Consider the following 129,868-nt stretch of genomic DNA (forward strand, 5'->3'; position numbering starts at 1 on the left):
ATTTATTTTTTCTATATTTACTATTCTTCACTCATATCTAATGGGAGAGTTATTTTTTTTTAAAAAGAAAAAGAAGGAAGAAAGAAAAAAAAAGAGAGAGGAAAATTAAAATATGAATTGGGTGGGTGGGGGGATATAAACAATAAGGTAATTTCTTCTTCTTTCTCCCTTCAGACACCCCCATTATTTTGGGAATCATGCCCTTTTTGTCAGTCATCATTATCATCATCATCATCGTCGTCGTCAGTTGAATACGAATTTTTAATTCTTAGCATCATGACTTGGACGTCGCTCTTATCACTGACATCATATTTGCATGCGGATGACGAAGAGGAGGAAGATTCGAGTTTTCTTCTTGCTTCTTCAATTTCTCGACTTCTTGAAACGAGTAAACTTGCAGTTTCTGTTGCAGTATAAACTGCCTCTCCAGTGGCAGCTAATAATTTGCCTATCATGGTTCGTACCACATGATCATACCAAAACGATACAAATGGGATTGCCTTTAATATGCCTTTTTTTTACTGTTTATTAGTTCTTTCTCATGATCTATCCTGAAATGCAGCTATAGTATACCTTCTATGGTCCAGTGCTCTTCATGAGTTTCAATCTTTAGTAAACCACTGTCTTTATCTGTTTCTTTGAATTCGAGTACCACAGTAACAGGTAATGCTATTTGTATCCAAGGAAACATTCTTGGACATAATGTTTGTGTTAAAAAGACGACACATGTTTTTCCATTAAAGCAAATGTTGTTTATTGTGGGTGCTTCTTTATTTAATGTCTTCCACACTAGCAGCGTACTATTTTTGTAGGAGAAATGAGTCTTTCACTATAAAGGCTGTTGGGGACTAACTACAACTTACTGTTTGATGTTGTGAACTCCTGAAGTTCGCAAGATCGGAGATACAAATGTCGAGTTGGGCAGATAATAATGGTCTAATATTCTTTTTCTCTTGATATCATCGTATGAAAATAAATCCGTCACTACGCCTATTATTAAAAAAAAATGTTAGGGATGATGGGTCCTATCTTGTTGTTGTGTGTTGATTATTTACGCGTAATAATGCTATCGCAGGTGGAGTATCCATCATCGGTTGTTGTTGTATCATACACATCCATAATTCAAGTGTTTTTTTATATAAAAAAAAAATAACAATATTTGAAAGAGAGAGAGAGAGAGAGATGGAGAGGAGAGAAAGAGAAAAAGGGATTATATTGAAAATAGAAAAAAGTGATGCATATTGCCTTGTTTCGACCGATGAGGGAATATCACGTGGTACAACGATGTTAAATTAAGGTAATTCGAAATCGAAAATTTCCACCCTTTTTTCTCTCTCTCTCTTCCCAATGAATCCCAAGGCCATTCATATCATTCGACCTTCTGATCATGCTGGTGGTGGCATTTCATTTATCCGACATGAGCCAGTAAGAAAGCTCAGTTTCCCATCCAAACAACCACCTCCACCTTTAAAAAGACCCACTTTATTGTACACACAACGGAGCATGACAGATACGAAACCAGTGATCTTGTCCGAAAAGGCGCTTTATTTACATAATCAGCAACAATTAAGCCGCTCAGTTATCAGCGGTAACGATAATGATGACAGTGCTACTAGTGACGAAGAAGATGATGACAACCAGGATGCGCGTACAAATCGAAAAGTAGAGTTCGGGTAATTATTCATATCGGGTAATAATGTTTAACTAAAAAAATATATAAAAAAGATGGCTGATTTAGAAATATCAAATCAGTCGCTATTAATTGTCAATCAAATACTAGAAACCACCGTTCGGGATCAAGCTAAGCAAGTCGCTTCTTTTATACAACAACAACAACGGATGACACTTCCCATGTAAGGAAAAAAAAATCACCGCATGATATTATGTCTCATTTTTTTTTTTTAATATCCATAGTGAGGAACACAAACACAATACATCTTTAGAACAACAAGAGGTAAATTTTACTTCACTTTTTTTTCTAAAAGAATACTCATAATCCAATTCAATTACAACAAAAGGAGGAGGACGAACAAGATTGGCAGATGGATGAGCAATTTACCCGACTAAGAAGAATGACTGAATTCTTAATTGAACAAGCACAAAATGCCCTTGTTGAAGCAGGTCCTCGTACCACTCCAGGTAATTTGCTGACATATGTATATGTGTGTATTCTAAATTAATCGCATTTCTACTGTATAAAAAGGTATGCATCATCGAAGATCAGATAGTGGTAGAAGAAGTCATCATCACAGAAGTCAAAGATCATCGTCTTCTCAACAACCTTAATAAGTTTATTCTTAATTAAAAACTGACTCTTCGGAATATATAAAATATATACACTGTTTGATTTTCATGTGGAAAACGTGTTTTTAAAAGGTGTGCCGCGTTTCATATACTTTTTTTTTCCCGCGTTTTTCTATCAATAAAGCAAAACTTACCAATGACAACTTTTGAATGTGCATGTTGTGTAACAGCTTTGTTATGGAAAGACTCGGTGATTATTTTTTCTTTTAGCAAGTGCCTGACGTTCACATTCTCTGTAATAAAACAATCATTTTCATAAAACATAATTCAACACCTGTATCGTTTCCCGGTTAACGGTTTTCATGACATAATATTTGACTGATAGTGATTAATTGATTAATTAAATGTCTTGTAATAAGGTAAATGATTATAAGCTTATTTTTTACGCCACTTATTTAAAACATAAATGACGAACGATTATGATTTATGCGGCTCTCGGATGACTGGCGGAAGTTTAATTCAGGGTCATTCCACAAAAAGCTTCAAGCGAGGGCAGTAATGATGACGGCCCCTTATTTATGCAATGCGTTCTAGTGGTTTGAGTTATATATATATATATTTGTAGCGTGTACATGTATACTTTTTTTGTTTGACCCAATCTCCAAAAGATATTACACCTTGAAATCTGACAGTCTGAAAGATGCATTTGTAGTAACGTTTTGATTGGCCAAAAAAAATATGAAGCCCTAAATTATATGAAATAAAAGTTCGTGTTTTATTTTTTTCTTTTATTATTTATCATATACAGCATAGAATGGATCAACTTACAGAAGCTAGCAAAAAGTTTGTTACGGGATACAAGAACGATACACCTGCTTCTTTAAAGTTGATTGATGTGTACCTTGTGTATATTCTGATTACTGGCATTATTCAATTTGTGTACATGGCTCTAGTCGGTACTTTCCCTTACAACGCTTTCTTGGGTGGTTTCATCTCTACCGTGGGCAGCTTTGTTCTTGCTTGTAATTCTTTAAAACTTTCATATAAATGTGTATATTGACACCTTTTTTTTTTGTAGCTAATTTACGTATTCAAACCAACACAGAAAACAAGGACGAATTCAAAACGATATCCCCTGAAAGGTATACCCGATGCCTCCTTTTCATCTTTTTGGAAACATTAACCTTTTCTTTTTATAAATGTATAATGCAGAGCTTTTGCTGATTTTGCCGTATGTAATCTCATTCTTCATCTCTTTTGCATCAACTTTTTGGGTTAAAAACAACAACAAAAAAGATGCACGACAACCCTCCTTTTCTTTAAATTAGGATATTTCGTTTAATAAATATGGAAAAGCATGATGAGATTTATAGCATAGACGTTTAGATTTGTTTGATGTGTGCTTGTGGTACTTGTACCTATTTAAAGCGGCCTTTGTGAATGAGTGTGTGTTTTGAAGCTCAGAGCTCACTCCCCAAATTGAAGTCACTTGCTCTGCTTTTTTTTTTTTTTCTTTTTCTTTCTTTAACATACATATATAAATTTACCAATGTCTGAACACCACGACGTCGATGCACTCTTTGAAGACGACCCAGGATCCTTGGAAGAGGTTCTTGATGAAGACGATGCGGAGGATCTCAAGCTGGACGATGCTGACACCAAAGTTTGGCTAGTAAAGGTAAAAAAGAGTGGAACTAATTGTAAATTCTCTTTCTTGACAATGGATTTAGGTTCCTCACTTTTTAGCGAACAAGTGGAAAGATATCGATGAAGATAATGTTAATTTGGGCAGTGTTCGTATTTATAACAGGTAATGGGATGCAAGCAGATTGGGGAGAAAATAAACTAACCGTTTGATTCATAGACCACCACCTGGTAGAACAACCACTGTATGCACGCTATTATTATATATATATATATGTACACACGACTAAAAACAAAAAGGAAATATGTGTAGATCTCACTGGTATTACCTGAAGACACGGAAGCACATATCCCTAGAGAGTATAGTATATCCATCTTACCTGGCGAAGTTCAAAACAAATTTGTTTTTACAGAGGATCCCAACGGTGGTAAAGCGATCAGTGGTACAGTTCATCACGAGTGTGCAGCCACCCCAACACAATTTAAAACTTACAGAAGTATTATGAGAAAGCGCGTTTTGGATGCAGGAACACCACAAAGATCTGTACAAGTGCTTGGACAAAATAACCAACCCGTGTTCGTGCCTGGTGCTAGCAGTAGTATGCCAAGTAGTAGTTTCTCTGATTTCATTGTAAGTGTGTGATTGTTTATAGAAGAGAGAGGGAAATTTAAGATGTTGCGTTTGTAGACAACCAAGAAGCCACGAACCGATAAGGAGAAGGCAACACGTATGCCTAGAAACGAATTGATGGATTTGTTGTTTGCAGCATTCGACAAGTTCCCATATTGGTCATTTAAGGGTATTGTGGAGCATACAAACCAGCCTAACCAGTATTTAAAAGAAGTATTGGCTGAAATCTGTATTCTGAATAAGAGAGGTCCTTATGCTGGTAATTATCAGTTGAAGCCGGAATATAAGCAACGTCTATCTGCTGCCGAAAGACAAAATGCCATCAGTAAATTACCTGAGGATGGTTCATCCAGTGAAGAAGACGAAGAGGATGTCATGGAAGAAGTTCGATTGTAACTCCGGGATTATTTAATTTTTTTTTTTTAAAAACTAAAAGCTCTCCTTTTTTTTTTCTGTCTCTCTTATACTATTTCATTCTTTTCTTTTTTATATACATAACGCACTGTAATGAAAATACTATCACTTCTGCTGGGCCATTTTAATCAAGCAGAGTTTCACGTATATCGTATCGAAAGTACAGTGGTTCTCTTGTTTAAATTGTCAGATGTGTGTTCTATTTTCAACTTGCCTTCACCCATTGCACAATTAGAGTCTCAATCTGAACCTTTTTACCGAGATAAAGACCATGACATTTATTTGAAATCTAGCACACTTTCTACTATTGCCATCAAACACAGCAAATTTTTACTAGCTGAACTGTGCAAACTAAAGCCCAGTGACTATGCTGCTAATCTAGCGGATTCCATATTATCCAATATACCAGGTTTAGAACGTAACAAGATTAAAAAGGACGAAACACAATACGTCCCCACCGATATTGAACTCTCGGACTCTGCCGCAACCATTCCCATCGTCAAATCAGAACCTGTTTCTCCACGCATGATGACCACTTCCGATCCAATGGCAATCGATACAATGTTGACTCATGGCGCTGGTAGCCAACAAACAAGACGACTCAGCAGGTATAATAAAAATGTTTTCTTTTCGTGTGTATTCTATACTAAGTAATAAAAATAGATCCATTGAGGAACAACCGCCTGCCAAAAAGCAAAAGACGAATATATTACCTAAACCTATTCACACTGTTAGTTCACAACAAGCACCACCCACTTTATTGGCCAAGCGATTGAAACAGAACATGGCCAATGGTAAAAACACTCGAAACCTGACGATTTATGCACCTTCGTATGGAGAACAATTCACGAATAACAATGGTATTCGATCTGCACCCTTAAATTCCAATTTTCGTCAAGTACAATCGAAATCACAACCGCATCCTCTATCTCAGACTACTTTACGTAGTCCTGCCACTGGTAACAGTACAACGACCGAATTTGCCATTCCACCTATTGTCCCTTCACAACAACAGCCTCCTCATACGGCCCATCCCAGTAGCAGCAACAGCAATATGCATCATCATCAGCAGCATCAGCATCATCACTTCCCACCGAATTCTCCTCAATACCCATCCTCTGCCTATGGTCATAGTTTTCCTGTCACAAGCGGTCGAGTTACCATGGATTCTTTACCCACTACGGCATCCGCTGCTCCTATGCCTCCCAAAACCCCCACCACGAATTCCCACGCAGGATTACAAAGACAACAATTTATGCAACCCTTTGAACATTTGTTTGATACAATTGAAACCACTCGCACATTAAAATCCACCCTGGATGATCAAATTCGTAGATCCTCCACCTTGATGCAAACCCTTCAGGCTTCTTCTACTACCATTGAAGGCCTCGTCAGGAACCAAATCAAAGAAGCTCAAAAGGAGATCTTGGCTCGTATGGATGAGAATCTGGAAAATTTATTTAATAGGATATCCGTGTTGGAAAGGAGATCCAATATTGAAACACAAGTGGATGCTACTGCTGTACAACAACAGCAGCAACAACAACAACAACAGCAGCAGCAGCAGCAACAACAACAACAGCAACAGCAGCAACAGCAGCAGCAACAACAACAGCAACAACAACAGCAACAACAACAGCAACATCATAAGTTAGTTAGTCCTCCTACCATTGTAAAATCTCAAAACGATATCGGTCCCAATGAATATCATGACATGTTAAACACGCTAAGAGAACGACTTGATAAACTTGAAAGACAACTGGAATCTTAAAATTACACAATAAATTTTTCTTTTTTTAATTAACTATCACTGTATGCAAATATTTGACATGGGACTTTTTTTTTTTTTCGGGTTCACACACATCGGTGAGACTCACACACTATAAAAAAAACTGCGTCAAGAAAAAGCTCTCGTCGTCTTTCTTGTTTATTAAACTATTTTTTGTTAAAATGAGTACTCGCAAATATCACGTCACTGTAGAAGATTGTCCGGATGAAGACGATATTCAATACAACCAACAGGTTGGTTCCAATGAAATAGATATTGATAAAGTAAAATGTGATCAAGAACCTCCTTCTAGAGGAAGCAAAAGACAAGCATGGGTAAGCCAAGATATTTTATGACTTTTTCTCCCTGTCGTTAATAGTGGCGGTAGGATAACACGGAAGCGTTGGAAGAACAAGCTCGTTCAGAGAAACTTCAAAATCAGTCCACTGCCATGGCCAATGCTACAGAAACCGCGCGTATTGTAAAAGAAGCGCAACAAACATCTGAAGTTTAGTTTAATCTTCAATAAAATCTTGTACATATTACTGTCTATTATGACGTTCTCTCTTTTTTTTTTTCGACGCCATCAATACTCACTCGATGGCTACAAACCCAAACTTGTAGAATATACATCCATTTTTTCTCCCAGGCATGATGATTGTGTACGTCATCAAACGTTTTTCCGAATCAAATCGTTTGGTCCGGTTTGAAACATGTCGTGTGAGTAAAATGACGCGAATTGGCACCATTTTACTAACGCTTGCTTTTAATGGATACTTGTTACCATTATTTTAAGCCTTACCTAATCTCAATTGAAATGGTTGTATAAAATTCGAATTTAAATGTTTAAGTCAATGTGAGTCAATCTAAGTAAATATCGTTTTAGAATACTACTATAGGTTCAGAAAATCATGATTAACTATGCCCACGATTTGTATTTTTTTTTTCTCAGGGATGATAGTATTATCAGTCCGTCACTTGATTTAGACATGTATTTTTTCATAAAAACATATCTGGTTGGTTTTTTATAATGTATTACTAAAAGCTAGATTTTTACATAACAACATGGATGTGTCAATAATATACAATACATGATAGATAACATAAAATAATACTTTGTGTGAACTTGGCAAATGACTGATGGCCGCTAGTGCTTTTTTACACGATTTTATACCAATGAATCCGTAATCCCTGATAAAACCAGTTATGCTCTGCTAGTAAGCAGGATCATGGATAATGGCTAATTTAAAACCCATCATGATATACGACATTATATGTTAATGACGGTTTATCCAAATGCATTTTTCTCATAACTTTCTTGTAACAGTTTTTGATAAAAGGGAGAATGGTAAATAATTATCAATGTACATAAAAAAAAACGTTCTTGAAAATCCCTTGGCGATGATATACTACTTCCTAAAGAGATGACTGGACTCGTTGATCTACATCTTTTAATGCAGCTGAGTAAACATATTTATTTTAACACATAAATCAGATAGAGATGTAATAAAAAATTGCTTGAGTCGAGTTAAGTCAACAAAATATCCATAACTTTTTTTGGTAACGAGGCATTTTTACATTTACTATTACTTTTTTCTTGTGAAGATCTAAAAAAAAATGTTATCAAGGAGAGAGAGAGAGAGAGAAAAGCTAGCCATCCTTGGAATTAAGACCGAGAAAGCTAAAAGACACCACGATGATGATTGAATTTTTTGGCGCGGGCTATGTTCAAATGCGTGGCACGACTCATAAGTTATGCGTCGGATAATCAAGGGGATGATACTTTTTTTTTCATTAGCTTTATTGGAAATACTCACATTTCCATTATCATATTCATTATAAATTGAGGGATTTTTTTTTTACTTGATTCCAAGTAAAGCTATTGTTATCGAGAATTGAGAAAAATTAATCTAAAAAAAACATGTTTGGTTTGAGTGACACAGTTAGAGTAGGACAAGAAAGATCAGCAACAGGCTGTTCGTAGGATACCTTGCATATTGTATGACCTTACTTTGCATTGACCATGTATAAAATACTTGAATATGTCGTGAAACTGATTATCAGTAGTCATACAGTTTAAAGTCAGGATTTTAGCCCGTTCTTCGGTAGGATAGACACCGTGGGGATGTGTATGAAACCAGAATACCACAGAAAAACAATATGAGCATCTGTATAGTAAATAGTATGAACATCAGTTATAGTAAATAATATGAGCATCAATTATAGTAAACAATATGAGCATCAGTATAGTACATTTTATTTGTGAGACAGGATTTCCTGAAATAATTGTTTATTGTTTATAATCGTCTGCACATCATTTATCGTCAACACTGTGGGCGATTATCCGATAATAAACAACCTGTACAGGGATTTTTTTTTTCAATCAGAGAATTTTATTTTGCTCCAATTGATTATGTCAATTAGAAACAATTTCGTACAATTTTCTAGAACCCACGCCTCCTCTGGTAGTGGTAGTGCTGATACCCCCTTATGATGCTATAATTACTCCTCCTCTTCTTTTTCTCGGTAAAATAATAATGTAGAAAAGAAAAAATATAAAGATACGTAAGCAGGGGTTCACTTTGCTAGCTACAAGAAGGAACATACCACATGCTTTAGAAATCATATATATATATAAAAAACGGAGTTGCGTGTGGATTTCTGTTTTCGGAGACTACAATAAACATATCATTTTTAAGGGCATACTTGGACATATCAAAATGGTCTCAGAATTCGTATTGGGTTGGCATACATGTTTGTTTACTTGTAAAAGTTTCAACCAGACATATTGGCATGTTTAAAATCAAGATATTAAATCAAAATTAACAGTATCTGCTCCTCTTCTTGCTGATTGAACTACAGTTCCTTTTTTTTAAAATAGATGATAAAATCGTGTAAAAATAGATATCTTATTTCTGTGAAAGTGAAAACAACAGATCTTTCTCCCTAATCAAGTATACTGGCCAATCAAATATTTGTGTCACTCGATAAAAAAAAAGCAAGGAGTGTGAGTGTTTGTGGATGATCTTGATAAGGCCTTTCTTTTTTTTCTGGGTATCAATTAAATTACTACAGAAATGTGAATCAAATTAATTTTATAGTAAATGTCATTTCTGCCAGACAGCATTCATCCGTAGTTTTTTTTCTGAAACAGTGGCCAATGCTATTAATACAAATTGCAAATATCAAGGGTACTGAGTAAAACAAAAACTAGGGGAGGAAGGGGGGACAATATGCACACTGTTATATATGAACACGCAGAGGGGGTGTACTTACAAACAAAATGAAAAGGAGTATTGGTTCTTACAGTAAAATTAGAATCTCGGGACAAGCGATGTTCCATGCGGATACCACAATTCCACGAATTTACTATATATACGGCAACTTTTCCCCATTCTTTTTTTCTTATTATTATCATCTATTAAATCATCTATTTAACACTTGCAAAATGAAGTTTATCTCTGCTCTTACCATTGCTTTATGTGCCGTTGTTGTTTCTGCTGCTCCCCATGGCGGTGATACTGATGTTGAAATCCATGATCAGAGCAATAACCCAAAGTCCCAAATCAATCAATATCGTGTTGATAAAGTAGCTAACGGCGGCTTACTCGGGATTCTTGGAATTAATGGTATAGAGATTCCTGTCGCTGTTCTTTCACCTAACAGCAATAACAAGGACGATCGCCAACAGGCTCAAATCATCAACTAATTCATCTCAATTATATTATTCTTTCTATCTTAAACATGCAGTACTCAATGTTTACACCAACCGCGCCCCTATTATAGCTAATAAGTTTTATTTTTTATAAGCTTAATAAATAAAATATAAATTTTTTTCCTATAATCCTAAAAACTTTACTCCGTCTTGAGCATCTAGTATTATTTTAATGAGGGTTTCTATTTTATTATATATGCTGTTAGGGCAAAACGAGTAGTCTATCCCGTGTTGGTAGCAGCATAACCCGCACTATAGCGGGAGTATTGATGGCTTTCTAAGACTGTATCTACTTTAAAATGCTTTCCTTGGTCTTTTTTAGGAAAATGGATATGCATATAAACATTTTTTTAGTCAGGATGAACGAAGAAACGCCGCTGCAAAATATTAGTGGAGTCGATACCTGCTAAATTTTTGTTATTTTAAAATTTTCCCTTTTTTCCCCACAAACAAACAGCCTCCAGACATGGCTCTACCAATATATATAAGATGCGTATCCATAGACTGTATATTTCTTCTTTCATCTGACTATCAATAAAACTATCGCTCTTTTTAATCGGTTTGAAAAGTAGATACTGTCTCACCCTTAATGGTTGACAATTCGTGTGACACTGCTGTTTTCTATCGTTGACACTGAGTTTTTCTGCTGTCAACGCTATGACTCTTGGTTGATTTCTACATTGATTTTGTAACAATTGACACGTATTCTTAAATGCTAAAATAGGCTTATTCAAATTTCAAAATTGCCTCTTTGTGCTTAATACTATGACTAAAGACTTTAATGACAGCGGGTTCGTGGCTCAAATGCATGGAGATAAATAAAAATAAAGATAGTGTTAATAGATTGTATACTCTTCTTGCTTAACTAAATAAAGCAGGTAATACACTATAACAACACTTAAAATACGTTTTAATTCTGTTAACATGATCAATCTAATAATTCAGAGTGAGAGAGGGCGTTTTATTTTCTAGGACAAGCAAAAGGTACAAAGTTACCTTTATCATGACTTAATTTACATTTGATGATAAATTGACTTTTTTTTTTCTAACAATTTGTCCAGTTTAACCAAACAGCAAACCTTAAAACTTTTTGAAATAAAGAATGAGCATTGCAAAAATTATTAAAATTTACAAATACTGATTAATGAAAGAGTTTGAGGTGGTTTATTTTTCACAAGATTTTATTTTTTACATAAAAAAGCTACGTATTTATTTTATTAACTAATTAAAGTGCTTCTCTCGGTACCCAAAAATAAGGTGTAACAGGCCAGACCACGAGAAGGTGGAAGCACATCCTAGCCCAAAAGATAAAAAAAGGGGGGAAGGTAAGTTAATAAGAAAAAGAAAGAAAGAAAAGTGAGTCGGTTAGAATAGGAATTGGTGAGCGAGTACAAAGGGGAGGTGAAGGAAGGTGAAGAAGGGTTATGTAAAAGAGTGGTCATGTATGTCTTGAGAATAAAGGTAGAAGATGATATCTAAGCAACAGTGGAGCAGAAGAAGATAGTAACAGTGGACACGGGAATCTAAAAAAAGGGTGGAGTGGCATAAAGAAGTAAAAATGTTATAATGAACATACGAAACAAGATCGGCGGATAATGGTATTATTGACTTTGGCTTGAATACCGAATCCTCCATACTGGTGAAGGTTTGGACCAAGACGCCCTGCTATCCAAAGCTGGCTGCTTTTACCAGAAAAAGACGGACGTTCCAAGGTAAGACATGCGAGATATTGACAAATACTTCCCGGGGCAGCCCTCCGTACAATGAGTGCAATCATCCAAACGCTAGTGTCTAACCTGCCTACAAGTAAACTACTCCCCATGATATAAATACCTGCATGTTCAACCATACCGTACTTCAACAAGTAGCCTTGCAGATCCACAGAACCAATAAAAGCACCCGTTCGGACATAATTTAAGGAAGCATCCGCAAATCAAACATCCACAAGCAAAACGCTGACGCTTTAGATCAAGAGATAAGACCAAAAGAGAACCAATAAAACATTTGGGAATTGTCTATGATTTACTGACCCCTTCAACCAGATACATCACCCTCGGAGTCGGCTAATCTTGCTCAAAATGATTTGCTGTCTAGTATTCTTCATGGCACCAATACAAAGTCTTGATTGTCCTCTGAATCTTTGTCCCAGTCTTGTCCAAGCCCTGCACCTTTTTTTTTTTTTTTTTTTTTTTTTTTTTTTTTTTTTTTTGTATTTTTGTATTTTTGTATTTTTTTTTTTTTTTTGTAGTTTTCTTTGTTTCAAAATTATAAAAATTTTTGGTGGTATTTGATTTTTTTTTTTTGGATTTTTGGATTTTCTTTTAAAGTATTTACAGTATGTACAAATGGGTCCGGAGGAAAGCGCCAGGCCGCCATTATTTACAAGAGATGAATGGCACCAGGCCTAAGAGGAGCTCGGGAAAGGAAGGAGTTTGAGCATCAAGTTTTTTTGTTTGTTTTGATGGGGTTTTTATTGTTTTTTGGTAGTGCAAAACAAGAAGTCGACCAGAAGTCAGATACAGAAGACAAACAAGACTTTATGTTGTTTCCCGAAGTATACCAGACAACTAAACACCGTGTCCAAGAGAAGTCGACCCGTCAGACTAAGTACCTAGCTAAAAAGGAAATACATAGACAAATCACAAATGTTTATATTGGTTTTCAGTTGTTCTTACCTCATGGTGTAAAGTTGGTCAGCATCCCGCCCATGAATGGATTCACAAATACCCCCACACATACAATACGAGAACCTCTACAGAACTGTTTCACTACAAAACCACAAGTATCCGTACAGCATGATCTCCCATACAAGCAGATATACCACGGGTTTCGTTTACAAGTAAGCAAGCACCTTTATATCATGTTAGTTTATCACTTTTTTTATATAGAAATGATTCAAAATTACCAGACACCAGCATTCTTCAGATAGCACCCAAAGCAGTTGACCCAGCACCCAGGAAGCATGTATTAATGTCGCACATGCGCACCTACACAACATCCATCCTCTTCCGCAAGAGCCAGACATCGAATAACAAGAGCCTCTATAGCCCACTATCAGTGACCAGCAAGACAAAACGTTACCCATCCCAAAGTCAATACAAGATCTACGTCCCAAGTAAGAAATGAACACTACAACAATGGTTAATAAAATAAGGTAAGGGTGTGTGAGGAAGGGAAGGGGGATAAAGAGAGAGAAATAAATGTAATTCTGTCTTTTATATGACACAATGAATAACTAAGAAATAGTATCTCATCATTCTTTTTTTGTTTCTAGATTAACAGTACCATCACTACAAGTGATTTATCAATGCTTTCCCAACAGGTTTAAGTGCTGTTAAGTGTTCATTTTTAGAGTGCACTAAAATAATAGAAGGGATATTTAAGATATGATATCATCTGTTATGGTATAACATCAATGATATTACATGATGTGATAGAATACCAGTTTTTATTGAGTTGGTCATTATGTGAAAAAAACAGAAAATGTCATGCACTGGGGATTTTTTTGCAACTGGAATTGATCGGGACATGTAGCACTAGGATTAGCTTTATATCATCTATGAGAAAAACATTACGTCGCTCAAGTTTATATATACGACTTGTACGAATATATTAGATACCTGTGTATTGCATTTATTCCTCAACGAATAGACAGATAGAACGAATCGGGATTTTATTGATATCTTTACAAAAATTAAAAATTTGATAAAAACAAGTAAAATCAGTCTGATAACATTGTCTGAGAGTGTGTCTGAGTGATAAGAGCTTACCAAATATAAAGGCATCTTAAACACGTATTAATGTAGGATTACGTTTTTAGTGAAGCTATATACATGGCTACCCGTCATGACTACAAAATAAATTTAAACTTATTATAGACTACAACAAATCATATAATAACGCAAGTCGTTAGCGTTTCACCGCAAATAAGATCAGAGATAGATAGTTGGAGGTCTAGATGGTACTTTGTCTTAATTAGACAAAATCGATGCAACTGTTCCTAACAGAACACACGCCTATTAATCAATTAAATATAACACAGTGAAATTACTTGTATGTGATACTTTGATAGATAGTATATCACGGTATACCCCCTCTTGGTTTTATATTCTAGATTTCGTTGTTATTGCTAAAAATATGTTAAAAATATGGTAGCCTTACCTGGCTTTAGGGGCTGTATCTGTTTTTATAATAGGACATACACATCATTGATATATCTCGATTAAAAAGAGTTTGATGTCTTTTCAATGATCTTATCCAAAATTCTTTATATACATACATACCTATAAATATCGTAAATGTTTGAAAATGACGGTACAATAATTATCCATACACTTAAATGCGTGTGAGTGAGATCTAGTATGAATCAGTTTAAACAATCAAAGGAGAATTTTTGATCCGACTAAGACTCAAGAAACTTTGATCGCATTGCATTCTTATTCGGCTAATGGGCGTAGATAATTCTGTATGACAATGTGTTTTATGGAGAACAGCCTTCAAGACAAATGATATAATACTCTGGTTTCAAAGAGCCTTATTTTTTAAGGCCGGCCCAAAAACTTTTTCCGAGGGGGGGGGGAGGCTTATCAATGCAAGTACAGAACAAGTTTGAATTAAATTTAAGAATTATAATTTCCTGCAGATAAATCATGAAGGAAACTTGTTTTTTGGTGGTAATCTATCAAATCAAGGATATCAAAAGGTGGTACCCCCATTCATTTTAGCTGACTCTATGAGTTTAATGAATAATATACCATTGATGTGACACGGGGATACAGTCCGTCAAATATAGTACCTACATTAAATACTTTCAAAACTCGTGTAAGGTTGCGAAATGTCGATCTTGAAACGAAAAGTGACAAAATTTGAGTCTGGCGCTCCTATTACACTATATATGATATTGAAGTCGTGCGATAAAAGAAACAATTACGTAGATATAATTTTGATACAAGATCGGGCGTTTTAATCCAGTATGTTATTGACATTGGGCAACCAGCGTACTCACAAGGAAACCAGCTCCCCGCCCCTCCCGTACACCACATTTTTTTAAAAATGCGAATTATGATGTATCCTAAGCAATTCGAAACAAATCACCCAAGTCATATGAGTTTTTTTTATTATTATAAATATTATCATAAGGATTACATATACAGGCACATCTGATATGATGTTTCATATCATAATCCCCAAAACGTAAATGTCATTGTTCTCCCTTTTCTTTTGTATATTTTGAATAGGATGAATTTTTAAGAGGCTCGGATAAACGTATTCTCGTGGTTTACTGTTTGCTCCTTGTTATAATTTTTCTAATGTCAACACAGTTAGTCTCATTTTACTCATTTTCTGTACTTTTTAGTTCAACCTTCTTTTTTTTCGTTTATGCATTAGGGAGAACAGGACTGAAACTACAATAAGAATACGTCCAAACAGGGTTTAAATCCACATGTACGCCAAGAGTAATTGGCGGTGATTTGGGGTTGTAATTATTGGATATTATTTTCATTTATTTTTTTTAAAAAAAAAGTGGTATCATATCAAGCATGTGGGCTTAGTTTAAGTGTGCCCTAGTTTAAGTATGGCTGAAGGAATTTGTTGTGTATAAGTTGAAGGCAAGTGCCAGACAGGTGTGGTTTTTTTTAATAGATGCAGTGCTTAATCCCCGTTTAAAAGTTGGTAGGAAGGAGCAGCCCAAAAAAAATTGCGGACAACGATCTCGGAACAAACAATGTCACCAAAAGGATAAAAATAGAAAGTTACGTGACCTCAATTTTAGTACGCAGATTGTGATTTGAAAATAGACACACATTAGGTTCATTTTTCCAAAAAAGTATTATTTGATTTGTTTTATACATCCGACAGAAGGTTTTTTTTTAGTAGTACAACTTAATACAAGAGAGGGAGAGGAAGATAATTTCTTTGTGTTTAAAAAAAGACAAGCATATATTTTAATCACATTTATACATGACACCTTAATTCAAAAGTTACTCTATGAACTGTTATTTTCAGCCCATTGTTTTTTTATTTTTACACAACAGATGCAATTCCCCGGGGAAGATAATACCCTTTTACAAGATAATCTCAGTTTCTTTATTTAGGCAAAATATTTATATTTGGTCAAAGCCCATTTGTTAACCCCCTTGTTCATTTGTGTAACATGCAAGATTCTATTTGAGTGTTTTATTTTTTATTAAATAATTTAGAGATTTTCGTTTTACAAAAGTGCGACAGCAGCAAGCACCAAAGTGAATAAAGCGCTGGGCAAGAGTTGAGAAGTACCAGATGTAGCAGACTGATTGATTTGAGCACCAGCAGCAGTAACAGTACCTGCAGCAGCAGAAGCAGAAGAGGATCCAGAGGCGGAAGCAGAGGATGATGCGACAGATGAAGCAGCAGCAGTGGAAGCATTTAAGACATTAGTCCATTCAATATCTTCAAAGTAAGGGTAAGAAATGTTATAACAAGTAGCAACATCAAGCACTTGCTTGTAGGCAGAAATAATTTTGGGTAAATAATCGATAGCCAAATCCATGGTGTTGTTGTTAATTTCGTGAGTCAAAACAATGTTACCAGAGGTGGCAAAAGTACCGTTGGTACCCATCTCAACATAATCATCATAAGTTTGTTTAACAGCTTCAATGGTAGTGGTGACACCGGCAGCCCAATCATCAGTATCCAAGTTCCAGATAACAGCAGTAAGACCTAATTGAGTAGCAATCCAACGAACACGATCATCGATATCACCATAGGGAGGACGCCAGTAACGAGGAGTTAAACCAGTAGCAAGTTTAATTGCCTTTTGGGTATAGTAGAATTCAGCGAGCACTTCCTTGTTGGTCAAGGTAGTAGTGTAATGATGAGACCAGGTATGAGAAGCGATATGATGACCATCAAGAACACCACGCATAGCACCATAAGGCCAGTCAAGAACGTTGGAACCAATATAAAACATGGAGGCCGTCAACTTCTTTTCTTGAAGATAGTCATAGAAAGCATTATGAGAACAGTTGGGTCCATCGTCATAGGTAAGACCCCAAGTCTCAGGCTCAGGACAGTTGATGATATCGGCACTGACATCAGCCAACTTGGGATGAACACAAACAGAGGCAGACCACCAACAATCTGGATCAGCGGAAGAATCATAACCGGTAAAGTCTAAACCACCATCGCTGGTTAATTTACGGACAGAAATGTTGGGAGCATTTGCCCAGTCAAGCGAGTCGTAAAGAGCTAAAAATTCGGGGGATGTATCCATGTTGTTGGAAGTGGCTACATCCCAGATACTGGGCCATTCCGTAGCATTAATGACAATTAAACTCTCATCTGGGTTATAATAAGTACATTCTGTAGTAGGGTTAAGACTTGTGGTAGCAGGAATAGATGGCACGGTAATATTCTTGGGATCAATTTGAGATGTAAATGCCTTCCAATAGTTAGAGGCATCGGCTGATACAAGAGCAATGTTTGCAATTGCAATGGAAATAGCAAAAGAAGATAGTTGCATAGGGATGAAAATGAATGAATAGAAGATAAAAGGGATCCGTTCCTGCCTAAACTGACTCACTTTTATATTCAATTTTGTTTTTAAATGTAAGAGCTTATAAATTTTTTTTTTTTTTTTTTTTTTTTTTGGTGTTCCCAATTCAGGTCCTCTTGGCGAAATAGGTCAATGGACTCCGCGTTACATCAAAAATTACTTGTTTTTATTTTTATACAACTAAAAATAGAGTTACAGAAAATTGCTATTCTCGTGAAAAAAAAAGCATAATGACGTGCAACATTGGAAATGATAGGCAATGTTCTGAAACACAACAATTACAGTTGGGTGAAGAAAAAAAAATATGAATTTCATTTCTTTTATTACTCCAGCCAATTACCAGGCGTTCATTTTCTGACGTACGATATGAATGCAACCGCTTATACTCTACTGCTACTAAAAAGTTACACTTAGGCTAAATCACCAAACAGTCTTTTTTACCTCTAAATGAGGCGGAAAGTTTCAAGTCGAGTGATATAAAAACAAAGAGTGTTGTAATAATATATATGAGCACATGTAATTTATAAAATTTGCGGTACAATTGAGTTTATTGACAAGCTTTTTCCTAAATATTTTCTAAATAGCCTTCAGGAAACAATTTCTTACCTTGGTGCCAGCACTTCCAAAAGTAGCACATTTCCTATTGGGTAAACAATGCGTCTCGATGCACATGTCTTTGTATTGAAGTTAGCAAACCGAGGAGTCCACACGTTCCAAGAAGTGTGCTCCTTTCGCTTTACGGTAGCTTTAAGTGGTCTAAAAGATAGCCTGAAAGATGGTTTATCATTGATTAAGGTAAAAGAATAAGGGAAAGCGCTTTCATGACTTAAAATTATAGTAGCACCACTGCGAATATGAAGTCATTGATATTGCGAACTAGACAAGTTTATGAGGATTAGCAATTACCTGATGGCATGGCTCGTATAGTTAACGAGGAAAGAAGGGTCAAATAAGTTTCCCCTTCCAAATGGAGGACAACGGATGTGATATGAAATCCTGGGATTTCGATATTTAGCTGGGAGCACACTATATTTCTTCTAGTCTGGTTTAATCGTTTTGATAGTAAATTATTTTATTTTAGGCCTGAACTATTTATGTGAACTACCTAGTATGGTCGAATGACTTGCGATTGATTTGAGCTGACTAGCTGTTAGATAGAGTTCGTTCATTAAACATTACCTTATACAACTACTACGCCTTATAACTCTTATTTAATGATTGTCCTGTCTCGGAACAATCGATATAGAGGGAACATTTGGATTTTATAGTAGCTGTTTTACTGTCATGTACACAAACTCCATACCTTAATCATATTACCGTATTTATTATTCAACAAAAGCCACGTAAATGTTAAAAAGGTTTTTTGTTTTTGTTTTGTTCTTTGCTTGTACTACTTGACGCTTAATTCACACCTGGGACGTGAGCTGATTAAGGTAAAAAGAGGAATACCTTTCATTTTATCTAAAAATTTCAGTGAATAAAAGCAATCAAATTTAGGGTATCTATCTCATAAATTATAGTGGATCTCATACTAACAAAATCATTAAAATCAGTTCTGCATGCACTGTTATTCGGGATTGTTCTCGTCCAAACATTGGAAATGTTCTAAAACACGATATTTACAGTCAGGCAAAAGAAAAAAAAAAAGCAGTAAATTACCCGAGAGAAACAACGAGAGTTAAAAATCGCAATAATAATAATCAACGATAAAAACATCAATTTACTATTGGATGAACGGGCCATTTCCCGGTTTCAATGATATGGGGGAGCAATACCATTTTATTTATGAACGCGGGTGGTTAAAGGTTTTTTTTCTTGGTTGTTTTCTTTGTTTCTGAAGATGATAACAAATATTGATAATTCAGCAATCATGGCAGAGGCTACGATCAAGGAAGAGCCTTACGTTACACAAAATCTAAGCAGACAGCCTTCCTTATCCTCCACTGATGATTATTCTTTGGGCGCCACTGATGATATTGTATCGTCCTTGGTAGAGCAGGCAATGTGGCCTTCATCCAATAACGAACAAAGCATGCACCCTTTAGACCCCACCATGTTTCTGAACTCTTGGGATCCAAATGGCTTTCCTGCTCATTTGAATTCTGACGATTGGGATCTTGGCATGCATCCTCAAGATTCCACCCTTATGAACGATATACACAAGCAATCAACTTACACACTGTCTGGGATGCCACCCACACCTCCTGTACATAACTACAATTATGCTAGTAACACGACGACGGTAACCGTGAGCGATTTTGGCTACGGTCACAATGCTTTTATGGGAAATTCTGCTATGAACATGTCCACTCCCAACAGTATCACACCTCCCTTGACAAATTACTATCCATCTCGTCATAGTCTACCTACAACCAGCAGCAGTAAAAAATACGGTAAAATGTTAAATGGCAGACGATGTTCAGCCGAAACCACTCGCTATGGTAGACGGGCATCTTCACATCCTTCCGTAGCCTCCGTGGTCTCTTTAACAGCGCATGAACCCGTCTCCAAAATAGTGGACGGTATTGAATATATCACATTTTTATATTCGCATGATCGACTTGTCAAAGAATATACGGTGCGCACAGATGTCGATCACGTCAATCTGGATGATATCTCGATGGATTTCCGTACACAAAATGCCGTAAGATTTTTTATGAGTATATTTATCATTGATTAAAAGCAGTGTCACTAATATGAAATGATAGATTTATCCTAGAGCTAATGTTGATAGATCCGAATACGATGGTAACCGCTGGGATTATGAAACGACGTGCAACCAGTTGGGTTGGAAACTCTGTTGGTTAAACAAGGAACAATTGTTTGGTAGACGAGGTCTTATTCAACGCGCCGTTGATTCATATCGCAACAGACATGCCGAGATGCGATCTCGCAGGGTCACTCGTCAAGAAAAAGTTGCTAACGGCACTTTACGCAAGCGTCGATCAAAAAAAGCATTAAATCAAAACATATTGTAAATACACACAATCCCCTTTTTATTTCATTGTTTTTTTTATTCCAAGTAAATTATGTAACGGGGAAATAACATGGGTAAACATCTGAGAACATGTCTATTTTCTTACGAAAAGCTTATTTTTACCATCGGCACATTTTTTAAAAGAGAGATACTACGTGCAACTGTTGAGTGATTGACTCGAAAGATCATAAGGAGCCAATAAGAAAATTTGGTGATGTTTACATTCCATGAGGTCTTCCCACTCTCGAATGTGCTCAAGTATCATGATCCCCCTAAAAGGTATGAGAATACTTAACTAATCAGCGGGTAAACCTCAGTAAGCGATCTCAATTACTGAGGTTGCCCTGATCGCATACGGATTTCCTCAGACAAGCACAGGCTGAACAATTAAGAAAAAAAAAAAGTAACCCCGCTCAAAAAGCCACTGTTTGTCGAAACTGACATTTTTTTTTTTGTTTTTTCTTTTTTTCCATTAAAGGTTTTGAATGCAAAAGATGGCACTTAATTTTAAATTACAATTAGCCGAGAATTCAGCTCACAACATCTTTCGTCGAGGCACACTTTCGTTTACGAAGAAGAACCATGTGATTCAAACACCTGCTTGCATGACTTACACCTTGCGTGGTGCAGTACCTCATCTTTTGGCGGATAACCTCAAACTTTTACCCATTGAACTTGTGCAAGTTTCCTTAGAGCAATTGTAAGTTTTGTCTCAGTTTTATTATTATTTCAGCATGAACTGATGTCAAACTGGGGTGGTTGTAGTTTAGAACAAAGAGACCCTTCTTCCTTCAAGTATCCTCATGGTCTTCATAAATATTTACATCTCGAGGTAAGCATTCTCTCTTACTGAAGGAAGAAAAAATAGACTAAAATCTATGTAATAGGACAATCTTTTATTTTGTGATATTCGTGATCCTCTCAAGATCTCACCTGTATCCTTCAACACAGACAAGTACCTGTCTGTCCAAACGCACGGCGGTGTCCGTCGTGTGACACCAGATCTTTGGGCCGAAGCTTTAGGTATTTACCGTCCTGATCTCACAGCCACCATGTCAGACACCATTACCGATTTAGACGCACAGACCAAACGTATCAAGAAATCCGTCGATCGTTCATTACGCTGGTTAGATGAGAATTTGGTTAAAGCAAAGGAATTCGATGTTCCTGTCTTTGCTCACGTCATGGGTCATACTGATTTGGAGGAACGTGCTCGTTCTGCCACTGCCACCGCTGAACGCGATGTCCAAGGTAAAATTCATATCTAAAATGTTGTGTAGTTGATAAATCTGATGTGTTTCTTCAGGCTTTATTGTGAATGTATTGGGTTTGGACAGAGAAACAGTGGGATCACAAGTGAAGGCATCTACCAGTAACTTACCCGAGGACAAACCACGCGTTGCATATGGATTATCTTCCCCCGAAGGTATATTGGAGGGAATCACAAACGGAGTGGATTTATTTGACGGTAGTTATGCATACAAGGCAACGGAAAAGGGACGTGCCATCATAATCAAGTTCGGACAAGAATTAGAGGAACCACAGACACAAGAAAACCAACCCAAGACATTAAACTTATGGAACACCGAATTAGCACATGCTTTTGAACCCTTGGATGTGACTTGTGGATGCGATGCCTGTTCAAGACCTCATACGAAAGCCTACATTCATCATTTATTGAACGCACATGAAATGCTGGGCCCTATTTTATTGATGAGCCACAACATTTACCAATTAGATAAATTCATGCAATCGATACGTACCAGTATTGAAAAGGGTAGCTTTCAACAAGACATGGACGTGTTTATGAAGCATTATAGTCATTTGAAGGAAGGTGATGGTATGAAGAACCACGAAGATGAAGTGGATACCGAATCATTGGGTGTTCATTTAAAGAAAAAGAGAACTTTGAAGCTTTAATAAAAAAGAAAAGAGAGAGAATTATGTACATTTTTTATTTATTTTATTTTTTTAAACAAAGTTGGAAACAATCTTCCATCCAATATCACGATTGGCATAGAATGGCACGACAACACCCAAATCAGCATTGGTTGCAGAAATTTCATAATGTTGAGGAACAGCGACATTGGATTCTTTCACCAAAGTCACCTTCTTATCCACAAATCCAGGCTTTTGAGAAAGACCGTAAAACTTCTTTCCGAAATGACAAGCAAAATCTTCAAGCTTGTCAAGGGCATCGATTTCCTCAAAGATCTTGGCAAGGTAAGGAAGTACAAGAGGAGTGGTAAAGACACCAGCGTTGGATCTGGGACCTTCCTTGGTAGCAATGGGATGAGGAGCGGAATCTGTGCCCAAGAAGAAACGAGGATGACCTGCCTTTACCACATCTCTCAAGGCATCACGATCATGAGGGAATTTGGCAACAGGCTTACAGAAATGATGTGCTTGACCAGCCCAATCATCCACAATCAATTGAAGATGATGGACAGTGATACTACAGCCGACATTATCACCTAAACGCTTTACCATCTCCACTGCAGCTTGAGATGTAGCATGCTCCAAAACAATCTTTAAGTTGGGGAAGGCAGTAGCAATCTTTTCCAATTGAGGCAAAAACTTTTCTTCGGCGTTCATGACACAGATATCCTTTTGAGCGTCACTAGGGATCTCTCCATGCAAGTTCAAAACAAGTCCCTCTTCTTCCATCGCTTGGAAAATGGGATAGTAAATCTCATAGTTCTCAATACCATTATCGGAATTGGTGGTGACACCACGAGGATATGATTTGACACCAGCAATGCCTGCTTGACTGGCTTTACGCACTTCTTCCACGGTTAATTCGGGTGACAAGTACAAGGTCATCAAGAACGTGACATTAGGTGCTAAGGCTTCTAATTCTGACTTGTACGCAAGTGCTTGTTCGGTGTTTTTGATAGGAGGTTGCAAATTAGGCTAAAGACTCATGTTAGTTCTACCATAACTACCAGTAAATAAGTCGCGTGTAATAACTTACCATAATATAAGCAAGGGAAACACCGCCTTCTTCAACCTTGGGTGTTACCATACGCATCATGTCACCTTGACGAAGGTGAACATGGAAATCACAGGCAGAGGGAAGTGTAATAGAAGTAGTCATTTTTTTAAGGGTATGAGTCAAAAGAAAAAAGAGATCGAAAAATAGAGTGTGGGGGTAGATATATGAATCATCTATTCCCCGCTTAGAAAAAAAGAAAAAAAGTAGATGGAAATTTCCATTATGAATCTCCGCATTGGAATTTCTTTTCTTTTTCTTTTTTTTTTTTTTTTTTTTTTTGAAGAAATTCACACTTTCACACTTTCACACTTTCCCGACATTTCATGTTTTCCATGTAACTTTTTTTTTTTTAAAAAAAAAGTGGACATTGAAAAAAAGATCTTTATTTAGATAATTTAAAAATAAATTAATGATTGTTTGACCAAAAAATAAAAGGGACCCCCATCCGTTTTTAATATAGATAATTTGTCCAAAACTAGCCTTTTTATTACAAAAAAACCTTTAGCCACGAGATGGAAGGTCAGCTATCCTGGCCTTGATAATTTCGTATTCCTCCAAGGCTTCTCGATTCTCCTTGATATACGCCTGCACAAAAGGTTTCTTGAGTACCAAATCGATTCGTTTAAACGAAGCGGTATCTGAAGATCGCACCAACGTATTCAAGAATGCCATGGTAACGGCAACCGTGCTAGCTCCATTGCCTTCCAACGTCAATGAGGTCTTGTCCAAACGACCAAGCAACACATCCAGAAAGATGTCGGCTGAGGGCAAAACTAAGCCCAATTGTTCGAGAATCTTGCAGACTCTGTCTCTTACCTCGGGTTTATTCACATAAACCAACATCAAGTAATGTAAGGTCTTTTTGATATTCTTCACAATGTCATCAAGGTGTGCGTATTCTAAAAGAAGACACAGCGCATCCAAGGCCGTCTCTTGTCTTACTGTAATAAAATCAGTGCTTTTCTCTAACAAATCGAGCAAACTTTTATCAAAACAAATATGCACCAACTGTTTTAAACCTGATTTTGGGTTTAGTATGAAAAACTTAATTATAGATTTGGTTATGGTTACCTATGGTCTCTGACAGTGCCTGATCTGTAGGCATCTCGTGTATGATGTCAGCTTCGAATAGATCACGAGCACAGCTCTGACCTACTCCACTTAGACTGGATTTACAAGTGACTTGAACAGATGGCAATTCATCAAAAGTGCCTTGAAGGATAATGGGTAAAATTCTTTCCCCGTATTGGTATCTATCACGAGGACTCCAATCACACAAAAGTTTACCCAAACTCAAAAATAAACGATCTCGAACCAGTGGAGAAGCATCATAGACCAAAGCGGGTACAATAGGCTGTCTTTCCGGACTCTCTTCAAACAACAAGTGTAAGCCTTTAGGAGAAGCCAAAAGCACCCCCTCCATGGCCTTGATACCCAGTACGCGCACTGCCGTATGTCGATGCACCAGTAATGGTACGGTCAAACGAATCATGCGTTCACAGGCATAGTCTGTGGATTTAGGCTGCGTTTGGGCGTACAACAGAATGAATTTAGCATCACGTTGCAATACTTCAGAAAAGGCATCCTTTCCCGCCATCTGTGCAATATCCATCATCAATTCACTGAGCGTCACCGTGATCTTTTTTAACTGTCGCAACAAGGTTGTACACAAATCCATCCATCCAACTCGAATTTCCTCCGTGCCTTCCTCTTGCATTCTCTTCAATGCCGATCTCAGCAGCTTTTCAACTACCGTATTATCAATCCCGCCTTGTTCGCATTTCGCTATCAAGCTTTTAAACAATTGGCATACTTTGTACATATTAACGTTTATAAAATATAATAAAATTTTACCTGTCTAGAATACCAACGGTTTGTTCTCGAATGCTTTCAATGGCACTTTCGGTACATGGAAGTAAAGAATCCATCAAATGAGCTAACAGATCGGCTGCAGCAGAAGAAGCATTAGTCCATGTCTTGATCTGAAGTGTCCCCTTCTTGACTGCCTCCATCGCCCTTCTTTTCACAGGTCGATCTCGGGTACTAGTGTCCGCTAATGTGGTTAAATGAGGGTTCAACGACTATCCGTTGGTCATTAGTTTCTTTGGAGAGTAAGCTAAACATATTCCATTTACTTGAATAATCGTTTCTGTGCTTTCGTTTGACATTATTTTTGTGTAAAGTGACAACAACAAAAAAAGTTTTGGGAATTATCGGAGATAGCTTTTTGCCTTTTATTGTTCATCATAGAAATTGTTCTATCATCACTGGGGTTTTTACATGTAGATGTTTATCTCGGATTCTTTGCCTAAACACTGTCCTTAAGCCACCAGAATTTCCTAAGCGCGTGATGATATATTATGGATTCTGGACACTCATCCATTGCCATCTTTTTTCACTTGACCCTGCTCAGAGTTCAATAATAAAGGGTACTTGCATTTAAATAATCAACCTTCTTATAGAATAAAGCACAAAGGGACCAAAAGTGTACAGTAGGAAACTGAAAAGTAGATGAACATTACTAAACAAAAATTCACTTCGTTTTTTTTATGATCTACAAGCTCACCTTTAAAGTCTGTCAAATACGAACAAGAGATCAATAAGGGAAAGCTCTTTATCGTTCACATCAATTTGTGAAAGACATGGCAGATAGAAAATCTATGACAATGTGTATGTACAATAATATACGTTGATAGTTTTACCTTCAAATATTTAAAGCTGTAATAAAAATCGGCCATGCTTTGTCAGTTCGTTTTAGAATTTTAGTGATAGATTATCCACATGCATACAAGGGCACTTAAGCTCTTATTGTGAATTCGTGATATTGCGTTAAATCGCTAATGGAGTCGTACCTGTTGTTGCTAAAATCGAATGAGAGACTCCTCAATTATTAACTTTGGCTAGCGTATCTGCACATACAGGGCACAAAACAATTCTATTGTTCTTATTACAGTTATAAAAACCACTTACATAATATCCTACGACGTCATTTTTTTTCCTGATGAAAGGAACATAATGAAATGAGATTTAAAGAATGCCTTTGGAACATCAAATATTCATCAGCTGGACTGCAATGAAATGGACGTTTTGTAATAATCTCACTCTTCGATATGAAATTTCCCGGTTACACCTGGTTACAGTGGTGGATAAAAGGATATATGATTACTGATTAAAGCTTACCAACTACTATGATCTTACAACCCACTCAGATTGAGAACGAGGTCGATCAATCCTGCTAAATACAAGTTACTCTACTAGCCCGCTGATTGCAGATACATTAGCATAAATATCACTCAGCGACATTCTTAGTTAATTGTTTATCAATAACTATCCTTTGTTCTTTAATCCGTCTCGAAATAGAGTTATCTCCTTGGCCTAAGCCCTTCCCCTTTATTGAGAGAGAATTAAAAGCTTAGCGTAGTTGTGCATGGGCTGGGGGTGTTTTTTTTCTCATTTTATTAATTAAGCTTTGCCACCACCAGCCATTCTTTTCCTTGAACTTTTGGTATCAATTGATACTACAGATAATACGACAGAGGGAAAAAGAAACACAAATCGAACATAAAAAAAGCTTTTTATAATAATGTAGGATGAATATTTATTTATCTACGTCATTTAGCTGATGTGTGTAGAAACATAAATAAAAGAGGCCAATTACTTTGTCATTTGTCAATAACGTGAAGAAAGGTACATTATGTCCAATAGGATCAGCAACGTGGGAAAAGAAGACTTGTTCACTTTACTTTTTCCATCCAATTGGGGGAGGGGGGAGGGAAAGGGCTGAGCTATTTTTAGGTCTGTTTAAATTCATGAGTGATTTGGGAAGCGCTCATGCCAAGTCAGATCAAGCATGATATATTGTGGAACCTTAAAAAAAGCTATGCTTACTCTTCTTAGAAGACACAGAGAGAACATCAGGATGATTAAAAAAAGCAGAGAAGGAAGGGAGTTCTGAAATGGGGGGTCGATGATGAAAGGTTGGTATTTTTTTTTAGTTGTTTGCGTGTGTGTGTGTGTATGTATGTGTGTGACATACACAACAAATAAGGTCCATATATTTACTTATTAAACAAATTTAGGTTACTTCAATTTTTTCTGATAAGGGAAAAATAGAATGAATATAGATATATTCATCTTGACAAAAAAAAAAAAAAAAAAAAAGAGTACATGAATATATGTCCATATAAGAAAAAAAAAGGGAAAGGGGAAAAGGTGTATTTATTTACTATTTATGTTATTGTTGTTGTAAGTCTACATGTATATTATTTTTCAATGGAATGAATAGAGTTGTCTACCTTTCTATTTGACGAGTTTAGTAAACACGTGATGCCGAAAGAGTGTCATGTCATGTATATATAAATGCATACTCACACATTTACAATAAATACCATAATTGGCGAGTTTTCTTCAAAGTCTTTTTTGTAGCTGAAACTATAATAGGAGTCCCCGCTTATTTATTTTTGTCAATAATACCAAATAAAAATGTACAGGCCCATAACTCTATTTGGAAAAAATAAAAAAAGATCTTCATTTTACTATTATCGGGTTGGAGAAGCACAAGAAAGAGTTTAAATAGAAGAATGATCTTTCTCGGTATTCTTATATTAAAAATGGTGTTTATAAAATAGTTTGCAGCTATTTTTTTTAGTTTTTTCTTTTTTTGTTATCCTTTTTATTTTTTTTACTTTTTACCTTCAAATACCAGAATGCTACCCTCCATTTCGAATCTATTAATTTCTCCACCTGTTATACAGCTACAAGTCACAACTCCACCTACTGAGTGTAGCCTGCCACCTCTTGAAGGCGATGATCCACCGCAAAGATTACGGTTACCATCCTGCCCACTTTCACCCAAAATTCCGTTCTGGAACAGTCCTACACCGAGCTGCTCATCTACCAGCAGCATTGTGTCGTATGATGAAGCGATTGAGCCTAAGCCTATCCCGAATACCCAAATTGTTTTTGATTCAACGGGGCAAGCTGTTCTAAAAAGAAGACGGGGTCGACCCCCCACGTGTAACACCAGTTACGAAACGGGAGGATGGACCTTTTTAACACCCACCGTGTGGGACATTCATGTTTCGCAAGAACAGAAAGAACGAGAAATCAAGGCAGATCATGACACCATGCTCAGATTAAGCCAGCAAGTACATGTCATTGATGATAATATGAATGATTCCATGAACGCCTTCACAGACTCCAATATGGACACCTTGCTACAAATGCCTCGAAAGAAGCGAGGCAGAAAACCTAAAACACATATCGTCGGCAACTCTTGTTTTGTCTGGAAGGATTTAACCTGTACAAGATCCACTATCAAAAAGTAGAACAACACCCTTCCTCTATAGCTAATTAACTTTACATTTACACTCATTTGTACTATATATGAAAATTATGGAAACCCCGGAAATCAAAGAATCACTTGTAACACAATATGACAAACCTATTATCTATTATGCCCCCCCTCTTATTTTTAACCATGTACATATTCAACCGCATCCATTTTTTTTTTCTATTTTCTACTTTTTTTTTTCCTTTTTTTTTCCTTTTTTTTTCTTTTTTTTTTTTATTAAAATAATGCTTAAAGCAGTTCCTCTGTCATTTACAAAATTCGGAAACCAAACCAAAGCACCTCTCATTATATGTCATGGTCTATTTGGATCCAAACAAAACTGGAAATCACTCGCCAAAAACATCAATGAACAAACGCAATCGCCAGTCTATACCGTCGTAAGTACGACCATGACTACTTGTAACCTTGACAACCCGTAATTATGACAACTCATGAAACATGGTTAGGATGCTCGTAACCATGGAAACAGCCCTCATGTCGAGCCACACACCTATGGCCTTATGGCCCAGGATATATTAAAACTCATCAAGGACGAAGGTCTCGAAAACCCCATGCTTATGGGTCATTCCATGTACAGGCTTTAGAGTATATACAATTATAACCCCAGACGGTTGTTAACGAGAATGTAAAACATATAGGGGAGGAAAGGTCATGATGGATGTAGCGTTGAATCAGCCCGAGTTACCCAGCAAGTTAATTGTGATTGACATGCCACCCATTCCCATCAAATTATCTACGGAATACAACACCCATGCGGAAGCCATGAAGGAGATCAATGCGCTCCAACTCAAGAAACAGAAGGAGGCGGATGAAGTGCTTCAAAAATACGAGCCGGATTTGATAGTGCGTCAGTTTTTATTGACGAATTTGAAAAAGAACCTAAAGAAGGATGGGATTTATGAGTTTCGAGTGGCCTATGATACGTTGGGAAGATCCATTGGTCACATGGGCGACTTCTTCCAATCTGAACCAAACAAAGTCTATCACGGTCCCACCTTGTTTATTACAGGCGACGTCAGCCCTTATCGAAAGTACTTTATCCAACATGCCGACATGATCAAGGCGCAATTTCCAAATTCCCGCCTTGAGAACATTAAAGGAGCAGGTCACTGGGGTAATATGGGTGTTTTAAACAAAAGAGGGCTTACTCGAGACTAATCTTAATATACATAGTGCAAACGGAACAACCCAAAGCGTTTCTTTCAAGCGTGATCAATTTTATTAATTAAAAAAAACCAAATTTTTTTTTTAGTCGTCGTTGTTTTTTTCAAGCAAATGAGGTAGAGCAGGCACACCAGGTATAGGTCGACTTAAAGCGATTTTTAAATCTTGTTGGCCAATAGGACAATCCTTATGCGCCATTAAGAGTGTCTTTAGGTTGATGAGTTCTTCTCGTAATGCATTGGTTTGCATATGAAATTGTTCGTTATCGGCTGCCAAGTATTCCACTTTAGTTTGAAGGTTTTGTAGCCATTGTTTCTTACGTTGCCTACATTTCAACGCAGCTAATTTTTTTTCAAGAAATGTTAAACCTCATGTAGACAACATATTTTAATTTTAATTTTATTTATTTTACCGATTCGATTGCGTTCTAAAAAGTTCTTTCGTTTTTCTTCATCTTCTGTATCACCTTGGGCTGTCTTTTGTTTTTTATTCGATGCATTGAAGGATGCTTCTGAACTGCTGCTGTTGGAGACTTTTCTTGCATGTTTGACCGTGGGTGGTGGGTTATCATAGGTGTGATTGTAAAAAGTAGTGGTTTCGACCTCGTATTTAATGGGTCTTCTCGCTAAAATTACGTATAAAATATGAGCTAGACTGTATCTGTATGGTTTCCAAAAAAAAAAAATTAATAATAAAATACCTGTTGGGGTTGGACCAGGTAGCATGGAAGGTGATAGAATACCAGTCCTTAAACTATCCCATTGATTTTCTAATGCATCCAATCTGGTTGGTTTTGGATTATCCATGGACTTCACGCTGGGTAGGATGGGTTTTTGCATAATATTGGTACTCTCGAAGCTTTGTTCAAATGGGTTGGGCTCTTCTTCCAGTTTCGTTGTCGGTAGCGATGCATAAGTCGGAAGAAATACCGTTTCCTCGGCTGAACTAGGTCCAGATTGATCGGCTAATAAATCTACTAGAGTTAGTATTTCTTATTTGTATTAAACTTTTTTTTTTTTTTTTTTTTTTTTTTTTTACCAGGTGTTTCTTTATATACACCATTCGCTGCTGTTGTGGTTGTTGTTGCTGCTGTGGTTGCCGCTTTAGTTGTATTTAGAGTTGCTTTGTAATTACTTTCCATTAATAAACTGTTGTCTCCTTGCGTGTTCATCAACTTGTAACTATCATTTAAAGAAGCTGTAATCATGCTTTTAAATTAAAACAGAGAAAAAAAAAAGAATGACTTTCTGGAAGAAAAAAAAAAAAAAAAAAAAAAGGGAAAAAAAAGGGAGCGTTAAATTTCGTGTCATACAGTCAGGCACTTTCTTAAAAATAATTGGCCTAAAGTCAAAAATAAATGTCCGCTCTAGAAAAATAAATGTCACAAGTTTAGACAACTTACCAATCGAAATTGGCCGGAATATTATACACTTTTCTTGATACAGTGTTTCCACTGGATTTTTGAAAGCGCCACCCACTTTTTTGAGTGATTTTGAACATTTGTGTGTGTTAAGTTGCCCAGGAAAAGGAAACTAGTTTGGTCAATGTTTGAAGCTGGTTTGCCCAACTTTTTGAGAATAAACTGCCCACTGTTTTGCAAATAATTTGACCAACTTCTGGTCAAAATAATTACAAGTATAAATAATGGTATAGAATGGCTTTATTTCTTTATTTCTTTATATTTTGAAAGCTACATAACTGATGGATATACAAATGAACTAATTCAAATTAAAAGCATGGCTTGTTACAGCCTCTTTTCACGCAAGGATCGATGGAATTTCTTTGATGAATGCTTTTAGTTTTCTTGGCGTATTGGGTATCTCCATGGTTGCGTCGATTTTTCTATACATCGTATCATCAAATATAAGGAGCTTTTCGAAGTAGATGTAATGACCTATTACAAAAAAAAAAAAAGGGAATTTAGCATAAGCTGGAGACATATGATGCTGTATTACCATAACACCTCATGCAAAACATTCGATTGGTTTTAGCATCCTTCATAACTTTGATCATACTACTATACAGCTTTTCAATGTCTTTTGAATTTTTTCGAGATGAGGTTTTGTCATTGATCCCTCCTGAAAATTCGATAAGACCTGGGCTAATCGATTTCTTTCCAACCTTGAAGAGAACTCCATCAAATTTGCTTCGATCAGTAGAATAAAATTCTCTTTCGAGCCATCCTAGTTCAATCACATCATTATTGGCAATGAACTATTGGTTTACAAGGTAGATTATCAGATAACTAGCTGCTGTTCTCTCGAGCATAATCTTGTTCAAGGGCTATTCGGAGAGCTCATTAGATCCAAGCTACAGATGTGCGGATTAGCAATATGTAAATATAAGCAATATGCCAATTAAAGGACCCTTTTTTTGCTACTTACAAGTACCGTATCGTTATTTCCATAAAATTAGCGTCATCGTGGGCGACGAGATCGAAGTCTTTACGATATCCAACATCATACAGTGTTTCGCGTAATGCACGTGTTGATAATGGCGCTATATCGAGGGCATTACTAAGCTCATTGGCATAAGCGGACATTGGAACCGGATCCATATTGGCTGCCTCAATTATTGCGTTAAATTGATCAATTGGGATCTCTAATTTCAATATATCCAGAGCCGTTGTTGATGATAAATCAATAATTTGTAATCTGCCAACTCTACTCGATTTACAATATTAGTTCTGCAAATGAACGAATATGTTAACACCAACAAATACTTACTCGTCAGATGCGAGATTTGACGTTTGTCGTAATGCAACCTCAGTACCACTTTCAGCATCACTTTCAGCACCGCTTTCAGTCTAATTTTCTTCTTCTGACTCATTGACTTCTCCTGACTTTCCGGCTCTGTCTCATTAGGAGCTGTATCCAAGTTGTGGGCCTAAGTAGTTCATGAAATTAACGAGTTGAGCTGCTATGGATTGACGCACATTGATGTATAAAAGTAATACGAACCTATTCAGCAAGTCTTACTATTTCATTGTTTGAGATTTGGTTGAGACGTTTTATTGTCCGTTGATTTTGGATCCTCAGAGTTCTTTGCATATCTGATTCGTCCCTTTCCTCCCAATAAGTAGCGTATTTTTCTCCAAATTCAGACTTCACATCATTTCGTACCTAAAAGTTTATTAATATTGGGAAATGTCTAGACCTCCGTATTTTTTTCAAACGTATTTTTTTTTTTTTACCACTTACAGGAATTCCGGCCAGAAGACTAGCAGGCCAGTATATTCATAACCATTTACAGTGCAATCACAGCCATTCACGGTTCGTGAGTTCCAAAACTCATGAACTCTCTGCCTAGGAGGTCGCCCTCCTATAGCAAAGACTAGCCGCAGCCGCAATATCACAATATATATCTTTTTCAATTTAGCTTCTTTTCAAAGAAACAAGAGTCACTACTAAACAAACCTTTACGTGATCGGTTACTTTCATAAGATAAAAGAAGTATGTTAAGGGAAAAGAAAAGGAGAAGAATAAAGTGTGTGAACCAGCTTTATTTCTGGATAAACAAGCTTATGTCAGGATGATTTCATTTGTCTATTTTATCATTCATAATGTTTGAGCCTTTACTTAAAATAGAAACATTGGCAAACCCCCCCCCCCAAGCAAGTCAGAGCTTGGTAATTGTCTATCTGCGTTCCAATAGTAGCTTGTAATGACAGTGAAGCAGATTTTATGGAAAACAGAAATCGATCATCCCATGAAGTTTAGATGATATGGCATGTCAATCGACGTGTAGACCATCGCGTGATTATAAAAAATACGTTTGAAAAAAATACGGAGGTCTAGACATTTCCGACGCATCGCATCGAAATACGTAAACAATTTTTTTTCTCTTATTTTCCATTCTTATTCTTTGACGTTATTGGGAAGCAATGGTTAACGAAGTTGCTATAAAATTATATACTTTCAACAGAGATGATAGTTTGAAGCAACGACGTGCCCTCTGCCAAGTCCCCCTTTGTTTATGTGGATTAGATTTCGCACTATCCTTTAACATAAGCAAAGGATGATGTCGTTTTTATCCTCTTTTCAACAATTTGGGTACGAATGCAGAGTGTCTTCCACCCCAATAACGCCACATAACAAAAGCTAAGTACCAATTACATGATAATGCATGTTATTAATTCTAACTGTATTTTCTTCAGGCTCGAATGAAAATGATCTTTCCTTTAGTCTAGCAAGTCTCAAGGCATTAAGATGGTACTCCTTTAGATAAAACCGTTCTAGAGTTGCTCGGCTCTACCTTTTTCGCTTCGTGGAATTTCCATTGGCGCTGCAAAATGACAATAAACTTTGGCACTCTCCTGGTCAATTCAACATTTATTGAAGATGACGATTTACTCGGGTTCTCTTTCTTCGACAACTAGGTGCCAAACGGCCTTGCCTCAAAGCTCTACATACTTGGCATATAACCTAATTGATTTAATCAAATGATTCCACCATTTTGAAATAAAAAGTTTTTTTTATACATTTAAACGTGTCCAGAGGGTTTGATCCTATTGCATCTCTTCAAAATCACACATTCTCTATCGATTTCATACACATTTAAAGGATGTATGTAACAACTATACTGCGTTATGATACAGGTAACTTTGAATTGTAAATTGTGTAGTATGAAGGTGATACACTCTCTGTTTTACAACTTGCAAGCTTATAGTGTCGCTTATACTTGAATAATCAAATGCCAGCATGTAATTAAGAGGAATTGATGCCTGAGCTTTATATTTAGAGCCATATTAGACCTACCTTCATAATCATTTGACCAGAAGCTGGTCAAGTTATTTGCAAAACAGTGGGCAATTTATTTTCAAAAAGTCAGGCAAACTAGCTTCAAACATTTGACCAAACTAGTTTCCTTTTCCTGGGAAACTTAACCTCACACAAATGTTCAAAATCACTTAAAAAAGTGGGTGGCGTTTTCAAAAATCCAGTAAATTGAGAGTGGAGACACTGTAACAATATGATATATAGTTTAAAAGAATATTTATTTGAAAAAAAAAACTTTTATCATTTTATACAATTATTGATTTGGCGCTTAGAATGATTACAAAAGCTATGGAGGTCACTAATGAGCACATCATTACAAGCCTTGCCAATCTTACTAGATAAGTTTTCTTCACTCATAAGTCGATCACGCTTCATTTTCCTTTTAGCTAGTGCCCAAAATTGTTCGATGGGGTTTAATTCAGGGGAATAAGGAGGAAGATACATGACTTTATATCCTTTACTTTCGATTTTTCGTATCATCGGTTTGGATTTATGGATAGAAGCATCATCCATAACAGTATAATTCCCCTTAAAAGTTTCATCAAGATCCATGATTGCAAGAGGTTGGTTCATAAATTTGATAAAATGCGCTGTAGTAGTACCTTTTGGTGGCTGTTTATTATCGGCTGAGTCATCATCAACTTCAGGGTCTACTATACTTTCAGCTGCAGATCTTTTCTTTCCATTATTAGCCCTTACTCTTTTTTTTCCAGCCTGTACTTCTTTTCTTGGTGGAGGCTTTCTGATGGCAACATGAACAATGCTAGACGAGTGAATAGCACCAATAATCGTATGAGATGTAGCTCTTGTTTTTGGCTGCTTTACGACTGCATTGGTACCTTTTTTTGATCTCGCCCAATTATTTCTCGTGTTTATATGAAAACTGGCTTCATCAACAAAGATGCGGTTTCTTGCAAAATCCAGGTCTGAGTCTCTCCAGTCCATAAACCATGCATATCTTGTCTGTAGATTTTCAATTGAGTTTCTAACTTCAGGTTCAAACATCGGTTTTTTTATAGTGATAAGCATTGTATTTCGTAAATGAGTATTCATTTGCGCCTTTGAAATTTTATATCCTTCAAATTGCTCAGTCAAACTTTTTATGATGTCATCTGAATATAGCTGAGGATCGTTATCAAGAAGCTCATTAATATGCTTATTATGTTCCGCTGTAAATGAGCTTATCCGGCCAGAGTTTAGTTCACTTTTTTTATATGCTTTTTCTTCTGTTTCCTCATAAAAATGCCACCATCTTACTGCGGTACGGTAATTAATATTCAAATCTTTCGCAATCTTAGCAATCAGTCCATGCTCTTGGAGACTTTCAAGCATACGGTCAATGAAAGATTCTCGGGTGAAATCGCTGTAAGTATTGTATGACCACCCTGGTGGCTTCAAATTGGTAGATTTCAGTTGCTTTCTAGATGAAGACTCATCCGAAGGTTTTTCAGGACGCTTAGTCTTCAAATAAGTTTCCCGACTAACTATTGTTTCAAGAACTATGTTGGGATCATTGACTTGCGTTAAAACATCCTCCATTGGATCGTAAACTTTCTCGCCTTGCTCATTAAAAATGTTTTCTTGTCCATCTTCATAAAGAAAAGTATTCATCATTATATTCTATTTTATTAAGAAGAAAATTATCAAACTTACAAAAATAAACTAAGAATTTTAATAAAGTGCACTCTGGGGATTGTGTTTGGTTTATATATCATTCAGATCAAAAAATGTGTTTATTGCTTAGCATATGCGGACATAAGTTGTCAATTTGATTGCGTAATTATACGGACACCGTTTTTTTTTTGGAGCGAAAAAAAGTATCATTTAAACAGCTTTTTTTTCCTTTCCTTCTTACAAATACTCTCTTCATTGCAAACAAACATGATCGGGTCGGGATAAGTTGACTTATTTTCTTATCTTGGTAACCGCTATCTTTATACTGTAGGGCAAAAGCAAGGTATACGGATAGTTCGGTTGTGAGCAATCTCTGTGGGCTTGGTGGAATCCCTAATACGCGACGCAACTAAATGGAAAAAAGAGTTGGCTCACTTGTAAAAAAAAATTAATCTTGAATTATTTTACTTTTCAAGTGAAGCTGTTCATCGAGATTGCTGTGATGAAGAGAAGTAAGCAAAGCTTAAACCACAATCGGGTCGGGATAAGTTGATTTATTCTCTTATCTTGGTAACCGCTATCTTTATACTGTAGGGCAAAAGCAAGGTGTACGGATAGTTCGGTTGTGAGCAATCTCTGTGGGCTTGGTGGAATCCCTAATACGCGACGCAGCTAAAGCACGTTCTAAGAGCTGGCTTACTTGAGAACTATTACTTGATTGTGATGTTCACTAATAAGTTGCTCATCGAGATTGCTTTTGTTTAATGTGATGCTTACACCAAATATATATCTATTTTATATATATCTTGGGTAAAAAAAAGTTAATATTTTTTTATTCATATTTTTTGTATTAATGTCCATCTTTTTTATATTTTATAACTTGTTTATTAACTTGTTTTCTTTGATCTCCCAACTTCCCTTTGCTGTGTGTTGGTATTACCATTGCAATGTCGGGAGAGGTTCTTTGAAATTTATTTTGGGCTATTTCCTTATTTTCCTTCTGGAATTAATTGTATTTTCACCCTTTCGTGGTTAATCGTGTTCGTATCAAAGCTTGTTTGCTTTGAGATCCAAGAAGAAGTATTGAAAGTTTTCTTTGCTCAGTAATAATGAGGACATATTTTGACATAAACTAGTTCTATAAATAAAAACTCGTTCACGCAGTTTTTTATTCGTTTTTCTTTTCCCTTTTTCTTTCCATAGGTGTGTACAGCACTTTCATTATAAAACATTGTGAAAAGGTTAGCTTATAATAATGACTTGTTCAAGTAGATGCTAAAGTATGCCCCGTTTTTCTTGTAAAGGCCTATTCCAGTTTTTGCGGGATATCGGTGATATCACAGCTACAGCTGGTCTTTGCCATATGATGTGGACTTCCCCTAGTATTTCTATGGATGGAATAGAATCTACTATAAACTTAATTACGAATGTTAATGAACCCCCCACCCTCCGAAAATAATGATCAGCTGTTTGTGTTACGAATTCCATGCAAAGACATAGCATGCAAAGACATTTGGTGTCACCATTATATAGTGCAAACTATTTGAGTACGTGTATAATTTACTCAATAAAATGTAGACATCTATCTAAGTAGGTCTCAGATTATAAGATGAGAATTAGACTGCGAGTTTATCCATTGTAAATGACCTGTAGCAGCTAAAATATGTTCCGCCTTTATTTTGTTATCTCACTGTAGCTTTTAAACATAGACTTTAATATAGATATTGTGCAGTAAGGCTCTATTAAAAAAAGTGTGCAGAGTAAGAAAATATACGGCTGGGGTAGTATTGGAAACGATATTAATATTTACTCCCTATTTTTCTCTTATTTCATTGTCTTTTGCCTATTTTGATCAGCATATAAATTAAACGTTTCGGTAAACTGGTAAAATTCTCTTTGAATAAAATAAAAAAAAAAATTAGTGATCTGTTTATAAAAAGAAACAATTTTTTTATACTGATAACAGAAATCAGCAATGGACAAGCCTAAAAAGACATTAAGCTCATCCAAAGCTTCAGTCCTACCACTGGATACGGAGGAACAAAGTTCAACGGCTTCAGACAACCAAGAACGACCCAAAACGCCTCCCACACAATCCATCGAATCATACTTTCCTCCATCCCCTTATGGCAAAAAAAGACACCAAGTCCAGGGAGATAGAACAATACCTTCAAGGGAACGCAATATTGTGCGAGATTTTCAAATGATGGTTTCAGCTACCCGGGTAGTACAGAATTCTTTAGACATCCCTGAGCAGACAAAAAGGCTAAACGCCTACTTCCGCACCGAGCTATTAGACGATGCCTCCGCTTGGAACGACTTTGATAGAGATTCAGCTAATTTGCATGGTAGAGTATACCATTACACTAAAAAATCACAAAATACTTCCTCTTTATCCCCCGAACCAGAATCAACCGTTATCCCTTCTCCTATCAACCCACGGTTTGAGATATTACCCGCTATTAGTAAAAATGGGAAACGTATTTTGATGAAACCCACTGAAATACGTGCAATAGATACAAGACCTTTCAAGACATTAGATGCACCAGACTTGAAGGACGATTTTTACATGAATTTATTGGATTGGGGAACAAATGATTGTTTAGCTGTTGGCTTAGGAACTAGTGTGTTTTTATGGAACGCTAATAATAGCCGTGTGTATAGGTTGTGTGATTTGGTAATAGATAAAGTAACCTCTGTAAAATGGTCTTCCGTTGGCTCCTTATTATCTGTAGGGTCAAATTCTGGAAAAGTACATCTTTACGACACCCAGCGTTTAAGACGTGTACGTACTTGGAACAATCACACTATGCGTGTGGGTGCTATTTCTTGGAAGTCAAACATACTCAGTACAGGTGGTCGTGATCACACTATCTTCCATCAAGATGTGCGCTCCCAAAATCCTCACTTTAACCGAATGCAGCAACATAGTCATGAAGTGTGTGGTCTTCAATGGAATAATGAAGGTACTATGCTGGCAAGTGGCGGAAATGATAATCAGTTGTTGCTGTGGGATTCGCATTCAAATAGTATTGTGCATCGATTAAATCAGCATACAGCGGCTGTAAAAGCCTTAAGTTGGAGCCCACATAAACGCGGCGTGCTGGTGAGCGGTGGAGGGACCAATGATAAAACAATTAAATTTTGGGACACAATTTCCGGTAAATTGACAAGTTCGTATCCTGTTGGATCGCAAGTATGCAATCTGAAATGGAGCAAGAAAACAGACGAGATTGTGAGTACACATGGTCTTACAGATGAGCTCAATTCTTCGGGCAGTCAAATTATTATTTGGAAACCATACAAATTGAAGAAGGTAGCAACGCTGTCTGGTCATGATAATCGTGTGACATACATGACTATGAGCCATGATGGAGACATTGTAGTTACAGGTGGTAGTGATGAAACTATAAAATTTTGGGATGTCTTTTCTTCAGCTAAACAAGTAGAAATTCAGAAAGATAGATAAAGCTGTATCTGATAATCAATTCAATTTAATAACATCAGTCCCCGTTTTTACACACACACACACACATTTCAACTTGACCTGGAATAAAACAATAAATTCTCCAATTTACACAAAGAGACATCATACGGGTATTACTAGAGTATTCATAGAAAAGAGAATCAGTAGAAAACTTTATCGTATGTACAATTTTTTTTTTGGGATAAAAATTTAGTCCACAGGTTTGACTGACCTATCAAGATCAACAACGCGGCGAGTATGGGTTTTTTACTGAACCCTTTGGTTTGAATATATGATTTACATGTCGGACAATGCAAGTCATTACTCTTATTGCTCAATAATAAGTGTAGAATCCATAGGAAAATATGTGGAAGATAAAAATACTCAACAGGGAGGTTGCATGGGACGAATCCAAAATATACCAGTACTATATTCAGCTGGCATTGTTTCTTCTGTCAGTCTTTTTTGGACTTCTTTAAAATAATTGTACCATACACTATTCGGAACTTCACCAGAAAAAAATGCCTGCTCGTCTGCCATGCTCTCGTCATCAGACTGTTAATATCAGACTCAGTTATTATCCGGTCGATGGTGTCTCCTTCTTCTTCTTTTACTTAACCCGTAACTGCTTAGTGAGACAGTAATACCAGCTTTTAAAAAAACAGATCTGTTTTTAGCAGGTGGCATAATCGTCCAGGAATGCTGTAAAGGACCTCATCTTTTTTTTTCATGCAATTCGTATTTCTTAGAGACAGTAAAGCAGTTATGCTAAACTTATAGCACCATTGTCTGCTTGAGAAGCATGAGTGCGAGGTATTCTTGGGCCGTGTAATTGTTGCTATTGTGATTCTTCAAAGCCTATGAAGGTTGTTTTTACAACCGATTTTCTCGGGAGAGAATATCCAATAAAATAAAACCGGTATGAATAGATATATATTGAACGATTTGTACCTCTTTGGGCAATTTAATCGTCACTCTTTCACCCTTTAATTTTAAGACATATATACATTTTAGGGTAAAGTCCATGCAAGTCGTTGAAAGCTGTAATACACGCAGACAGGAGTGCTATATATTTATTGAATATATTAGCTTACGGCTATAAGATATATTGACCCCTTGGTATCAGGTCCAGCATTACCATCACACACACCTAAAATATCTTTAAGAATCGTTGAGTGTAAGGTCGATGGTTTCAACATGACTATTCCTCTGTCCTTTGAAAAAGGTGGGGTGTGACTTTTATTTTTTGGTGTTTGGCTCTCTTCTAAATTTTAAGTAACTCTTTTTCACCTTCTCTCTCTCACACACACACACAAATACACACACACAATATGAGCGACAGCAATAACACATTACAGATACCTACACACACTAAAAACCCTGGCGATATGCCACCACCACAAACACCGGCCTCACAAGCGCAAATACCGACATTACCGACTATTGAAGTGCCTAAAATCGAACCTGATGCCAAAAAAGAGAAAACGATGGCTGAATTTCTAGCCACCATGGATAATTACGCCCCCATTGTAAACGGTCCTAATTCTGTAATGTCTTGAAACCTATACTTATTTTTATATTTTTAAATCAGATACCCGATGCAGTAACAGATTATTATTTGAGTAAATCAGGATTCGATTGCAACGATGTCAGAATGTGAGTTTTTATTTTATTTTATTTTCATGCATGTGGGCTTGAACTGATGAGAGCAAACAGCAAGCGTCTTTTGGCCTTGGCTACACAGAAATTTGTAGCAGATATAGCTACAGATGCATTTCAATATTCGAAAGTGAGACAATCAGGCAATAGGAAATCCGGCAAGGTAAATTATACAAGTGCGCAAGAGAATCCATCATTTTTTTTTTTGACACACAAATATCATCCATAGGATCGTAAAACAGTATTGACTATGGAAGATCTTTCTGCTGCTTTAGCTGAATACGGTGTCAATGTAAAAAAACCAGATTACTACTCTTAATTTTCTATGTCAAATAAATTTTTTTAACTACGCATTTATCTCTCTTTTTCTTCCCTTTTTCACAAAAAAAAAAAAAAACGTACGCCATGGATGCCGATGAAGCCTTTGCTCGCTATTTACATGAACAAGACATGCTGGAAATAGAAGCCATGGAGAAAGCAGATCGAGCCATGGCAAGGCAACTCCAATCACAACCAATTATTGATCTCACACAAGAGAACGAACCCCCCACCCTCCCTTCTGTAAACACCCACTTTCTGTCGGATTATGCGCTTGCGCTCCGTCTTCAAAATGAAAACGACTCACCCGACGCTGCTTTGGCCAGACAGTTGCTTCACACCGTAGACGCTGACATCCTTACCCAAGAAAACCCCGACCTGTACCAACTATTCATGTATTTCAACAAGGTTTATTTCAGCAATATGCTGGATAGTGTGCAAGTTAAATGGTCAACTCGAATGACACGCTGGTATAAACGCATATATTCATTGATCTATATATATCATATTTATATTGATCTATCTCCCCTTTCTTAGTGCTGGAACATGTACTTATAAGAAAAATTTTGAATGTATCGTTGCTTTATCCGAACCTTTACTCAAATTCAGGACCAAGAAAGACATGTTTGAAACTTTGCTGGTAAATAAAAAACATTGTTTATCAATGCCCATTTGACTAATATATTCTTTTTTTTCTTAAGCATGAAATGATACATGCCTTGTTATTCATTCAACAAAATAATACAGACAGAGGTAAATAAAAGGAGAGCTTAAATCCCACACTTCCATTATTAAGCGTTTATGGTAGATGCTCATGGGCCTGAATTTTTAAAAGAAGCGAAAAGAATAAGTCAAGCTGCCAATCTCAATATCACAGTTTATCACACGTAAAGAAAGAAATTGTAAAATAAGTTGGTCTCTTTACATAACATTTTTCTTCTTTTCTTAGGTTTCATGATGAAGTGGATTATTATAAAACACACGTCTGGAAATGCAATGTAAAGTGACAGTGCGAAATGCTTTTTTTAAAGGAAAATAAGCGAATTAATCACCACTTCATTAAATAGGGTAAATGTCAATATGCGCCTCCCTACTTTGGTATAGTTAAACGGGCCGTGAACAGGTTTGTTCATGTATAGATGATTTATGAGTTAGTGACTTATAGCAACAATAGACCTCCACAACCTGCAGATAATTGGTATGAAGCGCATCAGCGTGAATGTGGTGGTACCTATACCAAAATCAGCAGCCCTCCCTCTTCTAGTAACAAACGAAAAGAATCCAACAATACCACACTTGATAATTTCTTTGATCCTTCTACCAACAAGAAATGTAGAAAGTGATATTAAAAAAAAAGCAAAATATATATGTATATAAATAATTGTATCATTTTTTTTTTAAATAGAAAGTTCAATGGGACTCTTGATGCTATTTCTAGCATTTTCAACAGCGATGGGTAAAGTATTGGTCACATACGTGGGTTGTTGCATAAACCGTTGTTGTTCCACAAAAAAAGTGGCTGTTTTCGATTTGGGTTTCACCAAAATTTGTTGGGCGCTATTGACATAGACAGTGGATGCAAAGATCTCGGGTGAGACAGCAGAGATACGCACAGATGGTAATAATAAGTTACCCGTCTTTAATGGCACAAGACGAATATCAAACTCCATCATCTCCCCTGGTTTCGATCGGAATCGAAGTCGTCGTTTACCAGAGAGTAACCAGTTATCATAATCCACATCGATATCATAAAAGAATTCATTATCTTGTTGTGTTGCCTCCTTGGCATCACTCCAATACGTCAGTTGCTTAATACGCAGCGTGCATGGACATGCTTCTGATACCAGTAAATCTTTTTCCACCGAAAGCATGAGCTCAGCTGTATGAAGAATTTTAGAGGTGGGTACTTCCAATGGGAATGCAATCCCATGTTCTCGAGGATTCGGACACTGCTGTTTGATCAATTGAACTGTAATCGCCTCATGTTGCTATGGAATAACCCATGTTAGCTTATTATCTTTTTGTCTATCTATGCACACACAAAATATTTTACCTCGAAAAACTCTTCTATCAAATCCAATAATTGAACTTTGGTCTTGAGATCACGATGCAATAAAAAGGACTCACATAACTCGGCATCGAAATCATCCAGATGGACCACATCGGTAAGCCCATAACTGGAATAATCTACCGAAGATAAAAATGCTTCGCGTACCTTTTCAAACACATAAGGTAGATGCTGTGCCAAATTCACCTCCTTCAATTTTTCCTTCATCATCAATTGTAAGCTACTTTCCACCTCTGATATATACGTTAATTTTTATACAGAAAAAAAATTGTCATCATATAATCACATTTATGGGATATAAACTATACCTTCTTTCAATGACCTGAATTTCACGTTAAAGTGAATCTTGGAATTGACGTTTAAATCTGTATCCTTTGTTAGTTCCATGTCATACTTTCACAAGCTCTCTAATTTTTTTCCTACCTGCATCTCCTTCCCTTTTCACGAGTTTATAAATGAATGATACCGTCTGCCCTGGGAATAATGTCTATGAAAAATAAAAATAAAAACCGGGTTAAAGACAATAAAAAGCAAACTGGTGTGCGACCGTGGGAAAATTAAGTTACCAAATCACATTGCTTCATTTCAGACTGACTTTCAACCAGGTAGTAAGTGGATGGTTTTGCATAAGAACCAAGGATACGAACAGGTAAATCACCATTACATGATAGTTCCACCTTTAAAAACACGCTATTTTTTATGAATTAAGCATAAGTAAAATCTATCCCATTCTAAAAGCACTCATAAGTCTTTACCAGGTCTCTCTAAAGATGGTGGATTCTGTAACATGTAAAGGCACCGTCACTTTAACAGAATCGGAACAAACAAACTTGTGCTTCTTTTCATCTACCATGTATGTGATTGTTGCCTTTATCTAATATTATTATTGGGTGGTAAGTTTTCATTTTGTATTATAAGAAATCAACAATTTCGAAACCATGTTTTTACTCTGTAATCAAATTCGGTATAAGGACCTTCATACATGACAAAGAGCTCCAAATGATCATTTTTGTCAAGGTCAACAAGGATAACTTCGCCTGTTTCCAACATGTCCAATTCGATTTCTTTCTCTTCGTCTTCTCCGTGCTTTAAAAGAGCAGAGACTTTGGGCATCTGAGAGATGGTCATACCTTCTGTTTGGGATTCTAACAAGAGAATACCTCCTTTGGAAGCTACCGATCGACTATCTATCTTGACTGATAACTTTTGACGCTCACCCAAACAAACTGTTTTTTAATAGCGTTCTGTGAGTTACAACTGGATCTTTTTAAAAATAAGACTACTTACTTTCGTGAGGTTGAGAGATGGTGGCATACAACTGATTCATATCATGATTTAATCGAACAACTCTCTTCTTCTGTCCGGGACGCAAGAAATTATGACTAAAGATTAATTTACCCAACTTCATTTCACATGTTTCTACCACATAATTCCCTGATGTCGAAGTCTATTAAGGTGTAAGTATTTAAACTAAAAATGATGATAGAAAAAAAAAAGAGCTTGGGTTTTACCTCACTGGTCAGTAAGAAATTATTTTTACCGGGTTTTAAATCCTGATGATGAATGGTGAAGCAAATTTGTTCAGGATCACTTCCTACCAAACGAAGAGAAATCGTGTCATAACGAATGGTCTTTGGCAAATGATTTTCAATGACAACTTCCACACTGGTACTATCCACCACGGCGCCATCATCAATAATTGAGGTCACAGCGATCGAGAAAATGGGTGAAAAGGGTCGTTTTACTTCCTTATCCAATTTCGCCACATTGGCAATCAGTTCGTCCGTGTAATGTCGTGCTTCCTCCGCTTGTAAAAACTTGGAGTTCTTTAATAAAGCAAGTAGCGATTCCACATATTGATCTGCTTTCCCTAATCGACGCTGAGAATCGGCACACTTGATCAACAAGCTATTCTCGATTGAGCTCCATTCATGTTCCCCATATCGCCAAATCATTGATTCATAAATACGAACTGCCTCTTCATACTTCTCTCGAATGCTGTTTTTTTAATAGTTTGTTTAGCCTTCTTTCTTTTTGTAAGCACTATTTTTTATATAAATATATCACATACTATTTCAAGGCGGCTATATCACCATGTACATTTAATGCGGCTCGGGATCTATAACTGGCATCGTAACTTTTAATGGCTCGTGTACTCAAACCCTAATATTTTTTTTTTAAAAAAAAGAAAAGAAACTGTATTGTTAATAAATCAAGTTACAATCCTGTTCCTCTTATTTTTACCATGTATGTTTTATCAAAGGCTTCGACAGATTCAATTGCTTCTAATAACTTTACATTGGTGATATGTTTCTTGGGTTCATCGGGGTTCAATGGTTGAGCGCTTTTAACATGATCAATGTAGATGGAGAACGGATCTGTCAAGGGTAAATGTTTACACTTGATACCAATTTTATCTAATTGTCTGCGTGCTGTCAATAAGAGATCTGCCTTCACTGCATTGTAAGGCACGATCAAATCGGTATTGTTTGCCACCAATTGAGCAAACAACGGTTCACATTCATTGACGACGTTCATGCAAGCGGAGAATACCCAGGACTCTACAAAACTTTCTGGTAAATGTTCCTCGTTTTCTCGAATGGATGGAATGAAACTGGTAATGAAGAGTTGGGCACGGGCAGTAACCTCAATCACTCGTTGCAACTTGAGTAACATGCGACATTGTCTGGCAAATAGGTAACTTCTGAAATCAAACACCGAGATAATGTTCTTGTTGATGAGTTCGCGATAGTTTTTGCGCTTGAAATCAAGAATGTTTCCGCTATCATCACCCTGATCTGTACCACCAAAATGACCGAACCAAGCAAGCGCTTTGTCTTTAAAAAGTGTGTGAGTAAAGTCATTTAGATTTCCTTCCTATTTAATTTTACCTCGCAAAACTTGGAAAAAAGAAGCTTCAAGTTCATCGTATTGTATCAGGGCATCTTCATACAGTGTCATGATCTCAAAGGCTTGAGCCAATCCTTCCTTCAGTATAAAAAAGGTACAGTAGTTCCAACCGGGCATATGTCGTTGCATGTCGAGACGTCGTGTATCCTCTTGAATTTGAAGTACTTGCATATCGAAACTAGACAAGATGCATTCCTTCATCTTTTCCATAAACTGTGTCCATAATTCCGACTGAGGTCCTTCGGGATCCTTCTTTCGAATGTAAGCACATCTAATGGAAAAGAGGTCAGTCATAGTTTAAACAAAACGACATCATTAGCCTAACCTGTCTTGCTTGGGCGGGTTAAAATCCGTCTTGATTTTATCAAAGACAGAAGACTTGAGACCTAAATAGTTGTTCGTACGTTTGGCTTCGGTATCAGCCACATACACAATTAACCATTCCTGGTTCTTTTTGGACTGAATGGTTTCCACCCAATTTCGAATGTTCTTTCGTACCTGTGTCTTGTAAACCTCATTGTCCTATTTTTTTTATTTATTTTTTTGCCAAAAGGTTAGCTCGTCCCTTTATTTCATCCACTTTTTTTTCTTTTTCTTTTTTTTACTTTACATCGCAAGCGACAAAGTATAGGTTCAGGTACACAGTTTGTGTGGTGGATAATAATTGAGGTGTATGTTCTGCTGTAAAGCGCTTTAAATCCACTTCAAGAATCGGAATGATGCACTCGGCTCGTTGACTCGAAGGTTGCCATTTTAAGTTTCGAAGCGGAAGTCGCGCAGATAAATCATCTGCAATCAGTGGCCATACACCATATTCATCGCAGTCTAGGAATAACAATTCATTAAGCACACACACACACACACACACACACACACACAAAGTACAGGGCAAAAGGTAGATAGTTTACGTTACATGTCACTGTTAGCTTTTGTCCACTCATTTAAATAAATTTATAAAGCATAAAGGGAAAAAAACCCATTTTTAGGTTCCTTTTTTTATATATATATGGATATGATGAGGTCCCAACAGTCACTTAATTTAGCTTTGGTAGATATAAAGCGAAGTATCCCCTGTATCACGAGTTAGATAATCCTTTTCGATAAGTGAGTCGATACGCTTCTTAACATCCGCAGCCTAAAACAAGATAAAGAGAGGGAGTTAGTCTTTCATTCTCTTTATGATGTACAATATACACTTTACATCTACAGGATACATCAATTGTGCTAAAACGTCAGTCATCAACGCTGTATGTGACATTGTCTTGTGCTCTTTCATGATTCGAACAATAGCCGCATCCACTTGATGTTGTCTGTTCTTGAATACCTTCTCTTCCACCTTTTGTTCCTCCACAGCCGGATCCAAAACTGCGGGAGGGATACGTAATTTGGTGGCGCTATGTTGAAACATCTCATTGAATTTAAATCCTTTGATGCCATTCACCGTATCATCCACTAACAAATTATAAACGCCCGTAGATAAGGACGCCAGTAATCGTGAGAGTTCCTTGATATCCAGATTTGTAGCCTTGGAAATCTCGCTAAAGGTCATGGATTTCTTGGTGTTGAAAAGTAAAAGCACTGCCGCCTGTGATAAACTCATATTGATCTCCTTGCTACCCTGTGGATAATGTGCGGTAATCACACACGATGATAATGAATTTTGCCAAATCAACTTTTTGCCGTTGAATTTGGAGGTATAGAATTTAGTGTATAATCCCTGGCTGTTCAGCATCTATTAAAAATATCACTTAGCAAACATATATTATTATCTTCTTTTTTTTTTAGATTACCTGAGGTGGTAATACAATATCAGAGGCAGGTGATACAGGCCAGATCGCTTGAGAAACAACCTTGACCACCAAGGGCATACGAGGTATCTCCGGTTTAAATACTTTGAATTCGTTATTCAACTCATAAGAGAGCTTCATATCCCCAAACATGCTTTCCAAATTCTTTGTAAATTCTTGTCCACATTCGGCTTTCAGTCTTTCAATGATGCGTAATTCGAGTTCGCTAGATGCACTTCTATCCATCAAGAGTCGTTTTGCGAGGAATCGCTTGTAGTGTGCTTCAAACGCATCCTTGCCCTGAATGTATCTGAATAACACAAGTGCGCTGTCTAATATAGCTATATCTAATTCGGGGCCACCGCTGATGTTTCTTTGCTGTTTCTACATCGGAATGTCAGTTTATCTTTTATTTCAGCCTGCAAATGGGGGGGGGGGGGTTTCTTTACCTTGAGTGGATTTTTTAATTTGGAATCGATAAATTTAGCAAGTAATTCTGCAGGTTTATTCGCTCTCGAGTTGATAAAGTATTCAAAGCTTTCCTTCAGAGCATTCTGGAAGGTCACATCATTTTCAAAGCACACCTGTACAATAGTATCCAAATCTTTTTTAAACTTTAAAATCTCGATAATCATGGTTGGATCGGATGATGGATGTTTGATCAAATCGACGCCTTCGGTCTTGATGTATTCAGCAAATGCCTGACGTAATAAACTCAATTTGGGGCTCGGTAAAAGCAAATCGTAAAATAATTTGAGTGAATCCAGCATGTTTTCCGAGAGTAATACGTCAAAGCCCTTTCGGATCATGGTATCTACTTTGCTATAGACTAACTGATGTGATACCACGTTGACTAATGCTTGCTTGGTATGCATATCTAGATAATTTCTAATACGGTCCACGGATTCTTGGGTTCGACGGTGATGCGCATGTTTGATATAATCCGGTAAAGCCAAGTCATTTATCAAACGGTTCGATTCCTCTGCGTAATAGGTGTTGGTGCTCGTTAAGAATTTGGCTTCAAAGTCGGTTGGGTAAAATGATAATTCAATCAGCATTTGTAAAACAGAGTGTATAAGTTTGATATCCACGGGTAAATTATCTCTGTAATGAAAGTGTGTTAACAAATGCAAGATATAAAACTTTATTTTTCATCAGGTACCTATCCTGTTTGATAAGTAACAACACTTCTGATACAATGATACTGCGAAAACTGGCGGTATCCAATATGACATCACTGAATATATGCTTTCCTAATTGACTTGAAAAAGAAAAAAACTGAATAAATAGTGACACACTTTACAGAGACGCACGCTTACATGATTGAATTGAATTTTGTGTTTGGTAAGATATAAGTTCTATCCAACTCCATAAAGACATTTCGAATGACTGTCAATTGACTGCAGAAATTTGTCCAGCAAAGATTGAATCGAACGAGTATCTCTTGATTGACGGGGACCGACAGCAGATTCTTTTTTAAATCAACAACATGTGCTTGTATTTCCTCTTTTAATGCTTCAAACAGGACTTTAGATTTACCATGTCGGCACAGGTTTTCAGACAATTTTGATACCGTGTGATAATTCAAGCCTTTAAAATCCGTTTTAGAAAATATATCGGCAATCAGGCTCTTCATACTGGTCCAACTGTTTTTGAAAAAGTTGTCTGGTATTGTTTGAAGTCTGTCTGCTATTATACAAATGGATGTAAAAAAAACTTTTTTTTCCCTTGTTTCAAAATATAAAGAAGCTTACGTCTGGGATTGGTGATTACAATAGAAGGTGTGAGGGATTGTTGACGTACTGTGCCCAACACAGTATTCTTGTCTGTCACTTTTGTAGGGGTGGAAGAGAGTGAGTCAATCTCCATGGGATCATCCTTCACTTGTGTCGACTCATGTGAGGTTAAGAATTGATCCATGCGAGGTTGACTAGGATCAACATTGGCATATTTTCTCTTCTTAACGGCTACATTTGATCTATATAAGTCACTAAACATATCATTCTTTCTCTCTCTTTTTTCTCGAACCTTTAGAAGTAGGTTTGGCTGGAGGCATGGGTGAAGGTGTTTTTTTTAAAGGAAAAGAGTATTAAAGCACAAAAAGTGTTCCCTTCCACACGTAAAATAGCTAGAAATAAAAAAAAATGAAAAAGAGGGCGGCACTTCAACTAGTGAAGAAAGGCTAATTTTGAAATCAATGCATGGACTTATCACTCAAAACAACTCAAACTCTATCTTCTTGGTTGCTATGCCAGGTCTAGCTATAACATGTCCTATGTTATTTTGATAGAGTTTAAATTATTCATCCGGTTATGAAAAGCTGTAATAGAGAGAACAACAATTAAAATAGTTCACTGTAATTTATCGTAATTAGCATTGAGCTGAAAGTGTACCACACACACACAGACACAGACACAAAAAGCCATAAACCACACCCCTTTTTAGGCAAACAGTCGTTGCCATTTTAAAGTAGCAAACGGCTCGTTCTTTGGTTAATTCTTAAGAACACACCTATTAGGTTCGTCCGTCAGATAAACTTTTTATTATACACTGTCAAGGCTGATGCAAAATGGCATTGTCTTTATCATCCTACCGTTTTCAGTTATGGTAGATCAGGGTGTGCCTTCGATGATGGCTATCATAAAATGATGATTGCTATTGTATGCTGAAGTGTTGTAGCGAAGAAACAAGATCCTGATGTATTTAAAACCCCAATGGGCTTTTTTTCATTTATTTTGCAAGTGCTTACCTCAAATTTATCATTGCTGCTTGCACTTGAAATGAATCTATTCTCTCAATTATGCCCGACAGGGTTTAGGTCTATCAAATTATTTGACAGACTTCACTGATATGACATGATGGACTTTGACAGTGATCATCAAATGTAGTGAGTAGATAACAATAACCCAATATCTATGTAGGTAAGTTGGAAACATATGATTCTTGCTGTCTTCCAGTGCTATTGACATTTTTATGAAAGCTCTGTATCATCTACTACCCATGTTATGACTTATACATGAAAGAGAGAGAAAACAAAATTACCGACAAATCCTCTCTCAAGAATAGAAATGATGGAGGAGTGAAATGTGTTTATTTATATAAAAGGGGAATCTAACATTTAGAAAAAAAAAGGGAAATAAAAGTACAATATAAATTAAACCAATGTGTATTATTTACAATTTGGCAGAAGCACCATCCGCAGCAGATTTCTTAACAGTGAAGGGCTTGATGCATGACTCATAGCCATCGACAACCAAGGTGTGGTTCAAGGGTTCTCTTTCGGCCATCTCGGTCATGGCTTCATAGACCTTACCGTCATAACGACCCAAGGCAGAGTGCAAGAAGTAATCAGGCAAAGCAAAGGCATCAACGAGTGAAACAGCTTCAGGGCGCACTTGCTCTAAAAGATGGATGACTTGCTCCTTCAACATGGCAGTTTGCTCAGAAGAGAAGTAACCGGCAACAAGGAATTCAGCCAACTCCTTTTCCATGGTGTGAAGGGCAAAAAGACTGGCGAGCAAACGAAGAACGTTAAGCAAGGGACGGTTGGCGGCTGTGGTAAGTTGTTCATCGTTTTGGACAGCAACAATAAAGTTACGGACTAAAACAAATTGGCAATGAGCCTTGGAGATACGGCTGATCTCAACCAACATGGAGTTCCAAGAACGACCGTGACGATCAATTTGTTCAGCAACTTGGGCAATACCGTATGCAGCACGGAAACCGAATGCGGACAAGATCAATTCAGGGTTGGAGAAGTCAGAGGGCTTAGTGGCAGGACACTTGGCCTTGGGGTTTTCCAAGAATTGGGTCAAGTAGGTGATGGTTTGATTGTATTCAGAAGGCTCGGCCTTACCAGCAATGACATTACGGAAAGTCTTGAGCAAGTAACGAGATGTTTGTTGGGTAAGAATATAGTTATCACCTTCCCACTATAACGATAATATTAGTATACTGCAACAAATGTACATGTAGTTAAAATACTTACAGTAACGTTAGGGAGATAATCTTGATAGAATTGTCCTAAACCAGAGAACATACTATAACCGTGACCACCACATGCACGTCTACAATCTTCAATGGATTCAATAGCCATGGTGGTAGTCAAACTCTTGAGACCGGAAGAACTGGCATGGAGATCAGCCAAAAGAGAAAAGTTACCTTGTTGCATGGCATCTTGATTCAAGTTATAAAGACGGATCATTTCACGACCGGTGAAGAAACAAGCATAAGCAGCTGCGACAGCAGGCAAAAGACGGTATTGTTGCATGGTATAATCCAAGACGGGAGTCTCGGTAATCTTGTTGTCCCACTTCTTAGGGCTGGCAGCATCTACAAATTGTTGACGAACGGCAGAATAACGAACAGCAATGGTTGTAGCCTTGGCAAGAGCAAAACGGACACCCATAACAATTTGAGCACGAACAAAGACCATGGTGCCGTAAGACAGCTTGGCATTAGGAGGCTTTGAATACTCACCAGTTGACTTTTCAACTTGAGAATATTTGGCCAAGAAAGAAACATGAGGAATACGGTAATGATCGAACATGATGAAACCGTTATCGACACTGTTGAAACCAAACTTGGGACCAATATCACCAACAGTGATACCTTCCATAGGACGATGATCATCAAGGTTACGGATTTGGACAACAAAAGGATGGGGTCCCAAATCCTTACCACCGGTAATTAAACGAGCCATGACAATAGCATGGTTAGCAGCCTTACCAAGACCACCAATCCACCATTTGGCAGAGGTCAAAGTGGGAGAATGGAGTTCGAATTCATTTGTCTCTGGAATGTAAGTGGCTGTTGTCTCAAGACCCTGAACATTTGACCCGTGACCAAGCTACATTAATTATATTCCCATTTGTCAGTCTCAACTGCTATTTATGTATGTTACATGGATGATCTATTGCTATACCTCAGTTTGTGCGTAACATCCAATGAATCGGTGTGCCAATGCAGGCTCGAGGAAAAGCTTCTTTTGCTCAGCAGTAGTTTGATTTTTCAATGTGGGAATAAACATGTTGTAATGAAGGGAGAACTACGAGAAAGATATATTTAATATGCATACATATCATTAAATAGATCAAACTTACAGGTGTGGATTGATCATACAAGAAGTTGGCAATTTGAGTATCAGTCTCATCCCACTTCTGTTCCCTATGCAATGAAGAAAAAAGTGTTAGTAATAAACACAAAAATAGACTACCCCCGAATTGTTACTTACTTAACAAGCTCAACGAGACGACTATCCTTCCATAAGGAAGAGGTAATCTTATCTTTTCTGCTTAAATAATAACGGTCTGTTTTATCGAAAGCAGGCTCGTTCTCAAGAACAGCAAGTACCTTGTACATTCTTTGCAACCAGTCATCAGTATACATGAACTTTGAAAGCTCATTGACATCGAAAGATCCTTGGGCTCTTTCACTAGCTAATAAGAGTTCGCCTGAGGGACTCTTGGGTGCTAACTTGGGAAACTTTGTTGCGACGTTATTATCAAAAGACATATTTTTGTAAGAGAAAAAAGGTTTTTTTTTTTGCGGGGTAAATTTTGCAATTTGGGCTTGTTTATATGGAAACTTTTAATTCAAATTACTAAGTCCAAATCCATTTAGCGTTTGTGTCAGCGGTATTGCAGTTTCTCCGACCCTCAGCATAATAATCTTTTTTTCTCTTGCAATTTCGTGGGTAATCACTTTAATTCACACGTATCTGGTGTTGAAATACAAGCTTTGTAAGGTTAAAAAAATTATTTACATTCATTTGGAATCCACACAGACGTGTCACTATTTGACATTCTGATCCCTGGGTTACAGATTAGAAAAAAAGTCGTTCCATTTTAATAAAATCTTACCCCGCATTGTTTAAGAGTTCAAAATTTGGCATATGAAAATTATAATTTCAATAATACACCGTCCCTGCAAGTAATGTTTACAATGCACCTTTATCTTTTTTTTTAAAAAAAAAAGAAAAACAAAGAGTATGGTTGTGTCTATACGCACATAGATAGATCATCTATATTTTCCCTGTTGATTTAACCAACACTTTACAATGTGAAACCGGCTAAATTATATAATCATATCCATGCAACTTTTCTTTTTCCTCATGTTCGACTACAACTGTGACGTACTTAGAAAAAAAAAGAAAGGTACTCCTGTAATTCACAATGTAGATTTCATATGAAATGGTGCACACAGCTGATCAATCATGATCATTATTCACAAAATATGCTCCGTTTGTTTACTTTAAGGCTTTTCAGAATGTGATACGTAACGCTTGTACTCATTTTAAATGACTAATTGCATCCCCTCCATAACTAGAAAATATTTAAGATCTAAATACACTGCCGTTGCCATCAAGACTTGATTTCAGAGATATTCAGCACACTTTCATCTAATATGTATGTAGATGTATAGATTACGAGGACCAACATTTTCTGGATATCCTCTTGGAATAGTAATCTTACACATCCTGTTTTCGGACGATATTGTGATGTTGACTGTAAAAGGTCAAAGATTTATTTAAATGAGTGAGAAAAATGTCAAAATTGCCAGCTATATCCCTATGTGCACCCTCTTTATGAGTTACATCAGACGAAAAAAATCCACACCAGGGTATTTTTTCTGTTACTTTGCATAAAAACCATAATCCTAAACAAGATGGCCAGTCTTTTAAGATCGCGTGGATTGACATCTACCAGCAGAGTTCTCAATGCTACAAACACTCAAGTCCTGAGAGTAAGAGAATTGTTTTCAATCTACTACCACCATTGTTCAATCTAACGCGCGTTTTCCCCTCCTCCTCTTTTTTTTTCGATTAGGCAACACCTTTACTGCAAAGACGTATTGCACAATATGGTGGTTATGGTTACAACAATGAGTATGACAACAACAACTACGGTGGTGGACAGCCTGCTAATACCTCATGGGGTTCTGGTAGCGAACGTCAATCTTTACCTAGAAACACTGTAAGTGATTTGCAGTCAAGATTGACTTTTTTAAAAAAAATTGTTATTCAATCGTCTTTTAGATTATTAAATTTGTACCCCAACAAGAAGCATGGATTGTTGAGCGCATGGGTAAATTCGATAGAATGTTGGAGCCTGGGTTAAATATTCTGATTCCTTTCCTGGACCGTATTAAGTATGTTAAGAGTTTAAAGGAAACAGCTATCGAAGTACCTAGCCAAAGTGCAATTACACAAGGTACGTCATTTTTCTTTTCGAACAAAGAAAAAAAAACGAGGAATTCATTTTAATGAAACCACGTTATAGATAACGTTACACTTGAGTTGGATGGTGTTTTATACTTTAGATGTATCGACCCTTTCAAGGTACGCATTAAATAGAATGACTTTTTTTATTACGTCATACTAAGGATATGTAGGCATCGTATGGTGTTGAAGATGCCGAATTTGCAATCACTCAACTAGCACAAACAACCATGCGTGCAGAAATTGGACAAATGACTTTAGATCGTACTTTGGCTGAACGTGCACACTTAAATTCAAACATTGTTGATGCAATTAACTCTGCTGCTGAGGATTGGGGTATTCGTTGCTTGCGTTATGAAATTCGTAAGTAACACTTAGGATGTAAGGGCGCAAAGTATTAATTTTTTTTTATTTAAGGTGATATTCACCCTCCTGTCAAGGTTGTTGAATCTATGCACCAACAAGTCTCTGCTGAAAGAACAAAAAGAGCTCAGATCCTTGAGTCAGAGGGTGCTAGACAAGCTGCCATTAATGTTGCTGAGGGTCGCAAACAAGCGACTATTTTAGCATCTGAAGCTGAAAGGGCCGAGAAAATCAATATGGCATCTGGTGAAGCAGAGGCTATTTTATTACGTGCCACTGCATCTGCAAAGGGTATTGAAAAGGTAGCTCATGCTATTTCTCTTAACCACGGTAACGATGCTGTTTCTATGACAGTTGCTGAGAAATATGTTGAGGCATTCGGTAAAATGGCTAAGGAAGGTACTACCATGATTGTACCTGCCTCTACGAATGATGCTGCATCAATGGTGACACAGGTAATATAGGACATATTGAAACATTGTTTAATACAGCAAATTTACTAAACTTGTATTAGGCTTTGGCAATTTATAATACAATCAACAACAAGAAGAGTCCTTCTCGCCCTCCTCCCCCAATTAGCCCATCCACTGAAATACCTTTAAATGACGAACAGCAAGACATTTTGGACGCAATGGATAAAAAAGAATAATCTTTGAAATAAATTTTGTAATAACGTAATTATCCTAATTGAACGAGATGTTTATCAGATTCTGTCATTTGTACATGTCCTATATTAAATGAACGTGAGGTGTTATGATTCGTTCCCCAAAGGGTCCAATCTGACTGGTTCATTATAGACTCAAAAACGAACAGACCCCAATCACTGGCCGTGGATCTACGATCATCGGCTCGGACCAGACGTTGTTGCGAAGCGAAATTTACCACGAGAGTATAATAATATGTTGACAAATGTATATTTAGTAACTTATTTATAAACATATGATTTATTACTTGCTTAAATTAGGCAGTAAAACTCATGCCGAATTTTCATTAGGAACAAAAAGCGTAACATGAGTGTAGCATGCCCAGCAAAGGCAAAAATTTATCGAAAATGACGCGCTCGTACGAAATATGCAGAAAGTATAAACAAAAGGCCTGAATAAACAATAAAGCGGCCAATAAAAATAATTGATAACCTCACTCGTTACTGCCTGTTTGTTTGTAGCATTGATTGGATGATGAAAAGGCTGTTTTACTTTATTTTAAAAAAAGAAGTTTATCATCCCATTCTGATACAAATACAATTCCGCTAATAAACTGCTGGTAGTACAGCCAATATAGAACCGAGACAACGTATTCAACTATATAGATTCTTGGCCTAATAACTAGTTTTTTTTGTATTCTTATTCGACTTTCCCCTGAAAGATATAGTTAACCTACTAGAAAATAGTTGTCATGCAAGCCACTTAGTTGACAAAGTTCAATTAATTCTTACCATATACAGCTACGGTTCTTGTATATAGTATATAAGCCTTCAATTACATTTATAGTGTATTTTTATCCCTCTCCTCCCCCCTCCCCTTTTTTTTTCTTTCCCCCTCCTTTTGTTAACCCTTATCTCCGATTGTTGTACTTTTTAAAACCAAGGAACGGACATTTAATGGCTGAAAGTCTAGTATAAAAGCCTAAAGACTGGATAATTAAAAGAAACAAGGCTCGTTATACAAGAAAATGATCACTTAAAATCGGGGTAATTTTTATAGGTGACACCTTGTCAAACAGTAAATTTAACGCTTATGAGAAAATAGAATGCTGTGCCCTTACAAAATTGGTTCACAAAGATACTTGGATTTAGTCTCAGTTATTCTTACTACACAATTGTAAAAGCATGATCTTTTTTTTTTTTCGCCTTTAAATAGAGTTCATTAATTTGTTTCCCTCTTCTTTTCTTTATTCTTCTTTTTTTCGTATTTGAATGCTTTAAAATTATTTTCTTTACACTCCTTCTAGTGAATAAAATAGCCTTCTCCTCCCTTTCCTTCTTTTAACTTGATACTATACACTCCCTTTGACATACAACAAATAACCATCTTTTAAACTATCATCATAATCCCTTTTTGCTACTCCCTGAGCTTATTTTATACCTTTTTTCAATACCAAGCTTTTTCTTTACAAATCAACAAATGAGTCAACAACGCCGTATACCTTCCTCCGAATATCCCAACAACTTCAATATCTCTTCCTATTCTTCAGCAACTAAACTCGAACTGCCTGATCAATCAATAGTTTATCCTGGTAATTTTAGATTTGTCTGTCATTTTATTTACATCTAATTAACCTATTTTTTTCTTGATATTTTGATATAAAATAGCATCTTCGTTTTATGTTTCTCCAATGGCAAACAACCACCCATCACCTTCAAGTTCTTATTTTTACGATCAACAAAGCCAATTTATTCATCAACAAAACAGTCCTGATTCTACCTTCATGTCTACTTCTCCACCACCTCATAAAATGAATACCTGTTCGCCTTCATCGATCATGATCCAAGAGCCACCCATGTTAGTTGCTTCCTCGTCCTCAACAACAACCGCTTCCACTATGTCTTCCTCCTCGGTCGAATTCCTAAACGAAGCCTTTGCAAAAGCTTCTTCGTTGCCTGAATCTTTCTATCCTGAATTCTTACAGTATTCCAAAGAAGCTTACGAACAGTCTACTGGTGGTGGACCTAACCGTAAAAAGCAAAGAAGATATTTGCAAACATTAGAAAACAAAGACAACATGATGGAAGATACACAACACCAGCAGCAAATGCAACATCAACAACAGCAACAACAACAACAGATGAGCGAAAACAATGGCGAAGAATCTGATAATGACGATGAAATGAATACGTAAGTGTAGTATAAAAAAACTAATATTTCGGTAAAAGCTAACTTTCTTTTTATTAAAAGCAATGGTTTGACATCAACCGAAATTCGTAGACAAATACATATTCAATCCGAGCAGAAGAGAAGAGCTCAAATTAAAGATGGATTTGAAGAGTTGAGAAATGAATTACCAGCTTGTTTAAATAAAAAAATGAGCAAAGTCGCATTATTACATCGCAGTAAGTAATTTTTCTTTGAAATGTAGCATAACTTTATTCTTACATACCCATCATAGCTGTCCAACATATACAACACTTAAAAGACACTCAAATGTCTATTTTGTCTGAATTAGAAAGACTTGTTCATGAGAATGAACAACTTCGCAAGTAAGTTTTAAAACAACTATTTCATTAGCCTCTTTACTAATCCTTCATTACAGGTTCCAAGAAGGTGTGCTTCAAAAGCAAGCTTTGGAAAACATGTATACCATGACAAACATGTAAAACCAGTACCATTTGAACATAACACTACTAACCCACTCTTGATACACATCTTTAATCAATATATTGCATCTTTGTTTCCTTTTTTTTTTCTATTTTATCATACAAACAAGTATACACCCACACTCACTCTCAACTCACGTAGATGCAACCCTTACTACAATGCTTCTTCTATCATTAATTTTATTTCGCATACCATCTCTCTCTCTTTGATAATCTTCCCTTCCCTTTTTTCTTCCCCCTTACACAACAACTATAGAGCTCCCCCTTTTCCCCCAAAAAAATTGTTTATAATAATACTATTATAATACTTTAATTGCCTATCTGTTTTCCTTTTATACAACCACCTCATTTTAGAATTTGTGTCATGTAACCAAACTTTAAAAAAAAAAGAGAGCAGTGGACAGTGTCACAAGTACAAATTCGCACTTTGGATTTCTTTTTTTAAACTGCCGTATGTTTTGTTCTCGAAGACACCATTCTGCGGCTTAAAATCGTTTTCCATAAGCATTCTAATCTATATGATTGATGGTCCAAGAGCAATTTTTTTTGGGGTTTGTTCACCTTATCACACTAAACAACAAAAATAGCTGTGTTTACCATATAGGGAGCCAAACTGCAATATTTAAAGTTAACATTGCTTAAGTTTGTGTGCAGTATGAATGTTTTATACTGAAAGGGTATTTAGTAAATTTAAACTCCTAACACACGCTGTTTGTAACTAACCTCTACTAAAGAATATCCCTATCATCGATAGTCAGGCCACTAACATTTCCTTTTAAAAAAGCTCAGTCAATATTCTGGAAATCAGTGTTAGACTGACTTATGTTAGGATGAAAAGATGGAAAAGTTGTATAGAATAGCAAGTTTGCTACACATGTAAGACCAATGGCAAGGGCTGACACTGTGTCTCTTTTTTTATGCGAATGAGCATTGAGTACCGAAACACATTCTGAGCTTGTTCCATTGATTGTTTGAATAACAGAATTTCCGTTTTTTCGGATTATGCGGTACGGATGGTTTGTTTTAGAAAAGCAGAACACACAGGTTTGCGATGTATTATACTCGTTGGTGACACACACTGAGGTATATCTACACTGTCCACCATGGCGCATATCTCTTTTTATTGAAGATCTAGTGCCGTAATTACGATTACCAACAGACATAATAGGATCCTTTTTTGTTCCTTCGGCTGTACATTTTCGTTCCAAGGAACACAGTTGATCGGCATATTTTCAGTATTGCAATTCATAGGTCCGTTTTTTTTTTTGTTCTTGGAACTTAAATGTATTTAGAAATTTCGCAGCTTTTCCCTGCTGTTTAAATGAAGTTGATATATTAAGTCGGCGTCGTCTTACATGTGTAAATGGATGCTGACTTAACCATGCTTCGGCCTCCTGCACAATATGGCCATCAAATGAATTTTTTGCTCGCTGAAGGCTATCACGGATTTTCCGAGAGCCACCTTTATAGTCAGTTATGCTTGATTTAACCTTGAAGGTTTCTGTTTATTATTAGAAAAATTGTTAAATTCGAATCAGTAAGTTAACTCCTGTTATGATACCTCTTTCCAGACAAGAGGAATTCAAGCAGTCAGTTTTAAGCTTTTCAATATCACCGCTAGTTTCTAATCACGCATGGTTTTTTTAAAAGACATAGTTTCATCTCGTTCTTTGAGGTTTCCATAATATTTCTGTCTTTTTGTTCTGTGTGGTCTTTTTTGCAGACTACTCTCTGAAGCATTGTCTTCGATGGATATTTAACGAGGTCTCTTTCTTACATGTAGACGCCAAACAGGAGGTTTGTTAACAGTATCAGTCCCTTGATTAAATATTGATCTCTGTTGCTTTCTATAACGCATGAAAGCAATAAAATTATTTTTGATTAAATACTAGAACAAATGGAGAAAATAAGAATGGCTGCTTTTCCAAAAGTGGATCGTAAGAGCCTCTACGTCATTGAAGATAAAAAAAAATTATATCAAGCTTAATCACATAATAACTGATATTTGGTTTTAAAGTGCTAAAAAATAAAAAATACTTTTCTGTGTCACATAAAATTCTCCATTCACTCTGGATACTGCGTAGTTTATCCCGACAAAGTAGGGATTTCTTTTGTACACCCCAAAAAAAAGAAAAAGAAAACTACTCTCACTTACAGGTTTAGCGTTTTCGTTTAGAAAAAAGTTACATAACAAGAAGATGTCTGTGTTTTAATGCTAAAACTTGCAATCAAAGCGTCAAGATATCCTGCCGTCGCTCTTGCGAACAATTAATAGAATTAAAAGTCTGTGTGTTAAAGGATACACAATGTGTAATTTTGTTTTTGAGGTAACCCAGTAAATTTTTTGTGTAATCAAGCACAGCATTTTACAAAACTCACGATAAATGACAAAGCTCTTTTTTTTCTTGATGCATGGCAAAAATTTATCCTTTCCCTTCATGGAAGTCTGGAGGATTAAATAAATCAAAATATGGAAGTGATGAAAGGTGCTAATGAATAGCATAAGTGAGGAATATTGCTTGTGTATAGTACAGAAACAAAGATATACCTAAACTATGAGTAAATAGGTGAAAATGATAAATCAAAAATCATCATTTTCCCCTTTGACTGTTTTTTGTTCCATTTTCTTCATATGTGATTACGTGGCGGTTTAAACTTGCTAGATGATAAAATACTTGTTGCTTGCAGGACGAATAAGACAGTTTCAGAAGTCTTCCAGTATGCAGTGCTTAAAAAAAATTAAAAATAGAATACAAGAGAATCCTCGCTTTCAAAGAATCTCACTCAGACCCTGATTAAAAAATGGGTCCGTTTAAAGATACAAAAATGTAGTTGATGCTCCAAACAGCCTATTACCGCCATGGGTATTCCCAATTAGACTAGTGGAGAGAAATACCCCACCGAGTATCTAATTATCTTCAGTGATTAAAGATGAAGAAGGTTTTGCCGACGATAATTCAGAAAGCATCGACCAAACAGGCCCACTACTAGAATAGTATTCAATTCAGGCCAATGGTGAATATTTTATACTATCATTATCTTCTGGACCAGATGATGCATTAGAAGCATACCGAACACTAGACACCACAAATTCTCCTTAGAAGAATTATCTTCGTCATCGAGTCCGGATATTTCAGCTCACCACTAAAAGATACAATTTACTCTGAAGTCCCGAATTCGTGATAAAGCTGTTGCAAACAATAACGCTTTGGCTTGTTAGTACACAGGATGTGATCTTTCCTATAAACATTCTTTTTTTTTTCTGTTCATTTAATGAATATTTTTTTGTTCTGTCTTCAGCCAAAATTGAACTTTATATTGTAAAGACATTATCCAGATCATATACAGACCAAACTGGTTCCTTTTTTGGAGCCAATTGAACCTAAAAATAATGGTTAAAGTGTGCAAAGTATCGGTGAAGTGAGAGTGAAGGACTGTATACATATCTCAATTTTTAAATAAAAGTATATTTTTTAACGCCAAACAAAAAGACATCCCTTCCACAAATTTTGTTTATTCATTGTGAACAATTAGTCTTGACCAAAATGACAAAGATAAAAAAATTAAAACTAGCATCATTTCCTAAACTGATTAGTGGATTGTAATTAATTTATAGTGCATTTCGCACACTTAGCCTAGGTAATTGTAGAGTTAATATGAGCTCGTTAAAATTGATTGCTTTAGTTTAGATGCTTTAGTGGATTCATCTGGTATTAATTTATTTTATTTCTTTGTGGAGAACTTGCAAGCATAATTAAACCTTATAACTTTGGTTAGGCTCGCGCTCAGCATACATATTGAGCATCAGGTCTCTAATTAGTTCATCCGCGGCTTGTTCCTCGACTGTTATCAACATAAAAATATCGTTTGTGTCATAATCCTGTGTTAGCAGGCAGTATCCCGGAGGAAAGACACTACCAGCTCCATCGGTTGCCAAAAAGGGTTTACCCCAGCCTAAATCTAATCTCTAAATTAAAAAAAAAGGCATAGTACCAGGCTATGATGTTGATCTTACCATAATCTTTACTTTTCATATCAAATTTGCACCAGTTGGTAAAGATCACATCTGCTGTCCAAGAAATGCGACCCGGAGGTTCAATGTTTTTGGGATCCTCAAAAAATGAAATCTTAGACTTAACAGCTTCTGGAGAAAGTTCGGTATTCAACGTATTTCGGATAGCAAGGGCCACACGAGAAGCGGCCTCGTTTTTTGAAGATAACAGGTCGGATCGACATACTTCACCGCTTAAAAGTACGTTGAAATTACCAAAGTATTGTCCTTCCGCCATATTTCCTTCAGGAGCTCTTTCACGGCCATCCGCTGCCATGGAGATTACTTCAATTTGAGACTCTTCTGGCGATCTTCCTTCCAGTCTTTTCACTTTTTTGCTTTCACGAGCTCTTGTAATGGCACCAGATATGATGGCAACAAGAGCATCGCCTGATGAGATCCATTTTTCAGGAGCAGAGGGTGATAAGTCTCGCTTTAATCGCTGTAATGAGCTCTTGGTAATCTTCCATCGAGTAAAAGTTGACGTTGCCAATAAGAGGGCTGGTGGACCAGTGAGGGGAGCAGAAAGAACTTCAAATGGCGGTGGTGAATTACCAGATGTATAATTGCCTGCCTCAGAAAAAAATCGGCCAGGATTATGAAACCAACTTGTAGGGATCTTTGTGAAATCAGCAGCTTCCCCTCGTGCAAGTTTTGACCAGAGTTTTAGAAAATCGAGATAGCCACAAAGATCAGTAATCTGATGATTGATGGAAGACGCCACCACTATAACACCGCAGGAAAACTACGTCTACGTATCAGATATAATAATCGTACCAATTTATTGAGAGCAATACAATTACCTTGGTTACTTTTACTGCTAAAGAGGGCGATAATAAAGGAATCGGCAGTGTGTTACGTGGTGAAAGCCCTTCGAAATCACAAACATATGGGGAATCTATTACTTCTGTCGTGAATGGTGTGCCTATAGCTTCAGTGCTGATAAAAACTTCGCCATTTTCTTTCGCCTTCACAGTTCCTGCAACTGGTGGATACAGTTCAAGTGCCTCTGAAAGAGAGGTTTTTAGTTTATTGGCAATAACAGTGAAAGAGCATCCCGGCGAGTGGTAAAACCGATGATTGTGAATGTCCATCGGTGGACCCAAAAGATCTAAACCATGAAGTGGTATGGCTAATGGTGGAGATGGGCATGTGTGCCTACTAGTTGGGTAAATGATGCAAGTTTCTTTGATCATTGTGAAAGTCCAAGGTGAAAAGCCGTTTTAATCACATTAAATGCTTCATTTTAAGGTTTTTGTATGTCGATATTATTGGTTAAAACTTCTGACCGCAGCGACAACAATGAATGATGAAATTTAGTAGCGTATTTCATTGTGTATTTGCGAGTGCATAGCATCCCGTTAAAAGCACATTCCAAAATTATAGCAATAGCGAGCTTGCACTACATTTGAAAAAAAAAAAATACGGTAAGACAATTTCAAACCTGTCAATGCTAGGTTTGAGCACCTAATAAGTATAAAAATGAGCGATACTTTTCCCAAGAAAGCACAAATAATGGTATGAGTACACCAAACTTGATGTATATGTATATTTTTCTTGTATAAAAGTATTTAGTTTATCTAGGAAAATTAAGCAACCATCCAATTTTAAGGAACCGGCACTATTTTAACCACAAAAGGGTTATGAAACCTCACATCCATCGGATGGAATTTATTATAGATTAATTTGGGAATCAGATTCTTGCATCTACCTCAGGTATGGGTATGTGTCTAATCCAGAAGGAACAAAACAATCTTGTTTTTTGCGATTTTTCGAGTTACAAATTCGTAGACGTTTCAGAAGAGTCAGATATGACCGATTGCTTGTTCCCGTTCGTGGCCGTGGTAAGCGTTTCCTCAGGCAAAGGGGGTTCAGCAGAATTTGAGGGTGGAGATGTCCCAGAAACAACCAATGTGGGATGAGTAGCTACACTGTATGACCTAGCTAATGTGGTGGGTATATCTATTAAAGCGGATGTATTACTATGTCCATTTGATTGCATAGTTGCTTTTTCATTCAAGATTATTGTATTAGTATTATCGCCTGCGTCTTCTAAGGAAGATGTTGTATTTGCTGTGGAACTAGTATCTGCTTCGACAATCGCCCCAGAATTTTCAAACACCCAGGCATCGGAACTATCAGGGTCCATTCCTTCTAAAAAGTGGGCCCTGGTACTCTCCCAAAATTCAGTTAACCATTTTCCGTCAAAACAATGTTCTTGGAATCGAATTCTTAAAGCATCGGGGTGACAAAGTAATGACGAGGGTTGTCGTCGATTGGCTATCAGAGCAGGAGTATGGTTGGTATAGAGACGGTTGTTGACCCAATAGAACCCTTGCGAATCAGGCCTGATTTGAACGAACGAAACGCCTGATTGATGTACATATTGATCGTACTTGTAAACCTCTTTTATGTAAGAATACTCAAGATCGACACCTTCTGATTTGGCCCGCTCAAAATTAAAGTCTGCTTCAACATCCAACACAAACCCTAGATGGCGTACAAGCGCTATTTCGTAAAATTGTGCTGGAACCGCAATTTTTGATGCTGAAATAAGCTCATCAATTGAAGGTGGTAGCACAGCCATTGAAATAGGTACGGGACATTGAAAGGGATTATCATTTTCAGTATCTTCATAAGCCTGGTCTACAGACCCTTCCACTAATTTCAATCCGCATCTTTCTGCCTGGCGACTCCAGTTTTGTAGCAATTCCTGTACGAGTTGTGCCGTACAACCGAGCCAATTTAATTGAAAGTGGTAGCAATTATTCGGATTATGAATTGTATCATAATGCAGAATAGCTGTTTCTCGGCGGTCGCTTTTCTTATATGGGTCCACGTCTATAATCATTGACTGTGACATATCAAAGGTAATCCGTTTTGTTGCAGTATATGAACTTGTGCTTGGTATTTGACGAAGAGTTTGATTTTCCCCAATACTATGATCTTTTTCCTTCGATGGGATTGTATCACTATTATTACTAGCTTTACGGTTCTGTGATTTGGATTTCTTCTTTTCAATCGAGAACTCATCATTTATCCCATAGAAATAATTACCATCCAAAAAACTGTGACGTTTGGTAGCCGAGCTAAACAATGGAGGCTTCCTTTGCATTAGTGAATTACCAAATTGGACGGCTTGCTCTCGTGTCGTAATTTCCTCGATTTGTCCAATTATCCAGTCTACAAACTCAGTACCTGTGAAAACATCATTGAACATTCTGAAATGCCAGCGTCTATCCATAATCTTGACACCCCCCTTGGGATCTTGCAACGCTGCAGCAATTTCTTTGGATCTAGAGTCACGAGTGAGGCCTTGTCCAATAATTATAGACGATAGAATACTGCTGTGAGGTTTGGACTCTTGAGGAATAGGCGCCGAAGAAACACGTACAGCATCACTAGCAACATAGGCAGAAGGATCCATCGTAGTCAATTTTACACCAAGATCTGAAAATCCAATTTCTTTCTTACGTCTATTTTGTAGCTCTTCTCTCTCTTCGGGAGTGAGCCATTTTGCTTTACGGATATTTTGAATCCACGATTCGAACAGGGCCAATCTTTTTTCTTCCTCATCCAAATTATCGTGAAGTGCCCCAGTGAGAGTAATATTAGTAGGCAATGTTTCGCGGGGAATCACAATAAACCTAGCGCGCCAGAATCGAAGATTATCTGTTAATTCTTCCTGATAACCAGCGACAAGATGATCGAGATAGTTCCAGGCATATAGCAAGCTAGGGTAGCTAAATACTACCGTCTTTTGTCTGTAAGCTGTCATATTCTTTGGCCATATAGCACAATTATAATTAATCTTGCTAACATCAAATTGAATTTTACGAACATAACGACGAACTTCAACATTTTGACCGGATGAATCAAAAGTAAGTTGATGTACCTGATGACCCATAGACAGCCACCAGACCATATGCTTCCATTTTGACTTCTCATTATCATCCTGAGCTGATCCGCTACCTACTGCAGGGACTGTATTTGCTCCACCCAAGGTCAATTTTGTATTTCCTCCAATGGTCATTGTTGTTGCCAAAGTCGTTGCTGCATTGTTACTAGTAGGGCTTCCACCATTCCTAATACCACCGTTATCGATCTCCTTTCCTGCCGCTATTGCCACCAAACCTGCCGCGTCTTTATTATTTGCGTTCATAAATCCTCCACCAAGAGCTGAAATAGGGCCATCTCCTTTTACAGTAGTGGGTTTTAAGTAATTGGAGCTACCTGTAATATCTACAATAATTTGGAAACCTTGCGCCAAACGTTGACTTAACATTTCAATTAACAAATTTTCGGTTTTTTTGTGTTCGGATAAGCTACGATCACCTGCTTGGTAGAGATTGGTATCTTCACTTGCTGAAACAGTGTACATGTAGTGATCATACCTCGTGGCTAATTCTTCATTTGATGGGAAATAGTCTGTGGTTAGAGGCAGACATGCAGGTGTAGCTAACGATTTCCAATGTACAACAGGTTCATCACAGATAGCGGCCTTAGGTAATGCATGCTGCCAGCGTCTCAAATGCGAAGTAAATAAATTTTGGTTATCTGATGGGTTACACGGATTAATCAACATGTGTTTGTAAGGATTGTTTCGACCAAAATTGTGTGATGGTGAAGATCGATTAAGGTTGTTTGTTCCAGTAGCGCCAAAACTAGTACGTATCAATTCACTGTTTCCAGATTGTTTATGAATTGAAGGAAGGCTTCCTGAAACAACACCTCCTTGACGCGGCGAATGATTAATATTTTTGCGGCTTGAATCAGAACGTCCTCCGAGACCTTTATTGTTGATTGGAACAGGGTCAACCGTGCTTGAGCTCACAACTGCAAATTCGTCTTCTTCGTGGCCAAGTGCAGCGGCATGTTGTTGGGTAGTTCCAGCAATGGCTGCCCCTATTGATGTATATTTACCGTCTGTGCTATTCACAGTCCCCCGCCTTAAACTTCTGAATCTTGCATTGTTCGTGACATCGTCTCTGATAAATGTAGGTGATGACTTGAATGGGTCAATTCCTTTTTCGTCTTTACGCGGTGGGATATGATGGCTATCGAAAAGTCCTTTACCTCCTAATTGTTGGGACTGCGATATAATTGAAGGCACACGACGCGCTTCACTTGGATGATGCCATGTCTTGAGAAAGGTTAATTCAGGTCACATCAAATTGGTGGTATACACTTACAGTTGTATTTTTGTGTCTTGCATTATTCTGCCAAACCTCGTTGTTACCAATTTCGGGGCGTTCGGGACCATCAAACGAGTTTTTGTTGGATTGATTTATCTTTGGATTTGTTGATTTTCCTGAAGAGGGAGGGCCAACGATCATCCGCTTATTAAAACGGGGTTCTGCTGAAGTTTTAAACAGTCCACCGTCATATCTTTCATATGAATAGACCGGTTTCTCCATGACAGCAATCTTTTGCGGATGAACTTGAGTCATTTCGGCATTGGCAAAAAATGAAGGTCTTCGGGTGCTTCCAGATATATTTGCAGATCGCGATAAGTAGACCTCCCCATTACTGGTATGGGACATTTTGATAGCATTTTCTTCACCTGTTCTCAATTTATCATTTAAACTACTGCTGCTCCTTTGTTCTTTAATTGTACGTACAGATGCCTCTTTGCGTGTTGTGGCTGGGTCAGATAAGTAGGGGATGCAAATGCCTCGAATATCGTGTTCCATGATACCCATCATTTGAAGTTCGTACATTTTGCAACGTGTTTTAAATTTATCCTGTTTGAGAAATCTCCCTGTTTCATGATGATAAAAGCTACAGTCTATCCAATGTGGCACAGCGTAAAATTTCTGGGTAGGTGCATCATTTGAATCTCTATAAAGAGGATCCTGATGGCCTATTTTCTGATTTGAATTTGCATGCATCATTCCTATCTTTTCAGGTGAGTTATTTGCAAATATTGGGGGCTTGCCAGCTCCACGGAGGGCTAGTATATCTTGAGTAGGGGCAGCAGTTTCAGTTTCATATACTTGTGGTGCGTCCATGTATGCCATCAGTGGTGTTATGTGTAAAGGCAAAGGAGATAAGCAGACCAAATCCATCGCAATACCATTATCTGTCATACGCTCATTCGTCAACCGAAGCAGTTTTTTGTTGACAGAAAATTTACCCACTCCGGGAGTAATCAAAATGATAGAAAGGCCTGTTCTCATCAAATCTCTGTCAACGTAATGTTTATCGAACGGATTTAAAGCTAAGTTTACAGCTTCGAGTACGTTTCCTTCGTATGCCATTGATATTTGGCCACTTACAATTTTTTTACCATTCTCTGCGCGCAACAGAACATTTGGTTGGAAATTAAGCTGTTCTTTCTTCAATGGGCCAATTATCGACATCCAGTCATCTGTTGTCTCCCAGTCAGCCAGTACTTTATAGAAATCCTTGTAAAATCTGCCATCAGGAGCTTCATTTATTAAGGGATCGTCGATTTTTGTTTCATAATAAACACGCGTAAATAAGACGATAGATACCACATGATTTGTGCCTTCATCTTTCCAACGAGTAAATAATTGTGGTAAGAAATTACTCACAGCCTTCTCAAAGTACAGCTCCCCGTCCTCGTCAAACTCCCACATCTCCCTTGACATTTGTATAAATAAAAAATACTTTGCTGATGCGGATCGGAATATCATACGAGTTGTCTCCGTAATATACCCAGATGTTAGTTGCTCTTCGTTAGCAAAAAGACGCTTCACAGTTGCTTTGATCGATCCAGCAAATAATATTTTCTTTTCTAGATACACACATGTTCCCTTGAGCCTTTGCTGCAATCTCCACATATCACTTCTACCGAGGTACTGCTCTTTAAAAGCAAGTTCGACATGATCTAATGCTACTTGATATGGATCAATCTATAAGAGATACTAAATGAGCACTCGCCCAAAATTCATATATTTCCACTTACCAATTCGACCTGAACCTCCTGTCTCGATCTTAGATTAAACCTATCTGCAATATCTTTAGATACCGAAAGCTAACGTATTTTTTCATCAGATAATGCATAACGCTCGTTTAGTATGGTAAAATTACCTGCAATTGCTGTTGCTTAGCCAAGTTCTCTTTGTCAGCAGCATGACCTTTTACAATGACGAAATCCAGTTGTTCATTGTGCTCTTGTTTGTCTGATGATTGCGATTGCTGAGTTTGCGTTGATGACTGGTCTGATTGTTGCTGCTGGCATTGTTGGTTTTGTTGGTTTTGTTGTTGGTTCTGTTGCTGTTGAGATGCAGTATGTTCGAGTTGTGTTTTGCTATCCTGTTGATCAGCTTTGTTGTTGTTAATCACATTTTGAGATTGTTGTTGAGGTTGTTGTTGTGTTATTCGAGGGCAAAGAATCTTGAGTAGTTGGCCATCACGAAAATTTGGAAACATTTCAGGATTGATAACAGCATCATGATTATAAATGGCACCGGGATCGTGTATCCATAAGACTATAGGCTTATTAGATAGCAAAAGGCCCCGTGGTGGTCCATTATTTGCAGCTGCAGGCATTTTTTATTTTTTAAATTGTAAGACGGGGCAAAAAGACGTTAGATATTTCTCAAGCCGCCAAAAATATTTAATCCTTCATGTTTATTAAATAGTAATTTCCAACTAGAAATCGGAAAATAAAGTCGTAGAGACGACAATACCGATAAGTAAAATGATTGTAACCAAAGTAATCATAGCAGCTATCAGTTTATTCCTGTTCTCTCGTTTACGTAAAATTGAATCATAATCGATCGTCTGTCCAACTTGCGTTCTTTGTAATACATTCAACTCATCGTCTATCACAAATACCATATCTCCTTCCTGTAAGACAACAGGCCATCTACGACGATATTTTTCAATTAGGATGTTCACCTCATTTCTCATTTCGGTTAGCTTTGTAAATGTAAGCGCTAGTTGTCGAAGGTCTCCGTGAATATGTTGGACAATCATCATCATATGCTGTATCTCTTTATCATTTCTTCTTATGCCTCTTTGCATTAGGACCTGAACAAATACTGATGGCGAATCCTCTCCGGTAGATGCAATTGCACGTTCCATATCAAATACTGTCGTTTGTGGATTGACTGATCTAATGTGTTTTTCAAATAAAAGCGACGTGTATCTCTGACTTTCGGTTGTTATATTGATATACTTTTCCAACAAATCTTTATATGACCTCAAAATATGTTTGTATTTTCGATTACGGAGGTCGAGATCTGATAATGTTGGCTTCGATGGTTCAAGTGTAGCGACTGCTTTTCGAAGATATTGAAAGCTGATTTCCAACTTGGCTGTTTGTTCTGCTAATGTTTCTCTATTTTTCCTGGCTGTTTCATCTGTTTCTGGTGTGTGTTCGTATAGCATTTTATGGGCATCCTTTAATTTCTCGACGTTATAATGGCCTTCGCTGATATTAAATATGACATTATCAGCTATTGCTTCAAAAGACTTATAGTATGAAACATCCAATAACTCGCTGTTCTGCCTTTGAATTGTTGTGATATTTAATGGAGGTGATGGGGGAATACCAGTGTCCCATTCTTGTGGTGCAGTCAAAGGTTGTTTCTCGATATCGACCATTTTTATGACTCTAAATTTTGTGTATGTTTTTTTTGAAAACAATGAAGAAAGAAAGAAGATAGATGAAGGGAAACCAAGAAGCTTAAAAATAACTAATTCCTTGCAATGGGGCTTAGTTGCTTTATTAGATGAAGTTTGGATTTATTTTGATTACTTGCGAGGAATTGAAAACTATTTCTTATTTGAACGATTTTTTTTTAAATATAGATTTTTTTTTTAATATGGACACTTGCACCTGGTTGCGGCATATAATTTTCTTGACTTCGAATAAGTTTTTTTTAACCCGTTATTGATTTGCACCTCTCCTACAAAAAAGTCCCTGTTTTTCGTATTTATCTATCTTCTTCCTCATATTTATATCCATTATTAAGATATTTAAACCGACACTTTCTATTGTTGTAAACAATTTTACACAGCGCCACACATTAAAGTATGACAAACTTCTAATTTCGTCTAGTAATTCATATGAACCCAAAAGCTCAAACTGCTATAATATTTTGTGAGGCTGAGAAAATAAATAAACAAAAAATACTACACTGCCTTTGGTCACGCTACTCACCTTAACAGTGTTTCTAAATCACAAGGCAACTCTGTCTCTGACATTGTTAATGATATATGTCATCGCTAATATGTATCAAGTTACTTGTCTCCTTTGTGAGGTTTGAAATTACAAATTTACACACTTATAAACTTACACCATTACATGACATAAATTATATTGTTTTTATATACTTGTAGCTTCCATGTCACAGCGAAAGCCCTATTCCTTAAGTCTAAAATGTCCTAATAATTTGAAAAATACGGGGAACTGAAATGTTGAAAAAATAATCAATTGATCAATTGATTTTAATAGAACTAGAATTCAGTCCCTCCCAACACCTTTTTTTCGTCTAATCTAAGAAGTCGTAGCTGACAGCCTTTTAGACATTTTCAATCTAAAGTAACTTCCTAGCTTTGACTATTTTGTGGTTCAATATGTTGTACATATGTATGCATTGGCTTATAAATACATAGAGGTTTTTTAGCTTTTTGTACTTTTCCATCTTATATTATGTTGACGAATGAAAGTTACTTTTTAGGTGTAGCTCACGCATTAGCATCCATGTCTGAATTTCAAATTGTTGGCGTGTGCAATAAGAAACGCAAGCATTTGATTGGTTTAGACAATTTACTTGCAATTTTATACAGAACATTGCTCATTTGGCTTCAGTACCTTCTACTTCTTTAAAGAGATGGCATCTTCTTCTTTTAGATCCTCTAAATGGGATCCCATTTTTATTTTAGCACAAGTAATTAATTAACGCTACCCATTCTTATAGTTGGAACTAACTTGTTTTTTATAAAAGATTACTTCCTTACAGTCACTCCTCTACATTTTGTATAGTGTGTTACTGTACATTGCATTAACATTAACAGGAACCGATATATCACTCGATCTTATTTTCAGCGACAAAGAGATCAGAACAGACACAGGTTTTGGATGGTCTTTGATTATTGTTTGGCTTGTCAATGCTTGCCTTAGTATACCCATTCTTATGTTAATTGTACAACGAGCGAAACAGATTCTGGATTTTGTCTTAACTTTTCATTTTTTCCATATATTGTGTGTATGGAAATTATCACACCATTTTCCGACAGGCTCCTCGTGGTGGATACTTCAATTAGCTAACGTGGTTATCATGACTTTTGGTGGGGAGTGGGCATGTATGCACCGGGAGATGAAACCAATCATGATAAAAAGTGGCCTGAACAGAAAAAAAGAAACGACCGATACATCATCATCAAATACAACTGTTTTACCAGAGGATGAAGAAGGTTTATTGGGAAATACCGAAAATAACAACAAGTTTAAGAGAAAGGTGTCTGATGTCGGACCAAAGGAAGACAGTAGTATCGTTGACGATCAAGGTGCATTACTAGCTGCTGTTAGTAAAGCCAAAAAAGCACTTATGTCGACTGCGGGTAGATCAAAACGTACAACCAAAAAATATGACATTATTCCTATGAAGGATATGGATAATGACAATGCAAATAGTAACAACTAATTATCCCTTGATTACCCCCTCTTGTACATATACTGAACTTCAGTTTTGACACTTCATTAGCCTATTATTTGAATAAAATAGAAATTCAGACATCTAAGTTATGGCAAACTGTATCAATTAAAGATTCTGTAGCAGCAATTAGAAAGATGTTGATGTTTCTATGCTATCGAAGACTTTGCGGTATATACCATATTAGTAATTCGGATTGCTCTTTGTCATCTTTTTTTTTTTGCGCGGTCAAGCATAGCGCTGATCACAGCAACAGAGATGTGTGGGAATAATAAACATTGAGTGAATTGTGATGCTCTCAGAGTATCCCCAGGAGTCGCACTTAAAAAACGCTTAGCTTAAAGTGCAATGAAGAAAAGATCTAAATCGACCCCAGCGATATTAATCGTATTACTTCTGTGTCAAACAACTCGTTTTTCCACAGCGCTTTTCATAATTGCTAAAGTCAAGACCCTACTTCTAATTCGCAAATAGCTATCTATGACATTCATAATTATGTCTCTTACAAAGGGGCATTTTTCATAAAGAACATCCTGATAAATTTAGCACTTTTGTCTATTTGATAATATATTACAGCGTCCCTTCACCTGTATACCCCCAATGTCGAGCTCATCATAGCTGTTGTTGGGTCTCATAATAAGACCGGCATACGATCTTTGGTTTCCGATGAGTAAAGAACGATATGTTTTTTTAAAAATTAGGTGAATGGGAGAAGTAAGCGTTCTATTGATTTGTTCTTCGGCTTCTTTTCCCAGTGTCCATGCTTCTAGATAACCGGGTAGACTAATAAGTCTATTATCATAGACTCGTTTGTAGCAAAAAGACAATTGGAGTTCACAAACATTTCACGGTTTTCTAATGTCGTGTAGTCAACACCCTCGACTAAACTCAACTTAAAAGCTGTCTTGGGTATGAGTATTGTAATATAACAAGTATTATAGGTCTGTAAAATTGAAGGGTATAGAGAAGTGAAATCAGATCTACAAATAGGATGGAAAAAGCAGCCTCTTTCAGGTTCAGTAAGAGTGATCTTACCCTACATGATATAAATATATCACTTTTCACTTCTCATGTCGATTTTCTTGTATTACTGCCCTTCCTTGTTCGATTGTTACGTAGATAGGTACTACTAAGCTGTTTTCACCCCAATGCCGTACGTTGGTTAGCTGATATTGACACATTATCAGTTATTTAACTTACGGTAGTGATACGATACAATCCGATAACAGGTTCATTGACATCATTATTTTAATTTGCTGTAAAACTGTAGTATTGATCAATTCCATGCTGTCTTAGCAGCTTCCAAAAAAGAAAAAGGAGGTCAGAAAAAGGGGGTTTATGACTTACCAAGATTGTCCTTGGGAGGATCGAGCTCGGAGGAGAGGGGGGGCGCTACCCGACTCCAAGTTGCCTGGATTTTTTTCAACTTGATATATGTTTAGCATCTATCTTTTTAACAATTATTTAAAACTTACCTGGCACTGATGAAGACATTTCCACTTTTTACTCTTGGTGTGAATATGAAAAAGAAAGAAGATATGAAAACACAAAAGGACAGTTTTTTTCTGTCAAAAGCGATGTGTGCCAGACGAACTCCGCTGTCCAATAAAAAGGTGGGAGGATCACAACCTCGAAACCTGCATGAAGGATCTTTTTGATAATTGTATTTGAAAGGGTATGGAAATGGAAATGGGAAATTAAGCAATTAAATGAATGGAACTTTATAACATTTTATTATAAGTGGGAGAGTTTGTCATAATAGAAATATAGGTTAATTATTTAATCAACCGTGGCCAATATGCGAAATTTAAGAAACTTTTGAATCATGACATCTCTTTACTAGAGCACCTCCTAAGCTAGTGACCGTTTTCCCCATCACCACAAGAGGTAGCAAACACTTGGTTACGGTTTGGTTCTATTGCGCAAAGTGAGACAGTGTCCAAATCTTTACTATTCAGAACGTCTGCAAATAGGGTTATCGGGACTTATTGATCATAATAATGAAAAAACCCCTCTGGATCGGTTTGCAAACTTTTATGAATAACAACATCAGCGGTATAGCCGTCTTTCATAATTAAGTTTGAAAAAACAAACTTTTTTTCTTGTCTAGATCTTGAAGTGGTTTAAAGCTAATTTGCCCAAAACATTTATTAGTAAAAATTTGTCAGGCACTATAGCTATCAAGTGCGTTCAAGTATCTTACCTACTTAATCTGAGTCTTTTAAAATCAAATACCTTGCTAAACATTTCATATTTGTCTTTGTACGTTTTCGGGAGTTTGTACCAGTGAAAGCTGAAACCGAGCTTACATTTAGTGATATAAACCTCCACTTTAATGAAGGCACAGGAAATAAAGAGAACAAGCGTAGGAGCATTATCGTCGTTTTCTTTATCTTCTTTGTCTTAGTTTTTTCCTTGTCTTTTTTGTTTTCTTTAACCCGTTGTTCCTCTTGCTGAAGAATTAGACAAGCTTATAAGAGTCACAGGCTTAGGCATATCTGTTGACAGCAAATAGCTGTATGTCTTTTCAATAGATTGTTTTTTTATCTTTGAAATCTTCAGGAAGTGCGTCAAAACACTCTACACAGTTGCAGTTTCAACACAAGCGACAGTTAGGCAATAAGAAAACCAATAACAGATGTTATCTCGTAGGTCGCATTGTATCGGGGAAGAGAAGCTTTTCCAAGAGGACAAGCAATCGCCTGGCATGGCTTTGCCGTTTTTTTGGGATTTTTTTAAATCAAGCTGCGTTATACAGTACCAAAAGTTTTTGTGTAAAGACCCTCTTATCGATAACCTGATCACAATGAGTAGTTATGTAGTAGATTACAAAAAATTGTGCGCGTATTAGTATATTGCAAATTTGATTTGATACTATTCGCACCTTGTCTATTCTAGCCTTAAAAGTGTATCCAACTTTATCTTATTCTTGTAACGCTCGTATGGTTTCCTAACATTGTCTGTAATTTTTCTTGCTAGCTTGTATTATGATTAGGACGCTCTTAAAATCTTGAGCTTTTATGACCACTTTGATGACAGCCTGATCATGTAACTATATCCTCTGGTGGTTGATCCTTAATTCCTTGTCTTTTTGCTACAAGTTTTTGCTTTTTTGACTGAGTTTTCGTATTCAGTAGGTCTCTTATGCTCCGTACCCACTACATTATGTATGTTGTCATTTGGTTTTTTTATTTCATGCTTTCTATTTTGCTTATGTACTACATAAACAAAGAATATTTACCATGTGTCGACAATGGAAGAAAAGTGTTTGCATAGACCACTTCTTTTTTTGTGTTGTGACCTAGCTTGTCACAGTCTTTGCATATAACTTTATCTAGATTTTTACAGGTAAAAAGTCTGAACAATTATCCCCTTTCATCTCAAAGCTAACCATTTTCTGTCTAAAATTTATTTTCTCTTTGTCTAAATATAAATCTTGATTTGTCCAAGAAATAACTAAAACTGTCTCAATTTCAAGTGGAAATACTTCAACATGACTCACTGCACCGCAGCGTTTTCTGACTTTTAAATCAAAAGAATACAGTTGAAAAACTTTTTTTTTTTTGGGCAGCCTTCTGTTGTTTGCTAAATTAGAAAAATAAACATGTCTGACCAAAAGGCACAATTAACACAATCCATTGAAGCCCAAGGACTTAAAGTTCGTCAGTTGAAGTCCCAAGCTGCGGAGAAGACTGCCATTGATGCCGAAGTTCAAATTTTACTCGGCCTCAAGAAAGAGTTGGCTACTCTTGAAGGAGCTGACAAAAAGTCTAACGATACTAAGCCCGCCAAGAAGGCTGGTAAGTCTAGCTTCACTTTAAAGACTGCTAAGGTAATGAACATATGAAAGTTCTGTATTTTTGTTTAAACTAAGCAAAGATTTCTAGGGTACCAAAGACTATAACGACAAGGACATGGCTATTCGTGAAAAGGTCTTCAATACCATTACCAAGGTTTTCAAAAAACACGGTGCCGTCACTATTGACACTCCTGTTTTCGAATTGAAGGTACAATTTTTTTTTTTTTTTTTTTCACGAGTTGGGTATTGATATCTTAGCTTAGGAAATTCTTGCTGGTAAATATGGTGAGGACAGTAAATTGATTTATGACTTAGCCGATCAAGGTGGAGAAGAATGTTCTCTTCGTTATGATTTGACTGTTCCATTTGCCCGTTTCTTGGCCATGAATGGTAAAGAATACCCCAACATCAAACGTTACCAAATTGCTAAGGTTTATCGTCGTGATCAGCCTGCTATGACTAAGGGTCGTATGAGAGAATTCTACCAATGCGTAAGTTACTATTTATAATCGTCACGAAGGTAAACTAATATGGTACATAGGATTTTGATATCGCGGGCTCTTATGATTCTATGATTCCAGATTCTGAAATTTTAAGAATTTTATGTGAAGCGCTTACCAATTTGGATGTCGGTAAATATACAGTCAAGATTAATCATAGAAAGATTTTGGATGGTATTTTCGAAGTTTGTGGTGTACCCGAAGATAACATTCGTCCTATTTCATCTGCTGTTGATAAGCTTGATAAACTTCCTTGGGCCGATGTCAAGAAGGAAATGGTTGAAGAAAAGGGTTTGGCTTCCGAAGTAGCTGACAAGATTGGTGAATATGTCAAACATAAGGGTGGCCGTGATCTTTTAGAAATGCTTTTAAAGGATGAAGTATTAACCAGCAATGCCAATGCTGCTGCCGGTCTTGCCGAGATGGGTACACTCTTTGATTATTTGGAGATCTTTGATGTTATGGACAAAATGTCCTTTGATCTTAGTTTGGCCAGAGGTTTGGATTATTACACTGGTATTATCTATGAGGCTGTCACTGAAAAGTCAGCTCCCCCTAAACTCGCAGAAGGTGTTTTACCTAAGAAGAAGTCAGGTACTGATGAATTTGATGAATCTACTGTTGGTGTCGGTTCTATTGCTGCTGGTGGTCGTTACGATAACTTGGTTGGCATGTTCTCAGGCGTTAACAAGAAGGGTGTTCCTAACCTCCAAATTCCTTGCGTTGGTGTCTCCATTGGTGTTGAGCGCGTTTTCTCGATCCTCATGTCAAAGCAGAAGACTGAAGAAATCAAGAGTAACGAAACTGAAGTTTATGTCATTTCTGTTGGTGACGGTCTTTTAAAGGAAAGAATGCAGATTGCTAAGGAATTATGGGATGCTGGTATCAAGGCATCTTACATGTTCAAAAACAAGCCTAGACTTGATAAGCAATTCGATGTTTGTGAAAAGGAAATGATTCCTTTCGCAATTTTCATTGGTAAGGATGAACTTGAAAAGGGTGAGGTTCGTGTCAAGGATATGAGATCAAAGGATGAGTCTCAAAAGGGTGGTGTTACCATTAAACATGCTGATATGATCAAGGAAATGAAGGCCAGACTTGAAAGTTTGTAAATTTAAAATAAAATGGCTAATAGATTCATACAATTGAGAAAACTAAAAAAACGGCTTGTGTGGGAGAGCACAAAAAAATCAATGCGGAGATCAATTTTCGGTCATGACGTATTGTGTGCACTTTATTTTTTGTCCCCAAACATAAAATCCGGGAAAATCTCTGTTTTCCCTTTTTTTACCTTTCATTATTTTTCGGTGATTTTTAAATATGAGCACTTGCTCTTCGCATATAACACCTGCAGTCACTCTCAATGACGAAATGCTGCATGATTTTCCGTTAACCACAGAAGACCCGGTGGCTGGTGCAGAGCTTCAAAAAGAAGTCGAACGTATCAATAAGGTTGATCCTGAAGATAATCAAGTTCCTACAGCCATAATTTTTAAGAAGGACGAGCCCAACAAAATTATCCCTGGTAGTTTCAGCAGTGGCAGTGATGATGATATAACTGTTTTGGATGATGAAGAAGAGCACCCTGAAATTATTGTCGACAGTCTCGATAAAAAGGCATCATCATCACCAGTAAGTAAAACATTAACACATTTCGCACCTGCAACTACTGTTATAACCACTGCAACAGCTACAGGTGCGTTGGATCTTTCTCCAGTATCTAACAGCATACCAAAGGACGATTCAGATTCAGATGAGACCGATGATGAACTAGCTCGTATCACCGAAGCAAACCGCTTTATTCCAATGGATGATCACAAAAAAATCTCTGAAATTAAATCAGCGGAAAATGATGTTCTCAGACGAAAATCCTTAAGAAGTCAAAGTGTTTCTATTAGACGAGACCTTCTTGTTTTTTCTGACTCTCCTATTGTAACAAAAAAGGCTGATAGAATTATCGTTCATAATCATTATGGGGCTGGACCAGAGGGTAGGCTTGAAAAGGATGCAAGGCCTTCACGTCGTAGTAGGGGTTATCTCGTAGCCTGTGATTTTAGTGAAGAAAGTTTTCACTCGATCGAATGGACAATGGGTACGATGATGAGAGATGGTGATAGACTATACGTTGTTACGGCCGTAAACAGAGAGGATAATCCAGAAACTGTTAAACAAACTGGGCTATCTTTATCAAATGAGGTAAAACAAACAAAATAAGAATAGCTCGAAACCATTCATCTGACCTTATAATCGTTACTGTAGTTGAAAAAAGCGTCAGACTCTGTTACAGATGAAGCTAAACGAATGATGAGTCAAATGCTATTATTTGATGTCGATCTTATCACATACGCTATCAGTGGAAGAGTAAAGGATGTTTTATGCAAACTTGTAAGTTTTTTTTATTTATTTACTTTTTGTATCTTGATTTGCTTAATATGTTTCATGCAAATAGATCGATGAATTGCCCTTAACAATGGTTGTTTGTGGAAGCCGAGGCAGGGGAACAGTGAAAGGGTAAGAAAGGAAAGATAGCTGGGTGATGCAAACGACTGATATAGTTAAACGAATGCCTATTTATATCAGATTACTTATGGGTTCAATCTCCACGTATCTTGTACATAAATCATCTGTGCCCGTTTCAGTTATTAGACCCCAAAATAAGAAGAAAGCCGCTAACAAAAGACCTCTCCATGCAGCCGCCCTTAGTCAAAGTTAGTGTTATGTTCTTCTCCACCCAAGAATTTTATTATTAATGATTACTTTACAGGTGTCAAATCAGGCCAATTGGCAGTTGATGAACTCAGCAAACCCAGTTCAGAGCCCACAAGCGGTACAGAAACAACCGCACCCGTTACCACCCTTCCAGCTAAAACGAAGTAAAAAAAAAGGGTCAAACACTTTTTTTTTAACTCTTATATTTATTTTATTTTTTGGAATATATATTTTTGCATATCCTATCATTTTCTCGCTTATGCATTTGTTTATTCAAATATGTTTGTATCATCACCTAGGGGAAGATCAAAATCGTCATCGTACGGTGTTGTTGCCATCTGTCCACCATTGTTACTGAGCGTCATATACTATTGTAAAAAAAAAAAGAAAACTTAATCCCAATGTCTATACTCATTTGACAATCACAGCAAACCTTTGTTTGGAAATCCTTATTTAAGCCCTCTAATTTATCCATGTTGGAGACTCGATCGTTGATAGCGGCAATTTGAAAAATACGGTCTTCCAAACTCATCTGTGCAACATCCCTTTGATCAATGAAGTGGACCATTTTAACTGATAGGTCTGTAATTGAGATAGAGGCGAATATTTGTTTTTGGTTGATCTATAAACACGGCGTAAGCAGTTTTTTTCCGGTGATAAATTTCCCTTACCATTTCAATCAAAATGAGTTCTAATTCTTGAGGAGACGTATCAATCTTAGCTGCCATTTCATTTAACCCGACAGTAATATATACATTTGTCAATTCCTTAATTTTTTTACGACGGAGGGATTGAAAACACTGTTTGACTAACCCCATATGTTTATCCTGTGAAACTATTTAATAATTTCATTCGCGACAAGAATAAGTTACTTACCGACTCGAATGTAGGAGAAGAAGCGGTGGCATGATCATGGAATAATTTGAGATCAGTTTCATTGAAGGTTTTTAAAAGATTCAAATAAGGCTGTGATTGTGTCTTGCATACTTTTTCTACGATTTGGGCGGTATACTTTGGTAAAGCTCTGATTTGACCTTCGTAAATCAACGAAACCAATATAAACTTCTTGTAAGCCGCTACTTGGATAGCACTGATTGCTTTCTGTGTTGGTGCTGAAATAACAATCGAAAGGAAATCCAGCGCACGATCGTATTTCTGGTTACCAATATAAGCAATTGAACCGTAATAATAATACTGTAAGAAGTTCTGAATGTTTACGTCGTATTTCTATGGGAAGTAGGTTAGTTTCAGTTCCGGTAGGATTGAGTATGTATACTTGCTGCTGGTTCAATAATCTCGATATCACAATCTAAAATGGATAAAGGATAACTGTAGTTCTTGGCTAAGATACAGGCCTAATATAACAGTTAGTTTTCGATAAATAAGGTCACATATGCTATCGTACCTGAACAAACGGAGCGTGAAGAGAGGTCAAAGTGTTTGTTGAACATGCAAATCTTCCAATCGCTGTAGAAAATGCTGTAAGAGGTAGTAATGGCTATCAAAACAATTACATTAGTTATAGACAGGTTTATTATGCATAACATAATGGCATACTTTTTCAAGGATTTTTGCTAAATGTAATAAGGCCTTCCCAATAAGTGTAACTAGTTGATTGTAGAACGTCAGACTAAAACGGAGTCAGTTTTTCTGCTTCTAACTTACAGTGTGTTGTTGATAGTCGTACTTGTTCAATGTCGAATACTTGAATAAAGTGAGATAATATTTGGAATAATTGTAAGGCGGTGCCAGCATTAGCATCTTGACATCTTGCAGTACTATTCAAAATCCATAATTTCATTAATCTACCCTAAACTAAGACATTGTTTGGCTTCTTACATGAAGTACAAATAAGCTAAAGAATGGGTGCTTGGATTGAGAACTGTTAAAGGGTCAAGCCCGTCAGTAGTGTACGACAACAAGTTTGATTTTGTCAACGTGTTTAACTGGACTAATATATTTTTCAACTGAGAGGTGTTTTCGGCTGAAATAATTAGTGCAATCACCTCATCGATAGATTGCGATCCCTTGGTTGATTCCGTCTCTGCCTGCTTCATGTTAAAGATATAATGTTTTCGGCAAAAGGACAGCGAAACGTTGAGGGCGCGCTGAGGTTAAATAAATTGAGTTTTTTTGGTTGTTGTTTTTTTTGAGCTCGCCGGTTGTTTTTTATTCACATACTATCGAAAATATCAGCACAATGTCAAACGGAAAGCAGCCTTTAGAAGGTTTAACTGTCAGAATCTGGGATCCCCCTTCTAAAACTGAATCAGAAAAAACAGCTGATGAGAACTTATTGAAGGGAAACAGAGGTTTTAGACAGTACACTGAACAAGTTGGTAATTTTACTCGGCAATTGACCATTACTTAATCTAACTATTTCGTATATACGGCAACTACTAGGCTCAGACAAATTAAAGTATACTACTCATGACTGGGATACTGAAACAAAGAAAGGTAACCCGCTGCTTCTAAATACTTGACTTGGCCATAAACATTTTTTTTTTTTTTTTCAAAAAAAGCTCATAGCACTGAATTAAAGCAATCCACTCGTGACTGGGATGCTGAAAAGAAAAAAAAGGAGTCTGTTCAAGAACTGCCTCTTTTGAGTAGATCGGATCCTCGTACCGATACCCAAAGGTGCGAAAAAGAAACAGAAAAATAAATGATAAAGATAGAGATTTAAAAGACCTTTAAATAAAAAAATAAAAATAAATTATTAGTTTAAGGGACGTGAAATTGCAATACGAGCTTTGGGACCATATCATGAAACAGGTATATAAAATGCCAGCGTATAACTTGAGTGCATTAAAAACTTACAGTTAAACGAACTTAGGTAAAGGAAATAAAGGATTTGGATAATGCTAAAGAATGGGAACCTGCAGTCAATCTCTTGAGAAAATTGCGGGAAGGCGTTTATGCCAGTAACTGGAGTCGCGGCGATTACGCCTTTGCTATTAAAGGTTTGTCACTCTATAACTTAGCTAGGATCATATTAATACTATAAACTAGTTTTTGAGCATTCAGTAAACTTTAGCATCAAAGCACACAACTATGAAGAATTGGCGAAAAGTCTTTTCGGTCTTATAAACGAGCTTTACGTTATCAACAAGGTGATTATAATATAAATTTGAGGAATTATGATACTAAAAAATATAAAGGGAGCGGAAAACCCATATTATGTTGTCCTTAATATATTGTATTATTGCTGTTATCTACAAAATCCAACAAAGGCTATGACACTTGCTATCAATTTGAACGGCACCACGAATGAGGGCAGATTTGGTAAACAGCTAGTAAAATCTGTCTTCATTTCTGGAAACTCTTTGATGTACTTCCGGCTTTATCACAATAACCCTTATTCTACGTTCAAGATTTTGATGGACAATTATAATGATGCTATGCGCATAAAGGCGATTGACATATTAAGAAAGGCTTATTTATCAGCATCAATTGGATGGATCGGTAAATGGTTAGGAATCACTAATAACAGCAACATGGTGATTTCTGAAATAGAAAGATTGGTCAAGCCAACATGTATTAAATCCATAGATTACGATCGTCAGCTGATTTATTTTCTAAAGAAAAGAAAATAAAGCTCAATTTATTATACAGTTTCATAGGAGAATTCGTTGGTTCTATTACCTTGTACTAATGGCATTGTTAGACTCAATTGGTCAATTTTATTAAAAAAAACAAATTGGTCGTTACTGAGATCTTTGGTGCATCACATACCAGTTCAACGATGTTATCAAGGTCTCAACTATCATATCTCATTGTCTAGCTATCGGTTCGCTATTGAATGTGTTGCCTGTTAAATCACAATGATGTGGTTCTAGTAATAAAAACGGCAGATCAAGGTCTCATCTATCATATCTAGCCAGTCATTATGCTAATGTCTCAATTATATAATACGGAACTTCATTACTAAGGATAGCCAAATAATATAAATACCAGAGCAACTTATGTATTAAATAAAGGATTATCTTATATCTGATTGAAACTATTGTCTTACAGACATAAAATATTACAATTTTCATTTGATTCTGCAATGAATCACATCATAAACATTCATCTTTTCTGGGAAAACGGCATTGATGGCATTCGTGACGAGCAATATCAGGAGGTACAAAATTACTTTGGAGATAAACCATTACCGTTAAAGGGTTTGACAGATCTTCGAAAGTATTTTAAAAAAACTAAAATATTCAGGTTGAAGCAAGGTTTTTAGTCGACACTGAGATGAAAGAGATTGAAAGAGTTCATCAGTGTAATGTTTCAATACTTGATATCAATTTTTTTTTAATGACAATTCTACGACAACGCAAGAGGAAAATTGGTTTTATATTAGATGGGCAATAATATGGAAACTACTCTAAAGTGCAACCTTGCTGCATAGTTATCGGCTCAATCATTTCAGGAACATGAATTGAAGCAGTGATTACAATAACAAAGTGATCTTTCATTTCTGAAAAATTTATCCATGCATCGCTAATGAGCTGAAGATATTGCTCAATTGTAGTAACCTTGAGAACAGATAATTGTTTTTCGGGTGTGTCTTTTTATAGCTCACATTGCTTTTCTTCTCTTCCGATTTCTTATTATCAAAAATGCCCAGTGTAAAAGGCAAAAATAGGCTGCGCTCTATTTACAAAAAAAAAATTGACTCGATTCTTAGTCAAAACAGCATTAGACTCATTATTTAAGCATTTAAGGAAGGTATAAAAATCGGATGTAGTTCTGTAAATATTTAATAGAGCACATTTTCTTCTTTTAATGACCCTCTCAGTATATTTTACATTGGTTAGTTAAATAAAACAAGAAATAAAATAGAGCACTATCAATAAAAAGCAACAGATATCATAAATATTCAATAAGGATTGTTTATTTATTATATTCCTTTAAAGGGATTTTTAAATGAAACAGATGATGATGATGACCGATTACAGAAGGCCGTAAACAAGATTCAGGATCTATCTAGTTTCTTACGTCTTGTTTTGTTTAAAGCTCAAATCTTTGTCAATGACTACATTTTACAATACCCCAATAATTTGTCCAATGAATTTTTTCAGCAAAATTTCTGCTATTCATTGTGTAGAGTGGTTTGTAAACAGCTGTCGATCAAAGACTTTCAGTTAAAGTATGCCAAAATTCACCACTTGGAAGACGTATGGATGGAGCTTAATAATCTAGAGGGAGTAAACTTAAACGTGGAAAAAGATGGGCTGAAAAATTATGGTCAAGTGCTTGCAACTGCATGTGAAACTACTGCTACGTGTTATAATAACTATTACATTGAGAATTTTCAGAACATTATCTGCAACTACTTCATTTATATGATTTGTAAAGAATTTCCTGTAAGTTACTAGCAGGAGGCGCTAACTTACAAGTTATTAACAAACTTAACTTAGGATGTTAAAAAATCTGTCATAAGGAAACTTGTCTATGAACATGTTTTAAATCAAGTACTATCATCTGATCCTGTTGCCGTTCTAAATGATGATATCCTCCCACCATTAAGCCAAGAAACAAAAAATGGTTTACAGGCATTTATAAACCCTTTAATTGTGGAGCTCAAGAACCGCTTGCCATCGTTCACAATTACAAAGGCAACTCAGAATACTGCTCCTTTTGGTATTTCACCGGCATTAAGACACATTCTATCCAAGTATAAATCAATAATTGCGGAAAAATCTACTTTACAGAGGCGTGACTCAGAACCAGGAAAACCTCAAGATACGGTTCAATCTGGTGAAAAAAGGAAGAAAGATGATAAAGCAAAGCATTTTGTACTGCCAAGAATATTTATCCTGTTTCCCAATCCAGGTTTGCAGTGGCGCTTTATCAAAATCGATAGTCAAAACGTCACTGGTATATTCCCTGGCTCAAAGTTAAAGAAAGAAAAGGACGAGACTTTATTTAGCTTCACACAAAGGTATTTTTATGATTGTTTTAACTTTGCCAAGCTAAAAATTAGAAGGTACATACGAAATAAAGAGCATTGAGAACCTTCTTCATATAATATTAACAATAAACATTTTGTCTATTATTATCAGCCTTAAAGATCTGAAGGAGCTGCCTGCAAACAATGGCAAGATGTTTTTGAACGGGATATACACCGATGGTTATACTTGCCGCTTACTATTCTGTCGTCGTACTGAGCCATCTTCGGTAATTAAAAGCATTGCCCTAGAACTCAATGACTTTAACACTGAAGAGGTAAATACTTATTTTAGGCCATGTACAGTTAATCCCGGAAGGAAGGTTGTGTTTGTATCCTACCATGGAGAAAATGATGTGAGACGTCTTTCTTCAAAAGAATACTACAATATGGGCGGTGTTACGCAAAGACATAAACAGGAGCAAGAACTCAAGAAAAGCTTAGGTATTGATCAAATTGAGACCAATATCCCCTCACCTAAAACCACGTCTCATGATACCTATATACTGTACATTACGTATATTCTCCAACATATTGATACACTTTTTAATTTCTACGGGTTTAGAACTACCAATAGTAGATGGTGTAATTATATCGCATCACAAAAGAGTATAGAGGACGCCGTTAATATCCTTTTAAATGGATCTACAAAGTACAACAAGAAAAGAAGGAAAAATAAGAAGAAGAGTAAAAAGCGAAGAAGATCTAAAATAGTTGATTTTTCAAAATCTAAACCGAAAATTATCAAAAGGTAAACGTACTAACAAACCCTGATATTATTGTATTTTAATAATGAAACTTGCATGAAGAGAACATAAAGAGAGATTCGAAGAAGGGGATCGTAATAAAATGCCTTTAATCATCTTTGGCGATGGACTTAAGAACAAAAGCCAAACAAAGTTTATGGGTTTACGCTCCGGTGTAACGGACAAGCTTTATCGACAATTGAAAAGAAGAGAGAAGCTTGGAGAGTTACTTCTTGTTGATATTAACGAGTTTAAAACATCAAACGTTAGTATATTAATGTATATCAATACCTTCGACTAAAGTAATAGTTTTATAGACATGCAATTCTTGTTTTAGTAATGATTTGAAAAACATGAGGTGCGGTACTGACGAAAAATCCTCACACATCCATCAAATATTGATTTGTAAACGATGCAATTGTTGTGATCGAGCTTATATACAGATATAACTCTATCATCAATTCTTTCTTTCTTATTTGATAACCTTTCTATAAATCATTATTGCATTACTCTTTAAATCAAATACATGCTATTACACTCTATTTACTACGCATTGATTACTCATCAACATATAGAAAACAATAGTCATACATTTATTCCAGATAATACAATCCAATGATATGATCGCTCGTCAATAACAAGATTCTCGAAGGTACCATGAGATGCTCGATCTTTAATTGACAATACGCCTATTGTATATTTGACAGGTTTCACTTTAATGATTGATATTCAGCCAGTCCTGAATATGTATATAAAGAACCCAATTTATTGTATAATAAAGACTTTAGTTTATTTTTGCAGTTTGATAATTTTACTTCGTCAAATTTCTTTATTTTTATTCTTAATTCGTTGCTTTATCTCTCGAATTTCTCAGCAATATTTTTTGGGATCGTGATGTGATGGCTGCGAAAAATATGCTTGCAATATCTCAATCCATTTGGGATGGCCAAGGCCGACCAACTGTCTTTAAAAGACTAAACGCCACCTCCAATGTGGTTACCTCGTCTCACTCAAGTGAGGAGAAGGTTTAAAGATTTTAAATTTCCATTTGTCTGATTTTTTATTTATTTGTCCAAAAAAGGTAAGTCAATGTCTGAAAGTAAATTTTGATTCGTCTGAAAAAAAATTAACATTTTCTGAATTGAAAGTGTGAAAACTGTATTGATCAGTTCCGGATTCCACGAATCAAATTTGCAGCACGTGATTTGGATTACGTAATACATTTTTTATTTAATGTAAAGTATATAACATATTACAAACAAACAAAATATATGAGGGGCTATGGCCCAATGGATAAGGCGTCTGACTACGAATCAGGAGATTCCAGGTTCGACCCCTGGTAGCCTCATATATATATTTTTTATAATTTGTGTCAGTTGTGGTGCTCGTAGCTGTCGGGGAACTATTGTTATGTAATGATAATTTAAGTGTGATTCAAGTAATAATTGTCTTATACACATATAAAACTAATTTATCACAACATATAAGTCCTTAAGGTAAAAAATATGGTAATTCATAGAAGTGGTTACCTTTGAATGAGCAAGAAACAACAGATCAGTGAAACCGGAAACATTCTTGCTACCATTTTAGTGGCATTAGCAACACGAAGCCTGTTTTTTTGAATATCCTTGATCAATACCGGTTTGTTTCAGATTTGCGATTTTAAGTGTTTAGACGGAATTATCCCTATAAAAAGAAGTGGTATTAGATCGTTTGCACGTTCTTGGAAATACTTAAAAGTAATGAACAATTGTACCTTTTATTTTATTTGGCAATGTTTGATAAAATATATTGTTGAGATTTTACAAACCACGTAATTTAATGGATCTACAAGAAAAATCCGATCGATACTGAGAAACAGCGATAAATAATACACTTGACTGGTCCTCACTTACGTTACTTTTAAATATCCCATCTTGTAGATTATCTACATTTCTATATTTTACTCTGCCAATTTATAAGGATGGTACCTAACATCATTTCTCTCTTATTTACATAGTCCTGCTACATCATGTATACTACTAAACTTTATATATATATAAAAAGATTTTGCTATATATCTTAGTTGTTTGATTACTAAATGTGCTGAGTCGGTAAAAATGATTTAAAAATATTTACTCTATTATGATTACGTTAATGTAGGAATATCATTGATAATTATAAAACTGATTAGCTGAACGCTGAATGAAACATCTAATAGCCAATACGTCTTCACCGGCTTTATTTATGTGCATGGTGACTGGTGAATAACTCAACACCACTAGGCTTATCATCTATGTCTTTTCCCTTCACAATAGACCCAATTTTTTCGATTTGATAGATTTTTTTTGTAAGGGTAGGGTATAAATCTTTTTACTGTTACGGGAGCAATCACCTCAGGGATATGAATATTTTTATCACTATCTTCGTAAAACAGCTTCGTGATGAGCTAAAATATCTGGGAAATACATTCAAATAATTTGACCATGACTTATCTTCGAAAAACTGACCAATTTTTTAAAAAGTGTTTAATTGAGGGAGGACAATTCTCTTATGTTTATTTGCATATCAAATTGGAAAACAAATCCTCTTTAAATTTAAAGTCAACACCGAAAAGGGCATTTTCCTTATTTTCCTTTTACCTTCGAAACTTATAAACCACATTAATTTTTTTGTTCGCTCGTTTTGTCATACTCTTTATACCCCTTCTACAGTTCTAGATTAAACACATATACCACCTTTTATTGTTCCATTAAATGAAGACAGAAATCAAGGTAGAAAACTTAAACAACATTCATGTGTTTCGTGTCAATCGTGCCACTGCAAACGTCAAAGAGGCAAAAGTGAATAAATCTAATTATCGAACAAGATTATCAGCAGAAACGAAGCGTTCAATCTGTGAAGATCATATTGAGAACCCAAAAATCACGCAAGAGGCTTTAGCTTTAAAATATGGCTGCAAACGAACTACTGTTGCAAAAGTAAATACCGCTTTCACGATTCTTGTAATGAATGCGAAACTAATTAGTGTACTAGATTATAAAATCCAAAGATCGCTGGCTCATCATTGGTAGTGATAATATTATTGCGAAAAGATTTCGTCAGCGTAATTCAAGATACCCGCTCGTAGAAAATGCGTTACTGTCATGGCTCGAAAAGGAGCATAACAATAACACTTTAGTCACTGACCAAATGCTTCGGTCTCAAGCTCGTCATTATGCAAAAGAGTATGATGTGGATGGGATTGAAGAATTCAAAGCTTCTAGCTCTTGGGTTTCGAACTTCAAACAACGCCACATGACGTCTAAAATCAATACTACAACACCAAGTAACTCTACCACCATACAATCAAATATCCCCAACAAACCCTCGGTAAAAAGCCAAACGCCGGTATTACCGATATCCCGATCGCCGAATTTTGAAGCCATTTCACGCATTGGAAAAGCAACCAAAACTAACTCTTTCGATACAACAGAAAAAGGTGTCGAATCAAGTGTCGATCAAAATTTGGGTACTTCTACTACACCAGAGCAAGAACAGAGTTCCATAGAGACCGACAGAGGTTTTATCAACAAATCTTTTGCTGATTATACGAGCAATATATCAGATGAGGTTTTATCCTGTGAAAATAGTACACCAGATGGAGTTACAAACTGTTCACCGAATAAGCACAATGAAGCCTTTAAAGATATTGATTTAGACTCGTATGACATGATGGAAGTAAACGTAGTGGATGCTGGTACAATAGATAAGAATACGGTGGTGGTTGACAATCCAGTAGGAAAAGATATGGTTAAAGATACCACGAAAGACATTTCTATGGTTCATGATGTCATATCGGACAATGAAATAATGGACGATGAAATAATGGACGACGATGAACTAGTGGACGATGATGAACTAGTGGACGATGAAATAATGGACGACGATGAACTAGTGGACGACGATGAACTAGTGGATGATGAAATATTGAGCAATCGAATAATAGACGATGGAACGACAGATGACATATATAATAATAATATGGTTACAAACAACAGAGTAATGGACGACGGAGTAATAAATAACAGTATTCAGGTCACCCATTTAGCAGATAAAAATGATGACAACCAGGAAAAATACGAGAATCAAGAGTATAGCGACCAGGAAGGGGATCAAAATTATGGTGGGGATCAGGACTATGGTGGCGATCAAGATTACGGTGACGATCAATACGAGTGTAACGACCAAAATGATATAGATCCACCAGGCTCCGTAGATAATATACAAGATAACAGTTTTCCAACACTAAATTCTGAGGAGAAACCGGATGGCCAAACCATAGTAAAAACAACAACAGATATGAGTGCAACGAAATCAACCGATCCCAAAGATAATAATTATCCTGATCAGGCATCCCAAGAAAGTACAAAACAATTAGCGAAAAAACACCTAGAGGCTGCTTTAGCATTCTACACAGGTCAAAAAGAAGGTTCGACCCAGTCTATGTCAGCAGACATGATTAAGCTTATTCTTCAAAAAGATTTTTGATTCTTTCACAGAAATGTAGAAATTAAACTTTTATTATATACTTGGCTCATTAATATCTCTTATTGATCATGCCTAATATTCTTTGCTTAGCAGTAGAAGGTTGAGACGAATTAGAGTTGTTGGATAAAGACCTTTTGCGATTTGTAAACAATGAAATTTTCTTTGATTTAGTAGTACCCATACTATCTTCATCATCGCTACTACTATCATACTGTCTTTGATCCATTACGGCAGTTATCTTCTTCTTTTTACGAATTTTCTTTTCGGATTTAATCACATGATCGTTATTATTAAAGACGGATGTCAATGTATTGTGTTCAATTATCACGTTTGAATCTTCCTGATACTCTTCATCCTCCTCATCAATATCTTCATCAATATCCTCATCCTCCTCATCCTCTTCATTTTCATATTCATAGTCATCCGGGTGCGGTATTTGTGGAAGTTCTTTAGGCCTAGTGACATTAAGAACAAGCCGAATAATATTTTTTGGTTTTTCTGATAACGCTTCCAGAGCCTTTTTAGCAAGTTTCTCCACACGTTCCGTTAAGGCAATTGGATTGAGAATAGTTTCAGGCACCTGATGCAATTTTCTATTACTATGACTGATAGATCCATCCGCTCTGATAGTTGTACTGTCTTTGGTAAGATCTTGGCGTAAAAATCGAGCCAATTCAACAATACTTTCGTATTCGAATTTGGATAATTGATTGTTCTCGTCAAGTAGAATACCACTTTTTTCTAGAGCATACCAATTAATTTTTTTGTAGTAAGGAAATCTAAACTTCATGGGCACATCTGTTGCTTCTTCAATGTCATACACTTTCAATTGTGTTTTCGTATTGAGTGAGTGCAAAAAATTGCCACCTATTACAATTGCATCCTCTGGTGTAAATACTGCATGGATCCAACCTGTTGGAATAATCCTGCATAAACAAAAAGTTTAAATTATTTTGTAATTAACCCTGACTTTTATTCCCTTACATGGTATTTCCCGCTTGAAGCTCTACGGAGTAACAGTCCTTAACTAGATCACCTAGGAAAGTAGTTGACTGTTCTGAGGATGATGACCATCTCTGATACTTTTTTAAATTTTTGTCGGTAGGCTCTATAAAGTAAAACGTTTTACTACCTCGCAATATATGGTAGAATACCTACATATGGTTAGCAATGCACCAAAGAAGAAATATCTTTACACTCACAGAACTACCCCCGAAATCAATATGACTAAATAATGCAATGGAAGATATCAGAATATTGATACTATTGATAGATTTAGAGACTTACAAGTCAGTGTACGAATCTTTTGTTCCCATTAAGCAGTATAGTTGAACTTTGGGATGTTCGGTTTCAGTAGCTGGCCACACCTGATCGATCCAATCCAAATCACGTACTATTTTGGGTCTCGTTATTTGTTTTGCAAAGTCTGTACCACTAATTTCTAGACTAATGACATTTCTGATGCGATCTCTGTCAGTAGTATGAAAATAGTCAGCCCATCTACTTAAAGTCCAGCCATGAATTTCTGATTGCGATGCAACATCAATCACATCTATCAAGGTGTCTTTTCCAACCAATTCAGCAATAGTATGAACAGTAACATCAGATGGCGGCATTTCCATATCTAATTCAGGCTCATTTTCTTGTACCACAAAAGGTTCTCTCATACCGGTTTTTCTCAAAAGTTCCATGTTTACATCTTTTGCTTGATATCTTTTAAAATGATCCTTTCGAAACTTTTTGACACGAAGTAGCTTTCCCCAAATCCTTTCGTCTCCAGCTGCTGTACCTTCATTTAAATCTGCATAGTTCAACCTATCATGGCTTCGATTTGATTTTCTTTGCTTTGGTTTAACTAAAGCAGACATTATTAACAACATTTTTTTTTTTTTAAAAAAAAAGCTCTAAAAGCAAGAATATTTACAGGTGCTTGGGCCATGGTTACCAATACATTGAGGACAATGAAATCGTTCAATAATTTCAACTTTTTTGATTTCGAGACATTTGGCGTGGTACCATAACGGACACGCGTCACACTGAAGCCATGTATCATAATCATTAGACGTTTCTACGGAATTAGATTCACAAGAGGGACAGGAATCCTTATTATTGTTCATTTTGAAACAATTTTTTTTTCTATAGCGGAAGAGAGCCAAAGGGCAGGTTTTGCGGTTTTTTAAATTGGTCTCAATTTTAAAAAATGGTTTACAGGCAACACCTCAAGTGTTGTATTTTTTATTTTAAAAAAATGTTTCTGTAGCGCTTTATTTCATCTATCCTGTTTAGTTTTATGTCAGATTATTGTATAAAAAGACAATACCAATCAAGACTGTTTGTTTAGTATAATAGGATTATGGAGTAAGATGTATATATAATCAATAAATGGAGGGGGTCTGCAAAGGTCTAGAAAGGTGTTATTGATATATTTAAAGAATGGAAACACTATCACATAAATACGCGCAACTATAAATCACAAAGCAATACTTATTTACAGGCTAGGCGAGAAGCTAAAGGCACATCCCAACTCAAGCCTCTTTTTATAACATTTTTTTTTCAGTAACCTTCATTGTAGTCAAACCTTTGACTCAACCGATAGACAAAATCAACCGCACTTGACTGCTGCATATATGAAATATACAATATGTTATGAACTTTCGTAAATTTGAGATTGATTAACTCTTGCTTCTTTGTCTCAATGACAAGCAATTATCGAGTGCCACAACGTTACACGTATGCTAAACAAATATTGGAAATATATGCTATTTCAATAAAGTATGGTTATCGAAGGCGATGTATGGCCATCTGACGCACGTAAAAAGCACGTAATAATTAATTAAACTATGTATCACCTCATTATGATCTATTTGAACAGTTCTTGTTTATTGGGTTTATCACAAAGAGGCTGAATCCTAACCGAAATTTCATGCAATATATCTAAGTTTTTCTATACGATAAATCAAATGTAGAGCGTATTATATTTTCCACGGAAAAAGATGAAACAGGTATACTCTAGAATATTTTCGCTTTCAAAAAATGCATACATAAAAAGGCGTAAAGGTTTTTGAATTTTGTACGGAAAAGATGATACTTTAAAGTCGCATCTCAACAATTTTATATGAATGGACGTAAAACATGTCCGTCTTGATGATAGCTTTACTGCTTCGAGCATTTCTTTTTCTTTAAATTATGCATGTTGCATAATTTTTAGACAGATGTTTTTCTGAGATGCTTTATAGAGCAGACATTGTCCAGTACATATCATAGTCCCCAAAGATATATAAGCGCTAATTTGGAGCTTTAAATCATAACAGCATAATCTTGGATAATATGTTAATTTTGGGAAGGCAAAAGGCTTGAAAGCAGTAAGACATGTTTACCCGGGAAGTGTCTTATTTCTAGCCAAAACACGAACCGCCATTGTATATTTTACTCATTTTGACGTTTCGTGATTATTAGTAATGAAACAGCTTTTGTTTTAAATGGATTATCAAAATCAGCTGCTGCATAACATAAAATTATTAGTGGAAAGTTTAGATTAGTATAGTTTAGTACCTACCGAGACTCCAGTTCATAGCTAAGCTGAGGCAATGTTTGACTAGAACATGGCCTACAAGGCTAACAACACAAGTTACATGCATATTTCGTCCTAGAACATTATACAGAGTTTCAGAGGCTTGAGTGAGGCGATATGCTTTGCAAAGCGTTTAAAATAAAGCCTTTAGCTTGAGACTACTTCGTCAGAAATACCGGAATTTTAATCCAATTAAAATTTCTTATGGCTTGTGTTTGTTTAACCGATGACTCATGGTTATGTATAGGGTTGTTCAAATACGGACTTTTAAGTGCGGGATAAATATCCTGGACAGATCCTGTCTTTATCGTTTTTTTCTTTACAATCTTTCTTTTCTTTTCTCTTATTTGTATTTAACATGTTCCGTTTAAACAATACGATCCGTATTCAAGGACGTCGTTTGTACTCCACCTATGAACATCTTTCTGCTGGTAAGCAAGCATTGATTTCCCATTCTGGTATCTATCCTAAAGGATTCCGTGCTAGTGGTGTCGCTGCACTTATCAAAAAGAACAAGAACAAAGATATTGCACTTGTCGTGTCCGAGTTACCATGCTCTGGCGCCGCCGTCTTTACCACTAACAAGTTTCAAGCTGCACCTGTCATTGTCAGTAAAGAAACCTTAGCTCAAAACAAGGAAGCTTTGTACGCGGTTGTCACCAACTCCGGTTGCGCCAATGCTGTTACTGGCGCTCAAGGCCTGACAGATGCTAAAAAAATGCGTTCTGTCATGGATGAGTTAGTTCAACATCCCCTCAGTTCTTTAACGATGTCAACCGGTGTTATTGGTCAAAACTTGCCAATGGATAAGATCGAGTCCGGTATTCGTGAAGCATACAAGTGTTTGTCTGCTGAACATGATGGTGGCTGGATGAATGCTGCCGAAGCTTATATGACCACAGATACTTTCCCTAAATTGCGTTCAGGAGAATTTGGATTGCAAGGTAGCAAGTTCAGAATGGCAGGTATTGCAAAGGGTGCAGGTATGATCCATCCCAACATGGCTACTCTGTTAGGTTTCATGGTTACAGACGCCTACGTTAAGCCTGAATTACTTCAAAAGGCTTTGACCTATGCTGTCGATCGTAGTTTCAACTCAATCAGTATTGATGGTGATATGAGCACCAATGACACAATTTCTGTTTTAGCCAACGGAGGAAGCGATGTTAGAATTGAGACAGAAGGTAGTGATTATGAAGAATTTAGAGATCGTTTGACCGCCTTTGCTGTTGAACTTGCTCAATTAGTGGTTAGAGATGGTGAAGGTGCCACCAAATTTGTTACACTCCATATCAAGGTATGAGGTATATACACAAAAATAGTGATCCCAGGATGTTAATTTTTTTATTTCCTGTTCAGGGTGGTGAGACATTTGAAAGTGCCAAAAAAGCCGCATCTCATATCTCTACCTCCATGTTGGTAAAGACCGCTTTATACGGTAAAGATGCAAACTGGGGTAGAATCTGCGCTAGTCTTGGCCATAGTGGTATCGATATTGACCCCACCAAAGTCAGTGTCACATTTGTTCCTACCGATGGCAGTAACAGATTAAATCTTATGGTGAAGGGCGAGCCTGAAAAGGTGGATGAAGACAGAGCTTCCGAAATTTTAGAAATGGAAGACTTAATTATTGAAGTTGACCTTGGATTAGGTGAAAGTGAAACTAAATTCTGGACTTGTGATTTGACCCATGAATATGTTACTATCAATGGTGATTATCGTTCTTAAATAATAAATCCAGGCATCGTGTGTAAATAAGTGATTAAAGACTTGATTTTCTTTTTCTCCTTTTGACTTTTGATAAAAAATTATGCTTTAATCAGTAGTTTGATAAGTTTGATTTCTTAAGTTTACACCAATTAGTGATATACAACAAAGATAATAGTTTTAACTCAACGATTAGAATAGCTAAAAAAAGGATACTTTATTTTTTTTCTTATATACAACCCTCCGACACACTCACACATTAGTTATTGTTTTCATCTGGTGTAGGTAAGTTTCCTCGTTGCCTTTTCAAATACTCTTGAATTGAAAGCTTTACTTTAGGCGCAGCATTTTCCTTGCATTTTTGTTCAGGACCAGTTAATGTTTCAGCGACTGGAACTTCATCAACCACGGTAGGTTTATGACTGACAGCTTCATTCTTCACCGTAGGTAAAGATTGTTCAGACCCGATGTTATCGATATCAACTGATGGCTGAGAAACAGACGACATTTCCTGGTATACATGTTCGATAGATTTAGCCATATCGTCCTTACTCGGGGGGTTTTCGCTATCGCTAGTCTGAGTATTTGTAACATTCGCAATTGGTTCTGGTGCTGCTGGACTATTGATTGCTTCATGTTCTTTATTAATTTGATGGGTATTATCGAGCGGTAGGGTTGATTCTGAACTTGCTCCATCACTTGCATCAGCCCTTTCGTATATTATTGGTGTTTTTAATTTAGGTGGTGATGCTTCCAAACTTTGCTGCTGAGAAATATATTTGAATAACCATCTCTTTTTGCAAGGTAACTTTATTGTAGCCGATGTTGGCCGAGTTCGTTTTGATCCTGAAGTTAGATCCAACTCATTTTCGCTGGGGTTGGGAGTTGGGCTCATTGTGGTAACATCAATGTCGACGGAAATAGCTGGTGATGTAGGTATACTAGCTTTTGCAGATTTATCAACAAATTGGACACGCTTTTTTTCAGATATCGCAGGCTTAATTTCGTCCTCTTCATCTGAGGTGAATATATTGGTGTACGCAGAAGCTGATTTACGTGGTTTGGGAATTTTTTGCTTCGTTTTCTTTACAGTGTTTTTCCTCTCGAGTTCTTCCTTTAGATATTCAAGCAGGCAATCCTCTTCATCTTCACAGGCACATTTACCGAATTCTGAGTCTATGAGATCCAATGTTTCCCTTATCAATTCTTTTTCGGAATCATTCATAATATCTGCAACATGTCCGTCCTTAAACTCTTTGTTCTTTTTCCACATAAGTTGACCTCGATGCCAGTTCCAACCAATCGTAATCTCTTCCCCTTTATCCACTTCATCTTTTGTATATATCCCCATATGTATTGTATGATCTTCGTTATCATTCGGTAAGATGATACTCTTGAGTTCTGAGTTTGGACAACACGATCTACGAATAAACCTTGTTTCGTTTCCGGTGTACCTCGAGTCGATACAGATATCCAGCGAAGGATAGAAAAAGACACGAGGAAGTGGGGCACCAAGTAGATTGAATTTATTTCTGGTATCAGCCTTGTATTCTGATTTACGTAGTGCCTCACCAGTGACTTCCATCAAATATCTGCTTTTGGGTATGTGAATGTCTGCAAATATACCTTTTGGAATAGATGGATCGTTTTGACTGTGAAATGAAAATGAACCACGTAACGATTTTCTGATGGGCTTTACTGAGGCCTTAGGAATAGCAGGTAGTAGTAAGTTGGATTCCATTACGATGATGGAATCAAGACATTTGTTTGGACTGATTGACGAGCTAGCATGCCTTTTACTCCCACTAGCAGCTTTAGGCCAGTTTAGTTCAATCCATTGTCGATGCACTTCTAAAAACAAGTCCTCCACTAGCTTTTCTTTCATCACACTTTTGGATATTGGTATAAAGGATGCTTTTCTTTTATCCTCGTCACTTCCACTATCCACACGTTTAACTAGCTTCTTTTTCCTATCTAAACCTAGCTCGTAAATCCTCAAGTTTTGTTTAATACTTTCATTTAAAAAAAAGTTACCTCGTATATCTTCGGTCTCTGAAGAACTTCTGCGGCGGATCGGTTTCTTTTTCTTCTTTTTCTTACAGCGCTCACAAATATAATGCTCTGGTATCGCTTTCTTCTTTATATTAACACATTTCGCATGTTGCCAGGTGTCACAGCTCTCGCACTGAATTGTAAACCCATCGTCTGTAGTGTTGTGACAGACGCAACGTATAATATCACTTTGGTCGTCTGTATCGAGATCGTCATCTGTTGTTGAGTAATGCTGGGTTTCTGGATATTTTAATTTTAACTTTGACATGGTTGATTTCTTTTTTTTTTTTTGTTAAATTTCACTGGAAAAGTTGTGTTAAAAAAAAAAAGAGGCGTAATTTGGAATAAGTGTTGACACCAAAGAAATTAATTGAATTTACAAAGACCAATTGCGAATTCCATAACCTCTGGAGAACAACTTTTGGGGTTGAAAACTTCAAAGTTTTGATTGAAGAAAGAATGAAGAGTATAAAGAAAAAAAAAAAAGTGATATTTATCAAAAAAAAAAAAAAAAAAAAAAAAAGTGACGCAAATTTAAGTTCCGTATTTTTCAATGAGTTCATGAAAGGCTGCTTTACGATTTTTTGACATTTGTATTCATACCTCTTTAAGTACTTTTACAGACTGACTTAATGAAAGCAATGACATTAGGCGTGTTTCGGGAATAAAGGTCGAATCATTTCTATTTCCAACGTGAACGTCAACCTTTTCCAATTTTATTTAACCACTCTTTTTTAACCCAAGCGCGTTGATGCCATAAATGCTGCCAAAAAAAAAAAGGCATTCTAGTGGCCGATTTTCAGTCAAATAATACCTTAATCATGAGCCTGAGGTTTTAATTGACTTTGTTTATTTAATGAAGATTCTAGGTCCTCAATCAACTGACTGCATCACACCTGAAATAAGAATAAAAAACAGTTGCTAACGAAACTCTTCGAGACGAAGAAAGTACAACAAGGCAAAAAATATTAGCGACTTTTGTTTAGGCAATAGCATATGAACGCTTTTCTGAGATCCTTCCACAGCCAGTCCCATCAACACTTTTTAGTACTTCTTGAGACTCCGGGAAATATCGCGTCAAAACGCGCTTGTCATGCAAAGAACAAGCCAATCGAGACTCACAATAATCGGACCAAATCAAAGTCACAACAATCAATAATCCTAGAAGATGAGAACTTTGTCGGTATCATCTTGACCTGATTCAAAGTGCTGGCTCAGATTTTAAAAAAGCTGTAATTAATTGGTTAAAATCAGCAGAATTGTATACACATTGAGCAGGTGAAGCAAAGAGCAGTATCTTCTTAATTTTTGACTCAACCTTAAATTCGATGTATCGATAGAAGGCTAAAACTCATTTGGATTTCAGTTTATTCTATTTTTTTTTAAAAAAAAATTATAGAGCGTGTATGATGATACATAAAATATTATGCTTTTATTGAAATAAGGATAATCACTTACTAATGGTTATTCTTTAAAAATTAAAAGGAATGTTAATGAGTCAGGAAACTAGGCTGTTCTTGTGGCATAGTCCTCACTTTTATTTAATAGTTAAGTAAATAGGTAATATCTAACTATATATATGTCCTTGGATCATAAAGAATACGTGCTAATCTTCGCCTCACTTGCCTATGTTAAGCTAACGTTAACGAATGGCGCGTATTACTAAAATAGCTATACTTTTGAAAGAAAAATAAAACAATGCGACCGTAAAACCTTAATATATGCTCTTAATGGGTCAGCCTGTTTATCATTTTCAAATAACAGAAAACGATCATAAGAATCTTCTTGATTTAATCGTATGTGCTTCCAGAAATGTCATCAAGCACTACATCGTTCTTTATAGGACACGTTTTTCTGTATGAGTTAAATGTCACCACGATATAAACTTATAGCAAGAGTCAGCGAAAATGATCAGGTTTTTATTAAAAAGTAGATTTACATGACGCAAAGATCATATGCAATATAATATATAGATAGGTGGTGTTGATACAAGAAAAAAGAAAAAAAAAAAAAACTGGATGAACGAGTATTTTAAAAATGAAATTATACAATGTGGACAGATTACCATTCGTAATCGAACCTATCCAAGCGTCCGGAGGCGTCATCCAAATCCTTCTGAGCTTTTTTACGCATGTAAAAAATGGTGCAATCGTTATTTGAGCAGATAACATCTTGATGTAAAGACTCTTGACAACGTTGACATTGAGTCCAAAGCCTACTGAACTTGATTTGAAGATTGTTTACATTTTCGACTTGGTGTTGATAAAGTTCGGGTAAGCGATCAGAGCATTGCTTACAAGCAGCAGATTCGTCACCTCTAGGCAAAGGTGCTTTGCAACCAAGACACGTAGCTGTTTTTACAGCAAATTTCATAAGACCACCAATGGTAGGAGTTGCAATATTTACTGTTCGTGTATGAGCACCACTTACTATTTATAGAAGCTTTATCAGTCATTTGGATCCCCATCAATAAAAAACTACACACTTACATAACCCTTCTGCTCCTTCACCTAGAATTGGCTCAAAGATACGTAAAAGAGGTTTCGATAACTGGTTCTCGAGGTAGTATTTCGTATCGATTGGGATATTATTGTCCAAAACATACAAGGGATCTTCAGATCTATCATATGCTGGGGTATTGTTACCTGCCTTAATAATAACATATGCCACACGATCACCAAGTGCTGGAGCAGAACCTGCATCACGCTTTTTCATTCTTTCGGCTAGTTCTACGTGTGCCTGCTTATTAGCGTAATCGGACTTACTCAAAGCCTTAGTAATAACGAGTTGCGAGAGATCGACTTTATTTTGGAGCAAATCAGAAATGGTTTGCTTGACAAATACTTGAGCACCAGCAACATCACGCTCAACTAAGAGCTTGTCTAAGCATTTAGAGATGACATTTTGAACAAGACGGCAATTGTCACGTCGCACAGTCTACTCAATTTAGTACTTTTATCTACTTATTTGCTAGTTATAAGTGTCCAGTTACCTCAATACCCTTTGTATCTAGCTTATCATATTTGTCTTCTCGAGTCCAATAAAGACCGGCGTATCTCTTCTTGTTAATCAATAAATATGGGAAGTATACTTTTTCGAAATCAAGATTGATAGGGCGAATAAACTTTTCAGTAACCAATTTGGCACCTTCTTGACCAAGGGCCATTGCTTCTTTTAAATTATCAACGCCAAACTTAACCATAACAGAATCAGTATCACCATAAATAACCTTGGCGTCATGTTTATAGCCATTCTTGATAGTAAAATGGTCCTCGATTGTTTCCTTTGTCGTGAAAATCATACCACGACCATACGCTGTAACGCTGGAAGAAATTTGTAAGCACGGCAATTTACCAACAGTAGCACCTGTAAAACCATACACAGAGTTTGCACTGATTTTTAGAGCCAACTGACGACCATCCAAAACAGCTCGTTTGAAAGGATCTGTTTCCTTTTTTAAATCATTCTTTGCTCTTTTACGAGCAGCCAGGAGATCACCTAAAATTTCAGGCAATAAACCCTTACGGCGAGTAGATTTTACAAACATGTCGTTGTTGGGTGTAATTTCGTAGTCTACGTCCTTGACCAAATTTAATTTCTGGATAATCTCGGGTTTTAGGAGTGTCGTGTAACATAAATTATGGGCTTGCATAATAGAAGGGTAAAGTGAAGTGAAATCAAGTGTTGAAATAGGCACATCATAGTAACCTCTTTCAGGTTCAATAACGGTAGCACCTTCATAAGGTTCTTCATTTACTTCAGATTTGATAACAGGAATAACCAAATCTTGTTCAAGAGCTCGACGATATAATTGAGAAACGACCTTGATCTGTTGGCCACGTACCAAAATATAATTAAAGGGAACACCAGTTACTCTCGCCATTTCTGTATAATTAAACAGTAGCATAAGTTTATCCATTAAGCGCAGGGGTAAAAATGCATCTTTAAGACAATATACGGCAAGACGTCTACGTGTTTCTTCATTTCCATTTTGCAATTCTGTAATAATTGAATGATGTACATCTTCCTTTTGCTCGCCCAAGAATTCTGCTGAAACTGAGTTAAGGGTATATGATCGAAGTTTGTAATCACGTTGAATAGCAGTAAGGAGATCCAGTTGAAGGCGACCCTCCAAATTCACAGACTTGTTTTCACGAGTACCAAATGCTTTAGAGGTGAATTTCGTATCTTTAGCCTCTGTTCTTATACCTACAGATAGATGATTAATAATTAAATTCCTATCACTCATACAAAGCACGCATTACCTTTGATTCTTCCAAGAAACGGAAATTTTGCGACTCCCAAATGTTTTGCACGGTCAAGTAAGTAAGGAAAATCGAAGTTGGTAGTATTGTAACCAATAATTACATCGGGATCGATTTCTCTGACGAAATCACTCCACTTTTGCAAGAGATCTGATTCATTGGTGAAGGATAAGACTTGGGAGCCAACGATATGAGCACAAGTATCAAGCGTAAATACGTTTCTGACAAATGGTTTCTTTTGACCTAGTTCGATATGCTGCGTAAGTATATTTGTTACGACTTCTACATTCATCATATTCTCTCTTACCTTGTACTTTAACCACAGAGGCAATTTGAATGACGGGATCAACATTGGGTTCAGGGAAAATACCTTTTCGACCAGCACATTCGATATCGAAACTCAAGATTCTCAAAGGAGCCATATCAGACCACACACCTTCTGGAAGATGACTAATAAACTTGTCAAATCTACACATTGGAGTTAGTTTTAGTGATCTTCCATAAAATATACTTATCTATACCTTGTTTCCACTTCAATTTGAGCTAAAGAAGATCCGTTGTTTACAAAGGACCAAGTTTTGGCAGGTAGCTCAATCCAGTTTGAACCTGGTACTTTGCAATCAATCATAAAACGAAGGATATAGGCAAGGTTGCTTTCAAATGTCGTGTCGGACTGACAGATATTATTCAACCCTGGTACACGCACACCAGTTTCAACTTTCATTCTGCACTTTGACATATCTCTGGGATTTTGCAACGTAATACGAATGTAAGGTGATTTCTGGTCACCATGATATCCATAGATACTTTGTTTCATAACCATTTCTACCTTATTAATGATGTTCAATTGGCCCAACGAGGACTATTTTTTTTTTTCATTCGTTAATACACTAAGGGTTAATAATTCCATGGTATAAGCACTTGCCTCCAAAGCTTTCTTAAATGGTTCAAGATGGGTAAGTTGAAAGCCTACAGGCGCAGGAAAATAAAAATATGGCAGAAAGTCTTTGACGTGACAGACAACACTGTTTCCGCCCTGATGTTATACGTTGGTTAACCGATTTTGATACATTTATCAGTTATTTAACTTACAGTAGTAATACCATAGAACCTGACAACAGGTTGATTGATATTATAATCCATGTATTCGTCAATTTCAATTTGTTGGAAAACTATAGTATTTAGTTAGCCCCATGTTGGTTTGGCAGCTGCTAGATAGAAAAAAAAAGAAGGAGAGAATAAGGGAGTGTATGACTTACCAACATTGTCTTTAGAGGGATCAAGTTTGGGGGGTGCTTGCCGACTCCAAATTGCTTGTGTATTTTCAACTTGGTATAAGGTTAGCATATATCTGTTGTAGGATCTTGTATAAACTCACTTTGTATGTCGATGTCCATGTCAGCATTCAAAGTCTTTAATTCTTCTTCGAAACTAGTGGCCACTTGGTTTTTACCGTGCCCCGTCTTCCTTCTCTTCATGTTTGATCCAGGTTCGAAGGGTTGTGAAGATAGTGTTATTTCATTATTTGTCTGTGTACCACTCATTTGTTAAAAAAAAAAAAAGAAAAATTGTCGAAAAAAGTTTGATACGCGACAACGCGGTTTTTATACCTGGTTGAAATCAATTTATGTGACACGCGTTACACGTCGGAATTATTTGATGTAAAATCATAAAATGCTTACCTTTTGGACAAAGCCCAAAACAGTGTGGAGAAAAGAGTCAGTTTCCTTTTTTCCTTTTTATTTTTTTACATTAATAAATCAGTTTTTGTTAAAAACTAAACTTTATTCGCTCTTGTTTCTAGGAACCATGTAACCAACTAAACGTCTGAGCTTACTTCTTTCGCAATTATACTCTGGAAAATTCATCGTTTCATCTCTGACGTCCCTCTCTTTACTTAAATCTCTTTTAAATCAGCACAGACAGGTGTATACATGCCGTACATGCATTTTACTACACTGGTGTTATAACTAAGTGTTTTTCGTTTATGGCTCTTCTTTTCTCTAATCATCTCTTCAGACTTACGTTTCCTGTTCTTGCCTGTTGTGGCGACTATAGAAATTGTTACTGGGTAGGTATCAATTCTGAGTCTTCTCATCAAAACTAACCTAATATTTTATTTAGAAAACTCTGGTTATCCCCCCTCGTTTTTAGATTCTTTGTTGCTTCATAAACAAAATAATCAATGCCTGCATGTTATGCCATATACTCTTTACTTTTTAGCTCATTTAAGTAGTTGTCTTTCTACATAGCAATCTGTCTTCAAGTATCAAGATATAGATAAATCTTACTTTCATTCTTTTTAATGAAATAAATAATCAACTTTTAAAACTGCAAACCAATTTTGTTTAACGAATAAACGTATTTAATGATTAAATATGTATAAATGAAAGTTTTTCATTTGGTTGAAGGCCGAAAGAGAGAGCTACTTTTAAAATAAGCACCACCTTAATGCATTTAATCCTTTTTTTTTTTTTTTTTTTTTTTTTTTTTTTTTTTTTTTTTTTTTGAGTAAATGGGCAAGCACTTATTGTAAATCCGCCCATACGAGTAAATGAGTAAATTTACCCAATTTGATGTTTTTTTTGAGTAAATGGGTAGACACTTACTAAAAAATTCGCCCAAATGATCGGATCAGGCGAATAAATAAAGCCTTGGTGATTTGTGTGTCCTTGGGATAGAAGGAATTCTTAAAAACTGGGAACAGAAGTAAATGGTTGAACGTTAAGATTATATACAAAGTGGGCAAAAAATTAGGACTTTTCATCGCATTATTGGACCATGATGTAATAACCAAATTATTTAACTTAGCCCTTCAATACTATGTGAATAAAAAATCGGCCACAGGGATTAAAGATTATAAAAACATGAAATGACAAGAGTGATCATAATGCTCGGGATCTATTAATATTCTGTAGTCCATGCTTGTCCAATTGTATTACTTTTCGCAAAATAAATTTTTACTCGTTACAGGGTCGTGCCCTGTGAACAGACTTCAACAGTATAATGTGAACAAACGAGGTAATGCGTCATTTATGATAAACTATTATATTACTATCGGTCCGTAAGATGATGTGATAATCAACTTTATTACCATATCTATGATATCGTCAACAGGAACACGGCCTTTGAAAATCGAGTAAATCTTCATATCATTATTTTATCTATTACATGAAAAATTCATATCCGATGCAAGAGCAAACTTTTAACGCTCAGTTGTTCGACATACAAAGAAGAGAATATCATGATATACACCCGGATTGGTTGAGAATTTTACATATTATTCAAAGGATAACACATATATCCGAAAAGAAAGGATAAGAAAATCAAGTTTGTTAAAGTAACTTTAACAGAATAACCAAAATAAACAATGTAAAAAATAAAATAAAGATCGCTTTTTATATACATATCACCCGTTAAAAACTTAAATCAACCCCATTACCTGGAAATAATATTTCTCTTCATATTGATATGTACCTATTTTATTTTCGTGACCACTCAATATCAGTAGTATACGTATCGCTTTGAGATCATAATTATTTACTGGATTTGAAGCATCATTTATTTGCTGAAATATAACAAGAAGAAAGTGTAGTACTATGTATAATAAAAAGATAAAAAAAAAAGAGCATATCATTTCATTTCCTTTTTCTCAGTGGGTAGCACGACCATAGTAATAGAATATATTTAAGTTAGTGCAGTCAGTCCTAGTAGCACATCGTTTGCATACAAGCAATCTTTGCAAATAACGTAGTTCCATAATTTTTTTTTACCACATAGTCTAAGCATAATTGTGTCCCTATAATAATTATGTCATAAGTCGCTGACTGGCGCAATTTTAAAGATAAAAAATATGCAAACAGATCTATAACCCTAGACATCGTTGCCGAAAAAAAAAGAGAATGAACTTTGACAAGAGTATATACAGCACACAAGCTAAAACTTCTCATCTTGTGTGCTTGTATTTTTAAGCGACTACCACCCAATGCACACTATTAAGTGTACTATATTACGTGGAAATCAACATTGTCAAAAGTGTCTTATTAATTAGATCGTTTAATTTGCAGGAGACAAAGAGAGGAATATAAGCCGTCTTTCTATTGGAACATGTAGAATATTAATACGGAAATACATCATAAAGTGCTCTTTTTATACGAGTCTTTTTCCTTTAATTAGCTATGCAGAGATGGAATATATTGGCCTTTAAGGTCAATGTAGAAACAGTCAAAAATATTTTGCGAGGATTTCCAATTCGTTCGTTGGACATGTAGTAACATAGAAAGCGTTTAAACGCAAATATCGTTTACAAGAAGACCTTAATCATGCCATGAGTTTACATGCTCTAAATAAAGTGAATTTTACTGTAAATAGTTAGGTCTGTATTACGTTCTAGAGACTTATTAGGTGTATGACGGTGGCATTGTGCAGCAAGCGCGCAATCATTGCGCCGCAAAAAAAATTATGGAAGGTAAAAGAAGTTCTCATTTTTTGATTACACAAAAAGTATAAAAAGAGGGCACTTTCTTCTTGTTTTTTTTTATTCAAGGTTCTAGGTTTGGTGTTTGTTCGCACTAGGTCACTTTTACCACCGAACGCTGGTCAAAACCTCGATTAAGGTTGCGGCCCCATAACGTTTTTTTGCACATTTTTTAGAAAATGCCCATTTTTTTGGTTTTAACACTTTAATGAGAACGAAAACTAATTTAATAATAAAATCAGAGATAAAATGTATTATACTGGTTAAAGATTACCTGAAGCCAATGCATGAAGCGGGTTTTAAATGCTCTTGGGAAGAGTTAATAGGCTTGCATTAGCTAATGAATGTTGAGAGTGTGCAAGTTAAGAGCTATAGAATACCGATTTATCAAATAAAGTATATTTGTTTAAAGAAATTCAGATTTATGACTCTACAGGACATTGATAAGCATTGTAGTTTATTAATGTGAATAGAATAAATCCCACATTCACGACGTAAATTGACTCTTTTTGTTTTTTGGCTTAAACAATACCAGGCACCTGCCTGTATATATAGACACTGTATGGGTGCCCTATGTCATGGTAATGGATGATTATCTTCCTGAGTTTGCAACACCTTATTTGTACATTGTACTGAAATCTGGAAACAGTATGCTGATGCTGGTATTATGATAGACCTGTTAGTGTTTTTTTGACATTGAGGATATTTCGATGTCGTATTGGAAAGAATAAAAATGCTTTACTTTGGGGATGTGGACGTTATTGATTTTTTACTAATGCTTCACAGACTTCAAAAATTCAGATTGTGACACCTGCTTATCAATATCTTTTTTTTAATTGCGCGGCTGTCAAAAAAAATTGTCAGGCAACTAGACATTTATCAGCAGAATGAATATAGACTAAACAAGTGGGGCAATATAAAAGTCATCTAGACCACGATGCATGATCTAAGACACTATACATGGTCGGCCATTCTCCAGAATAAATATGTGTACTTGTACTCTCACAAAGCTCTGATTAAATAAGCCAATGTATAGTCCAACCAAAATCGATAGGTAAAATTTCATCAATTTGAATTAAAAACATGTCAACTGCAATTTACTATCAAACGATTTCCAATGTTTGATTTCTCTACATTTATTGAGATCGGCTATTCCCTAAGTTGCTCTCACGTCTTTGTCTAATGAGAATAATGATGACCGTTTTGGAAGTATAGAGAATAATGGCCACAGTTATTTATTTACTTACGACGCATAGTCATAAAAAAGGTAGCCACATATGATCACAATACCATTCGAAAATACATTGAAGATAGTGACACCAAAGATAAACATTTTATATAAAGGAATGCGCTTGATGGGTTTGTTTCATAAATAGTATCAAATATCTTCATCTGCTTTTGTGACGTCTAGTCAGTAACCGGGTAAAACCTTGTAGCAAAAATCATATCAGTATATCTTGTCCGCCACCAAACTCCTTGTAAAACATATTGTCAATCTGTTTCTTAATATTATTCCCGCTTCCTGTCTGACTCAACTTTAGTAAACCTTTTCCCTATCATCTATTGCTTTTATTCCTAGTCCAGTTTTCCTGCCCGTGTCAAACCATAAATATTCCCCGAACCATCATATTATTCAATGTCAACTAAATCCAGCATGTTACTAGCGTCAAATCTTAATTACTCACTCTTGTCAATAATCTACTCATGATACATGTTTCGTAAAATTCCTTGTTAATCTATAATTTAAATCCATCGTAGTTTTTCCCATGTATAAGAAATAGTATAAATAGATGCTACTTATTTATTAGAAAAACAAAATTCTGGATCGTAATCCTGACCCCCTCCCTCTCTTATTAAATAAATATATTTTATTCTAACAAATCCCCCACCCCTGTGTCACCAAGTAGTCTTCCTGTTCTGTTCTGTCCCTTTTGTCCGTGACAGAAAGTAAATTAAAAAAGATGAGAAGATGATTATGAAATATATCTGATAAAGAAAATTAGAAGAATTGAAACTTGTAAGCTCTATTTATTGGAAAAGAAAACAGGAAATTATTATTAAAAAGTATCAGCAATGACAACTGTTAGTCATAGCTTATGTGAATCATGACAAAATATTAAAAGAGCTGACAGATCAACGATAAAGATTGAGCTGAAAGGCTATTTACTCTTAAAGCATAAATTTGGGATAAGGTGTATCATGATCATGACAATTACTTTCATATTATGGTTTGGCAAATGACTTATAGTTTACGTAAACTGCTAACCGAAGATCTGGATAAATATCATTAAAAAATTATCATATAGTCTTGCACATACCACCACTTAAATAAACCTACCTCATTAGCCAGATCGAGCGTTTATTTGAGCAGCATTTCAGATGATGTACTTTGTACAACATGCCAGGTTAGCAATTATAGAAGTTTAAGTGTAGAAAAAAAGTGAATTTGAGTTCTTACTTTAATTTGTAAACAAGATGATACTACCCATCCATTCCATTAAAAATATCTAGGATGAGAACGTACCGCAAACTAATGTGATTAAAAATTGGGAATTACTTCACGTTAGCGAGGACGCCTATGTTAAGCCAGGTACAAGAAACTCGGAAAAGATACCTCCAAGTTCGCTTCCTACTTCTATTTCAATGGCTTGAAGCAAAAATGCCGTGTTATTGGTGGTCTTTTCAGGAATACCATACTTTTTTCAAAGAATAGCATATATGAAGAGCATAATATTATCAAGAAGTAAGTCTTTTACGCCCTTTAATGCATATGATTAGTGTTCCTCTTTTTGAATTAAAAGAATATAGACCTTCCTTCTTTTAGCAGAGGCAAATATTATTGAACTAGGAGAATCATACTAAAGCTATGTCACAATGTGGCTTAGACGACTTACGTCACTCTTTCCCCCGCAGCAAAAAAAAATACTTATTATTTTTTCAAAAGCGTATTTTTTTCTTTTTTTCTTTGCGAAACTATTATTGGAAAATGATTCAGCTGCTTTTCGTTGACGTTGTGCTAAATCACACATATAGATTGTACATATAATAAATTCATATCTCATCATCACTGATAAATGATAGCTAAATCATGATCAGGCATAAAAAAGGAATTCGCTAAAGCCGGTCACTATTTTAAAGTGTCACGGTATCGTAACACCAATGTCCAAACTTAAGACATGTTATTGTTATTATTTCTCTATTGACTATGCGTAGCACTAATTGTCCAATATAGATATTGTTATTGATAGCATACTCATATTGTTAAGAGTAGTATCCTCAGCCTCGTCCATTCCATTTATTATAAATACTCTTTATTTTTCCTCTTCTTAAATCTTCAGTTAACTTTAACATCAATAAACTCTGACAAGAATTCTAATTGATCCTATTGTTTTTTTCTACCTTTTTTTCTGCAAAACTATCCTCTTTAAGCCTACTTTTGCTACATTTTTTTCAATTACCCTCTTTGTCAATATGTCAAACCAATCTGAATCTATTTCCTCTCCCCAAAACAACTCTGTTGTTTCTCGTGGATCTACTCCTACTGGCTCCCAAGCCCCTCAAGAAGGTTCTGCCTCTAATGTCTCTGGTTCCTTGGAATCCAACTCTGCTCCTATCCTTGGTGAAGAGGATATCGAGATGACTGACGTCGAAAGTCAGGTGAACCCTATTGCTGAACCTGAAGTAATCAGTGTTGCTCGTAACACTGACAGGTCTCCTACTCCTGCCGTAAATAATGGATCTCCTAATGTCACTCTTCTTGAGAAGTTGAAGGACCAAAGAACGCGCTTGCTCGCAAGAGCTGACGTTTTGTTCGAGGCCGTGGACAATGGAATTACCAGTTCGGAGGACTCTGAATGTGACCAATGCTTGGCCAAGGTAGACGTTTTGAACAGTCGTATCAGCATCATTGAAGCTGCCATGGAGAATAAGGCTGACTCCAAGATGAAAGGCACTGACCAGTCTAAATGGGCGAATGACAGTAGACCTCTTCGATTGAACACTTCGGATATCCCAAAGTTTCAACTAACCTCCACTAGTACTACCCCTTTCCCTGGAGAAAAGAAATATGATACTACGAAGGAGTTTCTCAAGATCTTTGAAAAGGTGATGAAGACAGCCACCGGTGACATTGAATTAGTCTGGAGAATTTACTTGCCTTTGGCATTGTCTTATGACTATGATCTTTGGGTGGATACTGATCTCCTGATCTGCAAGGACTGGACCGAAGCCAAGGCCACGTTTGAAAAGAAGTTTGGTAATAAGCGTTCTCGTGAGGAGGCTATCAGACGGGTATACAACTCGTTCATGAACAGCAGTGACACCATTGAGGATTACACCAACAGGTTTCTTCGTGACATCTTTGAGGCAGGTCGTAAACAAACTGACCCTGGAATGGTGGAAAAGTATCGTACCAGCTTGTATGAACCCTGCCAATCGCAGATCTTGACGGTGATGGAATCAAGAGATCGAGACACGGACTCGTGGACCATCGAGGATATCTCATCCATTGCAAGTACGATTTTTGGTGAAGGGCGTATTGGTGCTCACTTTTCTGGACGTGGAGGTCAATCTACCACTGGTGATTCGGGTAAAGGCAAGCGTAAGGCCTCGGAGGTGGATGGTGATTTTTTCTGTCCAAGACACGGTGGTGCGAAGAGCAACCACAACTGAGGTCGATTGTAGAAGCAAGAGAAGTGGAGGTGTGAGAAGTACGTTCCTTGGAGCGAGAAACATTCCCAACCGAGCCACTGGTAATCATCGTGCGACACAACAACAACAACAACAACAACAACAACAACAACTATTTGCGCCTTCGAGCTCAGCTCCTCGTCCTTGCTCGTATTGTAACAGAGCTTGGACCCATGGTCATCGATGCCAGGAGTTCTTGGACCAACGTCGCAATCGGGATGGTAACCGTCAGGTTTTGGCAGTAGCCGAATCTCGCGAGCCTGATGCCAGACGAGTGGAGGAAGCTATGGAGGAGGACTCATTACGTTGTAAGTATCCCATTAATGAAGAGAGAAATAATCCATTTAAACTAATTACTCCTATTATCCTGAATAATAGAAAATTGATTGCAAAGATTGACACTGGGAGTTCCATGACTTGTATTAACAAGTACATCCTTGATAGCACTTTTGATAATACAATAAAAATAAATAAAGTTAAAGGTTCATTAAATTTTCTCTCTCGTGATAAAAATAATAAGGATATTAAAGCACAAAGAATTGGCATGACTGAACCTATGACTATCAAATATTCTAATAACATATCTTTTGAACATGAATTTGAAGTTGTAGAATTTAACAGTGTAATGGAAACAGAATTTGATATTTTGCTCGGAACAGATGTGTTACCTCGAATGAGAATCGGTTTAACGGGAGTAGCACATTGTTATCCGAAAGATACAAATAAGGAAGAAGCTCAGTTTGAAAACATGAACTTCGATACCAAAAATAACTATGATCCTGAAAATGCAACTTATGGAACACAGGCTGATCAAGATAAATTTATGCATCATATTAAAGATTCTATTGAGCAAAATAAGCTGATCAAGGCTGGATCCTTCTGTACAATGAAAGAGTCTATTGTTCACATCCCAATTAAGAAAGATGCTTCGAATTGTTATGTGAGACAATACCCGTTACCTTATCATGCACGTCCCGAAATTGAAAAGCAATTACAAGAATGGCTCGATACCGGTGTTGTAGTTGAATGTGAGCCTAGTGCCAAACACAACACACCTTTACTTGCTATCCCTAAACGTGATGCCAATAACAATTTCACAAAACATCGGATTGTGATGGATCTTCGTAGATGTAACCTAAACATTGACGAGCAAAACATTCAAGATTTTGCTGTACCTAATATAAAAGACATTTTTGATGAAGTCACTGCTAAAGGAAAAGTCTTCACAAAATTGGATCTTAAAAATGCATATCATTCTTTTAAGGTTGCTGATGCAAGCCAAGAAGTCTTATCTTTCACTGTCAATAACAAAACCTATAAATGGGTTGGATGTTGTTTTGGGCTGAAATTTGTTACGAGTCTCTATTGTCGGGTAATCAATCTTCTATTTCAAGGAATGGAAGGTGTGCAAACCTATGTCGATGACTGTTGCATCTATTCTGATCCAGAAGATCATGCAGCTTTAGTTAAAAAGGCGATAGACAGGTTAACGTCAGTTAATTTAAAAATCAATTTCGAAAAGTGTACTTGGTTTAAGACTTCAATCTACATCCTTGGTTTTACCGTTGGAGCAGGAATTAGAAAGATCGACACCAGACGTTTAAGTAACCTTGATGCATGGAAAACACCTAAAAACAGTGCTGATGTAAGAAAACTTATGGGTTTCATTACATACTTACATGAATTTATTCCCATGATATCAAAAGTTGCTGCTCCTATAAACGCATTACGCCACTGTAAGGATTCTGAATTCAAGTGGACCCCGTTACATACTGAAAGATTTCAGACGTTAAAAGATATCATTTTGTCAGATGCGGTATTACACACACCCAGAATGGATCGAAAGTTTTATTTAGAGACGGATAGTAGTCTATATGCAACTGCTGCTGCTCTTACTCAACGAGACGAACATGGACGGACATTACACATTGCATTTGTTAGCAAAGCATTTGATAAGCACCAGTTACAGTGGTCTACGAATCGAAAAGAAACATATGGTGTGGTCTATGGCTTCGAAAAATTCCGAGCCCTCTTATGGGGTCATCCTGAAATAGAAGTACGTACTGATCATCGTAGTTTGGTTTATATGCAAACCTCTACAACGCTTTGCAGAACACTTCAAAATTATATGGAGGTACTGAACGATTTTAATTTCACTGTGGTTCATTTAAAGGGAATAAATAATATATTACCTGATACCTTAAGTCGAGTTTATCCCCCTATACCCGAGGATAAAACTCTGCTGGGGGATGAAGAAAAGAAAATTATGAAATTAGAACGTTGTATATTACAAAGACGTTTACCAAATGATAAAATTAACAAAGTAGTCAATAATATGAGTGAAAGGTTTATTCATAAAAGAAAAGTATATAGCACAGATAAGGATTTGAACATACTTGCTGTTAGACTAAATAGTAACACCTTCAAAGAATCCACTACTGATTATATAGCTCCCCCATATGAGGAAAGAGACAAGCTTTTAAGAGAAGCTCATTTGATGGGTCACTTTGGATCAGAAAGTATCGTCCAAAGGATACATGAAGACGGCATGCATTGGCATGGTATATATGATGAAAGTAAGGAGATAGTTCGTAGTTGCATAGATTGTGCCCGACACAATATAGCCAAGAAAGGATATCATCCATTAAGACCAATTGTTAGTAGTGATCCATTTACACACATAGCAATGGATCTCGCCGGACCATTTTCTGTAACACAAAACCAAAATATATATATATTTGTGATCGTGGATCTTTGCACTAAATACATCATAGCACGTCCTATTCCCAATAAACAAAGTGATACGATAGCCTCAACTCTATGCCAAGTATTTGGTGATTATGGTCTACCGGTCCGCTGTCAATCTGATAATGCACGCGATTACCTCAATGGTTTGATGACAACAGTAACGAGAACGCTTGGCATTGACCATCGATTTTCCACTCCCTATCATCCTCGTGGCAATGGTGCAGCTGAAAATGCAGTCAAAATTATCGTCAACACAGTAAGAAAGTTGTGTGGAAATGACACCAGTAGATGGGATGAACTTCTTCCCGCTGCACAATTATGTTGTAACTATAAGATCCGTAATCGTACTGGTAGCAGCCCCTTCTCATTGATGTTCGCACGCCAATTAAATAAACCTCAGGACTACACTGATCCGAAAATAAGTAAAACTGTTCCACGTAAATTAACATCTGAAGAAGAGTTGATAAACAAAGCCGAAATCATGGCAACAGTTGTGTTTCCTGCTATCCACGAAAGAACGATGAGATTAGTTGAGGAACAAAGTAAAAAGTTCAATACAAAACACTACCTGATAGACATTGCCGTAGGAACTGCAGTAATGGTGAAATTGCCAAATCGAGCATCCAAACTTTCTCCACTATATGAGGGACCATTTACTGTAGTACGAAAGACGCAAGCGGGAACGTATGTACTTAAGGATGAAATGAACGAGCTACTACACAGAGACTATGTACCATCTGAGCTCAAGGTAGTATCCATCGACGAAACAAATATTGAAGATGAATTATACGAAGTCCAAGAAATTCGAGACCACAGACAAGATCCGAATGGCGAACGTGAATATCTGGTAAAATGGGTTGGGTATGGTGAACGTGAAAATTCATGGTTAAAGACATCAGCATTTTCGTCACCACAGTCTATCAAAGCTTATTGGGATAAAGTAAGAGATCTAGAGAAACTTGAAAAAATACGTAAAGCAGAGCTGGTGAATAAATCAGACTCGAATTCCAAAACACAAAGGCTTGTTTCACAGCGTAATGTTGGTGACAATGCTACTAATTATAACAAAAGAAAGAGAACGAATAACACATATAGTAATGGTCAACCTGTACAGAAGAGACGTAGTAGTAGTCGGCTTAATAAGAACAAATAAGGCATGAAGTAAGAATGAAAGTAAAAGTAAAAGTAAAAGAAAAAAAAAAAAATTATTTCAATAAGCCTCAATTTGTTCGTGTCTGGGTTAGCGGTGATAAAACTTCTTATGTTGTAGAAATTAATACACGTAATGTCGATCACATAAAGTTAGCTAGGAAATTTAACCGATTCAACTATCGTTGAATCTAGTAGAGGGAAATGTGCTAAATCACACATATAGATTGTACATATAATAAATTCATATCTCATCATCACTGATAAATGATAGCTAAATCATGATCAGGCATAAAAAAGGAATTCGCTAAAGCCGGTCACTATTTTAAAGTGTCACGGTATCGTAACACCAATGTCCAAACTTAAGACATGTTATTGTTATTATTTCTCTATTGACTATGCGTAGCACTAATTGTCCAATATAGATATTGTTATTGATAGCATACTCATATTGTTAAGAGTAGTATCCTCAGCCTCGTCCATTCCATTTATTATAAATACTCTTTATTTTTCCTCTTCTTAAATCTTCAGTTAACTTTAACATCAATAAACTCTGACAAGAATTCTAATTGATCCTATTGTTTTTTTCTACCTTTTTTTCTGCAAAACTATCCTCTTTAAGCCTACTTTTGCTACAGACGTGTAAGTACGAAAGAGTATTTTCAAGTAAAGATGTTTGCACATTTCTAATGTACCAATTAAACAAATAGATTCCTTTGTGCTATGTTTTGCTTTATTGTTAAAGTGGTTGTGTTTTTACTGTTGGAAAAGCTTGATAGCTTCTTCTCGTTTTTCTGGCTTAGGGGTACAGGCCAACGTTTGCCCATTGACAATGACATTGTGGGAGAAATCCCCAATGCCTTCGTGCCTCCCCTCATTTCCACCACCACCACCATTAACAACTTTCCTGTTGTTTCTTTGGAGCCTATTGCTCCCACACAACCACAAACAATGTTCGGTTCTCTCCGTGAGGTTGGACCAAGTCGAGATTATCTCGCTTTTCCACCACGCGTAGAAAAGGAGTTCCGTTGCCTTGCTCTCTGGTGTGCTTGCCTTGTCGGTGGTCCTTGTGCTGGCCGTGACTATGTGCCTTCACCTCCCATTGAGTATGGTTCTGTTTCACGTAGTTCTGTTCCTTCTTGGGCATATGCCTGTGAGGCCATTACTCGTGCCTGGATGCAAGAAAACAATGTTTTCGTTGCTCCAGTGTCTTCGGTCGTCAACCGACCAAGAAAACAGACCAACTTGGCTCCCCACGCGGTTTCTTCCCTCTATAGGGATAACGTGTGCTGTGCGGTTTCTTCCTCTTATGAGGATAACGCACCTTCTGCGGTTTCTTTCCCTTATGGGGATAACGCAGCTCAAGCGGTTTCTTCCTCTTATGAGGATAACGCTTCTCGTGTGGTTTCTTCCTCTTATGAGGATAACACACCTTCTGCGGTTTCTTTCCCTTATGGGGATAACGCAGCTCAAGCGGTTTCTTCCTCTTATGAGGATAACGCTTCTTGTGTGGTTTCTTCCTCTTATGAGGATAACACACCTTCTGCGGTTTCTTTCCCTTATGGGGATAACGCAGCCCAAGCGGTTTCTTCCTCTTATGAGGATAACGCTTCTTATGCGGTTTCTTTCCCTTTTGGGGATAACGCATATTGCGATGATGTAGGTGTTGCTTCGGCCTCTACCTTGTATCCAGCAGGTGCAACCTCTCTCGAGAGGGCTGGTCGTCATACCTCGGTATGTCGTCCTAGTACAGCTGGCATGCGCCATCATCGTCTTCGTGCTCGACTTGGTGTACATAGACCTCGTCCTTCACGACGCCATCATTATGGTAAACTTCGTCTTCGTGCTGCTTTGTTAGCTTGTTCTCAAGCTACAGAGACTATGGATGTTGACGTCGTATTTTTGTACCCAACAGCTGCTGAAATGGATGATGTTATCCCTGAACCTATGGATATTGACTCTTTTGAGGAGTCTTTGGAAGTAGTGGAAGGTTTGACTGAACCCGTAGAGGCCGAAGATGCTGTTGATAATGGGTTTTGTGTTGCTCCTGTCTCAGTTCCCGAGGCAGTTAACGATGATCATGTTCCCGATCAGTTCGTTGAGCAAGATGCAGTGGACTTCAACGATCTTAGCACAGAAGCTCCCTCTGATGCTAGCGATGATTGTTCATCTGTTACTGAATACGCTGTGAATTCAGATGTGGAGTCAGTTCCTGCAGAAGTATCTAACGATACTTCTGATGGCTTCATCCCTTACAGTTTTTTCTCTGGTTCTCCCTCTGTTTCTGGTTCGGTCTCTGGTGATGGAGACGAAGAAGAAGGTTTTTCTGTGATGGCAGGCGTACCTTGAAAAGAAGTTTCGGCTTTCTTTTGTTTCTCCTTTGGTGGTGAGAGTTTGTCTGGTTTAATCAAACCACTGAAGCCAATAATGAGGTAGAGAAGAAGGAATCAGGCGAAGGAAATTGAGTGAAATTGATTCAACGGGTGGAAAACAATTGGGAAGATTTGGTGGAGTCTTCTGCTGCCGGTGGTAGTCGTCTTTGGTGTATTTTTTATTTTCTCAAGCATTTGAAAAAGTAAATATGGATGACGCTATTCATCCTCATTCAAATAACATCTTAGCGACATCCAGCAATTATCAAGAATAACATGATAAATACTTGCTTTTATTTTTTACGTGCAAGCAAAATTTGCAGTGTATGACAACTGATCAAGATCCTATATGCTGCGCTATAAGACATATACAATCAACGCTTATACGAAAGGTGCTACAATTCAGTCGCAATAGCTTACAACTTTAAAAGAAAAATCTAATCCTAGAAACTATTGTGAAAGACAGCACTAATAACAACAAAAAATCAACAAACATCAAACAACCAAAGATCTAATAATCAAATTTAAATAACAAACAACCATACAACAACAAATGATATAACAACAAAATACACAACGACAACATCTAAACGAAAACCAAAATCGAAAGGATGGAAATCTTTAAAATAAGCATCCATGTTTGCTAACTACAAATTATCAATATGGCCCAAGCCGGAGCAATGCAACTTTACGCAAACACAACTAAATTCTGAAGATTTAACAAAATTACGGGCCAATGGATATCAGCGGTGCAACAGCAAGTAATAACATCAAGCATGTCAACATTTAACATCAACATAAGCGACTACTCTATAGGCTTGGATGTTATTCACGGCTACTTGCTGCGAACACTCACCTAGCAAACATGGTATAATCCAAATCAAGGTATCTAAATGGACACTTAAATATCTTTGAAGTTGAAGCAAAAAAGATCAACGATGAAGAGAAACGCTTCAATTTATACCAATACAAACGTAAGTATAATTATGGCATCTTTATAAAACGTTTGAAGGTTAAACTTTTTTGTAATTTAGAAATTTGATAACTACATATTGAAAACCGTAGTATTCAAACCAATGGGAGTTTTAAAGCAGTCATCGTACAATATTACACAAGTACGATGTTGTTTAGTAGAAGTATCGTCTTTTGCTTCTACTAGCGGAAATGTATGAACTTACATTGTGTCAATCTTACAAGCACATTGTGGTTTGGTAAAAGTCTCAAAATCAGCTTTTACTAGGGAACGTTAAGAAATTAACAAAATGAATATAAACCAGATGAGAAAGTAACCTTATTTATAACATGGTACGTATCAATGTAATTCGGGGACCATTCTTATGCTGACTAATTTTTTTAGGCCATCTTTAATTTTTCAGTCGCTCTCTAAAAAATAACTGATGCGTTAAAGATGGGCATGTTATATTTAAAAACATCGGACTCAATTGTAGCGAAGATATCAATAAGAGTCTCTAATGAGTCTTGAAACTAATAACACCAACGAAGAAGAATTATCTGTAGCTGTAGATAATCTTAAACTGGATCAAGCAGCATTAAATTAGGGAAATACAAAAACAATCTCTACTTTATTAAAGACAATGCAAATATCAAGCTACATATGGAAGGTAAAGCGAAACATACTATCTTATGACGTTGGTATATTTACTTTCTTAAACCTCTTTAGCTCCACCGCTGATCCAGAGAAAAAACAAGTTTGAAGAAACAAACTCAATACATCTCTTCAGCGGCCAATATTATGGCAGAATGCAATTCTGATTTGCTGCATAATTATAACAATTATACGCTTTATGCAACACATTCTTCACACAACCCAGATATAAACTTAAGGTGAAATCAGTACCAACAGAGATAGAATTTTAATTAATATTTCCTACAGTTTAAATAGAAACTGGATTCTTTATTTGACCCATATACAAACACGGTCCAAAAAGAGAAAAAAATCCTATTTTGTAGCGGTGATATTATTGAAGATGACAAATATAATTTATCATCCAGTTTGAATCATGGTCTGTCTTCATATAGTCATTTCTGATGCCACAAGTTACAAAGCAAAGGTAAACTACTAATGAAATACAAAAACGATATGATTTACTCAATTCAATAGTAACTGGCGATCCCGCTATACGAAACATCCAATACGGTTCAACAAAATTTGTTACCAGTGGTACGGAAAAATACAAACTCATCAAGCCTCTAGTTATAATGAGGATATGTTTTCCAGTAACGGTGCTTTTATACAATCAGCTACCAACCACAAATAAAAAATAACCTGTATTATTTGAAGCTGATTTGTATGAACTCCGTTAGTCACTGTATCATCCCGCTGAACAAGGCAATAAAACGGTTCCAAAACAAATTCAACAACTTGTTTAAACGGGTTTGAAGCAAAAAACAAATTTTATCACGTTATCAATTGTATTAGTGTATCGTTTCAAAGAATCAGTCCATATGATACAGCTCATAACAAGAGGTAAAGCAAACTGAATTTTTAAGGCAATACGTTGTACTAATTATGCTTATTTGGACTACTTATTAGCGCTGATACGGATGAACGCAAATACTAATGACTTTTGTAAAAAACCCCCGGCGGGTGGTTTGTCATATAATGTTGGACGTTTGGGTAAGCATAGTACTGTTTTTTAAAACCAGGCGAAGCTTGGAATTATGGTTCTAATTCACATTGTCATGTAGATTCAGGAATTAGAAAAAAAAAAAGTTGAGACATCTTTTCCCAATTCCTAAGCATGGTATACAATTGTAAATAGGAGCAGTCTTATTATAAGGGTGTTCTCAAGCAAAAAAAATTTGTGAACCCCTCTTTTTGTAAAATCTTGGAACCCCCCCAAATTAGGTATAGTGTATGACATCAGGGCAGATTTTTGTCAGATTACTATCCTCCTGTAACTTTTTTTCTTTTTATTATTTTTTTCCCATAAATTTATTATTATCTTTGCCAAAATGTCTACTTTCGAAGAATCACTCAATGAGTTTACAACTGTTTACGAAGAATCAATGACGCTCATTAACATGAATGTAGCCGCAATTCAGTGGTATATGGAACAACGTCAGTTGGAGATCAATTTGCTTCACGAAACTTTTCTTTTTTATTTTTCTTCAGTTTTTGATGTACCTTCCTTTTTTCATGCCTTACCCTTCCTATTAACTGGCACACGTTCAACTCGAGTTCGTCCAAACAACAATGGAACGTTTTCCAACTATCACTACTGGACAATCACGCACCCTTTTCTCGCTGACGATGACAATCCACGCACTAGTTTTCGAGCAATGTATCGCATGAATCTTAGCAGCTTCGAAAGACTTGTCAACGACCTCAGTCAGCATCCAGCATTTGATCTGCTAGCCCACAACAGCATCCCCGCATACATCCAGATTTCATGTGCTATATGGCGCTTAGCCAACTGTCATATTGGTTACAGAACTAGTAACATGGCTTTTGGTGTATCGCATGGTAGTTATATCAACTTTTTCCGAAGATTTTTGGTTGCAATCGAAGGGGTATACGGAGATCTGATCAACTGGCCCATGGATCAGCAAAGGGTTGAGGAAATTCAAACGGGTTTTGAATGGCCTCATGGTCAAGAAGAAGGGGCTATCCGTCGTTTGCCCAAAGCAATAGGAGCACTCGATGGTAAAAATGTTGTAATTGAGTGTCCTAGAGATCACCCAGAACATTGGCGTGATCGAAAGGGTAACTTTGCGATGAAACTGACAGCAATCTGTGACAACAAATGCCGTTTCACGTATATCCGTGTCGGTGACTCTGGTAATAGCGAAATATTCATAACATGTTGATTGCCTTACTGATATGTATTTATAGGTCGCACCCACGATGCAGGTGCTTTCAAGTGGACTGAAGTGTACACCCAGTTTTTACGACAGCCAGCAACATTTTTCCCTTTGGACGGTTACATTCTGGCAGGTTATTTATATACTGACTATAAAGTTAACATATAATTTACTTACACACCCTCTTTAGATTCTGCATATGCTCTCTGTCGTAATGTAATCGTTCCATATCCTTTGAGTGAAGTATCAGGCAATTCTGACGAGGCCGTTGCCAAACGCAAATTCAACAAGGTCCACTCTTCAGCAAGAATGACCATCGAAAGGGCTTTTGGAATACTCTCAGCTAGATGGAGGTTCATAAAAAAACACGTCTACATGAAGAAGATTAAAGATATATGCCAAGTCATTACGGCGGCTTGTATCTTACACAATTTCTGTATCAACATTGGGGATCCAGATTTTGAAATTGACGAGGGAATCGAGATGGATGAAGATGAAGAGGGGAATGGCGAAACAGCTCGAGAGTCTGTTCGTACAAGAAGAGATGAGTTGAACCGATGGTTTCAACCTAGACAATAAAGAGGTACCAAATGTAATTTAACATATGTATTAAAAAAAAGAATATCTTTATTGATTGGGTCTTTGTTGATGCATACGATTATGCAACTCGTTTAATCTATCACCGTTTCGTTCCAAAGCAGCTGTAGCTCGGTTTAAAGAAGCAATGATTGCTTCTCCCGTAGGATCTCTTCTTCCTAATCGTGAATCCATATACTCTCTGAACTCTCGAAATGTTCCATTACGAAGCTCGTGCTCTCTATCAACAATGCGATTAAGCATAGCTTCAGTGTCAGAGGTCGTGGTAGATGGTGTAGAGCCTACGTTTGATCTTGGACGACGAGGTGGCGCAGAAGAAGGATTGGTAGGTTGAGGGGCGGGAGAAGGATTGGGTGGTGAGGTCGTAGAAGGATTGACAGGAGGAGGAGGAGTACTGGAGACGTGATCGGGAGGGGGTGTTTCCACTCTTCTGCGAGAAGAAGGTGGTTGCGATTCCTGAGGAGGAGCAGGACGTTCATGTTCTGCAATAGGTACAGACGAAGATTCAGCTGGAGCTGTAGATGATCCTTGATTTCCACCATTAGTATTGTCAACGAACTGTCTGGAATGGGATGAGTACGTGTGTGGTGGCAAGATGGTGGGAAATTTCGTCAAGATCTCTTCCAGCTTATCATAGACAACATCAGGTTCGAAACCTGATTCACCCGTTGATTGGCGTCTAGCAAACTCTTCCTTGAAATCTTTCACCATACGCTTCCATTTTCTTTTTTGCTCCTCTGATGGTCGACTTCTCAAATTCTGAAGGCGAGCCAGTTGATTATGTTCAATCGACATCTCCGTGTATTTCTCCCCTTTTTCGTGATCACTTTTGGTTTTTTCAAGAGAACTCAAATGTTTATTATAAATTTGAATTAACAAGCATTCTTCTGCTACACTCCAATTTGGACCTCTTGTTCTGTCGTCCTCAATAGGAGCACTGGAGGTGGAAGCAGTTGAACTGGAAGGGGCGTTGAAGTTGATGGTACCGAACATTGTTTATAAAGGTAAAGTTAATATTATTTGCTAGTTTTGAATATCAAAAAATAAAGAAAAGAAAACAACAAAGTAAAAATTATTATGATCATACTGTCAACTAGTGGGGGCATTTTAGTATTTTTTGAATGATGAAAGCATTACATCAGAGGGGTTCGTAAATCCATTTTCGTAATTAAACCACCCCCTGATGGTGGTTTATCTTTTAAAATGGTTAGCAAGAATTTTCGACGTTTTTTGGCTGAGGAGTATGAAAATATAAGGTTATAATTGCCTTATGGAGGGGGTTCCAAGATTTTACAAAAAGAGGGGTTCACAAATTTTTTTTGCTTGAGAACACCCTAAATCTTTAAGTCTTTATAATCTCCTTTTAGTACTCATCTACACATTTGTTTACTCTCTCGTAACTATATTTTTACAAAGGTAAACATAAAGACACGCAGGAACTTATCAGTTTTTGATACGTGTGTATTTTTGCTTGTATGTCCGCTTTTCGTCAATCTTTTCAACGCATGATATCTACGTGCAAGCTTTCGGATTTGTTGGTAAACTGATAGGTCTTTGAGTGCGGTAAATAGTTCTGGGTTAATAGTATGAGTAATAATTCTTGTGTTGTGTCTACCTTGGTTTCTGTCGGTGTTGTCTATATTTTTGACAGCTATAAAAAGCTGATGTATTTTCTTTTGAAAAAACTGAATCCTATCTTTATCTTAGTTATAAATATATCTTAATTCTCATTGTTGATTGAATCTTAATTTGTATTAGAAGTAACTGTTGATTATATCGAATTATTTGTGAGAGTAATAACTACTCTCTGCAGATTTCAGAGGCGATACTAGTGGCAACTCCTTATTTCTTCTGTTGTATATTATTAATTGCAAGTCTTTACAGTGTCCTTGTATATTAGTATGTACTGTGTTTATACTCCCAATCCAAGCGAAGGTAAACATACAGACATAGAAATCCTTATCAGTTTTTGTCAAGCTCACAATTGTCGATGGTTCTAATGCTTCTCTAAGACACCACTCGTACTTTAGTATTGAACCTGGATTATTCCTGGATCCATCATTTACCAACATACCCGGATGCAGTATATATTTTTTTTTTAGCGCTAAAGAAAAACTTTTTTTCTTGCCGGGCAGTTTGATTTTTTTTTGTTTGTTGTGCGGCCTATTTTTTTTTTTTTTTTTTTTTTGCTCAAAGTGAGTTCGTATACTAAAAACGTGCGTTTCAGTTTGAATTATAGACAATTTTGTATTTGTTAGAAAACGCATGTGCACTTGTAGTCTGAATGAGTGATAACTGTACGGTTAAGACATAAATGCTTATTTTAGATGCGTACTTCGTCATTTGTTTTGCTAATGTCAGTGCTTAATAACGTTGTGAGGCATTGTTTTACTATCACGTGATGGTTTAAGTACATATGTAACTAGTCGTTTGCTCAAGAAGTTCTGTAGTGATAGTCACTTGCTTTCATCTTTTATGAAACGAAGATGCAGTGGTCCATTTCAGTATAAGGGCTCTCCAACGCAACAAAATTATTTTTTCAAAAATCCCCGATTAAGGCTTTATTGATTTTTTTTGTTTTTTTTTTTGTTTTTGTGAGAAGGTTACTTACAGACTTCTCAAAAGACAAGCTTTTTCACGAAATCCCATGACGCTGCTTTTAAGTACCCTTTTGGAAGCGGATAAAATATAACGTTCCGTTCAAAATGCTACCGTATCTGTATTATTTTTCAATGGACTTTATTGTTTCGATATACTTTTTATTGTGTTTAGAGAAACACAAAATGAAACCTTATCTCATAATTGTTACAGTAGTTGCTTAATCGTAATAATTTTCATTTGGACTTGAGGAGATGATGAAATAGTGATTATAGCCGACATCAGACATTTCTACACTTTACAGGACAACACAACAGTCACCCACTACAGTCTGTATTGCATTCTCGATGTTGCCTGTTCCATCAGATCGTGAAACTCCCAGTGTTGAAGAGGTGCACTACCAGTAGAATTAGCATCGTCTCGTCTGGTTCTGAACGTATCACAGAGGCGAATCCACTTGTTATTCATCGCTGCAAAATCCCTTCTACCGTTGATAGCGTCACTGGCATTAAAAGCATCTTCCGTTGCGTTGTTCAAGTTCAGCTTTGCTTGAGGTGAGCGAATAACACCCACGTTTACAACTTAATCGGAAAACAACTTGATCAAAACGTTCGTGCTAGCTGAATCCCATATGACGAAGTTAATGGTAGTGTACGTTTGGAAAGGCATTTTGTTAAATAAAATTGGATAGTTAAGAATTAGTAAAGCAAAATGAAGAGGATCACAAACACAACTCTTTTATCAAAAAACAAAAACAAAAACATTGGTGAGTTCAGTAGCCCAATTTGGCTGATTTTTATCTGATAGAAGGATTCTTGGGTCGTTGGATTTTAATCCTTTATTCGGATATTTCGAAATTTGGCAATGGAGAAAATTCGATGTTATTGTTAATCGCCTATAATACCATTTAATTTTTCATTTATCTATTTGGCAAAATTGTAACCTTTCACAAAAAAATAATAAAAAAAATAATAATAATAAAGTCCTTAATCGGGATCTTTAAAAAAATAATTTTGATGCTTGTGAGGGCCCTAAGTCTGACGAGAGTAGGATATCATTTATGAAAATAACCGTTTATAACACGCCTAAAAAGTAAGCATAAAATAATCCAGATTAACACTCAAACGAGCCTAAAAATGAGCATAAAATAATCCAGATTGACGCTTAAACACATATTTGTATTTCTCGTCAGGATTCGTTGTGTGCTGCAATTTTTAATTCATTGGAACATTCAAGTCGTATTTATCAATGTCGTTAGGAGAGAAACAAGGTGACGTAGCTAAACGAAGGAAAAAAAAGAGCTGGAACTGGCCTTGTTCCCCATGTCTTAAACGCCTTAGGATTGTCATTGAACATAAAAACGTATGATACCAGACGATCTGCGCATTTCTCAAGAGATATAAAGAATTACGTGCTTCAATTCTATTAAACAGCTCAAATAGATAGAAATTAAAGGTAGAAAGGAAACGAAAGAAAAAAAGGGAATTAATAATCAAAGAGAGGAAAACAAAGGAGAGAAATTGAAATTAGAAGAAAAAAAACAGATGAGAAAATGAAAATAGAGGAAGAAAAAAAGAGATATTAAAAAAAGAGATGAAAAAAAAAGGGATGAAAAAAAAAGGGATGAAAAAAAAAGAGAGAAAAATAAAACAGATGAAAAAAAGGATAAAAAAAGAAGAAAAAAAAAAAAAGAGAAAAAAAAAAGAGAAAAAAAAAAGACATAAAAAAAAGAGATGAAAAAAAAAAAAAAAAAAAAAAAGGGAAAAGAAAAAAGAAAGGAAAAAAAAAAAGTAGATTCTAATTTTATTTGAATGAGCAAAAAAAAGAAGAAAGAAGAAAAGAAAGCCTAATTCGTTAAAGATGAGCTGAATAGCGAATACAAATGAGTAAAAAAAGATATACATTTATTAGGCCCAACTGTCTGTGCAGAAACAACAATGAATGAGAAAATTAAAATTAGGGTAAACAATAAGAAAAGGCATCGGTTGTTAAGCACAAATGATGTCAATGATGATCTATTTGTCCGTGCACGCAACAAGCGACTGCTGTCTTCAATTAATTTGATTCTTTCTCTTTTCTTTAAAAAAAGGGTGAGTCACATCCTTGTTGGCGTTATAACTTTTAAACTATTACCTTTGTCATGATCTCATATATTATCTACAAAGGTTTTGCTAAAAAAACGCGTCTGCGTACCCAAAGCCGTATGCTTTAACAAAAAAAAAGGGAAAGATTTCGAAAGGTCAAAAACTCCGAAGATGGAAGTAACAGCGCGTGCACGCCCAGTTTTGTCTTTTTCCCTTTTCTGTTTTATTTAAAATTAACAAAATAATGAGTACTACTACACAAAACTTACGCCGTTGCACCTGCAGTCGTTGTAAAACGGGTGTTAATGGGTTTAAATTAGTCAACCGAAAGACTCTTGTTAATCATGAAGAAGCCGATGAGAGATCTTCTTAATGGAACGCATGCAACGTAGACATGATAGGATCTACTTAAACACTTACTGATCTTTATTTTTTCACGTTATTAGAAATCAACGAGAGTAATTGCAGCCTTTTTTTTATGAATAATGGAGTGATCTTATTTACAAATTATTATTTTTATTAGACGCTGCTACAGAAACAGCTGATGTACCTGAACATGCTGGACACAATGCTGACGAGGAAAGTGACGATGAAGATGTACTCGACGAAATTTTGGATGAGGAAGAGGCGGATGAAGAAGAAGCTCCTGCAGAAGGTAACCTCAGCAATACCAGTAGTAATTTAATAAACTAACATTTTATAAAAGATCCCTTTGCTCGTTTTGGCAACAATGAGTATCTTCCCACCAGAGCCTTTGGCATTCGTTTGTTTTTGGACCTTGTTTTGCTCAACGGTAAGCACTTGATAAAGAAGCTTGCGAGATCTTGATGATCATGTCGATATTGCTTTGGGAGATCACCCACCACCTCGCTTTCCCGTACGCGCTAAAACTTTTGTAGCTGGTGTCAGCTCGC

General features: G+C 36.5%; 40 protein-coding genes and 1 non-coding gene across 41 annotated transcripts; 23 read left to right on the forward strand and 18 right to left on the reverse strand.

Annotated features, from left to right (window-relative positions):
- EV154DRAFT_450426 (uncharacterized protein) lies at window positions 1-1,186 on the reverse strand. Its single transcript, XM_051597207.1, has 4 exons — window positions 1,056-1,186; window positions 864-990; window positions 574-800; window positions 1-511 (listed from the first exon to the last, which is right to left on the reverse strand). The coding sequence occupies exons 1-4, from the start codon at window positions 1,117-1,119 to the stop codon at window positions 210-212; spliced, it is 720 nt and encodes a 239-aa protein (XP_051453150.1). The 5' UTR covers window positions 1,120-1,186; the 3' UTR covers window positions 1-209.
- A 136-nt stretch (window positions 1,187-1,322) lies between these two features.
- Window positions 1,323-2,453, forward strand: EV154DRAFT_523367 (uncharacterized protein). The gene is made up of 5 exons (XM_051603088.1): window positions 1,323-1,662; window positions 1,726-1,853; window positions 1,915-1,954; window positions 2,019-2,139; window positions 2,204-2,453. Exons 1-5 carry the CDS (start codon window positions 1,348-1,350, stop codon window positions 2,284-2,286), a joined length of 687 nt encoding a protein of 228 aa, XP_051453151.1. The 5' UTR covers window positions 1,323-1,347; the 3' UTR covers window positions 2,287-2,453.
- A 564-nt stretch (window positions 2,454-3,017) lies between these two features.
- EV154DRAFT_523369 (DAD/Ost2) lies at window positions 3,018-3,621 on the forward strand. The gene is made up of 3 exons (XM_051603089.1): window positions 3,018-3,266; window positions 3,323-3,386; window positions 3,457-3,621. Exons 1-3 carry the CDS (start codon window positions 3,059-3,061, stop codon window positions 3,521-3,523), a joined length of 339 nt encoding a protein of 112 aa, XP_051453152.1. The 5' UTR covers window positions 3,018-3,058; the 3' UTR covers window positions 3,524-3,621.
- Window positions 3,622-3,780: 159 nt separating this feature from the next.
- EV154DRAFT_523372 (transcription initiation factor IIF, beta subunit-domain-containing protein) lies at window positions 3,781-4,983 on the forward strand. The gene is made up of 5 exons (XM_051603090.1): window positions 3,781-3,922; window positions 3,975-4,054; window positions 4,109-4,133; window positions 4,202-4,519; window positions 4,577-4,983. The coding sequence occupies exons 1-5, from the start codon at window positions 3,794-3,796 to the stop codon at window positions 4,913-4,915; spliced, it is 891 nt and encodes a 296-aa protein (XP_051453153.1). The 5' UTR covers window positions 3,781-3,793; the 3' UTR covers window positions 4,916-4,983.
- EV154DRAFT_41676 (uncharacterized protein) lies at window positions 4,546-6,778 on the forward strand. The gene is made up of 2 exons (XM_051595755.1): window positions 4,546-5,541; window positions 5,597-6,778. Exons 1-2 carry the CDS (start codon window positions 5,027-5,029, stop codon window positions 6,702-6,704), a joined length of 1,623 nt encoding a protein of 540 aa, XP_051453154.1. The 5' UTR covers window positions 4,546-5,026; the 3' UTR covers window positions 6,705-6,778.
- A 3,218-nt stretch (window positions 6,779-9,996) lies between these two features.
- On the forward strand, window positions 9,997-10,545 carry EV154DRAFT_523378 (uncharacterized protein). Its single transcript, XM_051603091.1, has one exon. It carries the CDS (start codon window positions 10,036-10,038, stop codon window positions 10,408-10,410), a length of 375 nt encoding a protein of 124 aa, XP_051453155.1. The 5' UTR covers window positions 9,997-10,035; the 3' UTR covers window positions 10,411-10,545.
- A 5,914-nt stretch (window positions 10,546-16,459) lies between these two features.
- EV154DRAFT_523380 (uncharacterized protein) lies at window positions 16,460-17,973 on the reverse strand. Its single transcript, XM_051603092.1, has one exon. It carries the CDS (start codon window positions 17,915-17,917, stop codon window positions 16,628-16,630), a length of 1,290 nt encoding a protein of 429 aa, XP_051453156.1. The 5' UTR covers window positions 17,918-17,973; the 3' UTR covers window positions 16,460-16,627.
- Window positions 17,974-19,862: 1,889 nt separating this feature from the next.
- On the forward strand, window positions 19,863-20,928 carry EV154DRAFT_471453 (uncharacterized protein; the record flags this gene model as incomplete). Its single annotated transcript, XM_051597875.1, has 2 exons — window positions 19,863-20,594; window positions 20,659-20,928. The coding sequence occupies exons 1-2, from the start codon at window positions 19,953-19,955 to the stop codon at window positions 20,926-20,928; spliced, it is 912 nt and encodes a 303-aa protein (XP_051453157.1). The 5' UTR covers window positions 19,863-19,952.
- Window positions 20,929-21,372: 444 nt separating this feature from the next.
- On the forward strand, window positions 21,373-22,873 carry EV154DRAFT_41736 (tRNA-guanine(15) transglycosylase-like protein). Its single transcript, XM_051595786.1, has 3 exons — window positions 21,373-21,759; window positions 21,815-22,178; window positions 22,234-22,873. Exons 1-3 carry the CDS (start codon window positions 21,670-21,672, stop codon window positions 22,845-22,847), a joined length of 1,068 nt encoding a protein of 355 aa, XP_051453158.1. The 5' UTR covers window positions 21,373-21,669; the 3' UTR covers window positions 22,848-22,873.
- Window positions 22,860-24,201, reverse strand: EV154DRAFT_450441 (dihydroorotase, homodimeric type). The gene is made up of 2 exons (XM_051597208.1): window positions 23,902-24,201; window positions 22,860-23,840 (listed from the first exon to the last, which is right to left on the reverse strand). The coding sequence occupies exons 1-2, from the start codon at window positions 24,022-24,024 to the stop codon at window positions 22,899-22,901; spliced, it is 1,065 nt and encodes a 354-aa protein (XP_051453159.1). The 5' UTR covers window positions 24,025-24,201; the 3' UTR covers window positions 22,860-22,898.
- Window positions 24,202-24,283: 82 nt separating this feature from the next.
- Window positions 24,284-26,044, reverse strand: EV154DRAFT_41756 (uncharacterized protein). Its single transcript, XM_051595795.1, has 2 exons — window positions 24,994-26,044; window positions 24,284-24,941 (listed from the first exon to the last, which is right to left on the reverse strand). The coding sequence occupies exons 1-2, from the start codon at window positions 25,742-25,744 to the stop codon at window positions 24,424-24,426; spliced, it is 1,269 nt and encodes a 422-aa protein (XP_051453160.1). The 5' UTR covers window positions 25,745-26,044; the 3' UTR covers window positions 24,284-24,423.
- Window positions 26,045-28,588: 2,544 nt separating this feature from the next.
- Window positions 28,589-29,446, forward strand: EV154DRAFT_523389 (uncharacterized protein). Its single transcript, XM_051603093.1, has one exon. The coding sequence runs from the start codon at window positions 28,629-28,631 to the stop codon at window positions 29,247-29,249; it is 621 nt and encodes a 206-aa protein (XP_051453161.1). The 5' UTR covers window positions 28,589-28,628; the 3' UTR covers window positions 29,250-29,446.
- Window positions 29,069-30,623, forward strand: EV154DRAFT_41783 (Alpha/Beta hydrolase protein). Its single transcript, XM_051595814.1, has 4 exons — window positions 29,069-29,652; window positions 29,722-29,846; window positions 29,914-30,389; window positions 30,449-30,623. The coding sequence occupies exons 1-4, from the start codon at window positions 29,308-29,310 to the stop codon at window positions 30,502-30,504; spliced, it is 1,002 nt and encodes a 333-aa protein (XP_051453162.1). The 5' UTR covers window positions 29,069-29,307; the 3' UTR covers window positions 30,505-30,623.
- Window positions 30,524-31,646, reverse strand: EV154DRAFT_568285 (uncharacterized protein; the record flags this gene model as incomplete). Its single annotated transcript, XM_051606068.1, has 4 exons — window positions 30,524-30,780; window positions 30,852-31,064; window positions 31,140-31,403; window positions 31,478-31,646. 4 exons carry the CDS (start codon window positions 31,644-31,646, stop codon window positions 30,524-30,526), a joined length of 903 nt encoding a protein of 300 aa, XP_051453163.1.
- A 542-nt stretch (window positions 31,647-32,188) lies between these two features.
- On the reverse strand, window positions 32,189-33,489 carry EV154DRAFT_555175 (uncharacterized protein; the record flags this gene model as incomplete). The annotated part of the gene is made up of 5 exons (XM_051605254.1): window positions 32,189-32,333; window positions 32,395-32,609; window positions 32,824-33,040; window positions 33,166-33,325; window positions 33,418-33,489. The coding sequence occupies 5 exons, from the start codon at window positions 33,487-33,489 to the stop codon at window positions 32,197-32,199; spliced, it is 801 nt and encodes a 266-aa protein (XP_051453164.1). The 3' UTR covers window positions 32,189-32,196.
- A 2,625-nt stretch (window positions 33,490-36,114) lies between these two features.
- Window positions 36,115-36,756, reverse strand: EV154DRAFT_396455 (uncharacterized protein; the record flags this gene model as incomplete). Its single annotated transcript, XM_051595191.1, has 1 exon — window positions 36,115-36,756. A coding segment is annotated over one exon (642 nt), but the record flags the coding sequence as incomplete, so codon positions are not given.
- A 2,563-nt stretch (window positions 36,757-39,319) lies between these two features.
- Window positions 39,320-40,300, forward strand: EV154DRAFT_428592 (WD40-repeat-containing domain protein; the record flags this gene model as incomplete). Its single annotated transcript, XM_051596425.1, has 1 exon — window positions 39,320-40,300. One exon carries the CDS (start codon window positions 39,320-39,322, stop codon window positions 40,298-40,300), a length of 981 nt encoding a protein of 326 aa, XP_051453166.1.
- A 1,286-nt stretch (window positions 40,301-41,586) lies between these two features.
- EV154DRAFT_523406 (transcription initiation factor TFIID 23-30kDa subunit-domain-containing protein) lies at window positions 41,587-42,334 on the forward strand. Its single transcript, XM_051603094.1, has 4 exons — window positions 41,587-41,826; window positions 41,889-41,953; window positions 42,014-42,119; window positions 42,186-42,334. Exons 1-4 carry the CDS (start codon window positions 41,629-41,631, stop codon window positions 42,273-42,275), a joined length of 459 nt encoding a protein of 152 aa, XP_051453167.1. The 5' UTR covers window positions 41,587-41,628; the 3' UTR covers window positions 42,276-42,334.
- Window positions 42,335-42,338: 4 nt separating this feature from the next.
- Window positions 42,339-43,661, forward strand: EV154DRAFT_523410 (SprT-like family-domain-containing protein). The gene is made up of 7 exons (XM_051603095.1): window positions 42,339-42,744; window positions 42,812-42,914; window positions 42,976-43,027; window positions 43,083-43,161; window positions 43,224-43,272; window positions 43,342-43,397; window positions 43,449-43,661. The coding sequence occupies exons 1-7, from the start codon at window positions 42,362-42,364 to the stop codon at window positions 43,615-43,617; spliced, it is 891 nt and encodes a 296-aa protein (XP_051453168.1). The 5' UTR covers window positions 42,339-42,361; the 3' UTR covers window positions 43,618-43,661.
- Window positions 43,662-51,037, reverse strand: EV154DRAFT_555178 (Cullin family-domain-containing protein; the record flags this gene model as incomplete). The annotated part of the gene is made up of 21 exons (XM_051605255.1): window positions 43,662-44,262; window positions 44,328-44,575; window positions 44,651-44,707; window positions 44,766-44,829; window positions 44,909-45,032; window positions 45,098-45,216; window positions 45,291-45,568; window positions 45,630-45,789; window positions 45,854-46,340; window positions 46,414-46,505; window positions 46,587-47,179; window positions 47,234-47,523; window positions 47,578-47,774; window positions 47,863-48,077; window positions 48,333-48,387; window positions 48,454-48,984; window positions 49,043-49,423; window positions 49,489-50,143; window positions 50,202-50,300; window positions 50,359-50,728; window positions 50,794-51,037. The coding sequence occupies 21 exons, from the start codon at window positions 51,035-51,037 to the stop codon at window positions 43,672-43,674; spliced, it is 5,850 nt and encodes a 1,949-aa protein (XP_051453169.1). The 3' UTR covers window positions 43,662-43,671.
- A 1,040-nt stretch (window positions 51,038-52,077) lies between these two features.
- On the reverse strand, window positions 52,078-54,613 carry EV154DRAFT_555179 (acyl-CoA dehydrogenase/oxidase C-terminal). Its single transcript, XM_051605256.1, has 5 exons — window positions 54,273-54,613; window positions 54,142-54,205; window positions 53,964-54,086; window positions 53,028-53,888; window positions 52,078-52,971 (listed from the first exon to the last, which is right to left on the reverse strand). Exons 1-5 carry the CDS (start codon window positions 54,551-54,553, stop codon window positions 52,213-52,215), a joined length of 2,088 nt encoding a protein of 695 aa, XP_051453170.1. The 5' UTR covers window positions 54,554-54,613; the 3' UTR covers window positions 52,078-52,212.
- Window positions 54,614-55,474: 861 nt separating this feature from the next.
- On the forward strand, window positions 55,475-57,308 carry EV154DRAFT_523420 (uncharacterized protein). The gene is made up of 7 exons (XM_051603096.1): window positions 55,475-55,783; window positions 55,867-56,013; window positions 56,076-56,250; window positions 56,320-56,378; window positions 56,432-56,621; window positions 56,676-57,076; window positions 57,136-57,308. The coding sequence occupies exons 1-7, from the start codon at window positions 55,706-55,708 to the stop codon at window positions 57,268-57,270; spliced, it is 1,185 nt and encodes a 394-aa protein (XP_051453171.1). The 5' UTR covers window positions 55,475-55,705; the 3' UTR covers window positions 57,271-57,308.
- Window positions 57,309-58,744: 1,436 nt separating this feature from the next.
- On the forward strand, window positions 58,745-59,934 carry EV154DRAFT_428600 (uncharacterized protein; the record flags this gene model as incomplete). Its single annotated transcript, XM_051596426.1, has 6 exons — window positions 58,745-58,856; window positions 58,933-59,295; window positions 59,353-59,455; window positions 59,516-59,670; window positions 59,727-59,817; window positions 59,871-59,934. The coding sequence occupies 6 exons, from the start codon at window positions 58,745-58,747 to the stop codon at window positions 59,932-59,934; spliced, it is 888 nt and encodes a 295-aa protein (XP_051453172.1).
- A 525-nt stretch (window positions 59,935-60,459) lies between these two features.
- Window positions 60,460-61,491, reverse strand: EV154DRAFT_41982 (uncharacterized protein). Its single transcript, XM_051595915.1, has 2 exons — window positions 60,658-61,491; window positions 60,460-60,603 (listed from the first exon to the last, which is right to left on the reverse strand). Exon 1 carries the CDS (start codon window positions 61,095-61,097, stop codon window positions 60,720-60,722), a length of 378 nt encoding a protein of 125 aa, XP_051453173.1. The 5' UTR covers window positions 61,098-61,491; the 3' UTR covers window positions 60,460-60,603; window positions 60,658-60,719.
- A 1,846-nt stretch (window positions 61,492-63,337) lies between these two features.
- EV154DRAFT_523422 (transferase) lies at window positions 63,338-65,264 on the reverse strand. The gene is made up of 3 exons (XM_051603097.1): window positions 64,789-65,264; window positions 63,950-64,730; window positions 63,338-63,894 (listed from the first exon to the last, which is right to left on the reverse strand). Exons 1-3 carry the CDS (start codon window positions 65,179-65,181, stop codon window positions 63,689-63,691), a joined length of 1,380 nt encoding a protein of 459 aa, XP_051453174.1. The 5' UTR covers window positions 65,182-65,264; the 3' UTR covers window positions 63,338-63,688.
- A 300-nt stretch (window positions 65,265-65,564) lies between these two features.
- On the reverse strand, window positions 65,565-71,525 carry EV154DRAFT_523424 (uncharacterized protein). The gene is made up of 4 exons (XM_051603098.1): window positions 71,042-71,525; window positions 70,917-70,985; window positions 69,178-70,863; window positions 65,565-69,128 (listed from the first exon to the last, which is right to left on the reverse strand). The coding sequence occupies exons 1-4, from the start codon at window positions 71,501-71,503 to the stop codon at window positions 65,763-65,765; spliced, it is 5,583 nt and encodes a 1,860-aa protein (XP_051453175.1). The 5' UTR covers window positions 71,504-71,525; the 3' UTR covers window positions 65,565-65,762.
- On the reverse strand, window positions 71,526-72,692 carry EV154DRAFT_523432 (uncharacterized protein). Its single transcript, XM_051603099.1, has one exon. The coding sequence runs from the start codon at window positions 72,560-72,562 to the stop codon at window positions 71,606-71,608; it is 957 nt and encodes a 318-aa protein (XP_051453176.1). The 5' UTR covers window positions 72,563-72,692; the 3' UTR covers window positions 71,526-71,605.
- Window positions 72,693-73,622: 930 nt separating this feature from the next.
- Window positions 73,623-74,737, forward strand: EV154DRAFT_523433 (integral membrane protein S linking to the trans Golgi network-domain-containing protein). The gene is made up of 2 exons (XM_051603100.1): window positions 73,623-73,851; window positions 73,909-74,737. Exons 1-2 carry the CDS (start codon window positions 73,795-73,797, stop codon window positions 74,605-74,607), a joined length of 756 nt encoding a protein of 251 aa, XP_051453177.1. The 5' UTR covers window positions 73,623-73,794; the 3' UTR covers window positions 74,608-74,737.
- Window positions 74,738-78,193: 3,456 nt separating this feature from the next.
- EV154DRAFT_471490 (histidyl-tRNA synthetase) lies at window positions 78,194-80,070 on the forward strand. The gene is made up of 4 exons (XM_051597876.1): window positions 78,194-78,448; window positions 78,504-78,623; window positions 78,679-78,906; window positions 78,957-80,070. Exons 1-4 carry the CDS (start codon window positions 78,221-78,223, stop codon window positions 80,025-80,027), a joined length of 1,647 nt encoding a protein of 548 aa, XP_051453178.1. The 5' UTR covers window positions 78,194-78,220; the 3' UTR covers window positions 80,028-80,070.
- Window positions 80,071-80,180: 110 nt separating this feature from the next.
- On the forward strand, window positions 80,181-81,809 carry EV154DRAFT_523436 (uncharacterized protein). Its single transcript, XM_051603101.1, has 6 exons — window positions 80,181-80,547; window positions 80,653-81,111; window positions 81,175-81,300; window positions 81,365-81,426; window positions 81,496-81,623; window positions 81,680-81,809. The coding sequence occupies exons 1-6, from the start codon at window positions 80,236-80,238 to the stop codon at window positions 81,790-81,792; spliced, it is 1,200 nt and encodes a 399-aa protein (XP_051453179.1). The 5' UTR covers window positions 80,181-80,235; the 3' UTR covers window positions 81,793-81,809.
- On the reverse strand, window positions 81,810-83,702 carry EV154DRAFT_523439 (uncharacterized protein). Its single transcript, XM_051603102.1, has 8 exons — window positions 83,464-83,702; window positions 83,290-83,402; window positions 83,182-83,231; window positions 83,030-83,122; window positions 82,905-82,979; window positions 82,501-82,851; window positions 82,058-82,451; window positions 81,810-81,992 (listed from the first exon to the last, which is right to left on the reverse strand). Exons 1-7 carry the CDS (start codon window positions 83,679-83,681, stop codon window positions 82,194-82,196), a joined length of 1,158 nt encoding a protein of 385 aa, XP_051453180.1. The 5' UTR covers window positions 83,682-83,702; the 3' UTR covers window positions 81,810-81,992; window positions 82,058-82,193.
- Window positions 83,703-84,715: 1,013 nt separating this feature from the next.
- Window positions 84,716-85,326, forward strand: EV154DRAFT_523448 (uncharacterized protein). Its single transcript, XM_051603103.1, has one exon. The coding sequence runs from the start codon at window positions 84,765-84,767 to the stop codon at window positions 85,218-85,220; it is 456 nt and encodes a 151-aa protein (XP_051453181.1). The 5' UTR covers window positions 84,716-84,764; the 3' UTR covers window positions 85,221-85,326.
- Window positions 85,327-86,798: 1,472 nt separating this feature from the next.
- On the forward strand, window positions 86,799-88,424 carry EV154DRAFT_540035 (uncharacterized protein; the record flags this gene model as incomplete). The annotated part of the gene is made up of 4 exons (XM_051604392.1): window positions 86,799-86,981; window positions 87,036-87,604; window positions 87,807-88,252; window positions 88,375-88,424. The coding sequence occupies 4 exons, from the start codon at window positions 86,799-86,801 to the stop codon at window positions 88,422-88,424; spliced, it is 1,248 nt and encodes a 415-aa protein (XP_051453182.1).
- Window positions 88,425-89,586: 1,162 nt separating this feature from the next.
- On the forward strand, window positions 89,587-89,659 carry EV154DRAFT_t109. The gene has a single exon. It is a non-coding gene; the product is annotated as a tRNA-Arg (tRNA).
- A 2,551-nt stretch (window positions 89,660-92,210) lies between these two features.
- On the reverse strand, window positions 92,211-92,812 carry EV154DRAFT_523451 (uncharacterized protein). Its single transcript, XM_051603104.1, has one exon. It carries the CDS (start codon window positions 92,738-92,740, stop codon window positions 92,369-92,371), a length of 372 nt encoding a protein of 123 aa, XP_051453183.1. The 5' UTR covers window positions 92,741-92,812; the 3' UTR covers window positions 92,211-92,368.
- Window positions 92,813-95,040, reverse strand: EV154DRAFT_523453 (uncharacterized protein). Its single transcript, XM_051603105.1, has 5 exons — window positions 94,745-95,040; window positions 94,108-94,675; window positions 94,023-94,047; window positions 93,805-93,974; window positions 92,813-93,746 (listed from the first exon to the last, which is right to left on the reverse strand). The coding sequence occupies exons 1-5, from the start codon at window positions 94,935-94,937 to the stop codon at window positions 92,870-92,872; spliced, it is 1,833 nt and encodes a 610-aa protein (XP_051453184.1). The 5' UTR covers window positions 94,938-95,040; the 3' UTR covers window positions 92,813-92,869.
- A 1,675-nt stretch (window positions 95,041-96,715) lies between these two features.
- Window positions 96,716-98,175, forward strand: EV154DRAFT_606158 (ArgJ family protein). Its single transcript, XM_051607518.1, has 2 exons — window positions 96,716-97,688; window positions 97,751-98,175. The coding sequence occupies exons 1-2, from the start codon at window positions 96,750-96,752 to the stop codon at window positions 98,117-98,119; spliced, it is 1,308 nt and encodes a 435-aa protein (XP_051453185.1). The 5' UTR covers window positions 96,716-96,749; the 3' UTR covers window positions 98,120-98,175.
- Window positions 98,176-98,244: 69 nt separating this feature from the next.
- Window positions 98,245-100,427, reverse strand: EV154DRAFT_606159 (uncharacterized protein). The gene is made up of 2 exons (XM_051607519.1): window positions 100,133-100,427; window positions 98,245-100,072 (listed from the first exon to the last, which is right to left on the reverse strand). Exons 1-2 carry the CDS (start codon window positions 100,416-100,418, stop codon window positions 98,358-98,360), a joined length of 2,001 nt encoding a protein of 666 aa, XP_051453186.1. The 5' UTR covers window positions 100,419-100,427; the 3' UTR covers window positions 98,245-98,357.
- A 1,738-nt stretch (window positions 100,428-102,165) lies between these two features.
- Window positions 102,166-105,964, reverse strand: EV154DRAFT_450487 (DNA polymerase family B-domain-containing protein). The gene is made up of 10 exons (XM_051597209.1): window positions 105,794-105,964; window positions 105,675-105,743; window positions 105,508-105,587; window positions 105,341-105,451; window positions 104,937-105,277; window positions 104,723-104,883; window positions 104,416-104,658; window positions 103,143-104,359; window positions 102,640-103,087; window positions 102,166-102,579 (listed from the first exon to the last, which is right to left on the reverse strand). The coding sequence occupies exons 1-10, from the start codon at window positions 105,957-105,959 to the stop codon at window positions 102,212-102,214; spliced, it is 3,204 nt and encodes a 1,067-aa protein (XP_051453187.1). The 5' UTR covers window positions 105,960-105,964; the 3' UTR covers window positions 102,166-102,211.
- Window positions 105,965-118,201: 12,237 nt separating this feature from the next.
- EV154DRAFT_568310 (uncharacterized protein) lies at window positions 118,202-119,827 on the forward strand (the record flags this gene model as incomplete). The annotated part of the gene is made up of 1 exon (XM_051606069.1): window positions 118,202-119,827. The coding sequence occupies one exon, from the start codon at window positions 118,202-118,204 to the stop codon at window positions 119,825-119,827; it is 1,626 nt and encodes a 541-aa protein (XP_051453188.1).
- A 659-nt stretch (window positions 119,828-120,486) lies between these two features.
- Window positions 120,487-122,129, forward strand: EV154DRAFT_555196 (uncharacterized protein; the record flags this gene model as incomplete). The annotated part of the gene is made up of 5 exons (XM_051605257.1): window positions 120,487-120,611; window positions 120,736-120,824; window positions 121,443-121,472; window positions 121,593-121,695; window positions 121,973-122,129. 5 exons carry the CDS (start codon window positions 120,487-120,489, stop codon window positions 122,127-122,129), a joined length of 504 nt encoding a protein of 167 aa, XP_051453189.1.
- Window positions 122,130-129,868: the final 7,739 nt, after the last annotated feature.

The sequence above is a fragment of the Mucor mucedo genome (genome assembly GCF_025094135.1).
Source record: "Mucor mucedo strain NRRL 3635 chromosome Unknown EV154scaffold_122, whole genome shotgun sequence".
Lineage (NCBI taxonomy): Eukaryota > Fungi > Mucoromycota > Mucoromycetes > Mucorales > Mucoraceae > Mucor > Mucor mucedo.

Coding starts and splice junctions, on each gene's coding strand:
- EV154DRAFT_450426 (XM_051597207.1), bottom strand. CDS start 1,119: ATGGATGTGTATGATACAACAACAACCGATGATGGATACTCCACCTGC. Junction 801..863: donor GGAGTTCACAACATCAAACA/GTAAGTTGTAGT, acceptor CTACAAAAATAG/TACGCTGCTAGTGTGGAAGA. Junction 512..573: donor AGAGCACTGGACCATAGAAG/GTATACTATAGC, acceptor AGTAAAAAAAAG/GCATATTAAAGGCAATCCCA.
- EV154DRAFT_523367 (XM_051603088.1), top strand. CDS start 1,348: ATGAATCCCAAGGCCATTCATATCATTCGACCTTCTGATCATGCTGGT. Junction 1,955..2,018: donor CATCTTTAGAACAACAAGAG/GTAAATTTTACT, acceptor TTACAACAAAAG/GAGGAGGACGAACAAGATTG. Junction 2,140..2,203: donor AGGTCCTCGTACCACTCCAG/GTAATTTGCTGA, acceptor CTGTATAAAAAG/GTATGCATCATCGAAGATCA.
- EV154DRAFT_523369 (XM_051603089.1), top strand. CDS start 3,059: ATGGATCAACTTACAGAAGCTAGCAAAAAGTTTGTTACGGGATACAAG. Junction 3,267..3,322: donor GGGCAGCTTTGTTCTTGCTT/GTAATTCTTTAA, acceptor TTTTTTTTGTAG/CTAATTTACGTATTCAAACC. Junction 3,387..3,456: donor AAAACGATATCCCCTGAAAG/GTATACCCGATG, acceptor TGTATAATGCAG/AGCTTTTGCTGATTTTGCCG.
- EV154DRAFT_523372 (XM_051603090.1), top strand. CDS start 3,794: ATGTCTGAACACCACGACGTCGATGCACTCTTTGAAGACGACCCAGGA. Junction 3,923..3,974: donor CCAAAGTTTGGCTAGTAAAG/GTAAAAAAGAGT, acceptor CAATGGATTTAG/GTTCCTCACTTTTTAGCGAA. Junction 4,134..4,201: donor CACCTGGTAGAACAACCACT/GTATGCACGCTA, acceptor AAATATGTGTAG/ATCTCACTGGTATTACCTGA.
- EV154DRAFT_41676 (XM_051595755.1), top strand. CDS start 5,027: ATGAAAATACTATCACTTCTGCTGGGCCATTTTAATCAAGCAGAGTTT. Junction 5,542..5,596: donor CAAACAAGACGACTCAGCAG/GTATAATAAAAA, acceptor TAATAAAAATAG/ATCCATTGAGGAACAACCGC.
- EV154DRAFT_523378 (XM_051603091.1), top strand. CDS start 10,036: ATGTTCCATGCGGATACCACAATTCCACGAATTTACTATATATACGGC.
- EV154DRAFT_523380 (XM_051603092.1), bottom strand. CDS start 17,917: ATGCAACTATCTTCTTTTGCTATTTCCATTGCAATTGCAAACATTGCT.
- EV154DRAFT_41736 (XM_051595786.1), top strand. CDS start 21,670: ATGTCAAACTGGGGTGGTTGTAGTTTAGAACAAAGAGACCCTTCTTCC. Junction 21,760..21,814: donor ATAAATATTTACATCTCGAG/GTAAGCATTCTC, acceptor TCTATGTAATAG/GACAATCTTTTATTTTGTGA. Junction 22,179..22,233: donor CGCTGAACGCGATGTCCAAG/GTAAAATTCATA, acceptor GTGTTTCTTCAG/GCTTTATTGTGAATGTATTG.
- EV154DRAFT_450441 (XM_051597208.1), bottom strand. CDS start 24,024: ATGACTACTTCTATTACACTTCCCTCTGCCTGTGATTTCCATGTTCAC. Junction 23,841..23,901: donor TTTCCCTTGCTTATATTATG/GTAAGTTATTAC, acceptor ATGAGTCTTTAG/CCTAATTTGCAACCTCCTAT.
- EV154DRAFT_41756 (XM_051595795.1), bottom strand. CDS start 25,744: ATGTACAAAGTATGCCAATTGTTTAAAAGCTTGATAGCGAAATGCGAA. Junction 24,942..24,993: donor GGCACTGTCAGAGACCATAG/GTAACCATAACC, acceptor ACCCAAAATCAG/GTTTAAAACAGTTGGTGCAT.
- EV154DRAFT_523389 (XM_051603093.1), top strand. CDS start 28,629: ATGCTACCCTCCATTTCGAATCTATTAATTTCTCCACCTGTTATACAG.
- EV154DRAFT_41783 (XM_051595814.1), top strand. CDS start 29,308: ATGAAAATTATGGAAACCCCGGAAATCAAAGAATCACTTGTAACACAA. Junction 29,847..29,913: donor ATGCTTATGGGTCATTCCAT/GTACAGGCTTTA, acceptor TAAAACATATAG/GGGAGGAAAGGTCATGATGG. Junction 30,390..30,448: donor TAAAGGAGCAGGTCACTGGG/GTAATATGGGTG, acceptor TAATATACATAG/TGCAAACGGAACAACCCAAA.
- EV154DRAFT_523406 (XM_051603094.1), top strand. CDS start 41,629: ATGAGCGACAGCAATAACACATTACAGATACCTACACACACTAAAAAC. Junction 41,954..42,013: donor GATTGCAACGATGTCAGAAT/GTGAGTTTTTAT, acceptor GAGAGCAAACAG/CAAGCGTCTTTTGGCCTTGG. Junction 42,120..42,185: donor GCAATAGGAAATCCGGCAAG/GTAAATTATACA, acceptor TATCATCCATAG/GATCGTAAAACAGTATTGAC.
- EV154DRAFT_523410 (XM_051603095.1), top strand. CDS start 42,362: ATGGATGCCGATGAAGCCTTTGCTCGCTATTTACATGAACAAGACATG. Junction 43,162..43,223: donor AATATCACAGTTTATCACAC/GTAAAGAAAGAA, acceptor TTCTTTTCTTAG/GTTTCATGATGAAGTGGATT. Junction 43,398..43,448: donor GTTAAACGGGCCGTGAACAG/GTTTGTTCATGT, acceptor TAGCAACAATAG/ACCTCCACAACCTGCAGATA.
- EV154DRAFT_555179 (XM_051605256.1), bottom strand. CDS start 54,553: ATGTCTTTTGATAATAACGTCGCAACAAAGTTTCCCAAGTTAGCACCC. Junction 54,206..54,272: donor CGTCTCGTTGAGCTTGTTAA/GTAAGTAACAAT, acceptor TTCATTGCATAG/GGAACAGAAGTGGGATGAGA. Junction 52,972..53,027: donor ATTATCTCCCTAACGTTACT/GTAAGTATTTTA, acceptor TTATCGTTATAG/TGGGAAGGTGATAACTATAT.
- EV154DRAFT_523420 (XM_051603096.1), top strand. CDS start 55,706: ATGGCCAGTCTTTTAAGATCGCGTGGATTGACATCTACCAGCAGAGTT. Junction 56,251..56,319: donor CCAAAGTGCAATTACACAAG/GTACGTCATTTT, acceptor ACCACGTTATAG/ATAACGTTACACTTGAGTTG. Junction 57,077..57,135: donor CTGCATCAATGGTGACACAG/GTAATATAGGAC, acceptor AACTTGTATTAG/GCTTTGGCAATTTATAATAC.
- EV154DRAFT_41982 (XM_051595915.1), bottom strand. CDS start 61,097: ATGTCTGTTGGTAATCGTAATTACGGCACTAGATCTTCAATAAAAAGA.
- EV154DRAFT_523422 (XM_051603097.1), bottom strand. CDS start 65,181: ATGATCAAAGAAACTTGCATCATTTACCCAACTAGTAGGCACACATGC. Junction 64,731..64,788: donor TAGCAGTAAAAGTAACCAAG/GTAATTGTATTG, acceptor ACGTAGACGTAG/TTTTCCTGCGGTGTTATAGT. Junction 63,895..63,949: donor TATGAAAAGTAAAGATTATG/GTAAGATCAACA, acceptor TTTAGAGATTAG/ATTTAGGCTGGGGTAAACCC.
- EV154DRAFT_523424 (XM_051603098.1), bottom strand. CDS start 71,503: ATGCCTGCAGCTGCAAATAATGGACCACCACGGGGCCTTTTGCTATCT. Junction 70,864..70,916: donor AGGAGGTTCAGGTCGAATTG/GTAAGTGGAAAT, acceptor TATCTCTTATAG/ATTGATCCATATCAAGTAGC. Junction 69,129..69,177: donor CAAGACACAAAAATACAACT/GTAAGTGTATAC, acceptor ACCTTTCTCAAG/ACATGGCATCATCCAAGTGA.
- EV154DRAFT_523432 (XM_051603099.1), bottom strand. CDS start 72,562: ATGGTCGATATCGAGAAACAACCTTTGACTGCACCACAAGAATGGGAC.
- EV154DRAFT_523433 (XM_051603100.1), top strand. CDS start 73,795: ATGGCATCTTCTTCTTTTAGATCCTCTAAATGGGATCCCATTTTTATT. Junction 73,852..73,908: donor CCATTTTTATTTTAGCACAA/GTAATTAATTAA, acceptor TTTTTATAAAAG/ATTACTTCCTTACAGTCACT.
- EV154DRAFT_471490 (XM_051597876.1), top strand. CDS start 78,221: ATGTCTGACCAAAAGGCACAATTAACACAATCCATTGAAGCCCAAGGA. Junction 78,449..78,503: donor TCACTTTAAAGACTGCTAAG/GTAATGAACATA, acceptor AAAGATTTCTAG/GGTACCAAAGACTATAACGA. Junction 78,624..78,678: donor CTCCTGTTTTCGAATTGAAG/GTACAATTTTTT, acceptor ATCTTAGCTTAG/GAAATTCTTGCTGGTAAATA.
- EV154DRAFT_523436 (XM_051603101.1), top strand. CDS start 80,236: ATGAGCACTTGCTCTTCGCATATAACACCTGCAGTCACTCTCAATGAC. Junction 80,548..80,652: donor AAAAGGCATCATCATCACCA/GTAAGTAAAACA, acceptor AGCATACCAAAG/GACGATTCAGATTCAGATGA. Junction 81,624..81,679: donor TGCAGCCGCCCTTAGTCAAA/GTTAGTGTTATG, acceptor ATTACTTTACAG/GTGTCAAATCAGGCCAATTG.
- EV154DRAFT_523439 (XM_051603102.1), bottom strand. CDS start 83,681: ATGAAGCAGGCAGAGACGGAATCAACCAAGGGATCGCAATCTATCGAT. Junction 83,403..83,463: donor TTAGCTTATTTGTACTTCAT/GTAAGAAGCCAA, acceptor GATTTTGAATAG/TACTGCAAGATGTCAAGATG. Junction 83,123..83,181: donor TAGCAAAAATCCTTGAAAAA/GTATGCCATTAT, acceptor TTGTTTTGATAG/CCATTACTACCTCTTACAGC.
- EV154DRAFT_523448 (XM_051603103.1), top strand. CDS start 84,765: ATGATACTAAAAAATATAAAGGGAGCGGAAAACCCATATTATGTTGTC.
- EV154DRAFT_523451 (XM_051603104.1), bottom strand. CDS start 92,740: ATGCTAAAGCAGCCTCTAGGTGTTTTTTCGCTAATTGTTTTGTACTTT.
- EV154DRAFT_523453 (XM_051603105.1), bottom strand. CDS start 94,937: ATGAACAATAATAAGGATTCCTGTCCCTCTTGTGAATCTAATTCCGTA. Junction 94,048..94,107: donor AAAGATTCGTACACTGACTT/GTAAGTCTCTAA, acceptor TGCATTATTTAG/TCATATTGATTTCGGGGGTA. Junction 93,975..94,022: donor TTGATTTCGGGGGTAGTTCT/GTGAGTGTAAAG, acceptor AACCATATGTAG/GTATTCTACCATATATTGCG.
- EV154DRAFT_606158 (XM_051607518.1), top strand. CDS start 96,750: ATGTTCCGTTTAAACAATACGATCCGTATTCAAGGACGTCGTTTGTAC. Junction 97,689..97,750: donor TTGTTACACTCCATATCAAG/GTATGAGGTATA, acceptor TTTCCTGTTCAG/GGTGGTGAGACATTTGAAAG.
- EV154DRAFT_606159 (XM_051607519.1), bottom strand. CDS start 100,418: ATGTCAAAGTTAAAATTAAAATATCCAGAAACCCAGCATTACTCAACA. Junction 100,073..100,132: donor AGAGACCGAAGATATACGAG/GTAACTTTTTTT, acceptor AGCTAGGTTTAG/ATAGGAAAAAGAAGCTAGTT.
- EV154DRAFT_450487 (XM_051597209.1), bottom strand. CDS start 105,959: ATGAGTGGTACACAGACAAATAATGAAATAACACTATCTTCACAACCC. Junction 105,278..105,340: donor CATTTAAGAAAGCTTTGGAG/GCAAGTGCTTAT, acceptor AAAAAAAAATAG/TCCTCGTTGGGCCAATTGAA. Junction 104,659..104,722: donor CTCTGTGGTTAAAGTACAAG/GTAAGAGAGAAT, acceptor ATATCGAACTAG/GTCAAAAGAAACCATTTGTC.